This window comes from Vigna unguiculata, chromosome 11, assembly GCF_004118075.2.
Source record: "Vigna unguiculata cultivar IT97K-499-35 chromosome 11, ASM411807v1, whole genome shotgun sequence".
NCBI lineage: Eukaryota > Viridiplantae > Streptophyta > Magnoliopsida > Fabales > Fabaceae > Vigna > Vigna unguiculata.
Genome location: NC_040289.1, coordinates 1343650 through 1472357, shown reverse-complemented (window position 1 = coordinate 1472357; position 128708 = coordinate 1343650). Strand labels below are relative to the sequence as shown.

The window sequence follows — 128708 nt, the reverse complement described above, 5'->3', positions numbered from 1 at the left end:
AACACTAAAATAAAAAAGATTTACTAACAATTGAAATTCATCACTAATTATTAAAATCTAGTAAATCAAAATTACTGACTCCATACTAATAATTAAAAATTCATCGGTAAAATGTTCGTCAATAAATTTTACCAACAAATAGAAAATTTTATTAATAATTACTAACAACCAAAATTTGTCAATAAAAATTCATTGGTAGATATTACGATTTTGCCTTCTTCTTTCTCTTTGTCTTCTTTCTTTTTCTTCTTCTCCTCCTTCTCCTCATCGTGAGTTGTTACTGCTTCATTCGCCACCTTTAGCTCATCTTCATCCTCTTCCTCCCCCACTTTCTTCTTCTCCTCCTCCTTTTTATCCTCTCTCTTCTTCAACTCCATCATCTTCCTCCTCCTCATTCCCCTTCCCCACCAAATCCTCCTTCATTGTTGTCACCACCATCGCCTTTACCTCTGCAACTATTGTCATCGCCTTTGTCGCGTCGCCTTTGTCGTTATCACTGTCGCATCCTCTTCCTCTTCCTTTTTCTTCTCCTCTTCCTCCTCTTTCTCCTCCTTTTTCCACTCTTCTTCCTCTTGCCTATCTTTATCTATTTTACAACAAATATTTATCATATTTTGATTGAAAATTGACATTCATTTTACCGACGGAGTTGTCAACAAATTTTATTAAAATACATTTACTAATGGATTTATTGAAGTTTTAAAAAAAAACAAATTAATTAAAAAAAATATTGATAAATTTTTAAAAAATTCAATTTTTGATTAGATTTAAAAAAAAAAAGTATTTATTATTTATTACTTTACTAATAAATTTTGAAAAAATTTACTGGCAAATTTTACATGGTTGAAGTTTAAAGTGGAAATTTTGACTATAGATATAGTAGGCTTTTCTCCGTTTGTAACCTCTAGATTTTGAGGACGCTAATAATGATTAGCATAGGCTTTTCTACGTTTGCATGAATTTTTTGAGATGTGTTTATACTTTTTCTTGTAGTGTATGGTAAGCAAGTTATTTCTTGTAGTGTAAATGGCAGAAGGAAGTTAGATATAAAAAATCTACCTTAAAAATTTACAAAAAATGAAATAAAATTAATCCTATACCAATTACTATTATGTATTTATACACATGATGTGTGGTCGTTTGTTTGCAAATACCCATTCCTACGTGTTACTAAGATTCCTTTCAAAATTTAGTTTAATCGAGTTAATACATTATATGTATCACTCAACAGTTACACGTGAAAGAGACTGTAATCTGGGTTCCTTTCTTTCCCGACGACGCTGCCATAATCACCCAACAAAATTTATTTAAAACAATACTTTACGGGAAATTGCTTCAAGGAAAGTTAAATAATTGTACCAAACTTTTATTTTTGGGGAAAATTCTTGCTAAAATAAAAAGAGATTTTTTTATATAAAATATAAAATAAAATCTTATAAAATGCTTGGAATAAAATCTAAATTTGATGGCTTACAGAAAATTCATATGGTAAAAGGAAGCGTATTCAATTGGAAGAATGTTATGAAATGAGAAAAAAATATTAAACAAAAAACATTTATTTAGAAATTTATCAAATTATTACCACCATCTATTCTCTCTCTTATATATTTTCTCTCTTAAAACTAATATATGTCAACATACAGTAAAGTAATTCATTATAAAATGTAAGCTCAAGTTGAATATATTAAAAAAATTAAACATAATATATGTGAGGTGTGGGAAGATTAAATTTAATAATGATCTAGTACTTGCTAGGTGTTAGAATCCTACTAAGAAGTTTTCAAGAACTGATATACGTGTCTCTGTTGTTGCATGCATGCATTCATATTCCCTATGATCCGCGACAAGTTAAACAGAGAAAAATTAAGTAATAACTTAACGAGATGCAGCTCGAGTATCGTACAATCAATATTTTTATCATCATAAATCTTGTTCAAGAGAACACACTAATGCCTATAAATTGCTTCATGCATGAAGAGACTATAACACATCACAAAACTCATAAGAACAAAATCTGCAGAATCAAAGAATGGCTTATGTGAGACTTGCTCCTTTGGCTCTCTACTTGCTTGCCACTTCAAGTACGTAGCATTAATTCCATTCTTCTTCCTCTTCTTCATATTTTGTTCATGATTTCTGTTTATATGTTTCAGAACTACACAAAATGATTATAGATATATCGTGTTCATTTGTTCTGACTTTGAAATATCATATTCATAGTAATGTTTCCGATGAAGAAGATAGAAGCAGTAGATTGTTCAGGTGCTTGTTCACCGTTCGAGGTGCCGCCATGCGGGTCACGTGATTGTCGCTGTATCCCTGTTGGACTAGTTGTTGGTTTCTGCATTTACCCAACTGGACTTTCATCTGTGGCGAAGATGATAGAAGAACATCCCAACTTGTGTCAATCTGATGATGAATGCATGAAGAAAGGAAGTGGAAATTTCTGTGCTCGTTATCCCAATAACTACATCGATTATGGTTGGTGTTTTGATTCTGATTCTCAAGCACTTAAAGGCTTCTTAGCCATGCCTGCAGCAATCACCAAGTAATATATATGTGTATGCCTGTGATGCATCCACCACTACTTCTATGAATAAAGCTCATGATGCATCTACTTCTATGAATAAAAAGAGTGTAACATCCAACCATAGTTGGTGTGTGTGGAAAGTAAGTTAATAAACGAAAAGGTTATCATATTTTCTTTTGTTGGATATATAATAGATAAGAAACAAACAAACAAATATTTGTTAACCTAATAATATTAATTGGTTACTTTATAGCACTGATATATATATATATATATATATATATATATATATATATATATATATATATATATATATATATATATATATATATATATATATCATTAGAAATCCAGCAGAATCACGAATCCCAGCTTATTTTCAGTTGCAACACAAGAGTCGATCATTAATTGGGTATTCGGATTTTTTTGTATTTGAGGATTAATTTTGACTCCAATTGATAAAAAAAAGTGTCTACTTTTTTTACAAAATAGGGTCAAATTATTAGAATAACGGAAGACACTAAATGTGAAGGCGTCCTTCATCTAACCAATTTCATATTTTTTTTTTAAAAAAACAAAATCATTAGGGACAAAATTGATTTCTATTTATGTGAATAGGAAAGTCGTCTTCACATAAGACGTCACTTTTATTATCTAATATATTTTATTAAATTAATTTAGTGTACCAATCAAAAATAATTACAAAAAAATAAATATAATCTATACTCTTAACAAAATTTTGTAAAAGAAAATATATAAAAACTACAAGGTTACAAAAGTTAAAAAATAAAAGAAAACTGCAACAACATTTTTTTTTCTAAAAAAAAAACTAAAAATGAAATCGTTACATTAAACCACGACTTCACTTTTAAATGTGTAGAAATCATAATCTGCCTTAATGATATTGCTTTATAAAAAAAAAAAAAAAAGAAACCGGTTGGGGGAGGATGACTTTATCTTTAATGTCTTCCTCCCTAGACTTAACCCAATTTGGAAAAAAAAAATCAATGGACCTTATTTTACAACTTCATGGTTAAAACGATCCAGAAATATAAAAAAGCCGGTTTTAATAACTATATAACAAATTTTAAGTTCATTAGTCAAAAATACTTTAAATTTGTATTAATTTTTCTTATTTTTTATATTTTTGTAATAAAATTTTGATTTTGAAGGAAGTAGTTGTACTTGTGGTAAAAATACATAGAAGAGTTGTCTGGTTGTTATTAATCTGTGAAGATGAAGACCGTCTAAACTTCGGCTTCAACCTCACAGAGTCAAAATTATAAGCAGTTTCAACATGTTAACCCAAAAAATGTTGTTAATTGACAAACATGACTATGCCTGCCTCTAGAGGTTTTGTCTTGTTGAAAACACCAGCATGACGATATTCTAAATTATCCCAGTGATTTTAAATTGAATGGAACTGGGTACCTATTGAATAATAATTAAGCATTTTGTTTAGAAAAAACTATGAACTTGTATTTAAGAAATCATTACTTGTAAAATGGAAAGAAGAAACTCAGTAATCTCATTTAAGAAGAAACCCATTTTGACTACTAAATTTTGACAACTTTCTCTTAGAGCTTTAACTGTCATTTTCTAAATAGTTTTTCATTTTTTCTTTTTCTCATTTTCAATATTCAAAAACCACTTAAAAAATGACACCTGTAAGAGAAAGTTATCAAAATTTAGTAATTAAAATATCATTGTCCTTTAAAGATATTGTGTTGATATGTGTTATTTTCATTCTCTTTTTGAAAAGTGGATACTATGGCGTACAAACATATTGTTTAAATTGAATAGCTCAAAGTTTAAACTCAAACTATGTTTATCTGAAATGAGATTGAACAACAAGGTAGTAAGAATTTCGGATAAAATGAAAGAGCTCATTAGTAATAAGATTTTCTTTTCTATATATTAATAATTTTAAAATATTGAAAACTAAAGTTGTTAAACTTGATAGTTTAAGTAAACTCTCCGTTTTAAATGAAAAAATACTGAAATATTTATAAATAATATAATAATTTATTATAATATAATATTATATATAGCTTTTTATATTTATATTAAAATGTTATATTATTATTATTATCAAATTATATATTTTTGAATACTTTTTAATATTTTCTTAACTATCATTTATCTATAATAATTTGCTAATTATATATAACATTTAATATAACACAAAAATTTTAAACTTTGTCACCGGCCCAAAGACTTTGAGGCCCATATGACTGGTTGAAACCTTACAATCAACATCTTCAATTACATCTTCAATTACTTTTAATGGTGGAACAATTTTAAAATGAGATTACCGAAAAGAAAGTTGAGGTGGGAAATAAAGAGGTAAATAAGAAAATTGTACCTGCTGAATACATGTGAATAGAATATGCAACAGTTAAAAAATAGTTATGTACAGATAACGGATACGGATATTTTAAATATCAGTATGTTAATAGATATTATAGTACCATATCAATTATACTCTAATTTAAATTAAAAATATAAATATATAATTAAAATATTAATATATTAATTTTGAATGAATTATTTTTTATCAATTAATTTTTTAAAAAATTTATTTATTTGTAAGTTATAGATTATTTAGACTTTACTTAAAATTTATAAATAAACAAATATTAATTTAGACTTATAAAGTATAAAGTATGGTATAGTAATTCGGAGACCATTCCTCCGCTTTCGAATTTTCTTTGCGCTTCTTTATATTATATAGTGGAAATATTCAATAGTTTAAGTCTCACTATAACTGAAAATGTATTATTGCTGTGTTTAATAAATTCCCTCAAAAAGACTCATCATTAATATTAGATAATGGTTATTTTGATGATCCAGCTCAGGCAAAGAATAAATATAATTTCTGTATAAAAAATAAATTACGAAAATACAATATAAAATTTATTAAAAAAATTAATCACTCATTTTAGAAATGTTTACAAAATGTTAAGGTGATATAATCGATGATACTTTTCCTATTTATATGTCATTTAACTTAAAAATAAAATCTAAATCCGATGGCCTATTTGAAATTTATATTAAATATGGGAGCAAATTCAATTCGAAAAATATCATAAAATGTGGAAACATATTAAATAAAAAAAATACTTAGATAAGAATTCATAAAAAACCTTGCAAGCACAATTAAATATACAAAAGATATCAAACAAAAATAATATAATTTCTTAATATTTATATAAAAAAAAATCATAAGAGAATTGTCAATACAATTTCTTTAAGTTTGTGTTTTATCATTAAAAAATGTCGCTACTACCATTTTGATAATGACCGTAACACCCCCAAAAATTCGTTTATACTAAATTCTATAATCAAAAAATAATTAAACAAAACCTATATTATTGAAAATCTCAATAAATAAAAATAAATATTGGTTTACAAACATACTATATTGAAAAGAAAAACCATAAGATTAAAAGATGATCCCAAATATCTCATGATACATTATTCTAAAAAAAAAACTATCCAAAATAAAACTCTCCATGCACATCTCCTACCTAATCGTTGTGTTTCTCCATCTTCTTTATCATCTACTCTCGTATGAAAATATGATCATCGTAGTTATACACAAACAAAACAAGGGTGAGCTAACATACAAATGTCAACATATTATAACCAGAATGCATATCAATCATAATATAACCACTTCACCCAAATCTTACAAAGTCCATGTGTCTCACAACATCATACAATAACACTGATTATTTCACACAACCACACAAAACATGTCATCACCGCAAGTAGTACAAACATTAGTGACCTCAGCGTCAGGAGCCAATTTGTAACTTCGCACGCAGCTTACCAATAATCGTTCTACCTCTCATTACTCTCCTAGCGAGCCCCAACAAACTATACATGTATCACTTCCCATTACTCTTCTAAAGAGTCCTAGTAAAGTATACAACTTCTCATTAATTTTCTTAAGAGCCTCAACGAAGTATACATATGTCACTTGCCATTAGTCTCCTCGAGAGCCTCGACGAAGTATACATGTGTCGCTAACCATTACTCTCCTAGAGAGACTTACGAGTGAAGCTCACTGACTCTACCACCATGCAGAGTTTACCAACAACTCAAGACTTCACCTCTGGCTAAGACATATGCCATGTGTCCATGAAACTCATAAAAGCATGAAAAATATTCTTTCATCAAAATAACATCTTCCTAAAAATACTCATTGGAAACCTATACCCAAATCAATTATTAATTTCTCCAAATCTCAACATATTTTAAATAAAAACTCTTTTATACCTCAAAAGATAATAATCAAATCAAACATAACCACATGTTAACTAGTTAATGCGGAACTTCTAAGAGCAATGACAAACATATTGCTATTACTTGTTACTTATCACTACAAGAAAATATTTCATTAGTAACCAATTTTAGTGACCAAAAGTTTTTAGTCACTACAATAACCAATTTTGATATCAATTCACAAAGTAAAAAATTATTGGTTACTGAAATAGGCACTATTATGAATAAAAAAATATAATTGGTTACTAAATTGGTCTTTAAAATAATTTTTGGCTACCAAAGGAAATTGATCACTAAAAATTAGATACCTAGGTTTTGGCTACCAAAATGACTTAATTTCTAAATTGGTCTTTAATTAATTAACGACTAATTTAGTGATCAATTATAATTTTTTATTTATAATAGTGACTATTTAGTAACCAATAATTTTTTATTTTTTAAATTGGTATCTAAATTGGTCACTATAGTGACTAATCATTTTTGATCACTAAAATTGATTACTAATGAAGTATTTTTATTTGTAGTGTATGTCACAATTGTGGTAAAAGTGGCAATACCTTATGAGTAATAATGCAAATTGGCATTTTGAATATTTCATGAGCAAAATGCATAAGTCTGGTGGGGAAAATAGATAGGGTTTTGCCTTTCAAATTTAAACAGAGTCATGTTGCAAAGGATCGTAGCTTCCATGATTGAATGTTTTGCTTCATATCATTTATGCACTACTAGAAATATGAAATTTAGCCATCGAAATTAGCTACCAAAATCGCATCTGAATCAATGTATAGTAATATTTCTTGCAATAGCTACTGAAATAAAGACCGGAAAGTTTTAGTCTCTAAATATAATGTTTTAGCAACTAATTTAGTGACCAAAATACATATTATTTTATAAAATCTATTTAATATGACCACCGAATATTTTTGGTTGCTAAAACATTATTTAATATGTAATGTTTTAACCATCGATTTAGTGATTGAAAGAAATATTATTTTAAAAAATATATTTAATATGGTAATTAGCCATCAAATATTTTCGGTCACTAAAACATTATTTAATATGTAATATTTTAGGCACCAATTTAGCGACCGAAAGAAGAATTATTTTATAAAATATATTTAATATAGTAATTAATCACCGAATATTTTTCGGTCACTAATTATTTAATAAGTTTTCATTTAAATCTCAAATTTAATACACTACACTCTAAGTTTTCATACCCCTCCAAATTACAAAACTCAAATTTTCAGTTCCATCTAAATATTTTTACTTTCCTCTAAATTACCAAACAACCTTAAGTTTCTTCCTCTGTCTTTATTTCTTCATTATTGTCGTTATCGCCTCTTTCTCCTAAGCATAATCCCATCTAATTATTTAATTTAGAGAACAATTACAATTTTTTATTTATAATAGTGACTATTTTAGTAACCAATAAATTTTTATTTTGTAGATTGATATCTAAATGGTCACTATAGTGACTAACAAATTTTGGTCATTAAAGGTAATTGTTAATGAGACATTTTCTTGTAGTGTGTCAGAACCTTTTCCACCCACATTGCACCTCCCACAAACCTCTGAGCAAAGTCGTTGCCTCAATAGCTACACCACGTAAGATAAAACGGTCCCCTTCCATGTCAGATAAAAAGATCACATCAGATGAATTGTGTCACATTGTTCACTATATTGTTAACTATTTAAATAGTTTTACTAAAAAGAACTAAATTGACAAATGAAAATTAAGACTTGATTGAAAATAAAAATTGACAAATGAAAATTAAGACTTGATTGAAAATAAAAATTATGACTAAATTAAAGAAATTCAACAAAAACACAAGAACTAAATTAATATTTAAACTTGTATGTTTTACGTAACTAAGCTTACATATTTTAAAATTGTCTAATATATATTGTTATGGATAATATCTGTTTTTCATATTTTAATTTCGTGCCAAAATCAATTCAAATTAAAAAAAAAAACTCAAATTTTACATCTATTAATACACTAACATACGTAAATTTGTGTTCAAAATAATATATGTAAAAGACTTTTTTTGTTAGTGATTAAAAGACAAATTAATTAGTATTGTTTTTAATTATAGCTAGTAATTACTAATTGATTTTATATTTTCTTAGTGAACTTTAGTTTTTCATGGGAAAACAAATTTAAATAAGTTTTTCATTTCTAGAATATATATTTAAAAGTTTATATAATAATTTTTTCTTTATACTAAAACTTAACATCGACGTATTGGGTTTGAAATTACATTAGTTGTATTTCCAATTATAACTTCAAGTGCTGTATGAATTGCAAATACACGCTTATAAATTTTGAATTTTAATCATATATTTTAAAAACAATTATTACAAAGATCAAGTACTGTAATTAAATTATCAAGTTGCACAATATATTTTCATTAGTATATTAAATGTTTAGTTTGTGATGATGGGATTAGATATACCGAAAGCTTTGTTAAACAATACAAAAATGCTATAAATAAAACCCACTCTCGTGTTATGTGACAGTTTAAAATAGACCCTTCAACTTGTTCAAAATTTATAGTCCAATTATTAGAGTTTAACAAAAAAAAAAAAATGAAAAAAGAAAGTTTCAGAGTAAAACTAATTTTAAACAAAATTTTTAATTTTCTGAATTTACTAAATAATGATCTTAATTATTTGATCATGGATCAAATAGAAGATAATTTATTAAAGAGATATAACACTAAAAAAATTTAAATCAATATACATAAAATACTAACACAATTTTTAATTTAAAATCTTAAAAGGCTGATACAATTATCAATATAAAATCCGTAATAAATTTATAATTTTTCATTATTATGAATTGTTTATAATTCTTTTAACTTCAATTCTTAACCTTTCATCTCTATAATAATCCCATCAACTAGTAAGAAAGTTGTGTTTATTATTGTTGTGATTAAAGTCAATGAAATGTATTAATCATATTTTAGTACATTTGTGTGGGGCACTGCTCCTAATCTGACAGTTACATATGATGTAATGGAAAAATAATTTTGCAAAGAGTCAACCTACCATGCAAAATATTTAGTAGCAGTACAATTTGCATATCCAACATCACATGATGTACAATATTTGCTTATTCTACATTAGTTTATTCGTCATGGATAATGATATTGTGCTTTCTATTTTTTAACTTTCATTTTTTATTTTTTGAAATGATTGAGTATAGGTTATTAGTTAATATATTATAATTTCTTTAAAAGAATTAATAATCCATAGTAAGTTGCTTAAAAAATATAGAATGGAATGAAAATAAAATATGGAAGTAAAAATATATTTTTTCATTCGTGATTATGGTTGAGTTCCACTACACGTTATCTATGGTTTGATATTGGCATAGTTGTAAGTGATGACTATGATGATAGAGAAATTCTTGGGACATGGTCATTGGTCAATGGCTATCGCTGCTATGCTATCATAAATATCTTACAATTTTATTATTTAATTTTGATTTTAACTATTATGCTGATGCCATTCATTGAAGATTCCATCTTTTCCTTGTGATACGTTCGCATGACAGCTCCGGTTACATTATTTTATGAGAACTAGACGTGTAATTAAATCTTACCGTTATTTTAGAAGTTACAAATAAGGTTTCTTAATCGGTGGCTTAAGAACATGGGTTTAAGACGTAATCAATAAACATTAAAATTTTGTTCGAATGGAAGAATTTGACAAGGTGAATGTGAGATTATTTATTAAGGGAAATATGATTTGATTTAAATAGATTTTTAAAAAAATTGTATATGATAACATGGATTAGATAAATAAAAGAAAATGTTATAATAAATATTATAATTAAAAAATGTTAGTTTGCAAATGGTAGGAAAGTTCTAAGATGTGGAAGCTGAAAGATGGATACAAATTTCTCTACCCCTTCAAACTCCTCCAACAAGTATGATAAATGCCGAACCTTGTTCTGGGATTGATGATCATTGGGCTCCATCTTGTGAAAAAATTGTCCCCCAACGTATTGTGCTAGGTCGTTCATAAGGTCATACATATAAAACAATGAATTTTCGACCTGCAGAATAGACCTCGATGAGAATTCATTGAAATATTTCTCTCCTACCTCTTCCGTTGTTTCTTCATTTTTTGACTCTGGTAGAAGACCCTCAGCCATCCATAAATGGATGCAGTTCCTCTTACTTTCCTTGTGACCTTTAGGGAACAAGGAACAGTAAGCAAAACATTGCTTCATATGTCCAGGGAGATATCTGTAGCTCAACATTAAGGAATGTAGAATGTTGCTTTGATTAGCTGGAATATTCAACACCTTACTTTGCAACACACCGTTCCAATCCTTAACTTCAGCGTTGAAAGTCAAGAGACTGGCAAGTGCTTTCACAGATAAAGGATGACCTTTGCATTTCTTTACTATCTCCTCACCGATATCCTTTAAGGCAGGAGTTTTCTCAGGATCTTTGCTTCTGAATGCATGGTGAGTAAATAACTTCCTGCAAGCCTCGTCTTCTAGACGTGGAAGCATGTAGGTTTCAGCTGCATGTATAGTCAACGCAACACTTCTATTCCGTGTGGTAACTATTATACAGCTTCCATGCTTCCCACTTTCTAAGGGTCTCTTTAGGAGGTCCCAGTCAAGAAACCCCCCGGTCCAATAGTCATCCAAAACTAGCAGAAATTTTTTATTATGCAACACAAGTTGTAGTTTCATCTGAAGCGTGTTCAAGTCTCTTATCTCACAATTGCAATAAGTCAGTGACTCGTAAATTTTTTTGGTTACTTCAAACACATTTGAACCATCTGATATATAAACCCATGATCTAACATTAAAATTACTCTTCACAGCGGAATGATGGTACACCATCTGAGACAGTGTTGTCTTCCCCATCCCAGCCATCCCAACTACAGCAATGACATTTGGTAAACAAGTTGGTTCAGATAACAAAGTATCTACAACGTGATCTCTATCACCATCCCTACCGTATACTTCAGCTTCATTTATCAAACAAGTTCCACCACCTTCTTTGAGACCAAGCAGAGATCTATTATGAGCTAACGATTTCAACCTATAATTTATTCTGTTCAGTTTAGATTTCATGCCTTCATCGAAGGGTTCTATTATGCAGTTAAGATAGTCAGTTACCTTAGACAGTACTATCGTTGATCCAATCAAATGTTTGGCAGCAAGCTGATCCATAACGTCATCTGCATCATAGACAGCTTCTCTGAGTTCATCAACCCAGATTTTCACGCCTGGGTTAGAAACCTGTTTTTCTTCAGCATCTCCAAGAAACGAGTTCAAGCACAGAACCTGTGTCTTTAACTCTTCTAGGATAGCAGCGTCAACATCGTTTCTGGTAAAAAATGTGAAGATAGCCATACAGACTGGAGCAATCAGTGGCTTTACCACTTCAGAAATAACCATTGTTAATACTAAGTTGAAGAGCCTTTCTGAGCTTTTATTTTTCTTACAGTGCACCACCAGATGTTAGCAATAATGTTGCCCTCGTAACCAGTTGGTCTCACGATTTTTTACACCACAAACAAAACAAGTATATAGGAGATACTTGGTTTGAAACAAAATAACTAGGTTGTAACTTTCATGTTGTTGGTAATCAGTAATGGTAGACGAAGCTTTGAAGTTTAGAGGGGTAGAATAAGCTCATCTCTAACTTATCCACCACATCTCTCCGTATTTAAATGGGAACAAACACCTCTTTTCTCCCATCCAACAACTTAAAAATCTTTGTTAAATATGGTTCTACTTTACATCTACTATTTTATTTTATCAACATTGGTTTCTATGTAACTTCGCTGCGAATAAAAAGTGAAGTATTAAAACTTAATTAATAAGAAAATTTAATGGATTAGTTATATTTTTTAACGAGGTCATCAATTATAAAAAATTAAAATTTTCCATGAAATTACTAAAACTATATAATTTATAAAATAAAAAAAGTAGTTGAGAATTTTAGTCGGTCTGAGTAAACAAAATTGGTTTTAGAAAAAAAAAAAAAAAGCTAAAAACATTGATTTGGAAAGTTCATTATATATAAGCCGGAAAAGTTGACCAACTAGCACGCCATAACGGGTGAAGGTTTTTATATTATTAATAAATTGGTAATGGAAGAGCGGAAGAAAAGTCAATATCAAAACTAGATGAAACATATTGACAATATCAAAACTAATAATAAGATAATTACACCATAACAAAAGCCAAAATAATTAGAAATTAATTTTGGAAACAATTTACTTACGTGTATTAGCCCTTTCAAACTGAAAAATGTATGTTAATCATTCCCATTTTGGAAAATATGGATCTAAATACTGCTGGTATAAGAGTTTTTGTATAAAATCAGCTAATTATTGTACCGAAGGAAGGGGTAAGATGAATAAGGCCTTGGTTGAGCTTCTCCTGAATGATGTGTCCTTCCAATTGGATATGTTTTGTACGCTCATGAAAGATGGGATTATGAGCAATGTGAATAGCAAAGCGGTTGACATAGAAGTGAGGGACATGAGAAGGTTGAACAACGTGCAATTCGTGTAGTAGATAAGAGAGCCATTGTATTTCACATACTGTTGCTACAAATGCTCGATATTCGGCTTCACATGAGGACTTTGTTGTAGTAGTTTGCTTCACAGATCACCATGCAATTAAGGAGGAACCAATGCATAGGCAATATCCAGTAATTGATTTTCTATAGCCAATGCAACTGGCCCAATCAGAGTCAGTGTATATGTTGTGAGTTTCATCGTATTTGATGATAAATAGAAAAGGCCACATCTAGGTGAACCTTTGATATAGCAAAGGATTCTGTGAGCAGCTATTTGATGTTGGTCTTTGGGAGCAGATAAGAACTGACTAAGTGATTTACCACAAAAGTTATGTATGGCCTTGTAGTGGTAAGATAAATGAGTCTTCCTATCAACCTTATATATTAGCTGATATCAAAGAATGGTTTGCCAATAGTAGCTCCTAGCTTTGCTTGAGTCATCCATAGGTGTTGCGAGTGTCTTACAACAAAGGAGACTAACATCTGATAATAGTTTCAGGGCAAATTTTCGTGGGTTAACAACTATGCCTTTGGAGGACCTTGTGATTTTTAAACCCAAGAAGAACTTGGCTTCTCCAACATCCTTAATGCGAAACTGGGCTTGGCTTCTCAAAGATGTCATCTGCTGCTAGCAATACATCATCAACATATATTAGTAAAGTTGTGAAGGACTTTGTTGTCTTCTTGGTATATAAGGTGGGATCAACTTGATTTTGAGAATAACCAAGCACCTGCGAAGCATGTGAAATAGTAGTGAACCATTTTCGACTAGCTTGCTTCAACCACAAAGAGATTTCTTTAATAAACAGACCTGATTAGGTTTTGAAGTTGACAAACCTTGAGGTAGAGCCATTTAAATTTCTTCTTCTTGATTTGCATGTAGGAAAGCATTATCCACATCTAATTGGTGTAAAAACCAATTTTTGGAAGAGGCCAAAGCCAACAGAAATCTTAGAGTGGTCACTTTGGGTACTGAGGAAAAGGTTTCATGAAGTCAATACCTCTTATTTGTGTGTAGCCCTTGACAACCAACCTTGCTTTGTGTCATTCTAGTGTCCTATCTCTTTTGTGCTTTACTTTGTAGACCTATTTGCAACTAATGATATTTTTGTCAGGTGGTTTATCAACTAAGACCCACGTGTTGTTTCTTGCCAGTGCCTCTAGCTCTTGATTCGTGGCTATTCTCCAACAGTCATGTTTCATGGCCTCAAAATAACTTGTGGACTCGAGTGTGGTGGTGATGTTCATAACAAAAGAACGATATGGAGGTGTTAAAGAATCATATGAGAGGACTTGAGAAAGAGGATAGAGGTTACTTTGCCTAGAGAGTGATGTGGCACAACAGTGGCAGCATCAAGGTTGCAATGATAGTCCTACAAATAAGAGGGAGGTTTACTAATATTTTTGGTTGAACACTATGGTACAGGTACCAGATTATGCAGAGGAGTTATATAAATGATTTTGATGTCAGAAAAAGGATTTGTTTGGAACAATAAAGTTACGCCTTAGAACAACATTAGAATTTTATTTTAAAAACTTTGTAGAACAATTTCTTGATGAAACTTTTAGTTTTGTGGTAATTGGAAAAGTTTAGACAACTTTACAATTATGAGTTAAAATTACCACGTTGTTAGAATATAATATGAACTGTCCTGGAACTTCTCTGTCTTTCAGGTGTGGGGATTTGTAAATACAGCGAAACTTAAAAAAAAAAACTGCTGAAATTGACGTTTGTCCTTGCATTGACAGACATCAATTTCAGCAGTTTTTCCCTTCTAGATGATGTGAGTTGAACGTCGGATGAGGTTCGAATTGACGTTAAGGGACGTCGGTCTCTTATTTTTTGACGTTAAGTAATGTCAGTTTTTCTTTCAGATGTTAATTTTAACGTCACCGTATATGACGTCGATATTTTCACATACGTCAAAAGCCGAAAATAACAGACGTTATAGACACTTTTTGTCTCGGTGAGGTTTGCCCCACCCCATTTACACACTATAATAAAGAGTGAAAACAAATTTGTTTAAGACCAATTGTGAAAAAATTCTGTCTAAGTTTGCCACTTATATACAGTCTGTTTGGTAAATAAATATTGGAAATATTTTAGTATTTTTTACACATGATATAAAAATAAAGTCATGGTAGAAGCCACACCCCACAACCTTTGTTGCCTTCCGCATGGAGGTATGACCCACCCTATTTACACACTGTAATAGAGAGTGGATATGAATATGTTTGACCAGTTGAACAATAGGTCTAACTGTGTTTGCAACTAATTTACACTCTATTTGGTAAATAAATATTGGAAATATTTTAGAGTGTTTTTTGCACATGATGTTAAAATAAAGACATGGCGAAAGCCATATCCCACAACCATTGTTGCCTTCCACATGGAGGTGTGACCCACCCCATTTACACACTGTAATAAAGAGTGAAGATGAATTTGTTTGACCAATTGTGCAAAAAGTTTGTCTACGTTTGCCACTTATTTACAGTCTGTTTGGTAAATAAATATTCGAAATATTTTAGAGTGTTTTTTGCACATGATGTCAAAATAAAGTCTTGGGGAAAGCCACATCCCATAACCTTTGTTGTCTTCCACATGAAGGTTTTACCCATCCGTTTTACACACTGTAATAAAAAGTGAAGACGAATCTGTTTGACCAATTGTGCAAAAAGTCTGTCTACATTTGCCACTTATTTACACTCTGTTTTGTGCATATATATTGGAAATATTTTAGAATTTTTTTTGCATATGATGATAAAATAAAGTCATGGGGAAAGCCACACCTTACAATCTATGTCGCCTTTCATATGCAGGCCTAACCCACCCCAACTAAATTGTGAACTATATTGTCAATAAGAATGACCCACCCCCACTTAAGTACACAATATTTGGTATATATCTGTTGCGAATATAAATTCCTGGATGAAATCCTGCCCCAAAACGTTCTATCTGAACATATAACTTACACAATATCAATAATTAAAGTGTGAATTTCTACATATTACTTATGCAATACAATCATGGTCCAACCTACATTAAATAATTCTAAAAATATATATGGCATGTTATTGACAAACACAACCATCATCGAAAAATGGTGTTTGACGGATGCGAGGAGGTATAAAACACCATTATATTGCACATTTTGAACCTGTAAATGCCACCATGATGAGTTAATTCTTCATCATAAAAATTTATCTCGTCATTTCATTTGGGTACATCAAAATTAGTTATGAATTAAAAAGATACCATATTCATTGAAGATTGGGTCTTAATATCATTAATGAAGTTCCTTTGTATGACGTTCATATCACTCGTTTCTTCCTATTTGAATTGTTGACCAACACATGATTCAATTAACATATCAAATGCAAATCATGAAATAAATTGTAAATGTTGACCACCCAGGCTCGTAAAACCCTGCCAACAGTATCCCCATCCACAAACCACACCACAACAACCAATTCGAAAAACAAGAAGAGGGAATTCCACAAAAAATTCACTCCAAAACAAAGATGGTGAAAGACTAAAACTTTACCTCCAATATAGAAAGTATCCACCGTTGTCCCACGAAAGTCATCCAATAAACCAAAGTCCACCCTCAACGACGTTTGCACTGTCCACGAAATCACCAAATGAACACTAATTTGTGGAGGACGCCCAAATGGAACAATCAAAAGTGGGAACTTTGCCCTTTCGCAAGAAAATGAAAATAGAAGGGAAAGAGAAGATGCATAACTTTTTGTTTTGTAAACTGAGAGCTTGCAAGACGGAATCGAAAACCCATGGGCACAACGAAATAAATAGAAGGGGTTGCGACAGAAGCTATGGAAGAGAGCGACAAAATCGAAGAAGAACAGTGGAAGAGAGAACTGGCGCCGAATAGTGGAACGAATGAAATAAGAGTGAACAAACATGAGAGCTAAACATTATAATTTATAGACGTTTTTCTTGTTTTTCTTTTGTTAGACTATGTTTTTTTTATAATTATTTATCTTGATTTCTATTAGATCATGAAGTTTAATTGGTAGACTATTTTTTTATATAAATGTTAATCTTCAATTTTTTAGACTATGAATTAGTACATACCTCATATTGCATCTTTACAATTTGATGGTGATGAAATTAATTTTGTCTTATGGATGCATGACAATAAACATATTGTTTTAACATTTAAGTTTCATATTTTCCATTGAGTTACTGTAATTGATAATAAAAAATTTACATTAACTCCACAATAAATCCAGCACGACTCCCCACATAACATTTACATTACTTATGAGACATTGTAATGTTCACCATCCAAATAAGCTGTTATTCAATTTAGTCGTCATGAAAATAGTTTACTTTTGTTATTCATTACTCAAGATCAAAATGTCTATCGTAACTCCTCACTTAATCCATCATTAGTCCCTATGTACCTCATTCATTAGTTGAGGGACCTTTTTCCATCATCCTCCCAATTAACATTTAATAGTCTTGAAAATATTATTGTTCTTACAATAAATATTTTCTTCTTAACTCTCAAGTTTTATATTTTCCATTGAATTATTGTAACTTATGTTCAAAATAGTAAGAATAACTCGTAAGTTAATCCAATAGGACTCTCCACATACCCCATACATATTTTAAGGGACCTCTTTCATTACCACCATCCAAAAAAGCTACTTTTCAATTTGGTGGTGATGAAAATAGTTTTGTTCTGTGATATGATGACAACAAATATTTTGTCTTAACATTTAAGTTTCATATTTTATATTAAAATATTGTTAGTGATGTTCATAATATTAAGAAAAGCTTCCCATTTATTCTAGCACTACTTTTCACATATAGAATCCACAACGAAATAAACGTCGACGAAAGAAGGATTCCAATAATAACACCAAAAAACTATTCATTCGGTCTTACAATCACTCTACTCGTCCCTTGCTTGCAGTGTCTCTATATCGCCCAAAGATTTTAATCTTTCTATATAGTAATCAAAATTTGCTATATATATTCTTTGTTTATTTGCCTATTTCACGATTATGTCACATTACGCTATTGATATATGCCATACGTCAGGTTCCTATATGATTATTATTTATTTATTTAGCCACCCAAATTGACTGAACCAACACGAGTAACTTAAATATTTCATAAAACCAACACGATGACGAATTCAGAAACAGAATAAGGAAATTTTATATATATATATATATATATATATATATATATATATATATATATATATATATATATATATTAGTTGAGAATTTTAGTCATTTTTACTAAAAGTTTTAGAAAAAAAAAAAAACTAAAAACATTGATTTGGAAAGTTCATTATAAGCTGGAAAAGCTGACTAACTCGCAGGCTATGACGGGTGAAGTTTTTTGTATTATCGATCAAAATTATAGTATTAATCACCACAACCTATACACTTCCTTAAAAATAAAAATTACGTTTGACTAACGTAATAGTATTATATATCCTAGTGTCCAAACTAACTACTAAATAAAATAGGGTAAAACGAAACCATGCTACGTGACAAATTCTAGAACAAACTAAATATTATATTAACTAATGAAAAATAATTCTTAACAAATTGATATTTGTTTCATCAAATCTAGTCTAGAACTAATCACCTTATATAATGCAAAAATAAAAAATATACTAGATATCCAAAAAAAAAATTCTTCATAAAAAATTGCACACTGGCTCCAAAATTCTCACTTCAAAAGTTAAGTCCATAAAAAACCATCTAAATTTTGTAATTCTTTTATCATTCAAAACATTTCTTATGACTCAACCTTAATCTCAATTGTTGAGTACAACACTAAAACAAAAAAATTATTATTTCTAACATTTTGTAAAAGACTTTGTTTTAATTTTTTTCTAACGAGTATATGTAGTCCCTTGTTAGGTTATAGAAGTCATTTTGGAAATTTCAGGTCACTAAATAAAGAATAATTTAAAATAGGGTTAATTATGTTTTTAGTCCCTCTACTATTATCGTTTTTTGGAATTGGTCCCTCTCCCAAAAGTTAAACCATTTTGGTCCTCATGATTTTGGAACTACTGACTTTAGTCCCTAATTTGTGAACGGCGTTAAGTCTGTGACTGCGTGGCAAACGGCGTTCCACCTAGGCTGGTCATCTGATGACACGTGTCTACTCAGATGCTGACACGTGTTAAATTAATATTTATAATTCATAAATTAAATTTTTTTTCTTCATTTTGAGCACGTGCAGTTGGCCTTTTAAAGTGTGGAACCGTTAGGTTTGTGGAGGTCTGTGAATCCATCAAAGCCATTACCACGCCAGCGAAGAGAAAGAGTTTGGAAGAAAGATGTGGATGTTGAAATCTGAAGGAACGGAAATAGAAAGCCACCACGCCATCATAGAATATTGAAGTGCTCAAGATTTGTGGGTCAACATAAAGGTAGGTTGATTTGATTAAGTGGGAATTTTTTGTGTTTTAGGGTTTGTAAATGAAGAGGAGTGTTGGGTCGAAGGGTTGTCCATTGTCTTCGTCTTCTTCTGCGAAAGTGGGATCTTCTCATTTTGGAAGAAAAGTTTGTGGTTGTGGCGACCAATTACTGCTTCTGAAAGCAACTACTACAAAGAATAATGGCAGATTTTTCTTCAGGTGTCGAAATTGGGCTGCACGTATATGTTGTTATGGTGTGTGTTTTGGTGAATTTGTTTGTGGGCATGTCTCAGTTTTCTAAAATTTCTTACTTTGTTTTGTAGACTGAATCACATTGTAACTATTTCCGATGGGCTGATGCGGTGGAAGGTGAAGTCGAACGAAAGCCTGAATGTGACGAACGAAAGCCTGAATGTGAAGAAGGAGAGAATGAAAATTTAAGTGGCAGTGATACAGTGATACTTCAGTTGTTGCAGAAGAATGCCAAACTAAAGAAGAAATTATCGGTGGAGAGAAAAATGGGAGAAATAAAGTTATTTTTGTTCATTTTATCTTGGGGTTTTACTGTCATACTTTGTGTTCTCTTTCTGTTAAAGACGAATTGTAAGGAATAAGGTTGAATTTAAGTGCAGATTCTGGAATGGGTTGTTGAATTGAAGTGCAGATTCTGTTTTTGTTTCTGCCAATGTTATGAAGTGCAGATTCTGGAATGGAATGTTGAATTTAAGTTTGTTAAAGCTGGTTATTTAGATTAGATTCTGGAATGGAATGTTGAATTTAAGGTTGTTAAAAAAATTTATTGATTTGGATTAATATTGGGAGCAGTAATGACATGAATGGTTGGGAGCAGTAAGTGCAAGAATTTTTCGCATTGCTTCCCTGATTTGTAATTGGCACCATTAACCCAGATTTGTACACATGCTTTTGTTCACTTTAATAACCCAATTGGCACCATTAACGGCCATTTATATTTGGCACCATTAACCCAAATTTGTACACTTTAATAATCCAATTTAGAAAATGGAGCATCAATTTAGAACCTGCCCATGATTGATAAAGGACGAAGCAAAAAATAAATGTTAACAGTGCATGACATATACTATTGAAAACAGTGATCCAAGTGGTCCTAGATGTCTGCTAAAGCTAAAACAACAACAGTTGGAACTCTGCATCACAGCTAACAAAAAATACATTTACTTCAAAATATCCATGTGACCATCACTACAAAACACAACTCCCAATATTGTTCACATGGGTTGTCCGCTAGGTGGGTTGCTTGAACTTGCTTGTGAACCTAAAGTTGGTGCGCCGCTTGGGAGCTTCCATGACCTTCCTCCCTTCCTATTAAATTTCCTGCTTGTGGTGGTAGCAGATCTTAAAGTGGTGTTCCTCCCGGATGCCTTGCCAGTAGCAGCTGCAGTTTTTGCAGACTTCTTCCTTTCCTGTTTTCCCTGCAAAGACCGCACAGTCATTAGTTTCAACTTCATAATTACATCGTACTTCATTTGATTATGATAGACAGATTTACCTTGTTAGTTTTTCCCTGCTTGCAGCTTCTGATGTTGTGATCAAACTGGCCACAGTTACTGCACTTCATTCTAAGATGCTTCTTCCCCAACCTAGAGTGGCTGACATCTTCATCAGGTTCTCTTCTTCTTAATTTTCGTGGCCTCCCAGGAGGAGTCTTAAATATTGGGGGTAGGATTTGTGGTCCATTACTTTTAGGCCACAGTTGTTGGCCATTAATGGGTGAAATTGGTGACCCATAACAAGCTTCATAAGCCTCCCTTTTGTAATAAGCATGCACATAATCAGAGGGCTGTTCTACCCTGTAATTGATTGCAGCCACGGCATGTCTACATGGTATGCCAACTAAGTCCCAAAAATAACATGTGCAGCTGTGGTTTGTGAGGTCAACTATGAATTTATCCATGGTGAATCCTTGTGTAACTTCAAACTTACCATCTCCAGTCCAAACAGCAAACCAGTTTCCACTTTTCTCTATTTCCCTATCTAGCCTTTTGTTAGGTTTAGGCATTACAACACCAGTAAATGCAGTTAATTTTTCCCGCAAATGTGCAAACCTACTCATCAAGTATGTCCTAATCCACTCCATCATTGTTATAATTGGTTTATCCCTAGCTAACAATATAGTGCTATTAAATGACTCTGATAAGTTGTTCATGAGGACATCACACCTAGAATATGCACTAAATGCATGTTTACACCAAGACTTACGTGGAATTGCATGTAACTATTCAGCAGCTTCTTGATTGACCTTCTTGAGCTCTTCCATACTTGCTTCCCAGCCTTGGTAGTATGTGGCTTTAGCAGCAGCCATCATGAGATTCCTAATCACTATACCACCACCAAATCTCTTCTTGTAGTTGCTGTACAGATGCCTTAGACAAAATCGATGCTCCACTCCATGCAATAGTTCATCAAATACTTGCATCAGTCCCTGTAAAATGTACATATACAATAAGTCAATCATACATATAATTTAATTGGTGACACTTAAGTACATGAATTTGAATTTACCTTCTGCTGGTCCGAAATAAATACCCATCGATTACTTTGAATGTCTCCAATGTCCTCTAACAATAATGTTAGGAACCACCTCCAAGTCTCCTTGCACTCATTCTCTACAACAGCAAATGCCAGTGGAAAGTACTGGTCATTTGGATCCCTTGCCACAGCAACTAAAAGTTGGCCTCCATAGGTAGTCTTCAAATGACATCCATCAACACCTATGAATGGTCTACAGCCATTCACGAACCCTTTCTTGCACCCATCTAGACACAAATAGAAAGAACCAAACCGTGGCTGCAATGTGGGCTGAGGTTGATTAATTTTTATCTTAATTGTTGTTTCAGTAGACACTCTCCTTAGCTCTGCAGCATAATCATATAGCATATTGTATTGCTTTTGCCCATCTCCTTCAAGAATGTCCATTGCAATCTCTTTTGCTCTACAAGCCCTCCAGGGGGTTATTGCAACACTGTACGACCTTCGGACATCATCAATTATTTCATTAGCTGTCATTCTCCCAACATTTCTAAACTTATCAACTACAATTTTGGAAACCCATTCCTTGTTTGCATTCTTGTTAACAAAAACTCTGCCACAATTATGACTATCAATCAAGGTCTTCACCCTAAAAGTTTGACTTCCTCCAACTTTGCTGCATAAAATCAAAAATCCACACTTCCTTTTGCAAATAGCCCTCACTCGGACATCATCATTCTTCACAAATTTAACTTCTCTGCCATTCAACACAGAATGCTCCATCAAAGCTTGCTTGAATTGTTTCAAGGAAGAAAACTCCATCCCAAGTTTGAATTTGAATTCCTTGCACATGTCTTCACCCCTGAATATTGGGTATTTCCTCCCACCATCCCCATAAGCAATGTCAACATCACTATCTAGCTCATCAGTGTTGTAGTGCGCATCTATTTCATGATCAGCAGTACTCTGTTGTGTGGTAGAAGTACCCACACCTTCACTTTGGTTTCCTTCAGCTGTAGGTATAGCAGTTGTTCTTGACCTCTTCCTATTTTTCCACTCTTGTTTGAATTTTTTCCACCTGTCTAAAACTTGAGAAAAATGCCTGCGTGGAATATCTTCCAACCCAAAACAGTCATCATCATCTCTATGTCTTTCTTCCTCACTCTCATCCAATTCATCACCTTGATCATCACCTGAAACAACACCAGATTCATCACCAGATTCAGCACCAGCGTTTGATTCTTCTTCATTTGGCCCAGCAGTAGCAGCGTTTGACTCTTCTTCATTCACCTCACCACCATTATGAACAGCGTTTGATTCTTCTTCATTTGGCCCGGCAGCAACAACGTTTGCCCCTTCTTCATTCACCTCACCACCATTATGAACAGCAGTTGATTCTTCTTCATTTGGCCCAACAGCAGCAGCGTTTGCCTCTTCTTCATTCACCTCACCACCATTATGAACAACAGTTTCTTCTTCTTCATTTGGCCCAGCAGCAGCACCTTGTTCTTCAAGTATCACACCAACATTAACAGCAGCAACAACCTCCTCATTTGTCCCAACAGCAGCCCCTTCAATAAGTTCAACAACTTGAGCAGAACTAACCACATGCTCCACATAAATCTCAACCTCCTCGTTTTTATTTTCTGCATATTTGGCCAACTCCAAAGCATGTCTATCGTCACATAATGGCCTTAGATCTCTATCCATTCTCCCCTTCTTCGGCTTCCACCACATATAAAGTTCTCCATCATACTTGAAATCCTTCTTCAGAATACCCAATGCTTCGAAGTACGACCACATATCTGGATCCAGTCCACAAACTACATGCTCCTCTCCACCTTCGTAACGCAGCATCCTTCCCCTAAATCTTTCAAACTTCCCCATGTGCCGGAAAACCACTGAAAAAACCATCTGTATAACAACCAAAACACAACCCTAAACCCATCAAACCCAACCACAAATCGAACCCACACTAACACAGCCGCTGCAAATTGGACCTCCAAATGCGTAATAAATTTCCCCCCAAATGAAAACCACTGAAACCCTAAATCAGAGTGACAAAGGAAAGAACTTACCTCTGCTTCCAACCAATGCTCTGCTCTTGCAACCTCGTCGAGAAAGCCAGTCACCAGCTACGCCAACAACTTCAAACAACCTCGCCCAGAACGGAATCTCGACGTTTGGTTTTCCACTCTCACCGGCACAGCAAATGAGCTTTCGCGGAGAAAATCTTTCTCCCTAACTTAGGAACCACACAATGACGCTGCTAATTCATAATGCCAAGCACGTGCTCAAATTAACGATTTTAAAATTTGTATTATAAAATAATTATTAAACGAATTAATGAAGAAAAAAAAATTAATTTATGAATTATAAATATTAATTTAACACGTGTCAGCATCTGAGTAGACACGTGTCATCAGATGACCAGCCTAGGTGGAACGCCGTTTGCCACGCAGTCACAGACTTAACGCCGTTCACAAATTAGGGACTAAAGTCAGTAATTCCAAAATCATGAGGACCAAAATGATTTAACTTTTGGGAGAGGGACCAATTCCAAAAAACGATAATAGTAGAGGGACTAAAAACATAATTAACCCTTTAAAATATATAAATATATCCTGAATTTGGCTTGAACTCATTAATAGTCATCATAAAATAAATGGTATCGGTAATAAAACTATGATGTCAAGTTTGATTTATAAAATTGTTATATATATATATATATATATATATATATATATATATATATATATATATATATATATATATATATATATTTGTATCACTATAACAAAAGCTTCTAAACATATAATTCTGGTGTTTTACTATCATACGATGACACAACAAGCATCATTTGATGTCTTTGAAAATTTCAGAGGTCACCAGAAACCATTTTTTCCATCTTCTTTATCGTTTCCATCATGTTGATAGGACACAACAATCATCATATGATGTCTTTCTTAGTTTCAGAGGTGAAGATACCAGAAGCCATTTTGCCAGTCATCTTTATCGTACTTTGTGTCAAAGGGGAGTGGTGATCTTCAACGATGATGTTGATATGAGAAACGGGCTAAAGGTTACTGCTTCCCTTGTCAGAGTCATACAGAAATCTAGGATGGCTATCATTATTTTCTCCAGAAACTATGCATCCTCGGCATTTTGTTTGAACGAACTTGTCCAAATCCTCAAGTGTCATGCAGAAGGGAGGATGCGGATTTTGCTAGTTTTTTATGATGTACATCCATCAGAAGTAAGAAACCAAAGTGGGAGTTACGGGGAAGCGTTTGCAAAGCACGAGGAAAGATTCAATTATGATAAAGACAAGTTACAAGATTGGCGTTCGGCTTTGCGCAGTGCTGCTAATTTCTCTGGTTATCTTCACAAACGAAGGTTAGTGGTTTACAGAAACAACCTTCTTTCACACTTTTTTAATGGTCAAAACTTATTACATATAAGTATGTTTTCGGTGAACTTTGATGTGAAACTTGAATTAGTTTTTATCTAAAATTTTAATATATTTTATTTTTAAAATTTTAAAAATTAATAAATATAATTATTTTATAATTTTTCTATTTTATAATATGTTTTATATTATTTAAAGCTAAAAAAATTAACACAATTAAATTAAAATAATTATATTTATTTACTTTTAAAATTTAAGAATCTGCAGTAAAATTTAAGACAGACATAAACATAAATTTTAATTTTGAGTTAAAATTTAGGAATTAAAAAATATTTAACCTTTTAAAAATAAAAGAGAAATTCATTAAATATGATGTCTCTAAGTAATTTTGTGTTACTTCACTTAGTTTCATGTGATTTACTATATATATATATATATATATATATATATATATATATATATATATATATGGGTTTAGGTGAAATACAAAAATATCACGGCTTGAATTAATTAAAAATAGTTTAAGTCATGTACTCTAATGATAAAGGGTAAAATGATTTCTGAAAATATAACATATATTTAGCTTTTTCTTGAAAGAAATACTAAGTTGAACAAAATTTTAGTATGCCACATTAATAGACATTAATAGTCACTTTTTTTCTGTGCTAGAAATTATGTATTTGAAAATAAGGTAGTTATAAGAGAAGAAACCTTGCCATAAATATTTGATCCATATTAATCTCACACTTTTGTTATTGGCAGGGAAGAACCTGAGGACGTGTTCATAGAAAAGATTACTGAAAGGTTAGTTGGTAAGCTTAATAGACATCTCTAGCATATTATTGATAGGTTTAATTATCATTTTGGTCTCCTAATTTGTTGGTTTGGTTCATTTTGATCCCCTTATTATTTTTTTATTTAATTTGGTCCTCTAATTCTCTAAAAAGGTTTAATTTGGTGCATGTTGTTAAGTTCACGTTAAGACCGTTTTCGTACATGTCACGTGTCATTTTGTGGAATTTTTGTAATTTCCATTTTATTTTCTTTATTTTTTTTGAATTTTTTTTTGAATTTTTTTTAAAAAATATTAAAGTGTCACGTGTCACTTATGGTTGTGACACGTGTCAATTTGAGATTTTTTTATTTAAAAAAATACTACCACGTGGCAGGTCACAATTGTGCCACGTGTCAAGCTAACATTAGTTGTTTTCAATTTAATCCCTCTATTTGAAATTTTGATTCAATTTAGTCTCCTAATTTTTTAAAATGATTCAATTTTGTCCTCTCCAATTTGAGACCAAATTAATAATTAAGCTTAATTACAATTTATATATTCATGTTAAAATAATTTTTTATCATTTATACATCAAATCACTCCCTAAATACTCATGTTATTTCATTTCTTACATTTTTCACTTGTAATTTTTTACTCTTGAAATATTGTACACATGTAAAAAAATTAATAATTTTAATAGTTAGATGGAGTAATTTGATCTATAAATATAATAAAAATTATTTTAACATGTATATATAAGTTGTAATTAAGCTTAATTATTAATTTGGTCTCAAATTAGATAGGACAAAATTGAATCATTTTAAAAAATTGGGGGACTAAATTGAATCAAATTTTCAAATAGAGGCACTAAATTGAAAACAATCAATGTTAGCTTGATATGTGACACAATCGTAACCACCACATGACACTTTTTTTTAAATTAAAAAATTAAAATAAAAAAAAATTATCAAGTTGAAACGTGGCACAACTATAATGTGACACGTGACAATTTAATATTTTTTAAAAAAAGTTAAAAAAGTTAAAAATTTCGTAAAATGACACGTGGCATGTACAGGGTGTTAACGTCAACTTAACGGGCAGTGACCAAATTGAACCTTTTAAAAAGATTAAAGGACCAAATTGAACCAAAAAATAACAAAAGGGACCAAAATAAACCAAACCAACAAATTAGAGATCAAAATGGTAATTAAGCCTTATTGATACTAATAGTCCTCGAAATAAATTTATTTAATACAAAATAGTAATAAATCTAATAATATAAATAAATAGATATTCTTTACAAATAAAATATATTTTGTGAATAATATATATATATATATATATATATATATATATATATATATTTTGTAAACGAAAGTGTGACTAAAATTACAACAATTAAGGATAAATTGGTTGAATAAAAGGTTTTTTATATTTTAAAATAAATTTTCTTAAAAATTAAATGACGAGGATAAATAGAATTCGGGATGGAGATATCATTGTCATCCCATCAAAATCATGACAAAAAAAGCTTGATATTACCAAGTGTTGAATATTAAAAGAATATTTTTTTATTATTAAATATTTAAAAATAATTATATATATTTCAAATTAGAGTACTTACTAAAATTTGATGAGAACCAAAATTTTTATTAATTTTGTAAAAGTTACTTAAATAAAGTTGATAAAATTAAAAAAAAAATTTAAAAATTATAAACAAAAACAAGTATCCAAGTTTAAAAATATTTTAAATCTGTTTTTACTTTCTTTCTCTAAATTCTAATGAAATATCTGTTTTCTATAGACTAATAGAAATTACAATACTACTAGAACGAAATCGCACAAAGAATAAAATTAAACTAGTAATAATTGAAATTTAACATAGATATTTCATTTTTTTTGAACTTCAATTTATATTGAATGGTCATAAATAAGATTCATGATAATAACATTAAATTGTTATATTATAGTAAATGAAGTTTCTTTATACAATTGTGGTGATAAAATTACAATTACGATAATGGGTTAGAAAATAAGGATAACTATAGAAAAAAATCATAAAAACATTATTTTACCTATAAAAATAAACAACAAATTAAAATATTAAAAAGCAGTAAAAATGATCAAATATGTGTGTCTTAAAAACTATCTAATACACCACTCAAAGAAATTGCATACAGGAAAAAAAATAATTAAGACCATGATAAAAACTTTTCACATATCAAATTATTCGAATTATTAAGAGATAATGAAAATTATTTTAGTAAAATAAAATTTCTTCAATTGAAATAAAAGTTAAGGATCTAAGAGAATAAAGAAGGTTTTTTGATGTTACATACTAAAAGATCTAAGAGAATAAAACTCCTTTTGTATTTTTATCAAACATATGATGTGCAATAATATATGATAATGGCTTCACTGAGACTGGGTTTCATGATTCAATTCAAAGAAAAACACCAAACAATGTACTTCTAATTCATTCACTAGCATTCACACCTTAGTTAACAAGCAGTAATAACTCACCGACAAGTCTAAACTTGAATAATAAAAATCCTATGTCTAGCCATTTTTATTATAAGTTTGCATTAATGATCAAAATTATGATGTTATAAATGACTAAATTTCCACATATATGTCTAGCATGTGAAATCTATTAGTTGTTCTATCTTAATCAAGTTTCTCAAACTATCTTTCAATCAGCATGTAGTCCCACATATACAATCAATCTAGAATATGCAGTTAAAACAAAAACGCAATACAAGAGTATGGAAAATAATTATATTCAATAGTGGAATTCACAAAGAGTTAAGAATACATTATACTCAATCCCCATGGATAAGGGAGTTAGCTACTCCTTAGCATTTTGAATACTATAATAAGAATAAAGATGAATGTCCATAGACTTCAAAATGTCCATCTACCTTCTCTCATTTTAGGTCAAGTGTCTTTCTCCCCAAAAGAATTATTTTTTCCTCTCTCCCTTAAAAGAGGTTTCCCCAAAAGGGTGTTTATTTCCTAGAAGGATTTTTTTTTACCTCTGTCAAGCCCCTAATTTATAGATTTTTCGATTTGGACTAGGTTTGCACTAGAGTAACCAATTTTATCAACATCTCATCTTGCTGATAACTTTGATAATCAAATTATGTTGATATTCTTCTTAATTTCTTTGATATTTCCTCTTATTTGTAAAATATTAAATATGTAAACCAAACACTTCTCTTTTCCAATTTTATTAAATAAAACCTAAAATATCTAAAAAGGTAAAAATAAAAGATAAAAATAAACAAGAAATAAAACATGATAATGTCAATTATCAATATCACGCTAGTCGAGTTATGGAGAAGAATTTGAGGATGTTAACCGATGACATTGAGAACATGGTGTGCGGGATTGAGGAGTCCAAGGACCTCTCAACGCTCTTGGTTGAAGAGTTTGCCGGATCTCTTGAGACGCAAAAGCAACATATGAAGAAGAATAAGGTGGAGTCCCTTGATCATGCAAACAAAAGCAAAAATTAAGGAGGAGTAGGTGTTGTATACTTCAAACACTCGAGGCAAAGGAAAAGGTCAACGAGGTAGAGGAAATGATCGTGTTGGTAAAAGTCGTGCAAGACATGAAGAAAAGAAAGAACAAACTGAACAACAAAATTGGCACAAACGAGGACGAGGTCAAAGACCTTACTAAGAAGAAAATGGGCATTTTGGAAATGATTCAAAGGTTGTAATTAAAAGTCGAGGAACAGTTTGGTACTTGTAGAAGGATGTCGAGTTGGGAAAATATGATATGTGTACTATGTACCCGATCTCAAAAGTAATATTTTGAGCATGTGATAGTTGACGGAGAAAGGTTACTCAGGTTTAACGAAAGACTGGGCACTGTACTTAAAGGAAAAACTTGGACATTTGATTGCCCAAGTAGAAATGAAGAAAAATCGGATATATAAGCTAGACTTAAAGACCGTCCAAGTGAAGTGTTTGAAACTTGATGCGTGGATGAGGTAATGATGTGGCACTTTTGGTTTGGCCAATTATATTTAGATTGACTAGCCAAGCTGGTGAAGAAAGGAATGGTGCATGGATTGTCAAGCATGGAGTTTGGAAGTAAATTTTGTGAAGACTAGTGTGTACTCGACGAACAGTTGAGGACTTGGTTTCCAAGAAACTCGAAATGCCAAGCAAAGGAACAACTTAGTCTAATTCATATTGACCTATGTGGACCAATTAACCTTGATCTTTTAGTGGTAAAAGGTTTTTATTTATCTCATAGATGATTTTTCAAGAAAGATATGGGTATACTTCTTGAAGGAAAAGCCTGAGGTGTTTCAAGTGTTCAAGAAGTTCAGGGAAATGGCTCATAAGGAGACAAAAAAAATTCATTAAGGTTGTTAAGCTTGATAAGAAAGTTGACTGCACATCAGTTGAGTTCATGAAGTATAGTGAGGAGCACGATATAAGAAGATTTTTGACAAGCCCATACTCACCACAATAGAATGGTGTAGTTGAGAGGAAAAACTGAACTATTCTTAATATGGTTCAGTCCATGCCGAAGAGTAAGAATATGCCAAAGGACTTTTGGGTAGAAGTCATGTAGTGTTCCATTTATGTGCAAAATCTATGTCCACGTGCAAAGTTGAATGAAAAACACCACAAGAAGTATAGAGTGGACAAAATTCGAGTATTTCTAATCTCAAGGTGTTCGATAGTGTAGCGTAGGGCCATTTACCAGCTCAATAAAGAACGAAACTTGGAGATATGATCAATATGTATGTGTTTAATAAGTATGATGAGAAAAAAAAAAACCTACAAACTGTTATACCAGAAGGTGATATTAAGTTGTGATGTCCGAGTAGATGAAGCCAATGAGTAGAGTTGGAATACTCGATTAAAGAAATCGGTGGAGATATGAGCTTGTCAATTGTTATACCATTGGCTACAACAAATCTTGAAACCACTGATGATAAAGATGAACCATGACGACCAAGAATGCGAACCTTACAATCTTGTATGAGTCTATTGAACAAGTACATGTTGTTTGTCTTTTGAAATATTTCAAGAACATCACCTTTGAGGAGGTTATGCAAGACGAGAAGTATAGACTAACAATGGATGAAGAGATCGGTGTGATTGAGTGCAACAACATATGGGAGTTGTTCAATCTCCCAAATAAAGCTTGACCCATTGGCGTGAAATGGATATACAAGAAAATGAATGCTCAAGGTGAGATAGGGCGGTACAAAACTCAACTTGTTACTAAGGGCTATAAACAAAAGGTGTGAATTGATTATATTGATCTTTTGCACTAGTCACAAGAATGAAGACAATTTGACTATTAACTTCATTAGTAGCTCAACACAGATGGTTGATCTTTTAAATGAACGTGAAGTCAACATTTTTTACTGGAGTCTTAGAGGAAGAAATTTATGTTGAACAACCACTTCGATACATGAGAAGAGGAGAAGAGAAGAAAGTACAAAGGTTAAAGAAAGTGCTCTACGAGTTAAAGCAAGCTCTTCGGGCATTGACACATATTCCAAGGAGAATGGATATGAACAATATTTGTATGAACATGTTTTCTATATAAAGAAAAATAAAGGTACTATGATGTTTGTTGCTCTTGATGTAGATGACCACATATTCATGGGGAACAATGTTGAGATGATTTAAAGTTTAAGGGCATAATGACCAAAGGAGTTTAAGATGATGAACTTAGAATTGATTAAGTACTTCCTCGGTTTGGAAGTCAAACAAGATGAGACAAGAATTTTTGTGTCCCAATAAAGGTATAATGAGGAGATTTTAAAAAAAAGTTCAAAATGACAAACTGCAACCTGATTTTGAACCTAACGAAACCAAGTACAAAGCTCTCAAAGTTTGACGGAGGAGACCAAGTTGATGCCAACAAGTATCAAAGCTTGGTTGGAAGGCTTTGATATCTGAAGAGTACAAGTCCAAACTTACTATAAAGTGTTGGAATAGTAAGTCGATGTATGGAGGAGCTGAACTACACACATTGGAAGGCATTGAAGCATATATTGAGGTATATTTGGGGAACGATATCACTCAGCCTATACTATACTAAGTTGGATAACTACTGACTAGTAGGGTACTCAAACAGTGATTGGGCGAAGATGTTGATGACTAAAAAAGCATATTCGGGTATGTATTTTTCATGGGTCACATGGCGCTCACTTGGTTTTCAAAGAAGCAACCCATAGTAACATTGTCAATGTGTGGAGTCAAGTATGTTGCAACATCATGGGGTGTGTGTCATGCAATATGACTTAGAAATCTTCTAAGCAAACTAGAGAAGAAATAGGAAGGAGGGACTATGATACGAGTGGATAACAAGTTGGTCATTGAGTTGGCAAAGAACCCGATCAACCATAAAAGGAGCAAGCACATTGATGTGCATTTTCATTTCAATTGAGAATGTGTGAAAAAAGGCTATGTGGAGCTGGTGCACATGGGAAACCAAGATCAAGTTGTAGATATGTTTACAAAGTCGTTGCCTACTTTGTTGCTCAATATCTGCAAGAATCTGGTCAAGATGAAAGATAGAAGAAACATTTAAGTTTACAAGGGAGTTTTGTTGGATTTAAAATAAACTTAAATGTAGCAGACGATGTGAGTAGTTAATGTATTAGTCGTTGGATTCGTATGGATAGTTAATGTATTAGCGGTCAGAGTCTTATGGATAATTAATGTGTTAGTCGTTTTTAATCGTTTATAATCGTTTTTGTTTATTTTGATTATAGAGTCTAAAATATGTTAGCTTATAAATTGTATTGTTGCTTGCATCAATAACACGACAAAGAATGATTTTACTCATAGAATAACTTTGTTCTCTAAATATAGAAGTAGAATATCAAAATCTAGCAACCTTTTAACAAGATTTTACCAAATCAATCTTCACACATTTAAATAAATAACTTTTTTTGAAAATGTGAAGGCTAATCTAAGATAAAGAAATAGAGTAATACATTGTAATTTAGTGTTTTAAGAATTAATTTTGCTCTATATTTGCATACGGACGTTGAATTTTAAACGTTCGCGTAGCTATGCTGCACTTGCAAATTTGTGGCATTCCGTTATTCGTTTGTCTTCACCATTTCCTATCATGGCAGGAGAATTGGCTGGAGATGTTCTTCCTTCACCTTTAATTCTGGCCGTATGTGAGAAGCTGGGTTCTCGTCAACTCCTGAACTCTTTTGGAGACAGGATGCTGTTGGACCGTTTGAAGAGCAATCTGTTGTCCATTGATGTTCTAGCTGTTAACGCAAAACAAAAGTCGCTCAGAGATCCGCTTCTGGAAGAATAGCTTCTTGCTATCACATATAATGTGTACGCAGCAGAAGCCCTATTGGACGAACTAGACAATGCACTCTTTGAAATGAATGTGGAAGCTAAAGGGTGGATCACGTCACACAATTTTACTCGAAATTTAAATCAAGGATTGAACAAGTCCTTCATAACCTTAGATATCTTCAAAGAAAACTCCGTAAGATTGGGTTGAACGAGGCTGGTGGCACTGAGATTAGTTCAAAATCGGAGAGTAAAGAATATCAGCCTATGCCTTCAACCATAACCATCGAATCAGCACTTTCATATAACCCCTTAATGGGACCACGACCACCTGTTATGGGGGCCTTTAGTGCAGCTTATACTGGGGAAATGGCTCTCCAAAAGTTACCACCTTACAATTTGGAAGTGACTGATCGTGTTTTGGGGAGAGAAAAGGAAAAGGGTCAAATTGTGGACTTTTTACAAGACTTGACTCATAACAAAAACACAATCATGTCTATACTTGGCCTAGTGGGTCCAGGTGGGATTGGAAAGACAACACTTGCTCGTGTGGTGTATGAGGATGACAGAGTGAGGAAATCGTTTCAACTCACACTTTGGGTAACATTTCCTAGTTACGAACTTGAAGCTGAAACTTTAGCAAAGATCATACTTATTAGGCTCAAAGTTAGTTTTAACCAAGATGACGCGTTGATAGACCGCTGACTCTCTTGAGAAAGAATTTGAGTGGAAAGAAATTGCTTTTTGTGTTGGATGGATGTTGGTCCGTTCTTCGGTGGGAGGAAGTTCGAACTTGTTTTAAGTCTGCTGCAAGAGGGAGTGCCATCATCCTAACCACAAGGACAACCAAGGCTGCATTACAAATGACTGTGGATCATATTCTGCATCTAAGTTTCTTGTCCGATGAGCATTGTTGGTCCTTGTTTTCTGATCATTGTTTTGGAAACAAGAGTAGTTGTAATCCTCAGCTGGGAGTTCTGGGAAGAAGGATCTTGAGCAAATGTGGGGGTGTGCCTTTGGCTGCTAAAATGCTTGGGGGTCTCTTGCATAAGAAAGACGACAAGGATTGGATGGAGATATTGAATAGCCCACAATGGGAACAAACTAACATTAATTTTGCCACACCATTTGTAAGATTATGCTATCTTTCTCTACCTATACAATTGAAAAGATGCATAACCTACCTTGGTATGTTTCATAAAGGTTATCAATTTCAGAAGAGACAGGTAGTTCTCTTATGGATAGGAAAGGCTTTAATTCAGCGGGAGAAAAATGAAAGCATGGAAAATCTAGGTAACAAGTATTTCGATTTTCTTGTAGCACGTTCATTTCTCATAAGATCAAACAGTGGTGATGAGGCAGATTTTACCATGCACGACACCGTTCGGGATTTAGCCTTGGCTGTATCCAGAAAATCTCATTATCTATCATATCAGTCTCTATTCGGATCAGATTATGAGAGCATTGATACTTCTTTCTTGATCTCAAATATACAAAATACTGAAGAAAGTTCATCCGAGCTCTATGAACCTCAAACAGAAGAATATGCCCCCTCGAAGGATAATGTTGGCACTGCCAATATAACTCATGGCCTTGACCAACAATCTCCAGAAATTGATGCCAATTTACCTACTATTACAAATGATGTTGTGCAACCTTCTTTTGAGTCCGGGACTCAATTTGATACAGTGTGAATTTGGGATTCATCACAGCTGGCGGAATTACCAGCAAAGCTGCACAGCCTCAGAATAGAAAGGTGTTCCACTTTCATGTCCCTGCAAGATGTTTTGAAGGACAAAAGCACCAACCTCTTTGAATTGTTTATAATTGATTGTCCCTTTCTTGAGGACTTTACTGACGAACCATGCCCCACTTCCTTAAAAACACTTTATGTCCATGAGTGCAGAAAATTAGAACTCCTCCAGTCTCTCGAGAAAATGCAAAATTTTAAATTCTTGGAAAATTTGTTCATTGGTAGTAGCTGTAATACTCTAAAGTCTTTTCCAATGAACCTTTTTCCAAAACTTAAAATTCTTTGCATATGGGATTGTCCTAATTTAGAGTCCTTTTCTATGGAGGAAGGTGAATATAATGATGGTCTATCACTTGAGTCTTTGGAAATTCGGGATTGCTCCAATCTAGTGTCCTTCCCAAAAATGGGATTGCGTTCTCCCAATCTCAGAACACTTTCAGTCTCCAATTGCAAAAAAATTAGGTCACTTCCTGATTGTATGATCGATCTTACATCTCTTCAATCGGTATTTGTAATCAAATGTCCAGAACTTGAGTCATTACCAGAAAGGGGGCTACCTTCATGTCTGAAGCTGCTGTCAATTGCCTTCTGTGACAAACTTATAGATAAAAATAACTGGAATCTCAGGGGCTTGACCGTCTTCAACGTTTTGAGATTGAAAGTGGATGTATGGGATTGAAATCATTTCCACAGAAATTCCTTTTGCCTGTAAACCTTAACTCTCTATACATCAGCAAACTCACAAGTTTAGAAGTCTTGGATCACGATGGCCTTCAGAAGCTAACAGCCCTTCAGTCATTAGAGATCAACTGTTGTAAGAAACTGCAATCCTTTCCAGAATTTCTGCCTTCTTCCTTGACTTCCCTATGCATAAAAGAATCCCCATTGTTGTCTCAGAAGCTCTTGGATAAATCCAGCTCACATTGGCATAAAATAGCTCACATTTCGAACATTCAAATTGACAACAATGTCATCTCAAAAGATGAATGGTACTTCGGTGGGACAAGAGCTTGAGGTCATGGAACAAGAGCAAATAGCAGAGTTTTCTTTGGTTGTTTAAAATGGTAAATGTTGCCTGCTTTGCTATTGAGGTGTGACTATGTTTATGCTATTGTTTAGATTCATACTTAATTATTTAGTATTTTCCAATGCAAGGTAAAAACAAAATATTGCATTCTGGTTACGGATGATTCAAGGCTTTGTCCATGAAGCAGAAAAGCTTGAAAACTGAAGAAGAAGTTCTATATTTTTCATTTACAAGGAGATTTCTTGTTGCCAGCTCCATCAGCAAACTTACTTAATATTGTTGTTGCATCCTCTGTAGTATGCTCAGATAGAAATGTATTTGGAAAGCTCTTGTTTTCTACTGCCACGCTATGCTCTTGTTTCATATGTATTATAATACCACAGGGAACAAATGCTGCGTACTCTTGTTATTATTTGTTGGTGAGTGTTACTGTAAATATTTTCTATTTTTTAGGATTTAGGTGGTTGTTTCTAGTTTATCTCTTGTAAGGCTATATATAGTCATATCAGTTTATCAAATAAATGGAGAAGCACTTTCACTAATCAAATATACTTTGAGAGTTTAACCATTGGTATCAAAACTCCGTTAGGGGGTAGTAGAGTAATAGAGGAAATACAAGGACCGAGTGTGTTTGTGCAATCAGCAATTCCAAAGTTTAATAGTCAACATTATAATCATTGGAATTTTTACAGGACAATAATAGAGAACTAAATTTTAACAACTTTATCTTGTAACATGAGGTGTCATCTTGTAAGTGGTTTTGAAATATTAAAAATAAAAAATAAAAACTACTTAGAAGATGTCAACATAAGATTGTAAGAAAAAGTTGTCAAAATTTAGTAGTGAAAAAATTATTTTCCATTTTTATAATAGCTTTTTCAACGAATTCAAATTACACAACTCAAATTTGTTTATAATAAACTAATAATTTTTTGTTTTTCAATCTGATCCAAAATGTTTGAGTGTTCGTGCATCTACAATAAGATAAATTATTTAATAAATATTATCAAATCAATGAATTCTCTTTTAATATAAATTTTAATTAATAATTCGTAAATTTCTTTTTAGTGGTAGTATTTTTTATGTTTTGTTATTTTTTCAACAAAATGGGAAGGATAAGAAATAGTAAAATGTCAATTTAAAATTTTGGAGGATGCTAAATGTAACTGTAAAGAATATACTGGTACATCATTATTGTGTGTAATGTTAGCAGAAGGTCCAAGTTAATGAGACTTGAATGAAGAAACTTGGATAACTTATTTTGAAGGGAGTCCTTAAGGTTGTGGGAGCTAGTGTAACATAAATTGTGTTCATGCTACAAACTTACGTGGACTTATATCAATGATAGTCACAATAAAAAAAATTATATGTATTAGTAGAATTGAGTTTACTCGTGTAAAAATGTATAATAAAAAAGAGTTTAATTATTCGGATGGTCTTCACGATAAGGGTGTATTAATTTGGTATTCACTTTTTAAAAAGTGTCACGTGTCACGTGTCAATTTCTGATTCTTTAATTTTTTTTATAATATTTTTTTTTTTGTAAAAAAAATTGTTGTCACGTGTAGTTTCTGATGTGATACGTGGTATTATAAATAACACATGACATTCTCGCTGCTGACACATGGCAAAATAATGTCACACTGCCAAATACCATTTGTCTTGATTTCAATTTAGATTCCATACATGTCTTCTTAATTCAATTTAGTTCTCACATATTGGTTTGAAATTTATAACAAATAATAAATTTGGTTTGAAATTGGAGAGATGCTATATTGCTCTATTAGTATAACATTTTTTTGTCACTAAATTTTGTTATAAATATCAATATTTAATTTTGTAAACATATTTATACTTAATTAATTTTAATCTTATAAAAAATGAATTAAAAAATATATTTCAATTATTTAAAAAAATGGGACAAATTTGAATCAATGAGACAAAGGTAGAGATTGAATTGAATCAAAAAGATATATGTAAAGATTAAATTGAAATCAAAACAATCACATTTGATAATGACACATGGCATTGTCTGCTACGTGGAACTAACAGTGTCGCATGTCACATTAGGAACCTGACACGAGACAAACAATTTTTTGCAAAAAAAATATAAAAAAAAAACAAATATTAACACATGACATGCCAGCGATTATATATATATATATATATATATATATATATATATATATATATATATATATATATATATATATATATATATATATTTTAAAAAATATCTAATTGAACCACTTTTCAAAAGTTTGAAAATGACACTCTTTTAAAAGCAGAAACCAACTTCACACATCTCTATTAAAATAAAGACCATATGTGTAATTAAACCTATAAAAATAACTCGTCTTAATAATACATGTTTTAAATTAACTTTAATTTTTACAAATCACATCCATCCCACAAAAGACCTGTTAAACAAATAAGTTCGCACTCATAAAATACATTCATTGAGATTCTTTAGTATTCATTTTGTATAATTACACTATTTACTGACTTCATTCATTAAATAGTGCATACTACCAACAGATATAAGAAAAAATAAATTTTGGATTGAAATAGGATTTTGGTAATCCGAATTGGGTAATCCTAAAATACCACGAATAAAATCCATTTAATTCGCATGGTGAGCAAGTTAGGTATAAAAAATCTGCTTTAAAAATTTGTAAAGAAAATTAAACCTGCACCAATTACTATTATAGGTTACTAGTGTAAACACAGGCGCTATCGCGCCTGTGTGATATTATATTAGTAGATGATAATAGTATAATGTTATTAAGTTAATATATAAAATAAATGTATATTTATTAAAAATAAAATGAAATAAATAGAGAGAATAATTGTTGATGAATAAAAAAAAAGATAAACAATTTTATAAAAAATAGATAAAGATAATTATTAATTTTAAAAAATTAATAAATAATAATATTGTAAAGGGTATATTTGGTATTATAAAATGTGGACACAAAAGAGAGAATTTTCTTTATATATTGTTATAGATACACATGATGTGTGGTCTTTTGTTTGGAAAAATATCCATTCCTACGTGTTACTAAGATTCCTTTCAAAATTTAGTTTAATCGAGTTAATACATTATATGTATCACTCAACAGTTATATGGGTTCCTTTCTTTTCCGACGCTGCCATAATCGCCCAACAAAATTTATTTAAAACAATACTTTACGGGAAATTGCTTCAAGGAAAGTTAAATAATTGCTACCAAACTCATTTTTTAGTGTACAAGATTTTTCTTCTTATCTTTGGGGAAAATTCTTGATAAAATAAATAAAAACAACTTTTTTCTATAAAATAAAAAATAAAATCTTATAAAACGCTTGGAATAAAATCATCTTATAAAATTCTTTCTCTCTTTACTTTATTTCTGTCTAATTATTAAAAAAATCTTGGAATAAAGTCTAAATTTGATGGCTTATAGAAAATTCATATGGTAAAAGGAGGCGTATTCAATTGGAAGAATGTTATGAAATGCGAAAAACATATTAAACAAAAAACATTTATTTAGAAATTTATCAAATTATTACCACCATCTATTCTCTCTCTTATATATTTTCTCTCTTAAAACTGATATATGTCAATATACAGTAAAATAATTCATTATAAAATGTAAGATGAAGTTGAATATATATTAAAAAAATTAAACATAATATATGTGAGATGTGGGAAGATTAAATTTAATGATCTAGTACTTGCTAGGTGTTAGAATCCTGCCAAGAAGTTTTCAAGAACTGATACGTGTCTTTGTTGTTGCATGCATGCCTAATCATCTTTTTCTCACTAAGTTAAGATAAATTAAATATAACATCACATTTCATATCCTCCATATATGGCAAGCTATAACTTCTTGCTTGAAATTCATGATTATGGTAAGAGTGGTTAAACATCAATATATACTCTTATACTCTTTTCCAGACAAACCAAATTCAGCTATACATTTTGATTGCTCTTTATAGGTTTGATTACCCAAAATCTCTAACAAGTTCATAAAGAATGGTGTGGCATGAAAAGGGGAAGGATTCAAGAAAACTACCATATCTAAACAACTCATTTATATTGTATTTAATATTTAAAACTCTCATTTATGATAATCATTATTTCTCTTACACCAACCAGTTTTTTTTTTTTTTTTATTTCTAAATAAACACTCTGTACTCTACCTCCCATATTCTAAGCATTGTGAGACGGAAAGTAATCAAAATGACAGAATGTTCTACTCTTTTCACAATGTTCTACTCTAACAACTTGGAAAACAAAAATATGAGGTGCTAGAATGCAATGAAATGGAGCAGTAGAGCCAAAGGAAAAAAGTAGAGTAACAAAACTAAAAAAACCAACACATGATTGATTGAAACAATGATTTAGCCAGTAACATCAATCTCAAAATGTTAAACCCTAAACCCATCACTTATGATTTTTTCCCAATTAATGGAGGGTTTCCGATTCCTTCCCTTGCACAAATTTTTGGATGGTGAAAGGGATTTTGTGATCATGAATGTTAACCTCAACCTGAACCCCGTCTTGGTGTGGCAGGAGGAGCTGGACCGCGAACGCACAAATGTGTTATTACTACATTTGATTTGTTATCTACGAACATTTACGTTATTTACGATCATATTTCGTTGATAAAAAAATTTATCTACAAAAAATATTTCGTAAATAATTTTTCCTAAATAATACCCGATTTTTTTGTAATGACTTAACATGATGCAGCTCGAGTATCGTACGATCAATATTTTTATCATCATAAATCTTGTTCAAGAGAACACACTAATGCCTATAAATTGCTTCATGCATACTATAACACATCACAAAACTCATAAGAACATATCTGCAAAATCAAAGAATGGCTTATGTGAGGCTTGCTCCTTTGGCTCTCTACTTGCTTGCCACTTCAAGTACGTAGCATTAATTCCATTCTTCTTCTTCATATTTTTTTCATCATTTCTGTTTATATGTTTATGTGTTCTGACTTTGAAAACATCATTTCACAGTAATGTTTCCGATGAAGAAGATAGAAGCAGCAGATTGTTCAGGTGCTTGTTCACCGTTTGAGGTGCCACCATGCGGGTCACGTGATTGTCGCTGTATCCCTGTTGCACCATGTGTTGGTTTCTGCACTAATCCAAGTGGACTTTCATCTGTGGCGAAGATGATAGATGAACATCCCAACTTGTGTCAATCTGATGATGAATGCATGAAGAAAGGAAGTGGAAATTTCTGTGCTCGTTATCCCAATAACTACATCGATTATGGTTGGTGCTTTCACTCTGATTCTGAAGCACTTAAGGGATTCTTAGCCATGCCTGCAGCAATCACCAAGTAATATGTGAAGGCCTGTGAAAAAGTGGTCATGCATGATGCATCTTCTAATACTTTATTCAATAAAAGCTTATGATGCATCTAATGCTATAAATAAAAAGAGTGTTTCATTCAAATCTTAGTTTCTGGCTAATTTCTTTTGTTGGAAATACGTAGGAAAAAAAGAGACAAGGTTACATCAAGAAAATAAAAATGGATACATTGGTGGAGAAGTTTGTTAACCTAATATAACTGTTGGTTGCTTAAAATAGCCTTAGCAGATGTTTAAAAAAATTCCAACGGAAGAATCCCAGCTTATTCTTGCAGTGGCAACACACGATTTCAAGCAGTGGAGATCAAGAGTCTCAAAACTTTGGCTTCCATATACCAAACTAGGGATGGTAATATGGGCTGTCCCGACCCGTTTATACCCGGTCCGCATAAGGTCCGCACATCGTAGGCTGGTCCGTCTCGTCCCACACAATTTATGCAAGCCTGCGATCACTAACCTGTCCCGCATATTATTTGGTTCGCAGGCTCGTGGGCTGACCCGTTTTTTTTATTTTTTTAAATTTTTTTTAATTCTTATGGTAAAACTTTCAATGTTTAAAATTGAGAAACTTTAAGAAGTTCACAAAATTAAGTAAAGACTTTGGGTAGTTGGATGATAAATTGATAATTCAACATTTTCATCATATTTATATTCATACTATGATATACACAATGTATTCTTTAAATTTTAGTACATTAACAAATATATAATGCTTGTCTTTTTCAGTTATACAAGATTTTGGAACGTTAATGCAAGAGTCCATAAAAAAAGTAACTAATATACACAAGTGCAATTTTTTTATGCGGGTTTGTGGGTCGGCCCGCGCGGGCTGCCAACTGTGAGCTTATGTGGGTCGGGCTACTGCGGGCCTGTGGGTTCACTATTCTGGTCCGCCCCGCGTTTTTTTGCACGGATCTACGTGCTGACCCGACAGGTGAGACCCATATTGTCATCTCTATACCAAACAGAGTTAAAATTATAAGCATAAGTAGTGTCAACATGTTAACTCAACAAATATTGTTAACTAACACTCTTAATTAAGGGTTTTTTTTATCATTATGATTTAATTTCCTTTTGAAATTATCAGCCCTACAAGTTTAAAAAAAAATTGCATATGGACAAGTCAAGCCAAATTAGTACGACTTCATAACAAAGAAGTCGTGTCAAGTTGAAGCAACTCCACTTTATATAAACTGAAGTCGTGTTAAGTAATAACGACTTTATAAAAAAAATAAAACTAGTTAGAGTGAAGTTGTCACGACTTGAAACGACTTTAGTTTTGGAATGAAATAAATTAAAATCGTATCATCTTGTGACGACTTCACTTTAACTATTTTTTTGTAAAAATCGTCAATACTTGACACAACTTTAGTTTACATATAGTAAAATCGCTTCAACTTGGATATCAAATTGTTATTATTTGATATGCTTATTTTTAATGGATATCAAGTTGTTATTTTTTGATACGCTTATTTTCAAAATAATAAGATACGATACGTGATATATGCATATTAAAAAATATTAAATAATTTTCAAAATATGATAAATATATTATTGTTATTGTGTTAATCTAAATTAAAATCATATACATTAAAATTGTTAAAATAAAAAAAATTATAAATTGTTATTATCATAGAAGTACTACTACTTTATATATTAAATACTTCATTAACAAATATCAATATAGTATATAAAATATTAAACACAAATACATAATCCAAATTGAAATATCAGTTCATCATAGCTTTTGAGGCATGTCACAATTGTGGTAAAAATTAACTATAATAATACTAAAAAATACACATAATTGAGTATTGTAGAACATGATAACTCTTTTATTACTACTTAGTTTAAGTATTAAAATTACTGAAATGTGCACGGTGAATGTAAAATTTAGATACTTAATTCAAGTTTCAAATTTAGATACTTGACTTTTTCAAAAGATAAAAATAGGTAAGTTGTTGCAGGTGGCTTTTATTTTTAATATCCTAGTGATGTGTATATATAATATTAATTTGTTAACTATTTTTTTAAATTTTTAAATGAGACTTATTACAACCTTCTATGTAACTACGCATTTACACTTTAAAATTGTGTAATATATAAGATACATTTTATAAGAAAAAAGTGATGGGTAGAAGTGTTCATCCATCAACAACCATTTTATATATAAGCAATGTGCTGGGCAAATATAATATAAAATCCTTAGTCGAAGAACCTTCTTCGAAAAGACAATAGGTTTCCAATAGGATTAACAACCGTTGGATCCACATTTATGAGTAACAGAATGCAAAATGTAGCAATTTGAATATGAATATTTGGTGAGTAAAATGCACAATTCTATGTAATAAACTATTGAGTCCAAATAGATAGGGTTTTGCATTTCAAATTTAAACAGAGTCATGTTGCAAAAGATCGTAGCTTCCATGATTGAATACTTTGCTTCAGATCATTTATTCCAGAAAGGTCCAAAATATTGAAACGGGTATATCTACAGACCAAACATCAAAAGATTAGGGAAAAGTGTGAAAAGAAAAAAAGGATGAAACAGGAAGAGAAAGCCTGTGTGGTGAGTCATCACATCATACAAAAACTTACCCTCCAGAATATCTTGCCGTAAATAAGACCATAAGGAATAGGACCAAATTTTCTAGAATCACGGCTGTCATACTTGTTATCTCCCTCTACCCAAACGCTACCCTTTGGAACCTGTACAGGGAAGGTATACTTTAACCATGGAATCTCAAAAACACATACAGTAATGGAAAAGTGGATTAATGACCAAATTCTCTACACCAAAAAGCTATCAAATATCTAAATAGAATAGAAGTTATCAGAGACCAAGCCCATTCTTAATGTGAAAAAGGTATACTTTAACCATGGAATCTCCAAAACACATACAACAATGGAAAAGTGGATTAATGACAAAATTCTCTACACCAAAAAGCTATCAAATATCTAAATAGAATAGAAGTTATCAGAGATCAAGCCCACTCTTAATGTGAAAAAGCTATCATAGTATTATTGAGAGAGTAGAGAAATATCCATTCTTATTTAAAAAAACTGATATGGGTTTGTGTAACCTGTACAAGAGAGAATAACATATTGCAATCCACGTTCTATAAGTCTATACTGTCGAGGAGATAAACTAGGAAGCAAGCAACTATCTAACACCTAAAAATCAGGGATTTTTGTCAAATCATCATAAACAAATAAATAAAACTAATTCTAATGTTAACAATTCAACAGAAGCTAGGATCCCAGTTAGCAGTCATCCCATAATCAAAATGATAAAATAAAAATGGGACTTTAATTTATAAGAAGAAATTGACCATACCACAACCGTCTTAGGCATATCATTGTTCTCAGGATATGAAATGTGTGTAAAATTATCATCCACCAAGTCCTTGGTCTCTGGATTGGTACTGTATGTAATCCTATCACCCTCCAATCCAATCACACGTTTGGTCAGAAAGTGTGCAGGTTTTTGAGGGTCGCACAAGACTACAATATCTCCACGATCAACTTTACCAAATCGGGTTGAGATCTTTTCAGACAAGAACACACTTGGTGTCGAATCGATTGTAGGAACCATGCTAGGACCAAAGGTCTGCAGCATTGGAAATGGTTACTTACAAAAGTATAATTTAAGACGATAGACACAGAAATCAGGCTTACCGCTAAAGGGTTGATCAGATAGGTCTTGACAACATGTATATAACACAAGCCCTTAAATATAGACCCCAATGTCATCACTGCACTTTTAATCTTCTGGTACAGAACCCAAATATTGTCACCCTTTGTGCAAAGCAAGAGCTCTGTTCACCATTAGTAAACCAAATAGTTGTCAGATGTGAGTGAAGGGGAAAAGCTGAGAGCATGGTGTTGAAACGGCCAGAAGCAATAAGCTCTGCAAAGACGGGTCCAAACAGAAAAATATACCATTTTCTTAGCCCTTTCAATATCTTGGATCAGTAATGCCATGTGGTTGCTGGTTTCTACTTTCTAGTTTCTAACCCTAACTTTTAGATCACGATAAATAACCACTTTTACCACTAAAAAAATATGTTGCATTTCTTTCACTATCCAAACAAATTCAAAATTTGATAATTCAAAAGGATTTAAAGAGTTCGTTGGAATGATCTTCCGGAATGCTACAGTTAAGGATTCAAAAATTAACCCGAGTGATTCACAATCAACATTCTAACACGGTATCCTTAGTTGAAAAAAACACTTGAGGAGAAACAACAGCAACAATAGCACTATCGTCTTTCAATCCCATCAAGCATAAAATATGAATTAAATTAATCACACAACAAAAGGGGAAAGGAGTGACCTGGTGTGGGAGTGGCAAGGGTTGCGTTTCAATTTCTCGGAAGCACCAGGTTAGGGTTTCAATTTGGGGAGAATCAGGACTGAAAAGAAGTTGATGGAACCACCCTGCTCCTTGCTGCAATTGGAGATGTAAAAGGGGAAGAATAATAAAAGGGAGACCCAATCCCTTCAAAATAAATTGTACTGGAATGGTAAAGTGAAGTACATATCTTTAAACGAGCATAATATACTTTAAAAAAAAAATAGTGTGTATTCAAAAATTTAATTTATATTTAAGAAATTGATTTAATTTTAGATGTAAATGTTTATGTAAAAGTTATAATATATGTTTTTTAAAAAATAATATTATTTTAATTTTATTATTGTTTGTGTCCAATAAAAACTTATTTTAGATTAGATCAAATAGCTATTTTATTTGGAAGATAAAAATTCCCTTTACAAATTAAACGATATTTATTTTAAGAAAATACTTGAGCTTTTACAAGTTTTTCATTTCAATTTAAACTGTCATCTTTTTCTCTAAAACTAATTTATCTATTTCATCATATTCCAATAATCATGTCTTCCATATATGCAAATAGTATAATCTTGAAGATTCATTAAGATCATAAAAGAGATTCTTCATAAAAAAAAATACCACGTTTCAAATCCAGAAAAAAATATCCATGTATATCTCTTCTAATAAAGTCTTATAAAAAAAACATTTGCAACAAAAGAAAATATTTCTTCATGATCAATTTTATAAGTTTGAGCAAATCTCTGCTACCAATGTGAGTTTATATTTATCTAGTTTTTCTTATCTTACATTTCACTGTAGCACTCTTGAGTGCCTCTTGACTGAAACTAGAATGTTTTCAATGACAGTTTCTAGATTGTACTAAAATTGCTGAGGATGAAGTTTTACAAATGAAACTTCACCACTCATTCTAACTCCTAATTGGTAGTGAGCCAAAGTTCAGGGGGTCGTTAGTGTTAGTAGCGAATCCTTTGCAGTAACATTGTAAAGTGCTTAAACTTTGAGTCTATCAACAACAAGAATGCTTTGTTTTGATATGTATATATATACTGCCATTTCTCTCCCTCCTTTCTTACTTTAAACCCCATGAATTGAATAGATGTTATATGATATTCATTTTCTAACCACATTCAACTAATATGTAAAGATATTAGTAATTATATTTGATTTTAGACTTAATTAATAATTTAGTAATTTAATTTATTGATATGATTAATTTTGATTACTTTATTATTTTTTGATTCAATTTAGTATTTCAATTTTTTTTTTAAATTCAATTTAATTCCTTCTTTTAACCATATACACATTATACGAATTGAAAACCATATACACATTTCCTGATAACATGTACGGATTCAAGCATTATACGGTGAGAGAATACATAACATTCCTTATAAAGAAATGAGTTTCAGACAGAACCCCTGTCATTGAACAGTTGGATAATCCTTGAATAGAATTTGCTCCATATGCAGTGTCTTCAATTACTCACACTTAACTTTCAGTTCAACAAAAGTGAAGTGTTTGAACAATTTCTATTTCATTTCACGTGATTTCACCAATAACAAATTTATCAAGTAACGGAGTAATAATTGTAGAAATGCAACTGATATATTTAAATTATTGTTTCCTCCTGCAGCAATGAGCGAGTCTAATACATCACAAACGCGATGCTCATTACTTATCCTGACACCAATTTTAGTAAAATATCCTTTTTTAAACACAAATTCCTTTCTAAATGTCTTCCAAGAAAGATGTTAATAACACTCGTCCAGATATCTAAAAATTGACTGTTTCTAATAAATTAATCAGAGTTTCAGAATATATATTGAGAAGTATTGCTAGCAGATTTTAGATGCATTGCTAAATAGAGAATGAAACTAAGATGTTACATGAATTTCCTGAAAATAGTGCTGAAGAAAAGTGCATAAACCTAAAGATTATATTCGTTGTTAACCATAATGTAAGGTAAGGATGTAGGGGCTAACAATATGAACAAAGGTAAAAGAATCAAAACAAGGTGAAAGAGCATCTCAAGTATCAACTAAAATCCAATTTTAAGAATCTCTGAAATAAAAGAATCAGAGATCAATCCACATACCCGAAATTATAACTATGCGATTCTGATTTAGAGTTATCTGTCCTAAAGTAATACCCCCAAGAGAAAATGTTATTATCACAAAGATGCAATCCCTTAAATGCGGTATAAGCCAATTCATCTCATCCTTTCATTTCATTCAACTTATCCTCGTGCCATTTACAGAAGCATTCCAGGGCGTCCCTCATCCATGCATGCCGGAGGCTTTCAAGTGCCTCCGACACATCTAGCCAACTCCGATTTCTGGTGCTTTGCTCGGGCCATAACTCAAGTTCCTCCTTCACAAACAATGCAAACATTGCTGCTCTACATAAACCTTCGGGACTAAACTCGTCTTGATGGGTCTTACTCCTAAACTCATAATATCCAAGAAAATCCTGACATCCAATAAACATCGGCATCAACAATCGCTTAGCAACATACATCGAAATGACAAGATCATAAGCCAATGTATAAATATTGATCAGCATTGTTTGCCGTTAAAATATTACAAACCAAGTACAAATATCAGGGGTCAATAATAAGATAATTACGGGATCAGCAGCACACCGAAACAAAAATATATGAACCAAAACCATGTAATATCTATCACTTCTGCTAAATTCTAAGAAATGAAGGCATACATAAATTAAATGCTAATAGGATATGAACACTGAGAAAACATCACAAAAGCTAACTATTGTAGTGGAGAGCCCAAGGCCCCCCACCAGGATGAGTGACTCAAGTCCCCAACCTCGTAACTAGATCCTAACACCAACCACCTTGTCCCTCCTTTCACTAGTCCTGGGTTAACACAAAAACGCCAATATCACTACCCACACCCCTTTGATACACGGAGGACAACTCTGTAAGCAATTGATAAGATCCTTGGGAGAACCACACCACAAAACTTGGCTATATAAATTGGAGAGCACAAGGCCTTATAAACCTCACATCATCCCATACTTCAAAGTGGACTCAAGTCCATACATTTGATCTAAACATAGTTTAGAGTCATTCAACCAAATTTAAATGATATTTTGGCCTCATGCGTTCTCACTCAGATGCAAAAGTTGCAAACATACTTAGAGCAAACCTTCACTGCAATTATCAGCAGTGACCAAGACTCCAACTCATAGCAACATAATTAACACAAAAATGATATGATTTACACACAAGCTTCCTAGATTCCCACTATAAACAACTAAGAAGGCCATATCCAACTATGTGATCCTAGATTCCTACTATGAAACCATTAAAGCATACAGATGAAACAGTCTTTTTAAGATATTGCATACGCTCAGTAACTATACAGAACCTCAAAAATATAAATGCTACAGTAGATAAGATTTTCACCATTAGGTCTCCTCTAACTCCTGCTTCTTCTACAGCTTCCCTTGCAGCTGCCTCCTCAACAGTTTCGTCATTCTCCCAACCTCCCTTTTAATGGAAAAAGGATATCACAATAATCAGAAACTAGATGTCCATGAAAAGTTCTTTCAGAAAGCAATGCACTAATGATCTCAACCAGATTATATTACACAACAATACAAAATTAAGTAGCAGAAATCATTTTAAACAGAGGGCTAAGTTGCAGTCAATTTACTGTGAGGCAGGCAGCAATATATTTATCATATAATATCAACATGTTCAGAATATATAACAAAATTTTACAATAAGGTCTAATTTACAGAGGGGACTGAAAAATAGTCATCGTATCTTCAACAAATGGTACCTAACTTTTTGTATAACTTAAATCCAGAGAAATATAGAGAAATAATTTCCCATACACAAAATGCAAGTCTTGAGAACGGAATCTTAGTGATTTTACCATCTCGTCCAAACAGATAAAAAACTATTTTATTCATCAATGAACAATGTGCATAAAAGTTGGAACAGAACCTGAACCACTGAGATAAAAAAAAAAGTCCCCATTATTTGTATGTATTAGAATATAGCGTCTATGGATGTTGAACTGTAAGTAGACTATATATAATCTGCATAACAATCATGCATATAATAACATTCAATTCAATTCTCTCATTCAAATTATGGCTTTTCAATATACATGTCAATATTTTCTATAAACAAATCCTTTCAGAGGAAAGATCCTAGAGTAAATGTAGGCCAAAAGATAATGCTTTTTGTCAAAACCTTGTAACCTTAACCAGGAGCCCCAAAATCCTTAATCTCCTACGATCAGTCAATTCAAAAAAAGAGATTAGTAGCAGACACCACCCAATCGACCTGCTCCGAACAATATACCTTTGGAAACAAAAGACCAGGTCCACTTGGTGAATTAATCATAAGCACTTGAACAATCTTCTCGGAACTGGAGTCACCATTAGAACTTTTATATCTAAATGGAACACACCTGAAACCCAATGAGCATCTTCAAGTCAGATCGTTCGGTAATACATACATACTTACATAATATATACAAGTTCATTGAATATAAAAATAGCAATTCCTAGCCCAAAATCGTCCATTGCTGTAATCAAAGCTGCTCAATTAAAAGGCTAATTATTAGTCAGCAGATATCTTCAACATTTTCCCACATTAAGCTTCGAAGACAAAATTCATATTGTTACTACTACATTATCAGATTGCATTAAAATTTTAAATTAATTTACAGTGAGATATTTGGATTAGTCAAGCTGATATAGCCTGCATGATGCCAAACAAGAAACAATCTTAAAACCTACAACATTCATGTGAAAGAGACAAGATTAAAAATTTCAATCAAACAAAAAAAAACAAATGATTTTATGGCACAGCCGAAACTAAAAAATACTAAAATGTTAAGGAAAATATAAACATTCAATGTCAACAAAAAATTAACATCATTAAATCCTATCAAATTTCGGGGATTCCATGCATCGCTAATGTGCAAAGTTCCGTATGCATGAGATTCATGATTTAGCATTATCTCCATAATCATTTAACTTTCCAAGCAATCACCAAAAAATGCACAAGCTAAATTATTATATGCACAAAATAAACCATTATGAAGACCAAAGTTTAATTGTTTCAAACTTAAAAAACTTGAAAAGTATCTCAAAAGTCAACCTACAGTTACCAAATAATTTTGGCGTACTACAACAGGCACATTAAGTCAAAGCACCAAAATAAAACTTGTTCATTTTTTTAAATTAGTTCAGTATCCCCTGTAGCAAAACTATACTTCTGTCTTTAAATCCACGTGCTTCATAACCAATTCCTTCAAAATCAATGTATTTTGCTACAAAAACACGCTAATCCATACCAAAACGGAATAAAAAGACCCATGTCTCAATCTATTAAAAGATCTTCCAAAATCCCATTAGTTTAACACTATTACAGAAAACACCGTCATTACAATACATTATTTAATTCTATATTAAAACCCACTTTTTTTCTACTCTATCGCACATGAATGATCAATAAAAAACAGGTTTTAAAAACGGTCAAAAGGTTTTCGAAAAAAATTGTGGCCAAACTGTGCAATTTCCTGCCATTTGAAAAAACTTCACATAACTGCGATCGTAATGTAAGTGATCAAGATCAACTCACCATACAATGTTCCTTGACATGCATGAATATCAACATCAATAAAGACAAATAATTATAAAAATCTATCCAAAACAAATAGTAAATATAAACAAAAACAGTGTTAACAAAAAAAATTAACATCAGAGCATCACGACCATCCAGTCACCATCGCAATTTCTCAACTAAACCAAACAAAAAAAAAAAAAAACATAACAATATTCCCTCGCGTCCGTTCGAAAACGACATTTATTATTTATTTTTTCACCAACAATTTGTTCAAAGAAACGAAACGAGAAGACGATGCAAAAGGGAAGAACGTGAAAATGCGTCGTTTTACCCAGCAACAAGACGATAACCGTTCTCGTAGCGCTGCTGATGCCGCCCCGTACGCGCCACCAATTCAGACATAATAGCGATTCCCCCCAATCAATTCTGGAACAAATCCTTCGCCATTGCAATGAGAATGCACCGTTCCTTCTCTGATCGCGCCCGCACCCGCACCCGCACCAGATCACGATCTATTCGCCAAGCATCGTTCGTGCCTCTTCCTGTTCTTCTAATCTTAGGGTTTGGTTTTCGGAGGGAGAGAGAGAGAAAGAGAGAGTGAAAAACGCATACGAAAAAGAAAGTGAAAACGGAAATGAAATCTAAACGCAAACGAATTGATCCAAATGAAGCGAAGCGAAACGAAACGAAAAGCGCTTCGAACGGATCGATACAGAGGGTCAAAGTCACGTGGAGCGTGGTCAACATGTGGGGCCTATTTTTGTAGCCAGTGTCAGCGTATCCCCTGCTGCGGGGACCATGGGTTCTTCCAATGGAATCACGACACGTTGACATTTGTGGTTTGAGCAGCAGAAAGGAGGAACATGATAGGGTGGGTGTTGCGGTGGGGTGTGGTCCGCGAGGTATCAGATTGGAATGCGGTTGAAGAAGTCAGCGGATGGAGAAGGATGTTTGTTTTGGCATTAGTGAGAGGATTTTGTAGGGTCCTCTTTTTTGTCCTTTTATTTTTTAAAAGTTAAAAAAGAAAAAAAAAAATGAAAATCTTGGTGGTTGAACCATGGAATAATATTTATATGACTTGAGTACATTTGGGATTTTTGAACAAAATGATAATTCTTATTTTAATTAAAATAATTGACAATTGAGTTTGTATAGTATAAAGAAAAGTTGCGACGGTCAAATAAGTGAATATATTTTTTTTAATCATATAGTTAGAAGTATTTATTAATGATATCACCATCATTCGAATCATGCTACACTTACGAATAAATACATCATATTATTAAGAGTTAAATATTTTTTTTATTCTTTAAATATTAGTGAAAATTAGAATTAGTTTATATTTAAAATTTAAGTCCAATTTAGTTCTCTAATTATAGATATGTGTGAATTTAGTCTTTTAATCAAATCATCAAATTGTGTTAAGCTTATCTAAAGTTGTAAACACGTTTTGTATCTCATAATAACATTTGAATTGTTACACATCTTCAGTTCAATGTTGGCTAAAAAAAATTAAATTCACAGTTATCCGTTAGAGACTAAAAACATATTTAACCCTAATATTAATTATAGTGTAAAGAATAACTAAAAGATTTTTTATTTTCAAAACGAATATCGTAATATCAAAAACATACCAAACGACAATAAACCATTTTTATATGTAAAATGTTTATTTTTATATTAAATCTCCTTGATTTTTTTCTTGTTTAAAATTGCAGGTGGTTAAACAGCACCTCGAACTGTTTTGACCCGACAAAAATTAGTTTAGTCGAATGGTCCGTCACAAAAAAAAAAAACATATACCAAAAATTGCAAGTCATCCCATCGTAGGTTGGACGAGTAAACAATTTGCAGGTGCAAATCATAGTGGGTTAGCACTTTTTTTAGGCAGTGCTTTGCATATTATTCTGTACATTTGCAAAGCACTACTTAAAAAATGTTAATCCATTGCATGTGATTTGCACCTCATTATCCAAATATTTTTTAAAATTTATTTGCTAACAGTTGTCCCTCCTACCCATTATTGTGTACATGGAAGCTTCATTTTATTAATTAAAAATGTAATTTGTAATTTTAAAATCATATAAATTAAGTGAGGAAAGCATAGGCAAATCACTGGGAAAATAAGTGCAAAGCCACACTATGTGATTTGTACATGGAAGCTTGATTGGTCAAGTAAAAAGTGATTTTTAATTCAGTCTGCAATGATTTTTAGTTCAGGCACACAAGGTATGAAGTAAGAGTCAAGTGGAACACGTTGAGAACCAAGACATCAACTTCAGTGATGAAGACCCAAATCATTACACCACCAAGCTTGAGCTCTTTGTACACTTTTTCTTACGTGCAAATCATTGGACATAGGTTAGCAGTTATTTGCTGAGGACTTAACAGATGTTGTGGGAACGAATGTAATCGTTCCCACGTAGTAATTTTTGGTGAATGTGCTTTTTGAGTGCTTAACACTAGATAGTAGGTACGCTACCTAGGAAAAGTATGTGGGCTTTGTTCACAACCTTCGCAAAAGTGCAATTTCAATAACAGGGGTTGGCAATTATTATCACCTGGGTTAACATATATTGTGGTCAACGGATAACTTAAGTAAGTAATGTCACATTTTAGTTAGGGCGCAACAAGTGAGAAATAGGACTCATGTGGAACACTTTTTGAATGGCTCAAAAAATAGCAACGACAAAAAACCCAATTCAAAGCAGACCCAAAAAATTTAATTTAGGTTTAGGGATTTCAAAACTTACAAGGAAATCAAGCTTCCACAAGATTTAACAACTTTTCCATGAGAGTGGTTCCAAAAAAAATGGCTCATTTCCACGTCAATGGTTACGGATGACGAACCAACGACACTTTCGTCCAATAGGTATACACACACCATTAAGACCAACAACAACACAGAAAAACCAAGAAGGGAAACGAAGAATGAAATGAGTTTTCAAAGAAAAAAGAGTTCAATTCTTTCTCCACAAGTTGAAGAAGAAGAAGAAGATGTCGGTTGAAACTACAAAGCTTTTCGTAAAACCGCTTTTGTTCGAACACTTATTTGTTTCGAACCATTCCCTTACCCAATGTGTACTTTAATTCAAAATTAAATAAAATAAATACAGTATTGTAGAGTTTAGTGTGTCACTATCATTTTTCTTTCTGAAAAGAAATCTAAAAGTGAGGGGTGCACAAAGGGCAATAGCTTGGGCTAACTCAAATTCTTGTTTATGATACTTTTCCTTTATTTTTCTTCCTTTACAAATCTTCCTTTTTTTTTCACTAATCATTATTACTTCTACTATTTACTTCACACCTTTTCATTGATATTCCAAAATAAATGAGAGGTGCAGATAGAAGTCGAGGGGTACAAAAACAAATGTATAACAAATAAATAAAACGGGCCAAGCCGTAACAAACCAGATTTGTTTTTATCTACTGTCTTTCACGTTTTATTATTTTTGTACGAAGAAAGATTTTAAGTTGAAAGAAGCAAAATAATTGAAATAACTATAAAGCTCAAAATAATAATATATGTACACCAACATCTTCTACACCATGTTCTCAAAGAAGAAATCGTTGTGGATCATTATATATCTGAAGTATTTTTCTTTTCAAAAGATGTGTTTCAGTACAGTTTTATCTTTAAAAATCGTCTCTAAAAATGAAAGAAAAAAAATAATATGTAAATCACTTTAAATTTCGACTTTTAAACGATGTGAAACTATCGGATAAGAGAATCATAAATAACATTATTATTCGTTGTGTTTATGTGCAGTTACAAGAAAAAGATGATTTATTTGAGATGTTAACTCCTTCCAATCCTGAGAGATGAATCAAGAGGTTTGTTGTTGACAGTAGCAAAGATCCTAGCAATCTCTAACTGTGTGTTGGCAATTATTTGAGTTCTCTTGAGATCCATTTCCCCTCTCTTGGCCTCAGCTTCAACTCTCATTCTCTCTATCTCCTTCATTGTCTCCATTCTTGCTTCTTCTGACCTTATCATAGCTTCTGCTAACCATCTTAAGCTTTCTGCTATCTCCATATACTCTTTTCTTCTTCTCCCTGCTGTTGTCTTCTCAATCACCTTCTTCTTCCTCTTGTTACATCTCATCTCTTCCTTCTTATTGCTGTAAAGTGCAGGAGTGCTGCTGTCTGTGTCCAAAGGATTCTTGCTAGATACATGTTCACAAGACTTTGCTGCTAACACATCTTCCTGTTAATCATATGGATATAATATATCAACAATAATTTAAGTGAGTCTATGTCTTGTATTGGATTAGATGACAAAATTAAACATCATGTATGAAAAAAATATTATAAACTCAATGTTTTAAAGATTTTAGTTAAAAATTATGTTAATGTCTTACATGAATCAAACTTATATATATAAATATATAATTTCTATATAATGAATCTCTTTGAACAAAGAAAAAACTCATCATGTATGCAAAATCAAAAGTTTACATTTTGTTCTTAATATATATATTAAATACTTTGTTAAGTATATTATAATCTTTCCCTAATTAGTCTTTTCTTAAAAGAAAGAAAAATTTCATGATATACAAAATTAACAATTTAAATTTTGTTCTTAATATGTATTAAATACATTATTAACATATATCCTCGACAACTGCATCAAATTTGATAAGTTGTATCAAATTAAATCTATTTAACTATAACAATTTCATAATTATTTAAGTTAGTAGTGGTCAACAAATAAATAAGATAAAATCAAAACTAAATCGTATTCCAATAAATACAAAATTAGTTTTTAACAATTTAATTTTTATAAAAAAATTACGAAATGATTAAAAAAAAACAATACAAACAATAAAAGATAAAAATAAATTCTAAACTGTGTAATGCATATATCAACAACACTAAAAAAAATAATTATTATAATATATATGCATATGCATAATACATAATAGTTAATAATAAAACACTTTTAGTGTTAGTCAGGAGTTTACTTCAGATTAATTAACAAAAGTGTATATAAGCCTTTATGTTTACTAAGGCATCATTTATAATAATAATAATAATAATAATGGTTTTATTTTATTATTTTTAAATTATACATATATAATATGTCTTATACATATAGTACTTATGTTTACTATTTAACTAATTATATCATTATTTTAGTATTATAATCCAAGATATTTGGGTGATTATACTAATTAATAGAATAAAACAATGATTATTATTTAAGTGTGATTATTATTTAAGTGTATATAGTATACGATTAAAAATGAAATATATATAATATATACATAAATATGATAAATAAAAATGACATAAGTTTAAAATTAATTGAAAAACTAAAAATATAAAGTAATTTTATCAATAAAATAAAAATGTGTATAAAATATAATATCTACATATATATTTCTATCGTTTTATATTTATCTACCACTTTATAATGTATAATTAATTAAATGTTTATAATTTAATATGTTAATTTATTAATACTCAAATATCAACTATGTGCCTAATTTTTGTATCTTTCAATTAATTTTTATCATTTTTACTCATATCTCATAAAAATATTTAAGTCTTCATCAGTAAATATAATTATGACAATAATAAAATAATAGTTAAAAGATAGATAAGTCTACTTATTTTTTAATAAAACCTCTATTCCATAAATATTTCTGCAAAATTAAAAAATAATTTCTTATTATATAATAAACCAAAAAACATACGAATTTAAAAAAAAATTAAGAAAAACATCTTTTATATATTCTTTTCCTATTGGTTCATGAGAAATTATCCAAAAAAATTAAGCAAAACATAAACTAATTTTTAACCGACAATTTTTTTTTTACTCTATTATGATCACTATCTTATTCATCCATGTTCAACTCCGTCAAATGAAACAAAAGAAAACAGTGCGTTGAAAATTCACCTTGACAAGCTTATCATCAACCCCATTGGATCCATGCGAGTTCTGCACAACTGCAAGTGGCTCTGACGGCGGCGAGGGTGGCGCCGGGAGTACCGCAGGGAGCGGCGGCGGTGGCGGCGGCGGCGGCGGCGAGGGGAGGAGCGGGCCGGTTCCCCTGAGAAGAAGATCGAGGCGCGAATAGAGAGGCCATGAGGAGGGATGTTCTGCAGTTGCAGACTCTGATCTGTACCTCTTCTTCATCGACTCCACCTTGTTCTTGCACTGTGTGGAGGTTTTCGGCGACTTGGTGCAGTTGGCACGTGCCGACACGTGCCGAGCCACGTCCTCCCAGTCATGGCCTTTGAGTTTGGCTCTGTTTCTGAGCACCCATTTGGCTTCGTAGGCCTCAAGAAGGGTTGAAACTGCTCCTTCACTCCATTCATCTCTCTTCACTCTGTCACCACCACCACCTCCGAAACCCTTTGATCTGAAACCACTCTCTTCTTTGATCGGGAGAGAGTTGTTGTGTCCTAGGTTAAGGTTTTGGTTTTGGTTTTGGTTTTGGTTTTTGTTTTTGTCTAGGTTGTGGTTGGTTGTTTCTTCTTTCTCCTCTTCCTCCATCATCATCATCATCTCTTGCTGTTTCACTCCAGTCTAATAAAAGTCTAAAACTTTTTTATTTTTATTTTTATTTTTATCCCACAACATGATCATAGGGTGAGGGAAACCACTAGCATTGGAATCTAAGGATGATGATGATGATGTGGTGTTACGATGTGGCAAAGCAAAAAAATGACGGTTAGTGGGAGAATAGGCAAAGGGGGAAAAAGGGAACACTTTTGTCAAAAGAGTTAATGATGTTAACTTCTTAACCTTTGGTTTGGGTTGGGGTGTTTTTGGTTTTCTTAGTTTGTGGGTGAAGTTAGTGGGAAATGTAGGGTTTTTATTGCTTGGGTTGAGTTGTTTGGCTGTTAGCGTTGACATGAAGCCAACCAAGACATGAGAGATGGTAAGAAGAGTGGTGGTGGTGGGTCATTCACGTGCCTCTGTCACCCTTTCTCTCACTACCATCCTCTTCCCCCAATTCATAATATATAACTTATTTACTTGTAAGATTAAAATATTTAACGAATAAAATTTGATAATTTTCTTTTATAACACGAGGCATTTTCTTTTATAATACGAGGCAATGATTTTAAAATATAAAAAAATGAAAAGTTATTTTGTTTGAAAGTTTTACATCGACTAATTATTGTGGGTGATAGCAATTGTCCTATGGTGGAGATCGGTGGGCCGAGTCATAATTAAATCATGACGCTTGGGCTCATACGCTCTTAAATAAAAAGAGTTGCGTCTTGACTAACAACAATAACTTTTTTACCAAGTGGTAAGCTCTCGATTGTTATAACTTTTGGCCAAATTGTAAACCTTCGATCCAACAAAGGATAATGATATTCCAACAAAAATATTTGACAAGAATTTGACACAGCTGACGTGTCACGGTTTTTTTTAATTTTTTAAAAAATAAAAACGTTAGTCGCACGTGCAGCAGCGGAGAGAAGGAAAAGTTAAATGACCTTTTAGAGAGAGAAAGTTAAGAGAAAAAGAGGGGGAAGTAGGGTCCGTTCTGCAGTTTCATTGTGAAGAGAGAGAATTCGAAAGTGAGGCGAAGGGAGAATTAACGAAGGCGGTTTAGGGTTGTGGGTGCAGTGGACGAAGATTTTCCGGCGGTGAGAAACTTAACTTTAGAGAGAGAAGGGGAAGTTAACGAAGGCGACGAAGTCAGAAAGTGAAGAGGGTAATGGGGGAGACTGAGGCCGGGGTGGTTTGGAAGTGAGAAAGTGAAGACAGACAAGGGGGTAAGTGTGATTCCGCCAACCATTTGGGTTTGTGGGGGTGGTGGGTCATTGTCAGGCAGTGCGACAGTGGTGGGCTACCGGAGAGAAGTCGTCGACGACAAAGGTAACGTTTTTCTGTCGTATTCACTAGAGGATGTGTATAGTTGGCTGTGGATGTGGTTGTTGGTGATATTTTTTCTTGTCAGCGATATGGGTTAATGCGCATTTTTTGTCTGTGTAATGTGTATGGCGTTGCAGGATTACAAGATGGACGATAATCGTGATGGACATGTTTATTTGTCGGAGGAGAACAAGGTTTGTTAATCTTGATTCATGTTGTTATAGTTGTGCAATTATAATCAATGACATTCAGTTGGTTGTTATGTTATCCAGATTTTATTTTGTCATTTCTGCAAGACGAAGTTTGTAGGTGCTATAAACAATAGACTAAGTGAGCAACAGAAGAACTATATTGAAGGCACTCCATTTTGGTGGTTTCCCATGGTAACCGATAAGGTGAAGATTAGTAGGAAACTTTTGAGTCTGTTATGTTACAACTGGGTTGAGAGAAGGGGAGGTTTTCGTATTGGTGGGCAAGTCGTAGAATTTAATCTATTAGATGTTTGTTTGGGGTTAGGTTTGAGGGTTTTGGGCGAAAGAATTGATTTAAATGAGACCATTTCTGATAGTGACACTTTGAATATTTTTGGTGGTCAAACAGTTACTGTGGAGTTGATATACCACTATCTTTTGAAATACGATTATGATGTTGGTGGTGTGGAAGTCTTTTGCAGGATTTACATTTTGTTAGGGATATCAGAGTTCTTGTTGCCCAATAAAAAGGGTATTGTTTTCCCCATAATTTTTAAGCTAGTTGATGATATTGACAACATCGGCAAATATAATTGGGGAACATTAGTGTATGAGTATTTGGTTAGTAGCTTGTGCATTGCTTCATTGGGATTGAAGAACGAGTCAGCCGCAAAGCATTTAGATGTTGTGGGCTGTGTTTATTTGCTTCAGGTAATTACAATATTCTTTTTTATTGTGCTTAAATACTGTTGTTGATTGTGGTGAAGATGGCGTTGTTATTTATTTAATTTGTTGCAGTTATGGTCATTTGATCATTTACTTGTGTGTAACACAAAGTTGACATGTCGGATGAACAAGTTTCCTCGACTTTTGCATTGGATGAATGTCAAAGTTGGTGACAAAGTGATAATGAGATCATTTGACAATAAAATGGTGAGGTCAGACTTTAAAATAGGTTGTTTGTTTTAGTTTGATTTTACGTAGATGGAATTTGTTTATAATAATTTGTATTTTTGTACAGTGTGTTGTTGATGTGTCGGTGTCAGATGAAGAACTTCGTCACGATGTTGTTAAAGAAGCATTTAAACAATTTGGCAATGCGTACAGAAATGAAGAAAAAAAGGAGAAGGAAGAGGTTCTTCGTCTCCTGGAGTATGAAGAAGGTGAGATAGCTAGTATGGAACATTCAATTTCTGAATTAGAAGAAATGGTTGCAAAATGTGAGGGTGAGGTTGGAAATGAAGACTCCCCAAATGATGGTTGTGCTGATGATGTGTTTGATGATGACGGTGATGAAGACGACGAAATGTGTGATCACCCTCCTGTTAAGCCGCATGTGGATGAAGAAGTTGTTGTAAACGATGACGGTGGTCAACATAGCAACATGTATGACCGTATGAAGGCCCAACCACGAAGGCGGTTCAAGAGTGTTGCGACAAGAACACCTTTTTCTGTTTACGGGAATAAGAAAAATGCGAAACGAAAATGACAAACATTGGGATGATGTAGTTATGAATTGACCTCTAGTGTGGATGTGTGATGTGTATTTTGTTTATTTATTAGGTTTGAACAAGCCGCAAGGCATGTTATGTTATTTATGACACATATTATTTTACTTTGTTATGTTTACTTTGTTGCCTTATTGTTGAATTTAATCATTAATGCATGATATGGATTGAGCATGAGTTGCGTCAATGGTTATAACTTGGGAATGGCTTTTCTGACTAACATTTTAATGAAAATGACTAGACACGTCAACTTCACCTCAATCAGGGATGCGTACAAAAAAAAAAACACGTAACTCCCCACATAGGCTGTCCTTACTCCCCACTTAGGTGTGAGACGTGATATTTCGTTTCAGTTTGCGAAACATCCCATTGCTTGAATGGGAGAAAACTTGGGGTGGCCTTAGATGACTGAAATATTAATGAAGATGAGTTTATAACTGAACTTAGGTTGAATGCGGGATGAACAGATAAAAATATACACGTAACTCCCCACATATATTGTCCTTACTCCCCACTTGGTTTTTATATGCGAGATTTGGTTTGTGTTTGCGAAACACTCCATTTGCGTCAGTGGTTATAACTTGGGATTGGCTTTGCTGACTAACATTTTAATGAAAATGACTAGACACGTCAACTTCACATGAAACAGGGATGCACACAAAAAAAAACGCGTAACTCCCCACATAGGCTGTCCTTACTCCCCACTTAGGTGTGAGACGTGATATTTCGTTTCAGTTTGCGAAACATCCCATTGCTTGAATGGGAGAAAACTTGGGGTGGCCTTTGATGACTGAAATATTAATCAAGATGAGTTTATAACTGAACTTAGGTTGATTGCGGGATGAACAGATAAAAATATACACGTAACTCCCCACATATATTGTCCTTACTCCCCACTTGGTTTTTATATGCGACAATTGGTTTGTGTTTGCGAAACACTCCATTTGCGTCAGTGGTTATAACTTGGGATTGGCTTTGCTGACTAACATTTTACAGAAAATGACTAGACACGTCAACTTCACCTGAAACAGGGATGCACACAAAAAAAACGCGTAACTCCCCACATAGGCTGTCCTTACTCCCCACTTAGGTGTGAGACGTGATATTTCGTTTCAGTTTGCGAAACATCCCATTGCTTGAATGGGAGAAAACTTGGGGTGGCCTTTGATGACTGAAATATTAATCAAGATGAGTTTATAACTGAACTTAGGTTGATTGCGGGATGAACAGATAAAAATATACACGTAAGTCCCCACATATATTGTCCTTACTCCCCACTTGGTTTTTATATGCGACAATTGGTTTGTGTTTGCGAAACATCCCATTGCTTGAATGGGAGAAAACTTGGGGTGGCCTTTGATGACTGAAATCTTAATGAAGATGAGTTTATAACTGATCTTAGGTTGAATGCGGGATGAAGAGATAAAAATATATACGTAACTCCCCACATATGTTGTCCTTACTCCCCACTTGGTTTTTATATGCGATAATTGGTTTGTGTTTGCGAAACACTCCATTTGCGTGAGTGGTTATAACTTGGGAATGGCTTTCCTGACTAACATTTTAATGAAAATGACTAGACACTTCAACTTCACCTCAATCAGGGATGCATACAAAAAAAAAACACGTAACTCCCCACATAGGCTGTCCTTACTCCCCACTTAGGTGTGACACGTGATATTTCGTTTCAGTTTGCGAAACATCCCATTGCTTGAATGGGAGAATTCTTGGGGTGGCCTTAGATGACTGAAATATTAATGAAGATGAGTTTATAACTGAACTTAGGTTGAATGCGGGATCAACAGATAAAAATATATACGTAACTCCCCACATATATTGTCCTTACTCCCCATTTGAATCAGGGATGAACACATAATTATATTCCGAATTAGAAAATGAGTGTTGATAGAAGATAACATTGGACTGGAACTTCTTATACATAAACTGTATTGCATATTCCCACATACGTTTGCGCTACTATGTAGAATGATGATTAACATAGTTGTGAATAAATCACCTGAAGTCTTGAAACGACCAACATACGAACAGTACTAAGCAGCAAAACTATACACACACAAAACTACGCACCACAACTTGAAACGACCAACATATGAAGAGTACTAAGCAGCAAAACTTGAAATAAAGGAAATTACATACTACGCACCACAACCATGTAATTTGTAACATATATTCATGGATCATTTGTGTGCGCATCGTTAGTGCTTGAGGAGGTACCATCATTGGCAGAAGACCCTTGGCCATGGTCAGTGTTGTTGGTGACCATTGGGGGTTTTACAAGTTTTCGCAATAACTGATCAATGTTTGGATCCATGCATGGGGGGAGTACAATGTCAGGCCTTTTAGTCGCATGGATAAGCTCATCCGTTGGTTGACATATATCTGCCTTGAAGATCTAGTACCACAGAGTAACAAAATGCATACCAAGTCAACGTTTGGGGAAAAAATAACAGTATCTCGTTGGCAATGTTTAAGAGTGTGATTCAGACCTTCACAATGTTGCGTGCTGTAATGTTGACATAGCAAAGTCGGGGACGGGGACTGAATGCTGCAACCTATTACAAGAAGTGTTAAACTTAGCCACATGATGTTATAGAATGTTGAAACATGAATACGATTAACTGTTTAAGGTTGGCAACATATGTTCGTACTGTGTGCAACAGCAAAACAGCCCCCACTGTCAGGTTTTGTCCGAATTCTGGATTGAGCAGGACCTTCCTATGGACACTTGCCCACACCGTCGCACTGGTATCCTATTGTTGGTTTAAGTAAAAATATTAATTGAAGTATGTCCTGAACCAAGAATACCAAATGTGTGTTTTGTACGGTTACCTTAATAGATATTTGCATATCTCCTAGCCCATTAGGCTTACATTGTTTGACAATGCATGCCACAAACGGAAGAATGGTTGTGCATTTGCAACTTCCTAACTGGGTTGCATTTTCAATTTTGCCTTCCTTCAGTAGCCCTGCAGAAAACAAGTTTTTCACCCAAATGTCATTCGTTAACTAGCACGTTGGACATATCTAAAATTATCAGTCACGGAATACCATGGAATTTTATGAACTGTTTTGCCCATAACCATGGATTGGATTTGAAATCTCGTTCGTAAGTTGCGGAGGCAATGTCACGAGCAAATTGCTGAGTGCTTGCAGCTTCTTCATCGTCCCGATTGATCATTGCTGCTTGCACATTTCCCGCAGGTCCTGGAATCAGTGTTCTTGATGAGTTGCCTCTTTTCACGAATGACTCCAAATCCTGTTCTTCAACATCAAGTCCTTGCCAGGGTTCCATTACCTAACAACGTACGACAACATCAGAAAAAAAATAAAAATTTTAACCCACTAATAGAAGGTCGACAAAAAAGCACTTTTGTAACACTGCTTCCATATTCACGAAAGACTATTCTTAAGTTATCTCTATCGAACTTTAACAGTGTTCCTGCGCACCCACAACGTCTAATACACCAACAAAATTCAATGACCGCAAGTGGGTGGATTTCATATGAGCACACAATACCAATACCACACCAGGACTATGTGGGGACCAAGGAAGCTGTAACTGGGGAGTTCAGGCATACTTTTCTGAACACAAGTGCAGGACGTGGACAACAACGGGAAAAAAAAGTTGTTCAACCCTTATACCAATTTCATTTGATAACAACTAAATTCCTCTGCGTGACTTGAGCGTTACCCATTCTGAAATTAATTTGATTCAATTTATAGACCAACACAATTTATGCCTGTGCCAAAAGCGGGGAGTTGGGCGAGCCTAAGTGGGGAGTACAGCACAACTTTTGTAACACTGCTTCAATATTCACTACACACTATTCTTAAGTTATCTCTTTCGAACTTTAACAGTCTTGCTGCGCCTCCATGGACCCCAAGTACAAAGTTCTAACAAGAAATGGGGAGTAACTTGCCCCTATGTGGGGAGTATAGTGGAAATCTTTGTATATTACTTCAACGTTGAATCAAAACTATTAATCAATCGCGTTACTCGACCAATCACAACGTTAATCACGAAGTCCAGTACAGTACTATTCATTGCATTGGATTAATTTTGTGCATTGTCAACAGCATAAACGGGTAAAAGACTGTTGAACCATATATGGGCACCTATACATACATATGTGGGGAGTAACAGCAAAAAAGTTTTTAATGTCAATAATATTCAATGTCCTCACACATATATTCCAATAACTCATAACTCATAACCATTTCAAGCTGCTGTTGTAAGCTGAGATACAATTCTCATGAACACATTCCACAACATAAAATTATTGGTAGGTGCAGCATAAACAGTATTAATTGAACTATGTCGGTCCTTGTGGTCATCCCACAATATAAACAACATATTACAAAATTAAAATACTCATTCACACTATTCATTCAACTACACAACATTCATTAATTGAAAAAGACTGTTAACAGTAGACCTTAATGTTTTAAAACACCTATACAACTATCAATCAACAGGGTAGGATTGTGTTCTCATTCACTCTACAAGTTCATATGTACAACAACTTAATTACCTTCCCAAAAAATGTTACAAAAGTTCATGGCGTACATTATACCACCCATCCTTTTCAATGCAGACCTATGTTCTATAAAAGCGCGTTGTAGTACTGCAGGACTTCTTGCCTGTAGATATTGTCAACATCTAGGATCCAACGCCAAATGTATTGCTGTCTAATCAGTTGAAGTTGTTCCTGCACAAGAACTCACAATTATGTCAATGAAAATACATCAATCTTGAACAACATTTATAATACAAATTCCTGTACTAACCACAACTTACATTAGTGTAATTAGGCATGGTATTGCCATCAAATTTCTTCTCACCGTCCCACAACTCCATCATTTGAAGAACAATAATGCCACAATCGTATCTAAACAACAAAACAAATATATGTAAATAAGGACACTTCATCACCAAACTGCAGTGCAATTAAACAACAAAGGATAAACTCACAAGTTCGGTTGAATGGGAGTTATGTGGCAGTGAACTTCAAATTTTGGGTAGTCATCTTCCGAACACTTCATCAACATCCCAAAAAGTAATCCCATATTACGAGCCTACAGTGTCAGAATAATACCGACCCATTAAGTTACAAAACTACTTATATGTGACAACCTAAACAGAACAAATTTCACAATATTGTAATCTTACAACTGCGTTGTCTATTCTTCTGCGACTTTTGTTGGAATGGCCTATCGAATCAAGCACGTACAACTTCTTCTCTTTACAATTGACGACATAACACCACCAATGATCGTCATTCACAATTGGAGCAAACAACTACAAAAAAATATCACTACTATCAATTAAGTTACAAACACTAACAAAAAAATTCAAAACATCCTAAATATTAAATCTCACAAAATCAGCAGACAAAATGTCCTCCAACACAATAAGGCCTGCACGAAAGTAGGCACCGTAGTCTCTCAATGTCCATTGACGTCTCTTAACAATCATCATCCGTGAGTCAGTCAGTACATGGGTCTACATTATTAACATACATGAATACATTATAAATAATCTGAAACAACATACCAAATTAAACAAACATTCTATTTACCGTATACAAAGGATTGAAATGTATTCTCTTGACATGACCATATCGACGTCGTTCAAAGAACATCATTGTGCTCGCAGCAAATAGAACAGCCTACAAAATAGTATGTATTAACAATCGTGACGTGTAATTGTCGGATTGAAATGTAATGAACAAGCTTATTACCATATTGTCCACCTTCTTTCCAGGACCAAAACCCCAACACTCATTCGTGCCCAGAATTTGCCCATTGATGTTGCAAACCACCCTGCAATAACAGTTTCGTTATTAAATGTCTAAATTTAAAAAATCACCAAATAACTACTGTAATACACACAAATATAACTAATACCTGTTTGGTACACCGAAAACTGTAATACTGCTATACAACTTAATGTAATCAACTTTAAATTGAGTCATTTGAGGCTGTTGCGGAACATAGGGAACTATGGCTTGAAGCGGTTCAACTTCATCAGAAATGCCTCCATGGGATGGACGGTTCATATCAAGGCCACTCCCCACATCACCACCACTACTTCCTTCAACGACATTTCCATCATCAGCAGGAACTTGTTCATCAGTGTCACGCTTTCCAACCTCCACCTCCACCTCCACCTCCACCTCATCACCGTCGTTGTCCTGCCCTTGTTGCGCACCCTTGTCAATTCCACCATCACATCGCAATGCTATCTCTTCGCGCATCAGAGTCATTTCATCCTTCATCATGCGTAGCCGTGTTCTATGGGTTCTCAGCCTCTGCAGCAGAACTTTTGTGGAAGCCAACTTGATATCCACATGGGATTTTTCAGACTTTGGTTCGTCACCAAGTTGCAACGCTTCACGAATCATAATATTTTCCTTGTCTTCTTCTCTTAGCCTCCAGTCCACACATATCTAACCAATATGCACAGAATACAATTATTGTTTCAGAAAAATAAAAAATATGGTATGAAGAACAAATTGTTCAAAACAAATAGTACTTTGCTCTCCTGGAACAACTTCTCAATCCGTCTTGACTTGAAGTGAACTTCCGGCCACGCCAATATTCTCGGAAAAATTAACTGCAATTCTGGGCCACCCAATGAAAGTCTTTCTACAGCCCAAATCTACAAAAAACAACATGATGCATTATTACATATTAATCATTCAACAGATCAACATAATTGAGTAAATGAAGTTTAGTGTACCTGCAACACTTGTGCGGCACCACTTAAGCAAAGCTCTGTCTGCCCAAGTGCCAGAAAACCCCGACTTAAACTTTTAACTAAAAAACTATGAACTGTCTTACCCCAATTGTAATTGGACAGCCCATCTATATCATCTAAAACACTACACGGTATGTTACTGATTGTTTTTGAATTTCTAGGGAAGTAAAACACAGCAAAACAAACAAATATGTACAAACGACAAACGTTATCAACTTCATTAGAATCACTACCTACCAAACTCTTAATCATTTCAATAATGGTTTTAACGGTTACTATTTTGTCTTGCAAAAGTCCACCCACTACCCCACAAACAGTTTTATCAAAATCAACATCTAACCCAACAACCGACAACCCTAAAGACATGCAAATGTCAGCACAAGTAAAAGGAATTGACCGTTGCATGACACGAAATGATTCCTGAGCAGGTAGCCAACGCTTCAATAACTCAAGCAAAAGAGGGTTACATATCTTTAATGGTTCTTGCATGTCCAAACACCATTTGAATGGTGTACCCTGAATCCTTTCGCGATGCCGATCTAAGATTATCCCATTCATTTCCCCAATCCACTTTGTCTGACAAAAAGTACGCAAGCGAGCCTAACTTTCAAAATAATTTCATAAATTAATACTTCATTCACATTTAAACAAAAAATTCCTGTCAACGCAGTGTACAAAATACAACATGAAAATACCTTCTCATTCAATCCACATTCACCATCCATAACTTTGTGATGACGTACTACACCGGCCAATACGTTTTCATGGACAAAGGATCTTTCAGTAACCCTCAAACAACCTGAAAAGAAGATGATATTCAAAGGTTGCACATAATATTTTTGTCTTCTTCTTTTGGTAATGGCCAACAATCATGCTTATCTACTGCAAAAGTTTAATGACAATAATGAAACTGCCACACGAAGGACAACTCTAAAGTAGCCAAACCAACATTATGGGGATGTAATCACAAAGCAGAATGTATTTCTTACACAACACGGAATACCTGACATGGTTCATGACACTCACATTTTTAACCTCCGACTGTGGATACCATAGAAATCAAATACAAATGACGAAACGGCAAAAATATTTCACAATACAGACAACAACAAACGACGACACACATACGGACTTAGAAAACATGGGGTTTCCTCTAAATTTACAACTACCTAAACCTCTATCACAGACAACACGCAAAGACAAAAAACGGTTCTCAAAAATACACAACATTCACCCTAACACCACCAATTCACTTTTCCCCAACAACATCAATAACGAACATGGAGAATACCAACTTATTCCCAAAAAAAAAACATAACTTTACGATTTAGAGAAAAACTTCATCATCAACCAACACATTAAGCAAATGTGAAATGGGAGCAAAAAAAACTTACAATGCAACACACACCACCAGCACACGGTTGCCGCCGACCGAGCAGCGTCCACTTACAATTCCAAATACCCTACCCACTTCAAAACCGCCGTCTTCTGGATGCTGCGGATGGGGTCTTCGGTTTCCTCGACAACGACCTTCCACCTTCTCACCGGCGAAATGGTTGCCGGAATCGCTGACCCACTGCACCCACAACTCCGACCGCCTCACTTTCGAATTCTCTCTCTTCACAATGAAACTGCAGAACGGACCCTACTTCCCCCTCTTTTTCTCTTAACTTTCTCTCTCTAAAAGGTCATTTAACTTTTCCTTCTCTCCGCTGCTGCACGTGCGACTAACGTTTTTATTTTTTAAAAAATTAAAAAAAACCGTGACACGTCAGCTGTGTCAAATTCTTGTCAAATATTTTTGTTGGAATATCATTATCCTCCAACAAAAACCCACTTCTAACACTAGTGATAAAGCCAATTCATAGTATATAGGAAAATGACTTTTTGACTACTAAGTTTTGACAATTTTCTCTTACAATCTTGGATGACATTTTTTTCAGTCACTAGTTTTTCATTTTTTTATTCTCAATATTCCAAAACAACTTAGAATATGACACCTCATGTTGTAAGAGAAAATTGTTAAAATTTAGTAGATAAAATATCATTATTCTAATATATAAGTGAGTGTAATCCTCACTTTACAAACCAGTTTTATGGGATTGAGTTAGGCTTAAAACATACTTTCTAACATAATATCATAATCATGTTAAAACCTTTTTGGACATTTTGTTCTAATCGATATCGGACTAGTCATAAGATAAATTTATCACAATTTAGTTATTAAAAAATCATTTTTTTATTTATATACATAAAATCTTTTCTTAGGACAAAAATAATTGATGAGTTATTCATTTATATATTAACTCGTTTAAATGGTAATAAACATGGTAAAAAAAACGTTTGAAAAAAACGTTAATAATATAAAGAGTATATTGGAAAGTGTTGATCCCATGATGAGCACCGGCCAATGTGCAAGGTTCACTAAAAAAATGAGTAGCTTTGGTTCTTCTCACTTTTCCTTCTCTTTGTCTCTCTCACGTATGCATATGCTTTTATGCTCCTTTAATGTGTCTTTTGAAAGGGCTTTTGGTGATGCACACACACCCACTACCCCTAAAGTTACGCCCTAATGCCTTCTTAATAACGACTCTCGTTGCCCATAGTCGTAAGGAATCATAGTAGGCCACACCAAGACAAAACCTAAGCCATTGGATTCATTCTTTTATCCGTTTGATCTTCTTAACTTTTACTTAAAAATTAAAATTAATTTCTCTTCGAAATTTTAATCTAATTTTGTTCATTCATTTTAGAAATATATAAATTTAATTTTTTTAATCTTTTAATTATGAATTTAGTTCTTTTATCCAAATTTTGTTAAATTTATTTGACGTTTCAAATATGTTTTTCAGCTAAAATTGAAGCGAAAATATATCGAACGGTATAAACAACTCAAATGCTATCATGAAACGCATGTGAAACATTAAATAAATTTAACAAAATTTGATTAAAATGACTAAATACACGTATTTATAAAGTTATGGACTAAATTAGATAAGAGTTTAGAAGAATGACTCATTTTAATTTTTACTAAAAATTAAATGATCAAAAACATATTTAACTCATAATAACTCTCCAAATATTTTTCTAGATTTTTTTTAAATACAATAATAATTTGATATCTATAATTTTTTTACACTCATTTAATATTATTTACTATTTTTTTTTTCTTTATAAAGACAAAAGTTTTCATTTTCTTTTAACTTTTTCACCAAATGATTATCGAATGGTGTGCGAAACGACTTTTTTTTTGACGAGGGTTAAACATAGGTTTTTCTAGGGTTAAAGATGGGTATACGTCAGTCGAATACATTGACTCTGGGTGTTTGGTATCCGATCATATTCTATGCTTTTTAGCCATTGAAAAGGAAAAAAAAGGCTTTCAAAATTCTCATTTTTAACAAAAGTTTAGAGAAAAAATAGGGGTGAAAACTCTCTCTTCGAAAGAGGATCTTACACTTTCAGACTCGTCGGTCATTTCAACCTTGCAAGTAATTTTGAAATTCTTTTGAAATATATTTTTGAAAAAAAAAAGGGCAAATTTTAGATTTTCTATATGTATTTTTCTAATCAGATTATTTAAAAAATAAAATATTTTATTTATTTCAATGCATAAATTCTACCTTGTTTTAAAAAATATAAGTTACTATTTAAAAAGTATTTGGGAACACTTGTTTTAAAAAAATTTAATCCCAATTACCAACTAAGTGGCACTAACACAAGAAAGTCTTTTATGTCCAGCATTTTTTAGTTTTCTTGTCTGGTTCAGGTCAGACATAGTAACAATAGTCGTAAATTTACGTTCAACTAAAAATCAGACGTGAATTTATGTTTGACCCAAGAGAACAAATGTGAAGTTACATGTGGTGGACTCTAACCAGACATAACATTTGTCAAGAAATCATGCGTCAAAATTTACGTTTGATATTGTGTATCAGACATAAATTTTAATACACAGTCAGACATAAGTTTACATTTGTTAATGCATAGTCAAATGTAAATTTGTAGTTTTTTTTTTAGTATTCATTTTGTTTTTGCATAAAACCAACTCCCGAAATCCATAAAAAGTCCAGAACAAATTATGTCTTTTAACTTACGAAATTAATAGTACAATTATCAAAGTCAAACTACATATAACTAATTATTAAAAACACATATAAAGTGAAGGAAAAAACTCTTAAAAACCTAAACTTCTTGCAATTGTTTGAGCAAATAAGATGAACACTCTTTCCTTATCTCTGACATGTACATGGTGAAACATTATTGAAGGTCTAAAACAATAATTCAATGTTAGTAATATGAAGTTCTAGGTACAAGTTATATATTTGTAATTTCTAAGATGAAAATTTACCCAACAATAACTTAGCTTTTTTTTTCTTCTAAAATATTATTTACAAATCATAGGTTTTGAATTTATCATCATGATATTGCTAAATTATTTTAAAAGAGTAATAGTAACACATTTGTTTTATTATGCTTCCTTTCTATCACCATTTTTTTATACCAGTCACTATTATTAAAATCTATTTTTGCATCAGTTAATGTGATCAGTCTGTGTCAGTCTTTGAATTGATATAGATCCAGCTAGGGTTAATTATGTTTTTCGTCCCTCAACTATTGCTAATTTTTGGTTTTAGTCCCTCACCTAACGTTTGCACTATTTTAGTACCTGACATTTTGAATTGGATGAAATTAGTCCTCAATTTTAAACTCCGTTAATTTCATGTGACATCTGTCAAACGGAATGACACGTGAGGATTCCATTTTCAGCTGACTTAAAATTTTTTTGGATGTGGTTATTTTTTTGGAAACATGTGAGGGTTTTTTACGCGCGCACTGCTCCACCACTGGCACTGCCATGGTTCCTTCTTCCTCAAAGTCTATGGCCACCACAGACAACCACTGCAACACCCACTACAGGCGCGCCTCACCGCGTTGGCAGCGAGCCTCCTCCTTCGATTTCTCTCTTTTGGTTTGCCTCCTCCGTGATGTGGAGGGGTTCTCATGATAACCGGAAGGGTGTTGAAAGATGATAAGAATTCTATGGCATATGGAGTTTTGCCTAAAGAAAATCCAAGATTCTCGGCTTTCTTCGAGAAGATTACTATTCTCTTTTTTATCAAATCGAGTAATTTTAAAAAGAGAAGTTCCGATGTTATCCGTGGGTCACTCACTGATTGCAGGATGTTACAAGCAGGAAACAAACAAAAGTACACAAATCCCAATAACAACCATTCATGATAACCCAAGGTAAAGAACTTCAAGCCACACATTCATTCTTAATCTGAAGCATATCCATGGCGGAGCAGCGTGAGGAGCTTCACATTGTGGTGTTTCCATGGTTAGCATTTGGACACTTAGGCCCCTTTTTTCAGCTTGCAAAACTCATAGCTCAAAAGGGTCACAAAATTTCTTTCGTTTCCACACCTAGAAATATCCATCGCCTACCCAAAGTGCTTGAAAACTTGCAACACTTGGTGGATCTGATAGAACTGCCACTGCCCCGTGTTGACAAACTCCCAGAAAATGCAGAGGCCACAGTGGACGTTCCTTACCACCTCATTCCATACCTCAAACAGGCTTTTGATGGTCTTCAACAACTTTGACCAAGTTTCTGGAGAGATGCAAACCCCATTGGGTAATATACGACTTTGCACCCTTTTTCTGGGTTCTGAAAAAGCAAAACACCTCTAACGTTGAGTTGCAGGATCTGCTTGTGAATAACTCAGGAAAGGGATTGGTGTGGAGAACATGGGCACCACAGATGAGGATTTTGGCACACAAGTTTGTTGGCCTCCAGCTTCTCCGCCTTCCTCTCCGCCCTCTACTACACCGAGTTCGTCGTCGACGTTCCAGTCGCCATCGACTCCTTCTCCAATTCATCGGTGGTCGTTTCTCTTTCTCCATTGCCACACGACTCAAAGGACCCATCAACACTGGTTTGAAGAAGACGCGACACACTCTCCAACTTGTCCACATCAACCTCGTACTTGTCTCCCTCTGCATCGTACGCGTCTCCTTCTGCGTAAGTGTCTCCTTCTTCTGCACGATGTCTGTCACTGCCATTTTCTGAAGAATCCGATGAGAGCTCATCATCGAGGGTGAGTATGGAATCAGCGGAGAAAAATTGAGGGTTGTTGAGAATTTGGGGAAACTTGTTTTGGGAATTTTGGAAAAGCTAGGTTTAGAGATGCGTTGGTGAATTGATGAGCAGTTACGAGCACCAGCTACGGCGTGTTACTCGTGCAAGTATCCGCGTCCACATTCTTCTTCTTCTGGAGAATGAGCGTAAAAGAGAGAAATCGAAGAAGGAGGCCCGCTGCCAACGCCGGCGAGGCGCCCCTGTAGTGGGTGTTGCGGTGGTTGTATGTGGTAGCCATAGACTTTGAGGAAGAAGGAACCATGGCAGTGCCAGTGGTGGAGCAGTGCGCGCGTAAAAAACCCTCACATGTTTCCAAAAAAATAACCACATCCAAAAAAAATTTTAAGTCAACTGAAAATGGGATCCTCACGTGTCATTCCGTTTGACAGATGTCACATGAAATTAACGGAGTTTAAAATTGAGGACTAATTTCATCCAATTCAAAATGTCAGGTACTAAAATAGTGCAAACATTAGGTGAGGGACTAAAACAAAAAATTAGCAATAGTTGAGGGACGAAAAACATAATTAACCCATCCAGCTAATAATAGAAAGTTAGATTTTATTTATTTATTTATTTTATGTAAATTGAGTTAAAATTAATTTATGTGAGTCTTATAGTTTGAAAAATGATAACTGAATATTTATTTAGTGAACATAGTCTAATAAAAAATATTTTTGAAATGAAGTGTTAATATAAATATGAAAGCACATAACTATAAATATCCATTTTTATTTATCTTTTAATATTTCTTACTCTCTAATATCATGTTTCTATTTTGGGAGGTTCTGTATACAATATTTTTGTGCAAAGAAATATTCTTCTGGTATTACAGCTGTTATATATACACTTCCAGCTGTTAATAAATAATATTTCGATCAAATATCTTTCCAATGATTCAAATATGATCTTATATACTATATAAATATAAACTATATTATTTTCCCTCATGCTTTATATTTTATTGTTATTTATTGGAATATATTATGTATTAAATACGTAACAACATTTTGAATTTAAGAATATAAATTTTTAACTTTCATTTATCTATAAATTATTATGTAATTAAAAACTTTCTATTTCTTTAAATACATATTCAAAATAGTTTTTTAGTTTATGATATTTTTAAAAAATATAGTAAATTAAATAATTTGGAATATGCGTTGAAAATTGAAAAATTTGTTTTGAATTATGTTAAAGTGTTAAATAAGGTATTTATGTTTATATAGTTCTTCAAATAATTCTTTTACCGCCCAAACAATATAAAATTTTAACAACATAAAATGGTTATATCATAGAATATAATATAAGATGATTATATCATAAAATTTTCAAAAATAAATATGGAAAAAAAATATGAAAAAAAAAATATGAAAAAAAAATATGAAAAAAATAAAAACGCTAGAAGGAGGGTTTGAACCTCCGACCTTGTGGTTAACAGCCACACGCTCTAACCAACTGAGCTATTCCAGCCTTTTAATTATTTAACACATTGTTACGTTCTATTGTTTTACTATACAGAATTTGTATTTTACAAATGCTTTAAATTAATTTCTTTTGTACAGTTTTAATTATTTGTATAGAAAGTGTTACTGAAAATATAAACACGCGTATCCTTTTAATTTGAATACAAAAAAAAACATAAAAAGATTAAAAATAAATGTCATGTGTAGAATAAAAAATAAAATGAAAAATAAATATTATTTGAATACATAGGAATAAGAGAAAAAAAAAAGACAAGCTTAATTTTATTTGCTTGTTTAAATGAGTAAACATTTGTAGAAAATAAAGAAAAAAAAAACTATCATAAAAAATATATAGTATGTTTATTATTATTATTATATTATATTACCTCATTTTTGGGTATAAATGTTTTGTATATGAAAAAGTTCATTGAAATTGTTTATAAGTATCTATTCAACTCAAATTCAATCTTTTACAAATTTAACTCACAAATATCTCTTTGCGATTTCCGATACGGTATTTGTCTAAGTTTTATGTGAGTTGCATTGCTAAACTATATATATATATATATATATATATATATATATGTATATATATATATATATACATATATATATATATACATATATATATATATATATATATATATATACATATATATACATATATATATGTATATATATATATATATATATATATACATATATATATATATATATACATATATATATATATATATATATATATATGTATATATACATATATATGTATATATACATATATATATATATATATACATATATATATGTATATATACATATATATATATATATATATATACATATATATATATATATATAGTTTATTTTGTTTCAAACATATTATAGAAATGTAGTAAAGGTTTTCTTTGGTTGCTTCTTTTTTTTTTCATTACAAAAGTGATGCTTGAAAACACATTAAAAAGAAAAGAGAAAAGTGTTGACAATGTTAGGAAATTATAGAAATAATAATAGTAATTAGTGAAAAGGGTTCATGTGACAGATAGAATCATTGGTCATTAATCGACCACAGTTTCTAATTGATCATTATGCAACATATGATTTAGCTTTTAATTTTAAAGTTATTATCAAAATTTATTATATGTCATAACTTTAATCAAACAATATTTTAAGATTATATTTTACTTTCTCTTTATTCTGAGTGATAGAGAAAAGAGTGAAAAATATTAAATAGTACATATAAACCAAGAAATGCAACGAGGATGACCATTTTTTTCAACTAATTTTTAAGACTTTTACGTTTTAATGAATACAATATATTTTAAAATGAGAATAATTATGAGAATTTTATTTTATTATTTTTCAATTTTACTTCAAATAAATATAGTTTATTTTTTTTAATTTTACTTGTATGATAAGCATGTATTGTTTTAAATTAACTTCAAAGACAGATAAATGAAAACAATTTTAAAGGAATATGATCCTTGATAAAGAAAAAAAAAAAGGAAAATTGAACTTATACGCGATGTTAGGTTAAGTAATATATCTACACTCAAGTTTTTTTAAATAAACATATACCATCACCATGTCCCCAAAACATATATAACATATATTTATTCTATATATGTAGTTAAATATTATATAATTTATATAAAAATATTACATTTAAATTTATATATAAACCTATTAATAAAGATGATTAATTTCTATAACCGTCTCATAACAATTTTTGATGTATATATTTCATCAATTTTATTTTTATTAATTTAAATTATTTTATTATTTTATTTTTTAAATTTTATAATTATTTTTTAAAATTTAATTAAATAACTACAATAATAAAAATTCCTTCAATAAAAATTTACCTATGATAAAATTATGAAAAATATTTATTTTATATCTTTATTTTTTATTAAAGGAAATGAACTCATTTATTTGGTCCACGCATGTAAAGGCTTATAAATAGGTAAGATTTACAAAACTTTTCAACTAACTCTTAATGTGAACTTATCATGCGGTAATAACCTTGATAATTTGAGCTTATCGAGAATAAAAAAGAAGAATTATAGCACATGATGAAGAAGAACCGAATAACACAGCAAACAAGAAATGGTTTCGTGTGGTCTTATGAACCTTGCAAGAATAATCATTTTTCTGCATTTAGAAAAACAGAAAATAATAAGAAAAACACACTTAGGCGTTGTTTTTCATTTTCATTTATATAATGGTAAAAGGGGCTTAAAAAGTAGGGTATTTGTAAAGGACAATGGATACATGTGCATTTAAATGGACTTTAAAATTATATTAAAAAGAGAAAGAGAAAAATAAAATTCTAAATTAATCATCCAATAAACAAGATAATTCATTTTCTAATTTCTTAATGAATAAGTTTGATTATGTTTTTTATTTTCTAAATTTTAAAATAAATAGTCACATATAAGATGATAATGCAGAATAGGTCATGCAAATGAGTACGTTATCCCATTGTGAAAAGCACATAGCGGGTTGACATGCAGGAGTTGCATGGACCCGAGGGGCGAGAAAGGCTAATCTGCTTGTCCGCATAAATTTTTGTACATGTTCTTTTTTTTATATTATTTGAAGTTATATATACAATTTAGAGTTAAATATGTTTTTGGACCCTTAATTTATAATAAAAATTAAAATTAATCCTTCTTCAAAACTTTGGATCAATTTATTTCCTCATATTTAGAAATGCATGGATTTAATCATTTTAGCCAACTTTTATTAAATTTATTTGACGTCTGAAGTATATTTTATTATAATATTTAAGTTGTTTTCATCGTTTAATATATTTTAATTTTAATGTTAACTCAAAAACTATCATGAAATATCTTTGAAATGTTAAATAAATTTAACAAAATTCGCTTAAAATGACTAAATTCATGTGTTTCTAAAGTTAGAGAACTAAATTAATCCAAAGTTTCGAAAAATTAATTCCAATTTTTACTAAAAGTTAAAAGATCAAAAACATATTTAACCATATAATTTATTCATTCCAATTGACACTTTATATATGATAATATACATATGTGAGATTGACGATTAAATTTTGACCACAAATTCATACTAAATAAAAACATTTAATTACTCAAGAAAAACGAACCAACATGCAGACCCATGAACCAATACCAATGCGGGACATTCCCATATTTTCAACCGCAAGACAAACGGATGAGAATGCCCACATTATCATCCTTATCATCCCTAGTCATATGACACAAATGTTGTTTTCCTTCAGTTAAGTTTATGATCCTTTCTTTCTTTCTTTCAACATTATACAAACAAATAAAAGATACAAGCCTTAACTGAAAAAAAGATTACATCACTGTAAAAATAATCAATAAGCAACAAAAACACTAGAACAGAAACATATTGAAGACCAGAAAAAAAAAAGTTCCGTGAGCCAAATGAAAAACACACAAAAATTAATAAAGACAATATATATAAAACATAGAGTTCTTAATTGATGATATCTCGCAATAAATAAATCATCTCATCACTTTCCAAATTTCTGTAAATCCTAAAGATCAAAATAAAAATAAGCTTTTATCAATAATCATTATATAATCAGAAATTTCATTCATAAGCAAATCATAAATTAAAACAAAATTTATTGATGATCAAAACAAAAATAAAAATTTTATACATGATTGAAACAGAAATAAAATTTGTATCAATGATCAAATCAGGAACAAAATTACATATGAAAAATCTTCACATTTACAACGGACCAAAAAGTCATTTATGCGTGAAGTAAACCAATATTAATAATGTTTTCTTAAAACAAAACAATATGTGAAAATTAATCTGGGCGTTTACTAAAGGTTAAAAAAATGCAACTATTACACAACCACTCCTATAGTCAGAGTTGAACCAAAAGAAATCGGAAAGATGAAAAAGGTAACAGCAATTCGTAAGTTTGAATACAGATGGTTATTTCTTCTACACATCTGCCATTCAAAGCAAAACTTATACATCTTGCAATGTAATACTTGTACAGAAAGAAAAGGTTCACACAGATATCTAATCCTCAATTCCCATTCAAATGACACAATAGGTAGGTGCAACAAAAATATTTAAACTGAGGAAGATTCATAGAATCAAGGTTGGCATGTTATGGAAGCCACCAGTAATAATTTTATATTCAGTAATAGCTAATCTTTCTCCATCAGTAAGTCTAAATACTTTTAAACAATATAGAATTCTGCTGACAGGTTTAGCAACATCATTGTTCAGGTGCAGCAAAGCAAAGCAACAGCAACAACAACAACTCTTTAAAAATGCCAAATCAGATGTGAACTAAAAACATGTGCTTTGTGTCTATTATAAATCAGGTTGCAAATTAGATTAAGTTTCCTCGAGACTCTTAGAAATTTGGAAAATTAGAAAAGAAAAAATAAACACGCCACTGCAATAGAAGTAAAGAATTTAAAGTCCAGAATGAAAGGCAGATTGAGTGAACCACGCTGCATGTTACAATAGACTGGTGCTTATGTTAGTGCACAGTCACAGTGAACAGAACTGAACTTGCTGAATAAACTTTTAATCTAACCAACATAAATATTGACTATATATTCTTACTTAAATCACAGAAGATCACAACTAAGAAGATCTTCCCATATTCAAACGGGTATACGCTTTAATTTTCAATGAGACTAATCCATTAACAAAAAAAAGACTCCACCTACTTCATGTTCTCTACGCCCCACCTCCATTTTCTTTTTCTATCACAGAATGCACTTAGCATACAACATCAAAGCCAGGAAAAAAAAAACCTTCCAGTGAAGAGGAACATAATAAACATAAAGTGTGAAAATAAAAACACAGAAAATGTGATGCAAATGGGGAATGAATCTATAAATAGGACTATTACAACTATTGCTGCAGTACAGACCAACCTTCGTTTTTGGCTTCTATTACCACTAGATCAAAGCTACACTCTTTCATCAACAACCAATTGATCACACCCACCCAGCTGCAAAATAAATCACCTTACAGCATGCACATGACTGCTAACAGTTGCATCTAAATTATCAGAGATAGAACCAAAGTCACTGTATTTACCACCAAGTGCACTTAGCTGATGTACTTTGAGATGCCCTCAGTCCTTACACATCATATGCAACCTTCACTAATCATTAGTTTAACAGATTAATGGCTAAAACTCAAATCCAAATCAAAACCAATGAAAAGAACAAAAGGCAGAACTAAATAACCTGAAAGCTGTTACCCATAACTCAACACTGTAAAAATGTACAACACATCATGATATTGTTCATATCATAACATAATAATGAATAGAATATGATATAAAAAAACAAACTTATCACCTAATTTGTACACCAAATGTGCTAGACTAAACCCACCCTAAATCGACCGGGATTCTCCCAGGTCAGGAAAATCCCACATCCTTGCATTCACGCATTCAGCTAATCAGAACCACTCAGAGTTTCATCCTAAACATGTAACCAAAAGTGAACCATCTTCATCTATTGGTTCCAATTCACGAATGCGTGAAGAATGTGTAAATACAGAGAATCCATTTCCGGTCTACAAAGAACAAAAAGAATCATGAAACCGTATCAGCACAAGAATCACCAAACTCAATCCGAATCATGATTCCTCGAGGAACCAAACGAAGAACAGTTATCACTACTCAACACTACATCGACGACAGTGCCATTGCTCTCACCGAGCAAGACCTTCAACAATTCGGCCGCCTTCGTCCTCCCCTTGCCACTGCCACCGTCCCTAACGTCCCTAATTCCGTCCAGCGCTCCGAACGCAACCGCGTCGCGCACATCCGCGGCAACCTTCTCCCCGCCGCAGCGCACAAGATTAAGGAGCGCCGATACGGCATTCTCCTTGGTGCGCATGCTGGCAGCGGTGGCAAGGTCAAGGAGGTCGGCGAGCACGCCAAGGCCGCCGGAGGCCTTACGGAAAGCCTCGGCGGCGTCCTCACATCCCGCGACCTGCGCAACTACCGCCGTCGCGTCCTCCACGATGCCGACCCTACCGTCCTTCACGACGAGCGAAAAAAGCGCGGGAACCACGCCGAGGTTGATCATCGTGGTGCGGTTGAGCGGATGGAGCGCGATGGCGAAGAGCGCCTTGAGCGCGTCCTTGATCGTGCGCGGAGGCGAGGACACGTGGCAACGGAGGATATCGACGAGAGAGTACACGATCTCGCGCTTGGCGCCGACGACGGGACGGTAGGAGTCGACGGAGGAGAGGAGGCTGTGTATGGTGGCGGCAGCGGACTGTACGGCGGCGGGCGAAGAGGTGGTGGCGTGATGCGAGATCACGTGCGCGATCGCGTCGAGGACGCCACGAGTCGACATGAGAGGCTCCTTCTCCGTGATGGACAGGTTGAGCAGCGTGGCCGCTGCGTTCTCTTGGGAAGTGTGAGAGGAAGAGTAGAGGGTTTCTGCTATGTAAGGGATTGCGCCAGCTTCGGCGATTACGGGTCGGGTTTGCGGGTCCTGCTTGGACATGAGGCGGAGCTGGCAGAGGGCGTCGACGCGAGCGGCTTCGGAGACGGAGCTGAGCTTGGAGACTAGGGTGCGGACGGTGCGGCGCTGAGAGTCCATGGTGGTTCGGAGGGAGGTTCGGGGGATAAGGAGAAAAGAAGGAAAGGGAGAGGGGAAAGCGCGTGGGAGAAATATAAGGGCGTGTTTGGATGGTTGGATTGGAGGCGTGAGGGAGTAGGACTCGGAGGAGATTATTGGGTCGTGGCGGTTTCGCACGGTGTTGACTCGTTGTGAGGGTGACGTGGACAGGTGGATAATTTTTATTTTGGGTTTACACAAATTTTGATTTGATTCCTTTCACACTGTTTTTTTATTCAATGGTTTGATCGGGTTTGGAGAACGGTTTTCCTATCTGTAAATTCCTTTCATACACATATTAATATATATATATATATATATATATATGTAATATTTACCATGAAAGAGTATACATATGTTATCTAAAAGATTAAAAGAATTTTTTTAAATAATAAATATTGTTAAGTCTTTATAAGAAGAAAGTTAACCCGAGCTCATACTTGAGCTCGAATTCTCGATCCAAATATTAAAGAATAGTATGTTTTAGGTTTAGTTAATAGAATAATATCTATTTTTTTTGAAAATTTTAATTTGGTATCTATTTTTAAAAAGTTTTAATTTTATCTTAATTTTTAAAAAAGTATTTCAATTAGTTTTATATTTTGTTATTCATTATTTTTATGACTAAACTTTAATATAAATATTAATACTTAATTTTGTAAATCATATTTATAATATTTATATAAATAATAATTTTAGTCTTAAAAGAGATATAATATTTTTCTATTTTGAAAAAAAGTATTCAGACTAAATTGAAACAAATAAACATATGTGAAAAACTAAATTAAAATCAAGACAACGACACTGACAATATCACATGTCACATCATGGATCTTATACGTGACAATTTTTTTTAATTAAAAAAAATTAAAAATTAAAAAAAATTAAAAATTAAAAAAAATTAAAAAACCAGAGGCTAACACATGACATGCAGTTAACAACATTAATAAATTTTTTTTTTCTAGAAGGGATCTAATTGAAACAATTTTTCAAAAGTTGAGACAAAATTGAAACTTTTTTTAAAAATGGATATCAAACTGAAATTTTCAAACGAAAGTAATTACTAATCGACTAATTAAACTTTTGTTTTATAACATATTTTACTTTTTTATTTTTATTTAATATGATATTTAGATTTATATTTGAATTCCTAACAAATATATTAAAAAAGTTTACATCTTTTATAAATGCCAAAATTTGTTTTACTTTAGAAGTATTTTATTTTTAAAATAAAATGTAAATATGTTGAAGGTCGACAACGAGAAGATCTAGGCTAATGTAATATGTCAATATAGATGGAAATGACGTTTATGAAAAATATAGCTCGTACAGGTATTATAAATATATACTACTTATAAGGTATGATATCTAATTTTATCTTATTTTAGTATTTATTGTCTGTGACGTATTGTTTAACTTGAATCTCAGAGTAATTTTGAAGATCTCCTGAAGATTCATGAGATTAAAATTTAATTGAAGTGCATAAATTAAAATACAAAAATATTTCGACCCTAAAAAAAATGAGATAAAAAACACTAGACACGTGAAGAACATTGTAAGAACATTCAAATTTTTTTTTTATCTCAGTTAAAATTAATATTTAATATTGTAAAAACTATAAAACTTATGAAAACCTAACGAGGATCACAGGCTTATATTTTTTAATCTGATTTTAAGAGTTTTTTTTTCTCTTTTTTCGGTGTAAATTCCTTTCATACCGACTTTTATTTAGTTCACTGTTTGAACAATAAGATTTTAACCTTTTAAGAGCGTCTTTTTTTTTTTCTTCTGTGCAAATTCCTTTCATACATAATAGCTTTTAGGATGCGTTAATGAAGACCTTTTATCATAGAAACAATAAAAGAAATATTTATTTGACCATTAATATGTCTTAGCATGTTGGAAATCTGATTTCTCAACAAGAATTACTTAAACCTAAAACATTTAAATTAATCATAAACCAATCTCCTATTCCATTTTAACAAATATTAATCAAATTTAGTAAATTAAAGTGTTCTTCGTATTTATTAAATGAGATTGTGTTATTTATTTTTATTCTTACTAACTTATCTTTTTCTATATGTATTTGTTATATAAATTAATTATATTTGTTATTTAAATAGAACTATCGTATTTTGGGACAAGAGTATGTGGCAATGATGTGTCAAAACATAATAATATATTCACATAACAAATACAAATAAATAAGATAAGTTAGTAAGTATTACATTTACATCAATTACTTACTAAAGAACCATTAATAATATAATCAATATATAACTAACATGTATATTGTGTGCATATTGGTAGTTAATCAATGATAAAAAAACAAAAAATTTCCTCTCTTAGAATTTATTTATTTATTTTGTGAGCTATATCATAGGCGATGATTCTCGATATTTCTGTTAGTTTGTATCATAGGTGACGATTCTCAATATTAAGCAACAAAAAGAAAAAGAAAAACATTTAAAAAACCATTTATGTCTCAAAGCTTTCTAAAATCAAGCTAAAAAATCACGTTTACACCTAACTATCCTAAACATTCATGTACAACTGCAGCTATGTGAGATCTAAAACTAACCTACACATACACATTTAAGTAAAGTATGATGTAAACATAATTTAAATTTAATCATCACTTTTCAAATAATTTCACACACTTATATCAGCACATAAAAAAATATCTTCACGATAAATAAATATTTCTAGCTGCAGGCTTTTAGAATATATTCAAAGTTATTAAATGACGTAATAAATAATAAAAATTATAGTGTTGGGATTTAATCTAGCTCACACGCATCTGTATATGTATATAAATTAAATGATAAAATGTAAAGTTTGATACATCTTTTTACTATTCATTATTCATTTAACATAATAAAATATACAATATTTGTGAGGTTATGCATTAATTTTTTAAAACGTTTAAAATTAAAAAATATTTACTGAATGAGACTTGTTCCGTTAAAAAAAATTATTTTCTTTTCCGAAGATAAAAGTTCGAAGAAATCTCTTGACCTAAAGTCAAATAAAAAGATCAAAATAGTTTTATCTTTAAGAGTAGGAGTTAACATTCAATTTATAGAAGAAGTGGTAAAAAAACTTATTATCTTTACCGAAAACAAAAATTTAAAAGAATCTGATGAACTAAAGTGAAATAGAGAAAATTAATGTTAAAAGAATCCAGTATTGGGACCGGAACTGTACATGACAATATTTACTTCAAGTGGAATTTATTGTTGCTTTCTCTTTTCTTCACTCAAGTTTCTTTACTATTGTTGGATCAGCTTTGAAAATGAGTCGTGTTAATAAAACAAGACACAAAACATAAACTTATACGCTAATACACGTAATTTTTTTGGCGCACCGTACAATTGATAACGACTAAATAGTTGTTAAAAGGATAATTAGTGTTTTTTTTTCAACTACCACAAAATGATGAATTAATATTGCTTAATAATTAACAATATTCCAATATATATATATATATATATATATATATATATATATATATATATATATATATATATATTGGAAAATAAGTTAGTTTTTATATAAAATTCATTCAAAAATAGACATGTCAAATTGAATCAGGCTTGTCAGACCATAAAAAAAAAAAGACAGACCAGGTTTGAATTTTTAACTCGTCAACCTCTTGTGGTCCGACCTGCCTAACTAGCCAAATTGATGGCTCAATCTGTCTTGGGCCGCCAATTCGTTTAAAAATAATAATAAAAAAACTTATTTATATAAACATTTATATATAACAAAAATTCATAAACACAAATTTTAAAAAGTTAAAAGAAAATTAAAAAAAATTAAAATTAAAAAAAAAGTGGCAGGCCAACCTGCCAGACTATTGGCCTGCTCTGAGGCGAGATGGATTGCAGTGTTCAACCCGTTTCGTAATGGTGGGTCAGTCCGACCCGACCCGTTTTTAACTGACCAAAGACGGGACGAGTCAAAATGGACCGTGCTGACTCGTTTTGCCACACTGTTCAAAAGTCATAATATTGATTAACTTGTTAACCATATTTGTGATACAAAATATTTATTCCCTTGATAACTAATTTCTATTGAATAATTTGATTCCAATCACATTTTTCTACTTCTAAAACTTGATTTTGATATCTTAATCGAAGAAAGAGAGCTTGCTAACACTTACATCAACAATTTATTAGTAGTCACTCTTTAATATAAAATAAGCGTGAAATATTTTTGTTTAGATAATCTTTGTTAAATTTAATGGGTATCTTATATTAATTATTAATATAATCAAATCCCAATAGATAATATTGAAATGTAAATATTACTTTATATATTGATTTTGTAAAGATAAATTAAATATTAGTAACAAATTTTAATCGTGATTTATATACTTTAAATTTTGATTAAATATCTTAAATTGTAAATTTTAAGGATTAAAATTGTGTTATATTATTTGTAAAAATGAAGTATACGTTTTTTAAATTAGACAAAATTGAGATTCGCCCTAAGATTAAAAACATTATTAACCTGTATAATTTTTTAGAAGAATTAAGTTTATTTATTTACTTTTAAACTTTAAACCCTAAACAAATTTCTTCTCTTATGTTTTGAAGCAATTTTTTTAGTTGTTTAGGATTACAAATCTTCCTGGTATATTTATCACTAATATATGTAATACTTGCCAAAGTCTTTGGAGGCTTGTGTACTCTTCATTATTTTATTGTATTAAAAACTTGGTTTGATATAAACCCAAGTTTTGGCTTTGTATGATTTTCATCATGATGAAAATTATGCATTCTTGTTAGGTAGAAAACACTAATTTTAAAGGTTTCTAACTCATGAACAATGTGAAAAATGTACGATGTGTATATTCAAGTCCAGAAATAATACCTGAACCATACTTTTAATTTTAATATCCAGCAGACATGTGATTTAAATTCGCGTGTTCAGATGTTTGAAAAGTAAAAATAAATATTTAAAGTTTAATTTAATATAATTTATCCCTTTCAAAATATATAATTAAACATTAAACATTTTATTCTTCATTCTTTAAAAATCATCCTTTATTTATTTTCTTAAATAAATCTCTTAAGTCTCCTTACAATTTTCTATATTTTCTTTATGATTTCCAGATGGTTTTTGGTGGCTGAATTTAAATAGATTAAAACTTTGATTAGAGGAATTTTATTTTATTTTCTTTTAGCCGTGACGATTTTTCAGACGTGTTTTTTTAATCAAGTTTTTGTCGTTAAGTTTTGTATGTTGTCTTTTGAGGTTTTATTAAAAGGTAAATTTTAAATTTAATTCGTAAGGTGAGATTTTCATCTACATATGTATGTATATATTGAGTATGAGACTAGAGATTAATGTGTGATCCGATAATGTCTAAAACTATATGTCTAACAAACTGACAACAAATCTCATTGGGATGAACTCTAATAATAACCCTCGTACCATGTTAAAAAATACAAAAATGTTATTTAACAAAGATTTTGTTGAAAAAATTGACGTCGAAGTACTAAAATTAAATTTTCTTTTTGCGCACATAAGGTTGAAATGATTAAAATGTCAGACTCACACGAATTTTGTCAAAGTTTGTCAAAAAACTTTGTCAAAGTATCATTTTCCTAAAAAATAGACTTTAATTCTAACACAACCCTATAAGACTATCATGTAAAATGAAATTTGTATTCACTTATATATTCTAACTTGACTTTATCACTAGTCGAGTCGATGTGAGACTTCTAACAAATTTTAAAATATATTGACGGAGCTTAATATTTTAAAATATATTAAAAAATATTTTATTTTACAAATATATAAGTTACTTTTTACCTCAACCATAGCTAAAAATTGATTACTCTAAATGGTGTAGAAACATAAATCTCTACTTTTAAAATTACCTATTATAAAATGCGTTCAAGCGGGTGTAGTTGAACTTTTTTGTCACATCAAAAGACTCTTAAATAACACCCAAACATTTAAAGTGGATAAATGCATTGTTTAATGAAGGTGGAAGATTTGGTTAGTTGTATACACAATAGTCAACAATACATGTAAATGCATATTTTAATGAAAATGGTAGACTCTATTGGACCGACATGTCCAAATTTGTTTATAGTTTTATACAAGTGAAGAAACACGATGAGTGTTCCATTTTATCTTTCCATATTTTCATTGTGTGTGCAAGGAACCTTCATAATAATCTTCATTTTCCTTTTTTTTATAATTGGTCAATGTTGCACGTAGTTTTGGTATTCATATATTTACCTAATTCCATGGGCATGGTTCAAGACATGGACATGGATTTCAATTTGAAGTATTGTATATTATAAATTTTTTCTTTTGACAAAGGAATTGAATTTGTTCTTTCCTAAGTTAAAATTTCATTTTAAAATATAAAATTTTAACATCAAACTTTACCAAAAGAACATTAATCAATTTTAAATATTTAAATACTACTTGATAATTCACTTTTTAATGGCAAATGTTATTTAATCGTTTAAAATACAGATATATTAATAATTTTTATATTAAGGGAGTACACTTTTACTTACTTATAGAGGTGTATGATCAAATAGGAGACATGGAATACGAGTTGACACGGGGCCGAATACAATTTGGGCCGGTAAATTGTTGGTCCATATTTAATTATGGTGGTACTTCCTGCACCCCATTTATTTCTTCCTTCATACCCTCAACTCATTTTTCACAATCTTTTCCTGCTTATGACTATTTTTTAGGATTAAATATGTTTTTGTCCCTTAAGTTTTAGTGAAATTTAGAATTAATTCATCTTCAAAATGTTTGACCAATTTAGTCATTCATCTTTAAAAATGCGTAAATTTAATCATTTTAACTAAATTTTGTTAAATTTATCTAACATTTCAAATACATTTCATGATAGTATTTGAATTATTTACACCGTTTGACACACTTTCACTTTAATGTTAATTTAAATATTGCCATAAAATGCGTTTAAAATGTCAAATAAATTTAACAAAATTTGATAAGAAGGACTATATGCACATATTTTTAAAGATGAAAGACTAAATTGGTATAAAGTTTCATAAAGAGCCTAATTCTAAAATTTACTGAAACTTGAGGGACAAAAACATATTTAACCTTTTTGTTAACAACATTTAAGTTGTGTAGTCTTAATGTTTTGAACCGGTAAATAAAAGTTCAAAATAATGTTCATATTTGTGAAGACATGAAAAAAGAAAAGACATGAAAAAAAGAGTGAGACCATATTGGTAAAATGATAATGCCAGAGCCCGTGAACTCGTACTTTATATGAAGTCATTATCACTTCAATCTTCAACAAAAACGACACAAGAAATTAATTGCTACATATATATATGAACCCGTGACACATACCATTACAAAGCTTCAAACATAACCATTTTTCATGCTACAAACAAATGAACTTTGCAATGCCTATAAATATAGTTAGCAATAAAGTGAAATGCCAAAACCCTACCCATATGATATATAGACCAAACACCAACATAGGAGTAACTTGCAACTTCAATTCGACACTATTATCGTTATTATTGTTCCCACAGGTGATGAAATTTTTTGACCTAGAACCGCTTATTGTCATGCATGCATCTTAGGTGCAAAGTTCACGAGCAACACCGAGCCTTGAGTTGGGCACGTCGTAGAGCACACGGTGGTTTTGTTGCTGCATGTTGGCGATCACGTTCAGCACCGAGTTCACGTTGTCGGGCGCCGCCGCCATCGCCAAACACGTGATGCCGCCGGCGGTGCTGTGTATGAGGGTGTTGTCCGGCGTGAGTGTCACGTTCATGCCGGAGAACATAAACGTTATGGTTGGTGCAACTATCGGGACCGTGTAGCATGTGTCAAACCCTCCCAGCCTTGTCACGGTGAGTTTCTTCCCGACGCTGACTCGCCGCCGGAACTCGTTCCGGACGGCGGTGTAGGCCGGTTCAACCAGCCGGGTGAACACCGTACCTTGTAGTATTTAACGAGAAAATCAAACGAAAATGCATTAGTGAAACTTTTAATTGTTTTTGTAGCATTTTATAATAGGATAACGAAAGAAAAATGATATTTTTGACAATTTTTATTTTATGAAATATTAAAAAGATAAAATAAAAGAATAAAAATTATTTAAAAGATAACCTCTAAAATTATAAAAAAATTGTTAAAATTTAGTAATAAAAAATGAAATAAAGTTTTACAGTAATTTCTACTCTAGATAAAAAGAGAGAGTGAAATTAGATTAGAAATGTAAAACAAAGACATGTGGAGCATGTATGAAAGTGACCATGTCAAATCACTTTTATGGCATTTTGACTCCAATTTTGTCTTAAAATTGACCATCTTGTCTTCATGTAGTAGAACAAGAACATCATATAATTATGTTCATTCTTAAAAAATGGGAAAGAAAAAGGTTCAATTATTCAGGATACTCCGAGAGAAAATATCCAAAATAAACAAAAGGAATCATATGAACCTTTAATGACACTCTATCATATCACTACTACTTTGGTCAATTTTGGTCAATATAATAGTGTTAGATTAAGACAACAAAACCCCACTATAATGAATGACAGCTCACAGTACATTTTTCCTATTTAAAAATTGTGGACCAATTAAAAATTATTATATATGATAAATTTATTGATTCTATTATAATTATATAAAAAGTTAAAACTTTAATACTTATTATGCATACCGGAATCGAAAATGGTGCCGGCACCGGTGGTGGGGTTGAACGCCAAAGCCTCCGGCGGGATATCGACGATTCTCCGGCCAACTCTAACAGCCACCAAGTTCACATAATACAGTGATGACCTTCTAGGGTTTTTGAGAAGAGGGGTGAACTTGATCCTCTTGGGCTGGGCCACAGGCCCAAGTCTCAGTGACCCACTGAAGTTGAGTGTTTTGAAGCTGGGCAAGCAGTAGGAGAAGGTAGACTGGTAGAGATGATGGGTTTGGGCCAAGAGTGACAATGGGCCTCGGCCCAGGCCCAACAGGCCCTGTGTTGGAATTGAGCTCCCTGTTGCCTTTTGAACGCACCCAAAGGTGTAGCCTGGAACTGGGTCGGTGGCTAGGGTAACTGTGTCCTGTACAAGACCAGCTGCCACAGAGGAAGTGCCATAAGTGAAGTTGAAAGCACACGCGCTTCCACCGCAAGTGGGGTTCGGTACCTGAAAATTTCACAGACTTAGAGTTATGTGAAGTGGACCATAGAAAATTGAAAACTCCCTACAATTTATTTTTGTAAGTCTCGTGAACTATTTTTTTTTTTGCCTCCCAAGGTAACTTAATTCACCTACTAGTAGGATAAAGCTTTTAATGCATTTGGAATATTCGTGACTTCGCCATTTCCACGCGCCGTAGATGGCGCGTGAAAAATCCATGAATAGTAAGTTTGATAAAGCTAAGAAAAGAACATCAATTACACGTAATTTTTTAATTAAAATCATAGTCAAATTAATGCTGAATGGTTGATTCTCCATAAAAAGTTTGATTAAAATATAAAAAAAACACAAAAAGATATTTATTATTTTTCGTTAATGCAGTGTTTAGTGGTAGCTCACGTGACCTTTTGTCGTTATCCGACCAAGAAAAGATACATTCTTTTCTATCATTCCAAACATTTGATTAATGTCCGTTACAAATAAAAACCTTTTTGAACAGTACAAACACTCAAATGTCGTATAGCTGCATCCAAAAATATCGTTTCTTTTTTTAACTCGAAAACTAATACACAGTTGAATATGATGGTAAAAATAAACTCATAACAGTCATAATTAAACTCGTATAATTTCCTTTAAAAAGTACGAGATCTAAACAATTCATGCATCACACAAAAAAGAAGAATTGAACGTATAATCTCTTTATATAATTCTTTTTTTTTTTAATTTTCAAACTAATTGTATATCTCTTAAACATATTAGCGGTAGAGTTAAATTCACAACCTCTTTTATTTTATTTTTTTTCGAAATGTTAAGTTTTGACACGGGAGATAAACATACTAATAAAACCTGAGTTTAATTACATAATAACTTTGATACTACTCTCAATCCAAAATCTTAATATAATAAATTTATAAATCTTTATTTTTATATAATGTTCTATTTTTTTATTTCTGAAACTTAGACTCACGGTTTGGATTCTTAACACGAATTTACCACTAAACCGGATTATAACTCTTGAGCTTGTTACTTGTAATGACGACAGTTATAAGAAAATGTTTGTGATTTTACAGAATGCAGAGATGAAAGGTGTGTGTGTTGATCTCATCACCTGTTTGCACTGAGGAGCAGAACATGGAAGGTTGTGGAAGGTGGTGGATTTGGCAGGGGCAAAGGGTTTGAGAGTGGAGCAACCAACGCAGGAAGTGCAAGGGACCCAAGCAGCGTCGTTGCTGGTGTCCATGGCCAAGAGAAGGGTCTGAGGAGGGGTACCAATCTTGGCCTTAACAATGTACGTAGGGCTCTGCGTGATTTGTCTCCCCGAGGCAATTGGGACAATCGACCTTCTAGCTACCAAGCTCCAAAGGTACTGCATCCTGGCATGGTCCTTGGCTTCTAGCTGTAGGACACTCTCCTCCCATGAGAGACCCTCTGAGGGTCGGAATGGGGAACAAGGGCTGAACACATGGAACACTTTAAGGGTAGAGCCATGGTCATGGACATCACAGTTAGGGTTCAGTGCTTTGGCTAGGGAGAAGAGGAGGAAGAGCAGCAGAGGAGTGAGCATAGGTGAGGTTTTCATGGTCATGGCTAAGGTTCAGACTATTGTGTGGTTGGTGCCTATGCACTCGGTGTTGTATATATATACATATATAGTAAAAAACCTTGTGGGAACTTTTATTATTTCTAGGAAAATTTTATGTGATTTTGGAGGTGTGTGATGGAATAAGAGAAAGATAGAAATAAAAACTTTAAAAGGAGACAAAGTTAGGTAAAATGTGATAAATAATGCGATGAAAAAAATGAAAAAGAAGAAGAAGGTATCACTAGTGTATACCAAGAGCCTCTTGTTTAAAGAGATTCATTATGACAAAAACAAATTTAAGTGGAAAATTAAAAGGAAAATATACTATAAAAATTAAATTTTGACAACTTTTTTATAATTTGAATTATAGTATTTTCTAAATAGTTTTTTATTTTTCTATTTTCCTTTATTATAAAACCACTTAGGTATATCAGGTTGTAAAAAAATTGTCAAAATTAATTGTTATAATATTATTTTCCAAATTAAAACTCTACATTTTATACCGATAAGATAATATTATCTATATAAAATCTAAGTTAATATTTTCACATTTAAGTCTATAAAATCATCTAATTATTAAGACAAAAAATTTCCATTGTATAAAAAAAAATTAGTTTGAGAATTAAGATGTGTTTGAATCTAATAACTTCAATTTAATATAGTTTTTTTTTTATGGATGTGAAAGTACAAATGTAGTGGGGGTGACAAATAGAAGTCGGTGGGGGATAACAGAGTGTATTCCATTTGTTTTGGAGGGTTGTGCTAAGAAAATTTTAGTGTGTAACAAAAGGTTCAACTTGGAGCAACCCTAATATAATATAAATTGAGTGAATGCATTTAGGGTAAAATATGATTATATATTGCATGAGGTTGTGGTAAAGAATAAAAAAAAAAGTATTTGGGGTATAAAGATGATTGTATAATGCATGAGTTTTGCACTAAAAAAAGAGAAAAGAAAAGGTGAAGTTGTGGGCAACTATGTGACTAAAGCATGAATAGTTGAATGCATGCTTCAAACTGATGAATAATATGCTTTCTAATAGCAGAATCATTTGAGGGCACGCATTGGGTATCTCTCTGTCTAGAAATCAAGCAAGTAATGGCAAATAATATTGTTGGAATTTGCAGTTTCAAGAACTCAAAAGAAAAAGACATTGTGTATTGTCATGTTATGGGTTAAAGTGGTGTTGTCTTGTGGAATGGTTATGATGAAGTGCTCACAAACAATGGAGCAAATGTGGGATTGTTGTGGATGAAGTACCATAATGTTCTATGTTTTTTTACTACTTATATTTAGCTCCATTTTTTTTTATAGTATAGTGAACTTTCTTTCACATTAATGTTAACTTTTTAATGAATTTGAATTTTCTGCTGGAATTTTTTTGTGTTGTTTCTTTACTGTGTCTTCGTAATACACTGATTACCACTAATTTTGACGTTTTAAAATATATTTAAAAGATATTTAAAATACCAATACAGTGTATTTTTAATGCTCAGCAGATGACAACACAAAAAAAACCAATAGAGAATCTGAACTCCTTGTTAATGCATTTTAGTACTCAACTTGTTAACTTGTTTGCAATTATTTTACAAATTTCATTACTCAACATTTTAGTGTTTACTCTTCCTTTAAATAAGCAGAACAAGAATATGGTGAACGATGATCTTAGCTTCGTAGTTTGTTTAATACATAAGGTTTGATATAAAATAACACGAATTTTTGATATAAAATCAGTAAAGAATCTGGACTCAAATAACTCTTTTTTTCAGTGGTTTCAAGTCTTCTATGTAGATTCGTGAGTGAAAGTGGAAAGAAGGATGTTATGTCACCTTTTGAAGAAATATGCTCAAAACTATAATATATTACTAAGGTTTTACGCAAATACTAATAATCATGTTCTTAAAATTTTAACCTCAAAAGTTGATTATGTGAAAGCTTCACGATTCTCAAAATTTGGTTGGGTGTAAATATTTATATTTTCTTTGAGTTTTGTTTTATTGTTTGACTATGCCTTTTTATATAATGGTATCTTTATCTTTCTTTTTTTTTATAAGAGTTGAGGCAATCATATTATTTTTTTCGATTCATATTTATTAGTGTAAAAATGTGAGTTACATTTGCTGTGGAAGGTGTGAGAATATATTCTATTCTCTGTATTAGTGAGACTATAGACCATGGAATATTTTAATAAAGTTGCATAACAAAAGGGATAAAGTGATGCCTAGGGTTGTGCACCATTGGTGGCAAAATGAAACCAAATCTCAAACCCTAAGAGCCAAAAATATTATGCCAAAGAACGAGGTTGGTTTCAGAAAGTGAACAAGAATCTCAGTTATATCATAGCTTTAGGTTAATTCAAAGTGGTAATACGATTCAAAAGAGCATTATTATTTGCAGTGTAGGACCCTCCAAAAATTAAAACTTAATCATTCGATCCAAAATCTGAATTTGTTCTATAGATCAAAGAGCATACTCATGAAAAATGAAACTTTAAACAATTTCTCCAAATTATATAGCTTAATTTTGGGGTTCTGTTTTTAAAATTTTCTGCTAATTATTTAATTTCTAAAAAAATTATCTTAAGCCTTTTCTATTTACTTTTACTGTCATTTTGTATCAAGATGATCAAAGCAAAAAAAGAAGAAAAAAATTTATATTGTGGTGATTAATTATTTTGTCTCTCATGATCTTGTGGAATTTATTACCTTACACATGTTCCCACTATGAGACACCAACTTAGAGGACAAGATTGAAACATTGGGTGATCTGTTTCTTAATCTGTTCTGTTTGTTTTATAAACTCCATTAATATAATATTTGAAGTGAGATCTTGATCTGAACATTGAATTGTGTTTGCAAGAAAAATGAAAATGGAAAACAGCAAAAGGTATTTGTAAGAGTATTTTTATAAAGAATTAAATATGTTTTTATCTCTTAACTTATCGTAAAAATTAGAATTAGTTCCTCTTCGAAACTTTGAACCAATTTAATCTTTTATCTTTACAAACTAGGTAAATTTAGTCATTTTAACAAAATTTTGTTAAGTTAATTTGACGTTTTAGACACATCTCTTAGCTAACATTGAAGCAAAAATGAGTCAAATGATGTAAACAACTCAAATACTATCATGAAAAGTATTTAAAACGTTAAATAAAATTAAAACAATATGATTACAAGGACTAAATACAAACGTCTCTAGAATTTAGGGACTAAATTAGTTTAAAATTTTGAAGAATGACTAATTTAAATTTTTACTAAAAGTTAAGAGACAAAAACTTATTTAACCCTTTTATAAATATTTCATTCGAAACTTTTTATGAACGAAATAGTAAGGGACTAAGTTTTTGCTTTTCAAAATTGGATAATTAATGAAAAAAAAAGGGTAACTATTTCTATTTTAAAATTGGACAACAATATCTAAGTGCTTATTTATTCTTTATTTGAACATTTATTTTGTTAATTTTTATTATAAAAATAATTATATCCTTTTACGTTTTGGATATATTTGTTTTATTTATCTTTCACAGTATATATTATAAAGGTAATTTTATTCTTCTGTTCTCTAGAAAAGTATCTTAATATTGAATAATGGTTTTCATCATTTATCATTGTTATTTTAAATGTTAAAAATAACATTGCTTACACATTTTATTAACAATATTTTAATTATAAACTATTTAAGAATCAAATATATTCATCTTTATATATGTGATGATAAGTTAAATTATGAACACTCATTATTTCTCCTTTCAATAGGAAAAATTCAACTCTGGTGGATTTGAAATATGTATTTGGGTGATTGATGAATTATATTTAGTAGTATTATTTTTCGACATCTATCATTTTCAGTACTGTTATTATATATATACGTACATACATACTAACAGAGAGTACATCCGATTTCATTTCTCTGCCATGATTTGTCAGTGGCAACTTTAGAAGTGAAAATGTCATGTGCATACTTGCTAATCCAATCACAAAATCCTACTTAATAATAATAAAAAAAGCCAAAACGACACACTTTTTTTCTATTCCACTCTAATTGTATTTTGTTTTCACATGTTAATTTAATCTCAGAATTTTATTCAAGTAGTGGTTTCCTAGTTGAATGATAGATATATTCGTATTTTCGTAGAAGTAAATTTTAAATCTAATTCAATATTACAAAATTAGTTTGTAGAGTAAAATTTGAATTTTACTTATATACTATAAAATTATCATTATCTTTAGTCGATATGAGACTTTCTAACATGTTTTCAGTAAATTTACTTAATCAAAATATCTCCAATTACTATTTAAATGATATATTAGTGATATATATGTTATATATATATATATATATAAATATAAATATAAAGTATATATTAGTGTTTCCCTCCAGATGTCAAACGGCTAGAAAAAAAGTGTTGTGTGGTTGAGGTGGAAGGTACAATGCTCGTGACAAATGCAAGTGAAAAACAACAACATCACACTTGTCACTTTGTGCTGTCGGCACAATTACACACCTCTTCACCACCGTTTATTATTAATTTTCAGACACTTTCGTTTTCTAGGTATCAAAATTTTGTTGTACTAACAACAAATAGTTGTTTCAACGGTTGTTCAATTTAGGTTTTAAATTTAAGGATAGTGTATAAAAAAGTAGTTAGTTTGAAGTGCTTTTGAATTCAGGTAAGTAGGAAAACAAATTGTATTTTTTGAATTTTACATATTGAAAACGATTGTTTCTGATTTAGAGAGTTTTAATTATGTTAAATGTGGTTATGTAAACATTTGTCATTATCTAATTTTACTTTTTAAACTTTTAAAGGAAAAGTTAAGATTTCGCCTATTTTACGCTGAAAAATATATAATTAAACAACTAGTTGTGTACGAGTGAAAAATGTTACATAATACTTTAGAAAAAAATTGGGAAATAATAATTTTAAATTTGGAAAATAAAAATAAATTTTTAAATTTACTATATAACATGTAATATTTTTCTTGTTTTAATTTGTTATTTATTTAAATAGTATTTTTCTTCTGCCGACAGTCACAAGTGAGAGCACGCGCTGGCTACCTCACAACCGTACGATAACGATATATTGACATCATTGCTTTATCTGGTTTCACAATGATTTTGTAAACATCGAAACGGTAAGTTTTGAGTTGAAGCTGATCCATTTTCGACCATTGGATTAATCTGATGTGATTTATTGGTTTAGTCAAGGATAGGGTCATGGCATGGGTATCATTAAAATATATATATTAATGAAATGTAAATTTTGAAATTTAAAATTTGTAGTATGAGAATAAAAAAAAAGAAATACTCTTTTAGTTTTCAAAATAAAAAATTGTTAAAAGTGTAAATTTTGTGAACTTATTTTACCAGAAAAAATATAAAAATATTTTTAAAAGGATTTAACATATTTAAAGATGACCTTTTATACTGGGTATGACCAAATTAAAACATCTTATCAAAAAATGTTATTCACGTGGTTGGATAAAATAGAAATTGCTTCATGCAACCTTTTATTATAGAAATATTTGACTTCACATGAAAGCTGTTTAAAATAAATTTGACTACGAAAAAAAATACAAGTTTACTAATTAAAAAAAATATTTTCTTTTGGACTAAGAAATAGGAGAAGAATCATACAAGCATAAAACGAAGAGAAAGTAATATATATAATATGATAAGTTGCATTGAAGTTTTTTAAAATTTGTTCTATTAGAACAAAAATATGTATTAATTGCTTAAGAATAAATTAAATTAGATTAAAAAATGTATTATAATTTTCGTTAAGCTAAACAAACAAAATCTATAAAATATGTAAGGACAAAATGGAAAGATTGTGATTTAAATTGAATTAAAAAAATTTTGTTCAATCAATTTACCTGATAACCTAATTAGACTCGTACCAACACAATCTATTTTATAAAATAATTATGATATTTAAAAAATAATAACTATTTTTTTTTCAACTCTACATATGCATCACCACAAAAGATTTTAAATAGGCTACTTATTTAGTCAGCCATTTTTAAATAACTTAAAACCTAACTATTCCAGCTAAAATACAATTTTAAAAATAACAAGAATTGTTCTAACTTTATCTATAATTAATTGTTATTGATTTCCTTTTTTTTTTTCATTTCTTTACATGTTTTTTAACCTATTACATTAAAGACTAACATTTATTTATTGTACTTTTCTTTTAAAAAAAAAAATAATTGAAGAGAACTGTATAGAACATGCAATAGAAAAGTGTGGAAAAGAAAATTGGTATCCAAAGGTAGTCATAATTTTGATTCAAATCACCCAAATACCATTTTTAACTTGAGAATAATTTTGTTCTCATTGGTAAGAGGAGAAATTAATGCATAAAACTTACAAGTGGAGCCTCCCATTTATGATGAGGTCCCTCACAATTATAATTGTTATTTACCTCTTCATAGGGTCATCCATATTCCAATAATTATTTTATACATTTTTCATATTCTAAATTTTTTACACATTATATTTAATTTGAGGTGTGAAAACAAGTTCATTTGATTCATATTACTTACCACAAGCAGAGAAAAAAAAATAAACCCAAAATTTTTATATTAAATAGTCGACTAAATATCTCTATCACTGGGTTAAACAAACTGAAAATCGTTATATTAAGTATTAATTATTTAAAATGGTTTACGACTTTTAAGTTATCATATCAACACAAATAAAAGTTACCATAATCATTAAATAAATTATAAAATTTTATTATGTTTATATTAAATCACATTCACTTTAAAATATTAACTCTTTAGATTAATAAAGAATTTAAATTTTATATCAATTTTTATACATTGTGTTATAGCCATAATAATGATTAAATAAATTATAATATCTCGTTATATTATATTAAATCATGCTCACTTAAAAAATATCAATTGTTTCTTTTTCCTACATATTTTAATATTTGCGAGTCTATCTAATTGTACTTTAAAATACCTTTGTTTTTTGTTTAAATCATATAAATTTTAAGTGATCTTTTTCAAAGACTTTTATGGTGTAATTTGAATTTTAAAATATTTATGAAATATTAAATCTTGTATTTGCAATCCTTAAAAGGTTTCAGATATTGATTAAAGATTGTAACTCAGATTATTTACCATTTCTAGAATAAAGTTTGAATTAAATAAAAATGAAAAAGTCTTTTTTCTTTTTAAAAAACTGAAAATAGATTATAAATATTTAGTTCTTTATTTATTTTAAAAACTTCATCTTTCTAAAGTTATAAATTCTTTATTTTTTTTCTTTCAAAGTTTTTAAATTGGTTGCTTGCTTATCTTTTTCATGATTAGATCACATGTTTGAGGAGGTATTTGATGAGATTTAAACAGGTCAATAAAAGTTTTGATTTAAACAAGTTTTGTTTTCCTACAATTGATTTAATTTTTTTCCCCTTTCCTACAATTTCTTTCCTAAACAACCAAGGAACAATAATTTGTCGGTTATATAATAATGAAAATAATTTCTTACGTAACTTTTCTTAATTTTAATTTAAAAAAATAAAAAAAAATCAATGAAAAATTGATCACAGATACGTGAAAAGTTAGTAAATCCGTCCCCTTAGAGTAAAAAAGTAATTTGGCATGAAAAAGTTTTGTCCAATGAAATGTCGATTTCAAATATTTTTATTCATTATGTCAACATGCAAGTCTAAGAAACAATAGATAGAAATTTTAAACTTCAATTTCGCATAAGCATCACGAATGAATAGAAACAAGTTATGCATACAAGAGAATGTTAACAAATACACGATCAATTTGGAAGCCAATACTTATTGAACAAATACCATTCAAGAATATATCACCACAAGAACACAATATGAAAGATTCATCCTGCATTTAAATTGGCATAAAAATGGGTATAGTTTACATTAATCTATGATTCTAAGACTAAATTCGGGACCAAAAAAGATTCAGTGTCTACACTCGTGTTCTATTTTTCGAAATATGCACTTTGGATAAGATGATAGAGGATGGAAAATATTTACTATGTCTCCCAGTTTGGAATGTTTGCACTAGCTTCGTTCACCATCTTTACAAGGGTCACCTGCACACATTATCATAAGCAAACAACACATTAATAATGCTTTCTATCATGTTTCTGTCTCAGATAGACAGCACTAGAAGAAAGATTGGACAGAACCACTGCTAGTGGTATATATAAAACTGTAATCAAGTCTCAATGTATGAGGTGTTTCTCAATTCTAAAACACATGAGATCAAGGAATTAATCATTGCTTCTGATGCACTGATACTTAGATCTGTGTCACCTATCCATATTTATATCTCATACTTTAGACACTTTAATAACAATTGTTCATAAAGTATCAATCTATGAAGTACTAATACTTTTATAATCACAATACTCCATAACTTTCTATTTTGACAATGTGTTGTTTGCATCAAAGACCATTAGAAATGAAAAATAAAACAACAATCTTATGACTATATCAGTGTAATTATGTATTGATACGACACGTGTATCGAATACATGTGATGAAACGTGTATCGGATATGAACCGTATATTGAGTATGAAATGTATATTGGATACGACACACGTATCGGATAAGCCAATACACTTATTTTGAAAATAATAGGATACGGTACGTAATATATCGGATAAGCCAATACACTTATTTTGAAAATAATAGGATACGGTACGTAATATATGTATATTGAAAAATGTATACAAATTCTTAAAAACATGATAAATATATAACTGCTATTGTGTGAATCCAAATTAAAATCACATGTATTAAATGTCAAAATAAAAAATTATAAATTATAGTCAGCATAAAAGTAATACTGTTTTATAAATTAGATACTTCATTGATAAGTATTGACAAAATATTTTAAAGTATTAGATATGGAAACATGTTAGACACGGATACGTGACACAAATTGCATTGTATGGATGCTTTCATTACTGATTCACATTCAGACAGTAATACATGCATGCTGATGGGGAAAAAATACCTTCTCACTTTTGTGCAAGTAAAATGAAAACATGTATGAAATTACAGACAGAGTTTCTCAAAGGATCTTATGTAAAAGTTTTATGGTAAGTTCCATGCATCAGGAAAAGGTGTTCTAGGTACATATTATTCCAATAAGATAGGATAAAGTGCTTAAATCAATAGGCAAGTCCTACATACACATACCACACTTTCAGGAACTCCTGGTGGGGGCAAAGGCAAGTTTTTTGGTGGAGGTCCTCGTAGATGTGACCTTTTGTCAAATCTCCACTCACCAATTTTGCCATAAGTCAATTCACCCTGAGCATCATGAAACACACTAGTGAGACAAAAGTATATCTGCTAAAGCAAAGTTCAAAATAGCATAGCAGGAAACAAAAACAGATTTGACAAGTTCAGATATCTGTTCACTGAAGGCAAATTTATGACAAATGTTTGAAGATCACAACTATGCAATTCAGGGCAAAGAAATGATTTTACCTTCATATTGTAGTCACACCCGTAAGTATAATGAAGTATGTATTTCTTTCCAGTTTCAAGATCCCAGGGTGGCTGAAAAGTCACAGACAAGAAAAGCAGAACTAGAATTGGGTAAGCTTGTCATTTATAACACAAAGATTAAACACCACATCTAGAAACATGGTGTTATGCCAAACCTGTAGCATGAAGTCTTTCCGCAGAATGTGCCTCACACCATGCAGAGCAGATGCTACAGCATAAGCATACCTTGGTTCCATAAGAAGAAAAAAAAACCATTAGCATAAGCATCAAACTATCAGTTTCAGCATCTCATCTAGAAGAAAAATATCTGCAACATTAATCGGTTATGCTGTAAGACATACATTTCTAGCACCCATCCAAAAGCCTTATCAGTCTCTGGGTCCTCTTTCATCTTCAAAGAAATATTCATCCAAGTAGGAGCAATCTTTGCTATCAAATCCTGAAAAAAAAAAAAAAACCCAGAGAAGTGCATACATAGAAAGGAGTTTAGTTAGGTACATTGCATTGCATGCATATAAACAAAGAGGGGTGGTTGAGAGAAAAATCATCTTATCATTTGATAAATTATTAGACCCTCAAATATCCAAGTTCATTTTTTATCATCTAATCCTAGTCTAAGGCTGCTAGCACATTGGCAGATAGGATCCACCAACAAAAATTCATTCTTTTCATAGATTCTGAATTGGGTCTATCATCAATATGAAATGGATCGGTGATAAGATGCGGTAATTGACCCTAGCGATACTATCTTATCGGGTTTGGGATCGGAACAATCAGCATCAAGATCTTTAGATACTGAGGAAGAAATCTACAGTCTAGAGAAGCAGAAAACAGTAACATTGTTAACAACAATAAGACATGGAAAGTAATTCGACTCGACCATGAAAAGAACGGGTATGGAAGAGATTCTACCTTCCTGATAATCACAGGAGAATTGCCAATTGGGTCAACATTTGTAACTGGTCCATATTCCTCAGGATAAAACTTCCTAATGATTTTTTCATTCTGATCAGGTTTGATGTAAAAAAATGGAAAAGCAGCTGGATTTCCTCCATAGGCCAGATTGGGCAGAGGGCGTAAAAATATATGATCAGGCTCTGCCATTAACACATATCTGCATCAAAGGGGAAACAACTGGGTCATAATTCATTACTATAAAAAAAAAGAAAAACAATAGATCACAATTCTTATAGTGTAAGAGATCTAACTCTTCCTCTATTTTAGCCTTTTCCAGCCACTGAACAAAGGCCCATGGCCTATTCAGAACAATGTATCCCTGCAAACATATTATACAGTGCATCAGAAAACATTTAATTTGTATTGACAATAACTAACATCAGAGTGAGACATTCAGTCATTGACTATTTACAAAAATGTTAAAAACATCAATAACAAGAACTTAACAGAGGAACACAAATGTGGAGAGACAAGCCAAAAAAAACTCAAATATGTGTCAAGCAGTTGACATTATTTGCACATTAATTTCTGAATCATATCTATGTTTTAAACAATTGGACCTCAAAATATATGACCCAGCAAACATTTGAAGAATGAACTTTCCAGTATCAAGCTTGTAATAGATTCATCTTGAAAAGACAAAAGGAAAAGACCACCTAAATTTGCATTTCTTTGGTGTTATGTGTGGCCATTAGAAATTTAGTCATGTCAATCATTTCAAAACGTATATTGCATGATGGATTTTAGAAACAATCTACAACTCTCCTCCCTTCAATATCGCTCTTTGAACTATTTCGTTGGCACCAAATCATTTTCTAAGATTTTACTTCTTTCAACAGAGTACCATTGTCCAAAACCCCCAAGCTTTTCATCAAATTTGAAGATTTGAACACAAAGCATGTACATTGATTTAGTGATCATGGTATATCACAATCAATTCTAACAGCAACTAGAACATTATAATGGAAAATGACAGTAAACTCACCCGGTCCAAACCTGCAGCAAGAGGATCAACCACAACTGTGGGAATTTCATCCATCAAGTTATCAGACTTTCCAGAATGTAGAATCCTAGTGAATCCTCCCATCTCTGACCCAGGTAACTTCTTTTGTTGCTTATACCAGTAATACATGACACGGCACTGCCATTTGTTATATGGAGCATCTGTTGCCGTTAATGCCACATGAAAAGGTGCTTTAGATGTCTTCCGATTCTTTACATGATCAGGCATCTCAAGAATGGGGTCAAAATACAATCCACCATCAGCAACAGATTCACCTTCCGAAGATCCATAGTGCCTTAGCATTGTTACCAGATTATACGTGGCAAAGGAAGAACCAAGAACTATAAAAATTATAAGGAATGTTGAAGCTCGTCCCATGGTCTTCCTATTCCAGAGAGATTTCAAAATATCATGGACCTCAACCTCCTAAAAGTTCTTCATAGAACAAACTATGCTCTGAACAAACAAATAGCTCTTCATCAGATTACTTGTTTCTCACTTCTTTGACTAACTAAGTTTCATTCAACACATTCAATCACCAGAGTTAGACAAGTTGAAGAACAAATCAGATTGCAATTGTACAGAAGTAGGATCTAAGTTTAAACGGTCAGATCAGATTATAATTCAACCAGGTTTTCTGGAATGAACCCATCAATTAACTTAACAGCCAATTGCCACATAATTACATTATGTGGTCCCAATCAACCACTTCAATAACTACCTCTCAAAAATAAACTTTTCTTAGAAGCCAATATAAAGAAGAAAAATCATTTTCAAACAATAAAACGGAAAACAAGAAACATGCATACACACACACACACACACTCAATGGATAAGAAAAAAATATACAAATCTAATACTAGGAATAGAATCTTGGCACTGCATGTATAAATCTTGAAAATGAAGAAAACAACCTATTCAGGATAGAAATTCAAAACTTGGGAAGCACTGCAGAAAAGGGTAAAGAGCCGCATTTGATCAAATATCACATACATAAAGTGAAAACCAGAAACAGAAGCAAACCAAGATTCCATCTTGATTTTCATTCCTCGTTGAGGATTCCCGGAATCAATATTGGTTGGAAAAAAAATTATTTTTTTGGTAAAATAACAACAATAGCAATAAAGGTTTCATGGTGATTTCCAAGGAATTGGATCAAATTGCACTGGAAACCACCAATCCCTGCCCAGTGGTGAATCAAAAACAAGATTATAGAAAATGGGTCAAAGCTAAAATTTGAAGTGGCAGCCATACTCCCAGAAAACTCAAATGGGTGTGCAGAAAAATTGCAAAAGTTAAGGAAACACAATAATGGAGACACAAACAGAGAGAAAAAAACGCACCTTTGAATTGTTAGAGTTTTTACAGTGAGATGATGATTTATAGATCAGAGAATGAGAGAGAGAAAGTGAGTTGTAGTTTGGTTGTTCTTCTCCCCCCGATGGAGGCAACACGGCGGCGATATCCTTTTATTAACTAATAACTATCACTTTATGTCATTTTTTTCCCCTTCATTAATTTCTTTAATTTCAATTTAAACCAATTGAAATTCATACAAAAAAGTCAACTTTCAAATGTAACTGATGAAATAAATACTATATATTCCACGAAAGACACTGTCACTATTTTGAGCCTTTTATTTTTTAAGATTGTCGCACAAAACTAGAAAACATGATAAAATAAATATGTAAATACAAATTAATTGATGAACAAGAATATAATTACCAAAGGAGTAATTAATATTATTTTAAGACGTTAAAATGACGTATAAATAAAAAAGTCTTCCAAAAATAGCAATAATTAAAAAGGAACGAAACAAGAATCTGCTAATGTACAGTACAGTTTTAATACAAAACTGTAAATTTGTGGCGGTTTCACTTGTTAAAATATTTAAAGAAATAAATACTAATTAGTGATAGACTTTATGTAAAAATAAATAAATTATAGGATTAAATATATTTTTGTTTCTTAACTTTCGGTGAAAATTGGAATTAGTCCCTCTCCCTAACCTTGACCTAATTTAGTCTTTTAACATTAGAAATGTTTGAATTTAGTCTTTTTAACAATTTTTCTTAAAATTTATTTAATGTTTTAAACGCGTTTCATGAGAGTATTTGAGTTGTTTATCCCGCTAGTCACATTTCCACTTCAATGTTAACTAAAAAACTGTCTTGCAACACATCTGAAACGTCAAATAAACTTAGTAAAATCTTGTTAAAATGATTAAATCTAAACATTCATAAAGTTTGAGTACTAAATTAGGCCATTGTTTCAAAGAGGTCGAATTTTCACTAAAAATTAAGGAACAAAAACATATTTAATCCTAAATTATATAATATTTCTACAAGATTATTGTTATCTTTTTTAAAAATATTATCATGTTTCACGACTAATACTAAATTTTAGAGGAATGTTGTTTACAAAATTTCTAACGCACTTGAAAAAGAAAGCTACCAAGACGCTTTCTTTCATTACATGTCTTTTTTTTTTTCAAATTTTAATAAATTTTAGGTTTCATTAATTTTTTTCTCTTAATTCAATAAGTTTTGTAATTTTTAATTAATATTACAGTGTGCTACTACCTCTGTTTCTGCATAGATACGCAAATTGTAAATGTCAAACCTTGCTTAGTTAAAATCAAACATATTTTTAGTATATTTAGAGATCTTAATGTTTATGAACTACAAATGTACTATTTTTTTCACATTGTGAATAAATTAAATGTCAACATAAACATGATATTCAGATCTAACCTTTTTTTAAAGTAATTATTAAATAGTCAATAGTCAATGGTCATGCAATAATATATACTTACGAGTTTCGTTTTAGAAGATTAAATAAAATTAAATTGATTAAACTGGTTCCTTTGTTTCTGTTTTTTTTTTCAGATATCAACTCATCAAACTATCAAATTGTAATTTATAACTTAAATTAAGAAATTAGCATAAAAACTAGCTTACAAAAATAAAGTAGGGGATTAAAATATAGTTAAATTAATTAAATTTGTATACTTTGCCCTATAAAAATAAAGTTCTGCTAGTTTCTATTTACTTTACTTCTTTGAAGTTTATTGGCAATTTTTAATTTGTATATATTTTTTCAATCTAATGTCTAAATTTCTATTTGTTTTTCAACTGAAAGTGCTTCAGACCTCATTCTATATTATATGCATGTAGTTAATTTTTCATAACAGCTTATTTAAGGAATACTCAGTTTAAAAAATATATAAATTCAGATGCTTAATTAAGAAAATTAAAACCTAATAAGAATTATAATTAATTCAGAAAATTAGGAAATAATTTAACATGTGTACATAAAAAATACGTATTTTTTATTTTCAATTGCAAATGCATGAAAATGAACTTTTCAATGTCATGGAATATTTGCAACATAAATAAAGAATATTTTTTATTCAATCCGAGAATCAAATAACATGCCACACACAGTTAAGTATTAAGTAATAGTTTTAGATCAATGTAAGTTAAAATCGAACGTGTTCATGATAAAAAAGTTTGAACGTGTTTATTTATTTATTTATTTGATTAATTCATCACGCTTCGTTGTTCTTGTTTTGTCATTTTCTACATTTAGTGACTTTATACCAAAATTCCAAAGGTCAAACAAAGTTAGGTGTACTCGAGGTCAAACATGAATTATAAGATTCCAGTGATATTTTTTCTTCTAGTGATGTTTTAATATTATATAAAAATATATGAATTTTATTTCTTAAAGAAAATTAATAATTTTTAGATTCAATAAATAAGAAAATTATTAACATTTGATGGAAGAAAAAAAAAAGAAGAAGAAGAAGAAGAGAATGCTTCGTTTTATTTATGTGTTTACAAAAAAGAAGAGTTTTTGTAAGTATAAAAGAGAGTTTATGAAAATTGAATAATGAATACTTTATTATTTTAACTTATAAGGTTAGTTGTAAATTTTTATTTTTATTTTTATTTTTATTTATTATGAAATATCATATCTCAAAATTTTATTATTTTTAACTTTTTTTTTTTAATTTTGGAATGATTATTTATCATTTTCTATTTTAAAGACCGATATTAGAATATATATTTACAATTCTACTTAATTAAGCTTTTTAATTTGATTATTTTTTTTTTCTAGATCTAAAATTCTCTATTTTTTTTTTTGGTTGCATGAGTAAGGTTATCAATACGGTTATGCCCTATGTTAGATACTTGTGAAATTTTGAGAACCCTATGTTAGATACTAAAGATTGTCTATATTATGAATTTCTGGAGAATTTCTTTTGATATTTAAAGTAAATATAAGTCTTTGATTGTTTATATTGTAATTGAAATATTTATATTGTTTAGATACTTGTTCACAAGAAGAAATGAAGGACATTTATGACAAATACATTTATCCAGAGGAGAAAATAATCCAATTACAGCCCCTTCATCTGCTATTTTACATAACAGGTTTAGAGGACTTAGTCTAAGCTTTATAGATTACACAAATATACCACGACTTGACCTAGAACAAGAGAGGTTAACCGAGAACAGGCATAACACTTCAGCCATTCCGGATAACGAACATATTTCCATGATGAATATCATACAATACGAAAAAATTGAAGACGATGAAATGACTGATGAAAAATGGAATCATCATCAGGCAATTATAGCCATGTACAGACAAGGATCTTTAGATTCCTCTACAAACACAAATATTGAAAATATTCATGAAGAAACAGATAATATCATAGACTATTTTCTTAATAGTCTATGTTTAGATAAAGAAGATAACTCTTCAGTAATATCAGAACCTTTATCTACAATAGGTTTCGTCAATACAAGTGTAGGATCAGTAAATCCCAATAGTTACCAGTTAGAATATGTTGGCACACAAAGTTATTCTACTAGATTCATACCCAGGGAATCCCCAACAAATGTCACTTTTACAGATAATCAATATACAACACATGGAAAAAGGCTCCCAATAGAACCAAATTTCCCATTGCCTAATCTTTTGTTAAACATAGGAGGAATTGGCCCTCAATTGTTACCAACATACATTGAACAATGGACTGCAACTGTAATTCGTGATTATGGTATCCATTATGAAAAAGAAGTTCAGTCTTCACAAGACATGATTGCCAAAGGAGAAACCTACTTAAGTGATATAGATAGAGCATGTTGGGAATCTTTTAAAAAGAATTACCCAACAGAATTAAATACATTAGTGATCGAACCAGGTTCTAACATTTACAATTTTTGTTCTCTAATACAAAGATTACTCACTTCTCAATCTGCAAATAATGGGAATACACTCAGACAACAAATTTATTTAGGACATCTAGAAAGATTGTCTATAACATATTTTGGAAAAATTAAAGAATTTTTACAAGATTATCTCATGTATGCTTCCATAGCCGGATGTTTTCATGATATAAGTGTTGGAGAAAAGATGTTTCTCAAACTTCCGGGAAAATTAGGTCAAAAAATTAGAGAATCCTGGAAAAACGATGAGGTAACTCCTGTAACATCCCTATTTTTAATAAACTATATTATTTATTTTAAATAAAACACTTAGAAAATCTTCTATGTTTACTAATGTTTTGTATTTTATTATGATGTAGTTTAAGCATTAAAAATATTATTAAATAGGTATGTGTAAAAAAAAATATATGAAGAATTTTCTAAAAGAGAAAAAAAATATATAGAAAAGAAAAAAAATATAAAAAAAGAGATAAGAAGATAAGAAGAAAAGATAAGAAGAAAAAAAAGAAGATAAGATGAGAAAAGATAAAAAAAAAAAAAAGAAGAAGGACCTAAGAGACAAACATTAATTAATGTAGGTAATGATGACTTGAGAAAGATAAGCATGTATAGGCTTATATATACGTATGAGATGAGAAGTTACGGGAGAGAGAAATAAAAGGAGAAAAAGTGAGAAGGAGGGAAAGAAAGAAAGAAAGAAAGAAAGAAAATGGGAGAGAGAAAGAAAGAAGAGAGAGAAAGAGAAAAAGAAAGAGAAGAAGAGAGAGAGAAAGTTTAGAGCAAAGATTCAAAGAGATCTTAGTCGTCTTCAAATATTATTAGTGTGCTCTTCAATCAATAAGGTAAGGGGGAGTGAGGTTAAGCTTTTATATATTAATCTTGATAAGCTGATGTGTTTTATATTAATCTTTTATTTATTTTGACTCATATATTATTCTATTTACTTTCATTTAACTTATTTTCATTTATTATCCTCTTATATTTATTTTATTTCATCTCTAATTATACACTGATCCTGTTTATTTATTTATTTTATTTAATCTCTAAATATGTATTGATCCTGTTTATTTATTTTATTTAATCTTTAGTTACGCACTGATCCTATTTATTTATTTTATTTTTTATTTATCTCCCGTTACGTATTTTTTATTTATCGCATTTAATCTCTAATTATACACTGATCCTGTTTATTTATTTATTTTATTTAATCTCTAAATATGTATTGATCCTGTTTATTTATTTTATTTAATCTTTAGTTACGCACTGATCCTATTTATTTATTTTATTTTTTATTTATCTCCAGTTACGCACTGGTCCTATTTATTTATTTTATTTTATTTTTATCTCCAGTTACGCATTGGTCCTATTTATTTATTTTATTTTTTATTTATCTCCAGTTACGCACTGATCCTATTTATTTATTTTATTTTATTTTTATCTCCAGTTACGCACTGGTCCTATTTATTTATTTTATTTTTTATTTATCTCCAGTTACGCACTGGTCCTATTTATTTATTTTATTTTATTTTATTTATCTCCAGTTACGCACTGATTCTGTTTATTTATTTTATTTTATTTACCTCCAGTTACGCACTGGTCCTATTTATTTATTTAATTTTATTTATCTCCAGTTACGCACTGGTCCTGTTTATTTATTTTATTTTATTTACCTCCAGTTACGCACTGGTCCTATTTATTTATTTTATTTTATTTATCTCCAGTTACGCACTGGTCCTGTTTATTTATTTTATTTTAGTTATCTCCAGTTACGCACTGGTCCTGTTTATTTATTTTATTTTATTTAATCTCCAATTACGTACTGGTCTTGTTTAATTTATATTTTTGTTTATTTATAACGTTCTTACCCTTATCTAATTATTTATTTAAAGTTCTTGCTTTGATTCTTATTTTATCATTATTTTTACAATTAAAAATAAATAAATGTGAAGTGAAAGTATATATTATTTTATTTAGTGAGCTTGGATATAAGAAAATTGTATGTACATTTTATCGTTGTTTTATATTCTTTGTATAGTTTATACAATTACATGAATTGATAGTCATCACATTTAATGACCTTTGAAAATATCCAAGAGTATGTCGGTTAAGTAAGAGTTAAGTCTGGTTTCAATAAGTTGAGATTAAACCAGTGTCAAAGTGTTTGTATTTGGGAAGTCACAGTTTGGTACACTGCGGGATGAAAGGCAGGGACCATGGTGGGGTCTAAGGAAGTTTTACCAAGTAGGTGAATATCTGGATAGTTCAGAATAGCGCCCTGGACTAGGATATTCATAGGCCAAACTTGGAACTATCCGATACCTGCTCGGCATCGCCAAGGTTAGGTAGTGAGTATATATCTCTTTTGTGAGCCGATGAATGGCTAATATTCTCGAGAAAGAAATAATTATGATTGTACCAATATTTTATGAGAAATACTCAACTACCTAATCACTTCCCAAAGCAACTTTTGATATTCAGATTGGATCATCAAAAGTGAAATATGGATCCATATGTCTGGTAAAACAAGATCAAGTTTGGTGGTTATAGGTCCAAATGTAGGCCCCCTGTGTCTGCATTGTTTGTTGAGTTTGTTAAGATTGATATTTAGGGCTTATAAAGACCTCACTCCTTTCATATTTTTCTTTCATATGTACCTATTGCATGAGCAGAAGAGGAACCTGCTCAGTGAGAGTTGTTCGGGATATTATTGGTGGATCTTCTGAAGATTGACTCATGGATAATTTTTATTAATATCTTTAGGAGATGTTAAAAATATAGAAAATCTTCTATTCTGATGTAGGACTCTTAATATTTAACAAATATATATTTTTGTAATATTTTATGAACAATTACATAGATGCAAACTACATATATGAATATGAAGTTATGTTATTATTAATGTTCTCTCAAGGATAATCGTATGGAAAAAAAAATTTGATTCCATATCTTTTTATCAAATAATAATTATTTAGTATAGTAGTCGGGGCGTCACAACTCCCATGTTGAATAACCTCTCAATAAGAATACAACATATTATGAAAGTAATGGAAGACACTTGCACACATATTGCAATACAAAAACAACTAAAAAATTCTGATTCTAGAATTTGTAAACAAATATACACTCCACAACAATACAATCAAAATAAAACTACCAAAAAATATATGTCTAGAAGAAAACCTAGACATAGCCAACTTTACAGTCAAAGGTCTCAATCGACTGTACAAAGACCCACTAATTCTAGAAAGACTTATACTATAAGATCCTCAAATTCTAGGAAACCCACTCTAAACCCTGACAGACACGTTAGAAAATTTAGAGAAAATAAAAATTACAAACAAACACTAAAATGGTATGCTTGTAGCCAAACTGGACATTTCTCAAGAGATTGTCCAAACATAGCAAATCTTTATACAAAAGAAGCTGAGCTCATCAAATCTTGCCACATGAATCTTCTTCCAATTGACGAAGATGTATCTACTGATTCTGAAATATTATCAGTAGTTAGTATAATAGAATACAATGATGAAATTAATCTAGACAAACAACCCAAAAATTATGACTTAATAAATGATTTCACAAATAATGAATTTATCCAAATTTACCCCAAAGAATATGATTTCGAATTAAATGACAAATATAATGAATTGGGCGAAATATTAGATGATTCTGGATATTATCTAATGAATATAACAGAAACAAATATTTGTCCTCATACATTACAATACTTTTCAGGACCGGCATCTATTCCTTGCCAGTATTGTGATAGATATTTTCATAAATCTCAAAGGGCTCATTGTCCTCTATGCTACAAAATTTTTTGTATCAAATGTATTACAACACATATGAAAATACAAGAGATACCAATTTTTTAGATCAAAAAGAAAATATAAAAGATAAAAATATAATTGACACTAGGACTTCAATTTTAGAAACCAGAATAAACAACCTTGAAGAAAAAATTCTTCGTTTAGAACAAATAATTCAAGATTCTGGAACAAGTATCATCTCAAAAAACATACAAAACAACATGATGGGAACCACAAAGTGTATCCCATTAGTTTGCAATGAAAAGCAACTAATATCTGTTAAAGTGTTAATAAAACTAAATTTTCCCAAACAAAACAAAAATCCTGCTAAAGAAGAAATCATACAGGCTCTCTTAGATACAGGATGTTCTGAGACAATCGTCTGCAAAACAAATGTACCTTCATATATGATTACTAAAAGTAAACATATACAAAGAATAAGAACTATGTCTGGAATAATAATGATAAATGACGAAGAGATAAACAATATTTCTCTTCAATTTAGTACAAATTGTGACCTATTTGGCCAAAAAATATACCTTAAAACCATGCGTGTAGAAAATTTAGTCCCTTCAAAACAAAGCATGATTATTGGTTTAGATTTTATTTTAGGCCATAATAGAACTATCACTATAAACAAAGATTATTGTCATTATTATTGATAAAACACAAATGTCACCCATAATTAGTGGAGACAGCTATACAGGACAATCCTCTAATGAATGTTCATGTACAAACCCCAAATCCTCAGAAAAATGTGATTGCATGGAAGAGAATTTGGAATTTATAGATTACTATCTAGATTACACTATGGATTCTTTTTCATCCATAAAAATATCCAAAACAATCACTTTTGATAATATCCAACAGATTTTGGATAGGTTAAATAAAACTAGTATAATAGGAGAAGATCCTACAAAATTTTGGGATCGTGATCCTGTTACTTGTAAATTAAACATAATCAACCCTAATTTAATTATAAAAATTCAAGATATACAGTTCAATAATTGGGAACAAGAAGAGTGTCGATTGCACATTGACCATCTTCTAAAACTGAAAGTAATAGCTCCAAGTGAAAGTCCTCACATGAGTCCTGCTTTCATAGTAAATAAATCTTCTGAACAAAAGAGAGGTAAATCTAGAATGATTTACAATTATAAACGTTTAAACGATAACACAGTCGAAGATGGATATACAATTCCATCTAAAGAGATACTTATAAATCGTATTCAAAATGCAAAATGGTTTTCAAAATTTGACCTCAAAAGTGGATTTCATCAAGTAAAAATGGAACCTGAATCTATAAAATGGACAGCCTTCTCTTGTTCTGAAGGATTATATGAATGGCATGTAATGCATTTTGGTCTTAAAAATGCTCCAGCAATTTTTCAAAGAAAAATGGATAACATTTTTAATGACTCCAAATCTTTTACTTGTGTCTATATAGACGATATACTAGTTTTTTCCAAAACAAAAGAAGATCATTACCTTCATTTAAAACAAGTATTATACAAACTTGAAAGATATGGTTTAATCGTATCAAAAGGAAAAATGGAGATTTGTAAAAATTTCATAGAATTCCTTGGAACAGAAATAGGTAATGGAACCATAAAACTTCAACCTCACATTTCTAAGAAAATCCAAGATTTTCCTGATAAAATGGAAGATATAAAAACCCTAAGATCCTTTTTAGGACTCCTAAATTATGCTAGAAATTTTATCCCAGATTTGGGAAAATACACTGCCTCTTTATACAACAAAACTTCTCTGAAAGGAGAAAGAAGGTTTAATTTTGAAGATATAAAATTGGTTCAGAATATAAAACAAAAGGTAAAAAAATTACCTACTTTACAATTACCATTAGATTCAGATTACATAGTAGTTGAATGTGATGGATGTGAATTAGGATGGGGAGCTATCCTAAAAAAGAAGAAAAATAAATATTTACCAAAAACCAATGAACAAATATGCAGGTACGCCTCTGGAAAATATAATGTTAAACCACAGGTCTACCAAACTAGCACTGACTATGAAGTTAATGCAATTATACACGCTTTGGAAGCATTTAAATTATTTTTGATAAATAAACCAGAAATAACCATTAGAACTGATTGTGAAGCAATTGTTTCTTATGGAAAAAACCAAATTAATAATGACAAAAAACCTCACAGACGGTGGTTACTTTTTAGAGACTATGTAAACTCTGGAAAAATTATAAACTTTGAACATATTAAAGGATCTGACAATATGTTTGCTGATATCCTTTCTAGGTACATCATTCAAAAGTAAAGACCCAAAAGTCTTCCAAACACTGTTAAAACATGAATATCTTGCGTATTTAAGATCCTGAAATCCCTCCTGGATTTCGGGTCATAATGCAACCAATATAGCCTTTAGGAGTCAGTTCTACCTTGAGCCCTAATCCTACTATTGAAATCACAAAACAAATAAAAAGGTTCAAAAGAAAGCTAGCCAAACTCAGGCTACGAAGAACTGAATTATTTCAATATAATCCTTTCCAATTTGCCTATACACTTGCCTCATACAAAGCCAACATCAGAGTTCTAGAACAAAACTTACAAAAGCTTAGCCATTTTGTTTCCTAATCTATTTGTTTCCATATTGCAGGTACAAAAATCCAGAAATGGAATTTACACAAAATACAAAGAAAGGATCTTTAGGTCCTAAATCAGTTAAATCTCCCTTTGTGGTAGAACAATACACAAAGTATGGCAAACAAGAATTGCCTATACTCACAAATCACTACCATTTTCCTGGCAGAGAAAACACAAATGTCAAATTAAATGTATTAATTGACAATATTTGGAATATTCCAAAACACACAGCTCAGAATGAGCACCAAGTTGCAAAAGTAAAACAAAGCATTATTAGTGCATTATACAATTTTTGCAGCACGGACAATAAAGGAGTTTTGTTAACTTCACCAGCCTCTCCATCAGGAAAAGGGTTTACACATTTTGCCTTAATCACGGGGCCAAACAAAGGAGTATACACTTAATACAAAGACCTCGCTGAGGCAAAACAAGACCAATTTTGGTCCACTTACAAAGGATTTAATTCTGCAGAAGAAGCCCAGATGGCTTTAAAATTACAAACTATTGATGAAGAAAAAATTAAGATGGGCCTCGCATTAGAACCAAAAGCCAAATACACACATATGCTGCCTCCTGTAGCATCCCAACACAGATCAATCCAAACATTCTTCTAGCAAAGTTTGGAATCATACAAGAATTCCTTTTTGAAGTTCATTCAGAAGCCCAAAACTATAATGGACTTTTCGTCAAAACACAAACCTACTTTAATCCTAGAAATCCTTGTTTGGAATCTTCAGATTATTGCAAAACGGTAAACAAAGATTGTACCTGCCAGATAAAATTCATTATCCGACGGGCTCAAATAGACCTAAAAACCTTCAATAACCAGTTATACATGGACCTTGTAATAAGTCCTCAATTACTGTTAGAAGCTGGTTGTTTACAAACTATTTCAATTCCACCTACAGATAGGTTTCATTCTTTAACACCAGAAATAAACTCCGTAGTAAATGAAATACAAGCTGAACACATGAACAATGTACTCTTGCACATTACTTCTTCTCCAAGAAGTGCCATTTCCTCCACAAGTACAACTACTCATGTAATCAAGTTGTACACAAACACAAATCCAGAAACACAAGCTTTATTAGAACAATACACAAAGTATGGCAAACAAGAAAATATTAGAGTTTTTCGTTTTTTGATTTGAATTGCATGTGTTACTTTGATATGAAAAATATACGGTTGAAAGCATATTAAAAGTGTACGGGTCAATAGAATTCTATGACGGTGCACAACATGATTGTACAATATTAAATTATTGTTATTGATTTCTGTAAGTATATTGTGAATTTGGATTTATGTATTGAAGTTATACTGTGACATGTTGAATTTTATTAGTAAATAGGGTTTAGTGTCAGAAAAATAACATTGGCTTTATTAAATTAAGTGGGACAGAAGATGAATTGGTTTAAAACCATTTTGTATAGATTGTTAATTAGGATTTGTCTGAGGGCAAACAAAGAGGTAAGTTTCGACAGTTGATAAGTGTTTAATTTATTTGATTTTATATATGTTTTTTTATACTTGAAATGGATGAAATTGACATAAATTAAGGGGTTAAATATGATTTTGGTACTTCAATTTTTAGTGAAATTTGAAATTAGTCTATCTTCAAAAATTTTATTCAATTTAGTCTCTCAACTTTGAAACTTTGTCAATTTAGTCCTTTTAAGCAAATTTGTTAAGTTTAGTTAACGTTTCAAACGCATTTCACAATAGTTTATTAGTTAACATTGAGGTGAAAATATGTTAAATCGTGTAAACAACTCAAATGATATCATGAAACGCGTTTGAAATGTCAAAAAAACTTAACAAAATTTGATTAAAAGGATTAAACCCACACATTTTTTAAGTTGAGAGACTAAATTAAGCCAAAGTTTAGAAGATGGGCTAATTCCAATTTTCACTTAAAGTTAAGGGACCGAAAACATATTTAATCCTTTATTTAAAAGTATTATATTAGATTAAATAAAATTAAGAGAAAAATAAAAAATTAAAGTTTTAAAATATAAAAATAAAGAACTTTTCGTATTATTTTATTTTTTTCAAATGTAAAAAATTACAAAGGTAAAAATGTAAAAAATAAAGTAATTTGAGTATTTTTATGCTAACTAGTGAAACTATATTTTGGAGTAGCTAAAAGGAGATTTGACTGATACTTCCAATATTCAGTATGGAGACTAAGTTTGTTTCTTATTTTGAGGCTACCTCACATGATGTATAGTTGAATAGTTTTATATATGAGTTTAGAGTTGTGGTTTCAATTACTAGGTCATTGAAGATATAATGTGATAACTCTACTATGTTATTTATGGCTAAGAATAATAAAAGTGAGAGTAGATTTAAGCACATTGACATTAAATATCTAGCTACAAGAAAATGTATTAAGTGATCATTGAGCACGGTAGAATTGAGTTGATGATTGTGGATCCTTTTATTAATGGCATGTCATTAAAGAATTTTAAGAATCATTTAGTGCGAAAGGTATTTGGTTACATGTCATGACAATCATTATTTTTACTTTGATAAAACTTATTTAGTTTTTTATCATTTTGTTATGCCCATATTTATTTATTTTGAGAAATTTCGTTTGACCCCGAATAAACATATGATTTATTCATTATAGTTAAGAATATTTGATAAGAGACTTGATATATTGTGATACATGGAAGATAACACTCACTTTTGGAGGACTTGTCACCATGATCCTTGTATTTTTAGTTTCTTATATTGATTGACAATGAGATAAATGGACCAAATGAGAGAATATTGAAAATTTCCCAAATATGTGTTATGTGGAATAATATGAGATATTCACATGGTCACATATGTCTATACATGTGTTTCATTTGTCAGTTAATTTATAATTATGTGATATGTGGGATACAGTAGGCATTCGTTTAAGTCCCGTATTCATTTAAATTTGCATCCCGCATAAATCCGCATTTGTAAAGGAAAAATTCTTGGATTAATAATTTTGTGAATTTATTTTCAGAAAAAATCCATAAAGTCATTTGACGATTATTTTCGATTCATTCACATGTGATTGTCGATTGACCATTTTGTAAGATGCAACTAAGGGTAAAGAACGCACCCTTACCTTGATTTATTTATCTAATGATAAACAAGGGGAATCTTTCAACTCACTTACATCTATGTCAAGGTTGATAACATTCTTTAATAAGTTGAAGATAACATTGTGTTGGTCAACTTCAACTTCGTCCAAACCAATTACTTATATTTTATATTCTTTTACATGTTATTATATATAGAGAGAGTATATAAATAAAATAAAATAAAATAACACTCATAATATATATATATATATATATATATATATATATATATATATATATATATATATATATATATATCATATCTCTCATATTTTCACAATCCCTACAAATTCTCAACACATTATGATATTTCATAATGTAATATTATTCCTAATATTTCATAAGTCTGGATCCCAATTAAGTCTACATCAAACTTTCAAGATCAAAATGCAGACTTAAACGAATATTTACTGTAATATAAGATATTCACATGGTCAAATATTTCCATAGATGTGTTTCATTTGTTAATTAAATTATAATTGTTGCAAAAATTTTGATATTGTAATGACGACTTTTTTCTATTTAAGGGTCCATTTGAAGTTAAATTTGTAAAAATGGGTCTCTTAATTTTTTTTTTTGCTAAATAGGGTTAAGTCGTCAGGGTGGAGGACGACATTACAGGTGAAGTCGTCCTCCACCTAGCTGGTTTCTCTCTTTTTTTTTTCCAAAAAAGCAAAGTCGTTCTTATAAAGGACAATTTCTGTGTTTGTGCATGAAAAATGAAGTCGTCCTTATACATGACGACTTCACTTTTTCAGTTTTTTTTTTTTACGTAATTAATTAATTTTGATCTATTAAATACTATAATAAATCAAACATATCATAGAAGAATTTCGGTGCACTCATCTGCTGGTTCACCACCGGTTAAGAAGGAAATGATGGCAATTGCTAGTCGGTAGGAATTTTTGTACAGGTATTGTCTTTGGCAAGATTAAGAATGTTAAAAAAATACTATCAAACAATAGTGAAAAAGTGAAGAGATAAACAATACTATCAAACAAAAAAATAAACCAACAAAATTAATAACGTCAAAAAAAAAAACTGAAAAAGTGAAGTTGTCATGAATCAGAACGACTTCACTTTTCACGCACACAGAAACCGTCCTCTGTAAAGACGACTTTGCTTTTTTGAAAAAAAGAAAAGAAGAGAAACTGGCTAGGTGGAAGACGACATTACAGGTAAAGTCGTCCTCCACCCTGATGACTTAACCCAATTTTGAAAAAAAAATTCAACGGACCCTATTTTACAAATTTATGGTCAAATGGACCCTGAAATACAAAAAATCTTGTAATCACATATAACTGATAGCAATTTATTATGACAACTACTCCACGATGGGCACAAAACTCTATAAATTTCACACGTGTTTTTATCAAAGTTTAGAAAGTGAGAGTTTGAAACAAAAAAACACATTAAAGGAGTCTCGTGAGAGTGACAATGGGTGAAGGTAAGCTTTTATTCCTTTTTCCGCATTAGTTATACACAACATTTTGTATTTTTTAATATAATATTGTTAATCACATATTCTTTTTGGCAAAAACTTTATAAATAGATATGTCAAATTTTCATATGAACAAATCTTTTATATATTTATGAAATCTTTTGGATATCTATATTACATGAGTATTAATTATTTTAAATATTCTTGGCACTATTCATAGCAGTAATAACCATAGTGAAAGAAATCAAGCTATTTTTCAATACAAGAAATAGATGTATGAATTGAAAGACCATTAGATGCTTTGAAATATCAAATGTGTATGACATCTTATTTGTTTATAATTCACATATGTCAAAATTTAAAAAGTATCATATATATATATATATATATTCAAACCTTCCTTCCTCTCAATATTTTTACTGTTCCATGCTATAACCATGGTATCATTTATTATCATTTTCGAGTGTATAAAGTAAACATAATTTCTTATAGGTTAAAATATCCTTTGGTCTCAATTTTTGTCAAATTTTGTCAAATCAATTCTAATTTTGTTTTTGTGCTCAAATATATCCTAATTTTCGTCAATTTTGTTTAATATGGTCATTTTTTGCTAACACCGTTTAGATCATTAATGACTATGAACCGTGACTGCCACGAGTCACTTCGTATTTCTTTATCTTTTTATTTTTTTTAAATGTACACGTGTCAACCCAACAACGCGTGTTGAATATAAAACATTGATTTTAACACATGGCACACTGTTGGGTTAACATGTGTACCTTAAAAAAAAAATATTACGAAGTGACACATGACAATCACTGTTCATAGCCATTAATGATTTAAATGGTGTTAGAAAAAATGACCAAATTGAACAATATTGAAGAAAATTAAAACCTATTTGAACACAAAAATAAAATTAGGAGTGATTTAACAAAATTTGACAAAAATCGGAGAAAAAGATATTTTAAACTTTCTTATAAAGCATTGTAAATTTTAAACATATTTTGATGATATTGTTTAAAAAAAATTGTATTGTCTCAACTTTTACTTCACTTTTCTAATGACTTTAAATTGTATATAGTTATATTCGATAATCACGCTTGAACATAAATATTACTGCTAATAAAAAACTATTTATGGTTTGGGAAATTTTTATCATATATGTCGGAAAAATCAAATTGAAAAAGTTTGTCAAGAACACAACCTACAACTTTTTGTAAACTGATATTGTTATTCTGATATGAATTCTGGGATACTTCTCCTTAGTCGAAATACATAGGGACATTTGTTTAATTCTCTTAAGAATAAAATATTTTGTGATAAAATAATTATTTAATATCTTTTTACATATTTAGATAACTTCAATTTCAATGATATAATTATTTTTGTAATAATTATTATTTCAAATAAAAATGTATACATTTTTCAATCATAACATATAATACACTGATACTTCAATTTAAGTCACGTCGTATTCGTGTTCAATATGTATTTATGTATGATACTTTATAATATTTGTTTGATATTTATCAATGAAATATCTAATCTATAAAGCAATAGTACTTTTATGATGATAATAATTTATATTTTTTATGTTGACAACTTTAATATATATGATTTTAATTTAGATTCATCAAATAACAATTATATATTTATTATGTTTTTAAGAATTATTATACACTTTTCAATATTCATCTTTTACTGGTCAGGATCAAATAAGATCATTATTCAATAAATTAAGAAAATTAAATTTTTTTGTTTAAAATAGTTTTAATCAGAACCTTCCTTTCATTTCTTTTTGTCAAACTCTAATCATTGGACTTAAAATTATGGACAGTTTTAAGGGTTTTCATTTTAAAATGTCACATATATAACACATGGGTAGTTTTTATTTATCATAACAAAGTTGTCCGTATTTATTCTCATCACCACAAACTAAACCTTTTTAATATAGTAATGCAAATGTATTGTGCAACTTGATCATTTAATTACAATACTAGCGTTGACTTTTGTAATAATTGTTTTTAAAATATATGATAACAATTCAAAATTTATAAGTGTGTTCTTGGAATTCATACAGCACTTGAAGTTATAGTTGGAAATAGAACGAATATATTATATTTACATTTTTCGTTCAAGCTCTCTCACCTTCCATCTGCTAGTCGGTGTATTTAAATATTTCTTAACATGATTCATTCAGTATACAACTCACTCTTTCAGATAATAATAATAATAATATTCATTAACGAATACAGCTGTTGAAGATTGCGATCTGGGAAAGACTAAAAAATTATTGTTTGACTAAGCAACGAAGAAGAAAATGTTATCGAATATGTTATTGTCAGTTTCATTACTCCATTAACCTCTCTTGCACCGAGTCATTGGCAAATCCTAATACAGCACTTGAATCCATTCATCATTGTCTTAGCATGGCATTAGAACTTGTTGGTGGTGCTCTTCTTTCTGTTTTCCTTGATGTTGCATTCAAGAAGTTAGCTTCTTCCCAAATTCTCGATTTCTTTCGTGCAAGAAAGCTTGATGAGAAGTTGTTGAACAATTTGAAAACCAAGCTGAACTCCATCCATTCTCTGGCTGATGATGCAGAGAGAAAGCAGTTCACGAATTCATATGTCAGAAACTGGTTGGTTGAGGTCAAAGATGTTGTCCTTGATGCAGAGGATCTCTCGGATGATATACAAATGCTCTCCAAAAGACAAGTGGATGCTGATTCTGAATCTCAAACCTCTGCATGTTGTACGTTCAAGGTACTCAATTTCTTCAAATCTTCTCCTATTACTTCCTATAATAAGGAAATTGAGTCTAGGATGCAAGAAGTCCTTGACAAACTAGATACTCTCTTAAGTCAACGGGGTAATCTAGGATTGAAAACAGGTAGGGCTATTGGATCTGGGTTGGGCAATGAACTGCCACAGAAATCACAAACAACATCGTTGGTTGTTGGAACTGATATCTATGGCAGAGATGATGATAAAAAACAGATCGTTGACTGGTTGATATCTGACAACAACAATCCTAACCTGCCATCAATACTTTGTATTGTGGGAATGGGCGGGCTGGGTAAGACCACGCTTGCCCAACATGTATTCAATGACCCAAAGATAAACGAGGCTAAATTTGATGTCAAAGCCTGGGTTTGTGTTTCAGATGAATTTGATGTTTTCAAAGTATCAAGAGCAATTCTTGAGGCTGTTACTGAATCAACTGATGATAGTAGAGATCTAGAGATGGTCCACAAAAGATTGAAAGAAGAATTGACTCAGAAGAAATTTCTTCTTGTTTTGGACGACCTTTGGAACGAGAACCAACATAATTGGGAAGAAGTGCAGAAGCCCCTCATGTTCGGAGTCCAAGGGAGTAGGATTCTGGTCACTACACGTAGTAAGGAAGTTGCCTCTACCATGCAGTCAGAAGTTTACTCCTTAAAGCAGTTACAAGAAGATGATTGCTGGAACTTGTTTTCTAAATGTGCATTCCGAGATGATGATACTCAACCAAATCCAGAGTGTAGGGAGATTGGCATGAAGATTGTTAAAAGATGTAAAGGACTACCTCTTGCCTTGAAAACAATGGGAAGTCTATTATACAACAAATCATCTGTTTCAGAGTGGGACACTGTGTTCCAAAGCGAAATATGGGAATTTTCACAAGAGCGTTATGATATTGTTCCCGCTTTAGCGTTGAGCTATATCCACCTTCCTTCCCATCTGAAGGTCTGCTTTGCTTACTGTGCCATGTTCCCCAAGGATTATGAGTTTAAAAAGGAGCATTTGATGCACTTGTGGATGACTGAAAATCTCTTACATTGTCCTTCAGAAAACGTTTGCCAACAATACTTCAATGATCTACTATCAAGATCTTTCTTCCAACAATCAGGTGAAAAGGAAGATGTATATGTGATACATGACCTTCTAAATGATTTGGCAAAGTATGTTGGTGGAGGCATATACTTTAGGTGGGAAGTTGGTCAAAACGAGAAGATACAAAAAGTAACTCGTCATTATTCAGTTGAACTTGGACACAATCGATATTTTGATGGGTTTGGGTTTGGAACCTCATGCAACACAGAAAGGTTACGCACATTTATGTTGACAGGTAGGAGAATTCATTCTTACACCCGTTGCGGTGTCAATATGTCGATACATGAATTTTTCTCCAAGTTTAGGCTTTTACGAATTTTATCTCTGTCTCATTGTTCTAACATTACAGAGCTGCCTGACTCTGTTAGCAATCTTGAGCATCTTCGATTGTTAGACCTCTCACATACCATACTAAGTCAACTTTCAGAAAAGATATGTTCACTCTCCCACTTGCAAATACTAAAGTTGAACTATTGTATATATTTGGAGGAGTTGCCTTCAAATTTGTATTTACTCACCAATTTGTGTCGCCTTGAATTGATAGAGAATAATTTGGAAAAGTTGCCGCCGGGTTTGGGAAAACTGAAGAATCTTACAGTAGTAATGGAATCCTTTAATGTTGGCGATGGTTGGAGGGAGTTCGGTATTCAACAACTAGGAGAGCTCAACCTTGATGGACATCTATCAATTAAGGAGCTTCAGAATATTGAAAATTCAGTGGATGCATCAAAAGCATGTTTGAGGAATAAAAGACTCCTTATGAAGTTAGAGTTGAGATGGAGAGGGAATAGGAGGTTTATTGATTCGAAAAATGAAGAGGAGGTAATTAAGAATCTGCAACCTTCCGAAAACTTAAAAGAGTTGGCAATCTTAGAATATGGTGGGAAACAACTTCCAAACTGGTTACATTCATTACCGTACCTGGTGTCCTTAGAGTTGAATGGATGTGGGTATTGTGAACGTTTACCTCCCCTTGGACTTTTGCCATTTCTTGAGGACTTGAGTATTGATGGACTTGATGGGATAGTGAGTATTGATGCTGATTTTTATGGGAGCAACTCTTGTTCATTTAAGTCTCTACAAAGTTTGGTATTCTCCCATATGCGACAATGGAAAAAATGGGAATGCAAAGCAGGTGCTTTTCCACGTCTACAATATCTTACTATAACTTCATGTCCTAAGCTGAAAGGAGAGCTGCCAAAGCAACTTATTCCTTTGAAAACACTAACTATTAGAGACTGCCAACAACTTGAGGCTTCCGCTCCTAGGGCTCTAGATTTAAAGCTATATGACTGTGGAAAGTTGCATTTTGACTGGGCTACCATGAAAGGTCTCATATTGGAAGCATCATTGCTGGAAATTGTTTGGTCTGACACTGTTGAATATTTGTGTATTATCTTTAAGTCAATGAGTGATGATTGTGTCGCTATAAGGATCTTTCCATTGGATTCCCTCCCAAGACTCAGGAAGTTGTATCTCGGTGGGTTTCCTAATCTGCAGATGATTTCACAGGATCACGTTCAAAATCATCTTGTGGGTATGACAATCGAAAAGTGTCCTAAATTTGAATCATTGCCTGCAAACATTCATATGATGCTTCCATCTCTCAATGACCTAAACATAGAAGACTGTCCAAAACTTGAGTCCTTCCCTGAGGGAGGTTTGCCATCAAATCTAGAGCATCTGACAATAAAGAGGTGCCTTAAATTGGAATCATTGTCTGGAAACATGCATATGTTGTCTCTCAAGAATCTATGGATAGAAGACTGTCCAAAACTTGAGTCGTTCATTAAGGGAGGTTTGCCGTCAAATCTAAGATTTATGAAACTCAATAATTGCTCTACACTACTTGTTGACTCACTGAAAGGAGCATTCAGAGACAATCCTTCTCTCGAAAGCTTGACCATTGAAAAAGTGGATGCAAAATATTTTCCTGCTGAAGGTTTGCTTCCACTCTCTCTTACTGAACTAATAATGCGTGATTGTCCAAATCTAGAAAAACTGGACTATAAGGGTCTTTATCAACTCTCATCCCTCCAATCATTGCGTCTTGATAACTGTCCCAAGCTTCAATGCTTACCAGAGGAGGGTCTTCCCACATCAATTTCATTTCTTTACATAGCTCGTTGTCCAGTGCTCATTCAGCGTTGCCAAAAAGAAAGAGGCGAAGACCGGGAAAAACTTTCTCACATTAAACACTTGTATATAATGTGGTGAAGGGTTTGTTTTAAATAGTTATGCATTTGTTTGTTGGGCAACAATTTATTTTGTTTTTGAATATGTATCAACTATTTTTCTCTTTTCTTGCTACTCCTGCAAAAAGCTTCTAACAATTCACCCATTCCATCAATTTTTCTCTTTATAGACTATTAGCTTTACAATAAATTTAAAAATAGTTAGTATGAAAAGAATATATACAGAGAGAGAAGGACAGGATGGAGAATGTGGTCGCTCTACAGCAGAAGAATGTATGCTTAAAATAAGGTTTCATGGAATCAGAACAAACAAATATATTTTATAGAACTGATTGAATGAGCACATGCAATTTCAAAACTCAAACCTTCATAATTTGTAAATAAGAAGGGTATTAGCATATGGAATAAGATAAAAATGAAGTTAAACTTAAAATATGTTATAAACAAAAATACCATGCATGTATGAAAATCAGCTTAACGTAAAAATGTAAATATATTATGAGATGTAATCTCGGTTAACAAAAAGAAGTTAGAGTAACATCTTATTGAGGTTAAAAATTTTAAACAGAAATATATACACCTATTGTTATCAACATAGACATTAAGTTTATAACAACTAATTATTAATATGTACACACAAGTTTATTTATTTATTTTTTAAACTAGTATATTTATCCGTACGTATGCATGGGTCGTATTTTTTTATTTTGTATATTAAAATAATAAAATAATGAAAATATTATGTAATGAAATATTATAAAAATTAGGTTATATTGTTGTAAATAATGTTATTAAAGTAATGAAATAGTAAATCTAAGTGATGTAATAATAGTTTCAGTTTTAAATTTAATGAATAGAATTGATATCACAATATAGTACAATTAATTGATTTTACAAAATGATTATAATAGCTGTGCGAATATTGTTTTTGTTTATTTTATTTTAAATCTCTTTAGAATAATAATATAATTATTGTTATATTTATTTAACCATTAAAAATACTAATACTAATATTAATATAAATTATAAATTATACAAATTTAAAATATTAAAACTCTATTTAGCAAAAATATTTAGTATAACAACATTTTTTATAATTAAAAAAACACTTATAATAATAACACCACTATGAATAGTAATAATAATAATAATAATCAAAATAATAATGATACCAATAATAACAAACTAATGATAATAATGATAATCATGTTTATGCTATAAATATTAATATCAATGTTAATACTAAGGTTAATGTCAATCATAATAATCTATAATTATATATAAAGATATACATTAACAACAAAACAAATAAAAAAGATAAGTAATTGAAATATGATCTCGTAATAAATTAAATTAAGATGTGTGTCTAACTATAATAATAATAATAATACAATTATAATAATATCTTGTAGCGATAAAAATAATAATAATACAATGACTACATATATAAAGAGATACACATTTGTTGTGTCCTCTATAATAATATCTCGTAGTGATAAAAATAACAATAATACAATGACTACATATATAAAGAGATACACATTTGTTGTGTCCTCTTTTGTTTATACAATTTTATCAACTTAATTATTATTTGTTAAATTTATATAATTATTCATAATAAAAATTATTTATCTGTTTTATCATTTTACTAATTTTAGTAACTATTTTTTTAATTCAAATAATTACACAGATATAAAGGTAAAATGAACAACAAAACAAATAAAAAG

At 31.4% G+C, this 128708-nt stretch overlaps 14 protein-coding genes, 1 long non-coding RNA gene and 1 other non-coding gene across 19 annotated transcripts; 6 read left to right on the top strand and 10 right to left on the bottom strand.

Annotated features, from left to right (window-relative positions):
* Positions 1 to 1964: 1964 nt before the first annotated feature.
* Positions 1965 to 2699, top strand: LOC114168929 (albumin-1). Its single transcript, XM_028053908.1, has 2 exons — positions 1965 to 2081; positions 2221 to 2699. The coding sequence occupies exons 1-2, from the start codon at positions 2030 to 2032 to the stop codon at positions 2550 to 2552; spliced, it is 384 nt and encodes a 127-aa protein (XP_027909709.1). The 5' UTR covers positions 1965 to 2029; the 3' UTR covers positions 2553 to 2699.
* Positions 2700 to 10670: 7971 nt separating this feature from the next.
* Positions 10671 to 12251, bottom strand: LOC114169389 (putative disease resistance RPP13-like protein 1). Its single transcript, XM_028054530.1, has one exon. It carries the CDS (start codon positions 12249 to 12251, stop codon positions 10671 to 10673), a length of 1581 nt encoding a protein of 526 aa, XP_027910331.1.
* Positions 12252 to 15899: 3648 nt separating this feature from the next.
* Positions 15900 to 17288, bottom strand: LOC114169056. 2 transcript variants are annotated; one of them, XR_003600816.1, is made up of 3 exons: positions 16929 to 17288; positions 16640 to 16714; positions 15900 to 16541 (listed from the first exon to the last, which is right to left on the bottom strand). It is a non-coding gene; the product is annotated as an uncharacterized LOC114169056 (long non-coding RNA). The 2 variants fall into 2 exon arrangements; XR_003600815.1 differs by lacking the exon at positions 16640 to 16714.
* A 7879-nt stretch (positions 17289 to 25167) lies between these two features.
* LOC114168451 (TMV resistance protein N-like) lies at positions 25168 to 33699 on the top strand. Its single transcript, XM_028053266.1, has 3 exons — positions 25168 to 25703; positions 26479 to 26520; positions 33615 to 33699. The coding sequence occupies exons 1-3, from the start codon at positions 25171 to 25173 to the stop codon at positions 33664 to 33666; spliced, it is 627 nt and encodes a 208-aa protein (XP_027909067.1). The 5' UTR covers positions 25168 to 25170; the 3' UTR covers positions 33667 to 33699.
* Positions 33700 to 33851: 152 nt separating this feature from the next.
* LOC114170684 (putative disease resistance RPP13-like protein 1) lies at positions 33852 to 36990 on the top strand. Its single transcript, XM_028056211.1, has 2 exons — positions 33852 to 36609; positions 36701 to 36990. The coding sequence occupies exon 1, from the start codon at positions 34656 to 34658 to the stop codon at positions 35484 to 35486; it is 831 nt and encodes a 276-aa protein (XP_027912012.1). The 5' UTR covers positions 33852 to 34655; the 3' UTR covers positions 35487 to 36609; positions 36701 to 36990.
* A 4423-nt stretch (positions 36991 to 41413) lies between these two features.
* Positions 41414 to 42093, top strand: LOC114170613 (albumin-1-like). Its single transcript, XM_028056128.1, has 2 exons — positions 41414 to 41494; positions 41591 to 42093. The coding sequence occupies exons 1-2, from the start codon at positions 41443 to 41445 to the stop codon at positions 41920 to 41922; spliced, it is 384 nt and encodes a 127-aa protein (XP_027911929.1). The 5' UTR covers positions 41414 to 41442; the 3' UTR covers positions 41923 to 42093.
* Positions 42094 to 44066: 1973 nt separating this feature from the next.
* Positions 44067 to 46470, bottom strand: LOC114168776 (mitochondrial inner membrane protease subunit 1-like). 2 transcript variants are annotated; one of them, XM_028053718.1, is made up of 5 exons: positions 46286 to 46470; positions 45628 to 45767; positions 45287 to 45559; positions 44548 to 44658; positions 44067 to 44440 (listed from the first exon to the last, which is right to left on the bottom strand). In XM_028053718.1, exons 2-5 carry the CDS (start codon positions 45700 to 45702, stop codon positions 44399 to 44401), a joined length of 501 nt encoding a protein of 166 aa, XP_027909519.1. In that variant the 5' UTR covers positions 45703 to 45767; positions 46286 to 46470; the 3' UTR covers positions 44067 to 44398. The 2 variants fall into 2 exon arrangements, with proteins under 2 accessions (XP_027909519.1, XP_027909520.1); XM_028053719.1 differs by having other exon boundaries at positions 45628 to 45859; positions 46286 to 46460.
* Positions 46471 to 48330: 1860 nt separating this feature from the next.
* Positions 48331 to 52665, bottom strand: LOC114168980 (nudix hydrolase 16, mitochondrial). Its single transcript, XM_028053985.1, has 4 exons — positions 52243 to 52665; positions 50640 to 50748; positions 49731 to 49814; positions 48331 to 48772 (listed from the first exon to the last, which is right to left on the bottom strand). The coding sequence occupies exons 1-4, from the start codon at positions 52311 to 52313 to the stop codon at positions 48518 to 48520; spliced, it is 519 nt and encodes a 172-aa protein (XP_027909786.1). The 5' UTR covers positions 52314 to 52665; the 3' UTR covers positions 48331 to 48517.
* A 2972-nt stretch (positions 52666 to 55637) lies between these two features.
* LOC114168624 (trihelix transcription factor ASIL1-like) lies at positions 55638 to 58818 on the bottom strand. The gene is made up of 2 exons (XM_028053510.1): positions 57814 to 58818; positions 55638 to 56118 (listed from the first exon to the last, which is right to left on the bottom strand). The coding sequence occupies exons 1-2, from the start codon at positions 58423 to 58425 to the stop codon at positions 55711 to 55713; spliced, it is 1020 nt and encodes a 339-aa protein (XP_027909311.1). The 5' UTR covers positions 58426 to 58818; the 3' UTR covers positions 55638 to 55710.
* Positions 58819 to 59876: 1058 nt separating this feature from the next.
* On the top strand, positions 59877 to 61431 carry LOC114169387 (protein MAINTENANCE OF MERISTEMS-like). Its single transcript, XM_028054527.1, has 4 exons — positions 59877 to 59945; positions 60024 to 60653; positions 60741 to 60875; positions 60964 to 61431. The coding sequence occupies exons 1-4, from the start codon at positions 59877 to 59879 to the stop codon at positions 61429 to 61431; spliced, it is 1302 nt and encodes a 433-aa protein (XP_027910328.1).
* A 4644-nt stretch (positions 61432 to 66075) lies between these two features.
* LOC114169385 lies at positions 66076 to 69241 on the bottom strand. The gene is made up of 12 exons (XM_028054526.1): positions 69235 to 69241; positions 68927 to 69030; positions 68214 to 68807; positions 68007 to 68132; positions 67379 to 67920; positions 67213 to 67294; positions 67051 to 67140; positions 66852 to 66974; positions 66642 to 66770; positions 66444 to 66547; positions 66270 to 66360; positions 66076 to 66180 (listed from the first exon to the last, which is right to left on the bottom strand). The coding sequence occupies exons 1-12, from the start codon at positions 69239 to 69241 to the stop codon at positions 66076 to 66078; spliced, it is 2097 nt and encodes a 698-aa protein (XP_027910327.1).
* A 6531-nt stretch (positions 69242 to 75772) lies between these two features.
* Positions 75773 to 75846, bottom strand: TRNAN-GUU. Its single transcript has one exon. It is a non-coding gene; the product is annotated as a tRNA-Asn (tRNA).
* Positions 75847 to 81072: 5226 nt separating this feature from the next.
* LOC114168144 (U-box domain-containing protein 17) lies at positions 81073 to 82560 on the bottom strand. The gene has a single exon (XM_028052878.1). It carries the CDS (start codon positions 82448 to 82450, stop codon positions 81464 to 81466), a length of 987 nt encoding a protein of 328 aa, XP_027908679.1. The 5' UTR covers positions 82451 to 82560; the 3' UTR covers positions 81073 to 81463.
* Positions 82561 to 89709: 7149 nt separating this feature from the next.
* Positions 89710 to 93261, bottom strand: LOC114170743 (aspartyl protease AED3-like). Its single transcript, XM_028056294.1, has 3 exons — positions 92741 to 93261; positions 91164 to 91638; positions 89710 to 90436 (listed from the first exon to the last, which is right to left on the bottom strand). Exons 1-3 carry the CDS (start codon positions 93215 to 93217, stop codon positions 90072 to 90074), a joined length of 1317 nt encoding a protein of 438 aa, XP_027912095.1. The 5' UTR covers positions 93218 to 93261; the 3' UTR covers positions 89710 to 90071.
* Positions 93262 to 100983: 7722 nt separating this feature from the next.
* On the bottom strand, positions 100984 to 106199 carry LOC114168205 (hydroxyproline O-arabinosyltransferase 3-like). Of its 2 annotated transcripts, none has more exons than XM_028052942.1 (9): positions 106028 to 106199; positions 104667 to 105140; positions 103933 to 104000; positions 103637 to 103838; positions 103066 to 103163; positions 102880 to 102949; positions 102704 to 102775; positions 102410 to 102523; positions 100984 to 101294 (listed from the first exon to the last, which is right to left on the bottom strand). In XM_028052942.1, exons 2-9 carry the CDS (start codon positions 105060 to 105062, stop codon positions 101235 to 101237), a joined length of 1080 nt encoding a protein of 359 aa, XP_027908743.1. In that variant the 5' UTR covers positions 105063 to 105140; positions 106028 to 106199; the 3' UTR covers positions 100984 to 101234. The 2 variants fall into 2 exon arrangements, with proteins under 2 accessions (XP_027908743.1, XP_027908744.1); XM_028052943.1 differs by having other exon boundaries at positions 104667 to 105195; positions 106028 to 106178.
* A 17057-nt stretch (positions 106200 to 123256) lies between these two features.
* LOC114170078 (putative disease resistance protein At3g14460) lies at positions 123257 to 127040 on the top strand. Its single transcript, XM_028055559.1, has 2 exons — positions 123257 to 125021; positions 125136 to 127040. Exons 1-2 carry the CDS (start codon positions 123338 to 123340, stop codon positions 127001 to 127003), a joined length of 3552 nt encoding a protein of 1183 aa, XP_027911360.1. The 5' UTR covers positions 123257 to 123337; the 3' UTR covers positions 127004 to 127040.
* The last annotated feature ends 1668 nt before the right edge of the window (positions 127041 to 128708 follow it).

Coding starts and splice junctions, on each gene's coding strand:
- LOC114168451 (XM_028053266.1), top strand. CDS start 25,171: ATGTCTTTGAAAATTTCAGAGGTCACCAGAAACCATTTTTTCCATCTT. Junction 25,704..26,478: donor GGTTATCTTCACAAACGAAG/GTTAGTGGTTTA, acceptor TGTTATTGGCAG/GGAAGAACCTGAGGACGTGT. Junction 26,521..33,614: donor ATAGAAAAGATTACTGAAAG/GTTAGTTGGTAA, acceptor CTATCATGGCAG/GAGAATTGGCTGGAGATGTT.
- LOC114169385 (XM_028054526.1), bottom strand. Junction 68,808..68,926: donor AATGTGGATTGAATGAGAAG/GTATTTTCATGT, acceptor ACTTTTTGTCAG/ACAAAGTGGATTGGGGAAAT. Junction 66,975..67,050: donor ATTTCAATCCTTTGTATACG/GTAAATAGAATG, acceptor TTAATAATGTAG/ACCCATGTACTGACTGACTC.
- LOC114168929 (XM_028053908.1), top strand. CDS start 2,030: ATGGCTTATGTGAGACTTGCTCCTTTGGCTCTCTACTTGCTTGCCACT. Junction 2,082..2,220: donor CTACTTGCTTGCCACTTCAA/GTACGTAGCATT, acceptor TCATATTCATAG/TAATGTTTCCGATGAAGAAG.
- LOC114168980 (XM_028053985.1), bottom strand. CDS start 52,313: ATGTCTGAATTGGTGGCGCGTACGGGGCGGCATCAGCAGCGCTACGAG. Junction 50,749..52,242: donor GGTTATCGTCTTGTTGCTGG/GTAAAACGACGC, acceptor ATTGGGTTTCAG/GTGTGTTCCATTTAGATATA. Junction 48,773..49,730: donor GAGTTAGAGGAGACCTAATG/GTGAAAATCTTA, acceptor ATTGGATGTCAG/GATTTTCTTGGATATTATGA.
- LOC114170078 (XM_028055559.1), top strand. CDS start 123,338: ATGGCATTAGAACTTGTTGGTGGTGCTCTTCTTTCTGTTTTCCTTGAT. Junction 125,022..125,135: donor ACGCACATTTATGTTGACAG/GTAGGAGAATTC, acceptor CTAACATTACAG/AGCTGCCTGACTCTGTTAGC.
- LOC114170743 (XM_028056294.1), bottom strand. CDS start 93,217: ATGACCATGAAAACCTCACCTATGCTCACTCCTCTGCTGCTCTTCCTC. Junction 91,639..92,740: donor CTGCTCCTCAGTGCAAACAG/GTGATGAGATCA, acceptor TGAAATTTTCAG/GTACCGAACCCCACTTGCGG. Junction 90,437..91,163: donor CGGCACCATTTTCGATTCCG/GTATGCATAATA, acceptor AAATACTACAAG/GTACGGTGTTCACCCGGCTG.
- LOC114168624 (XM_028053510.1), bottom strand. CDS start 58,425: ATGATGATGATGATGGAGGAAGAGGAGAAAGAAGAAACAACCAACCAC. Junction 56,119..57,813: donor TTGATGATAAGCTTGTCAAG/GTGAATTTTCAA, acceptor TATGATTAACAG/GAAGATGTGTTAGCAGCAAA.
- LOC114169389 (XM_028054530.1), bottom strand. CDS start 12,251: ATGGTTATTTCTGAAGTGGTAAAGCCACTGATTGCTCCAGTCTGTATG.
- LOC114168776 (XM_028053718.1), bottom strand. CDS start 45,702: ATGACATTGGGGTCTATATTTAAGGGCTTGTGTTATATACATGTTGTC. Junction 45,560..45,627: donor ATCTGATCAACCCTTTAGCG/GTAAGCCTGATT, acceptor CCAATGCTGCAG/ACCTTTGGTCCTAGCATGGT. Junction 44,441..44,547: donor ACGGCAAGATATTCTGGAGG/GTAAGTTTTTGT, acceptor TTTGGTCTGTAG/ATATACCCGTTTCAATATTT.
- LOC114168205 (XM_028052942.1), bottom strand. CDS start 105,062: ATGGGACGAGCTTCAACATTCCTTATAATTTTTATAGTTCTTGGTTCT. Junction 103,164..103,636: donor CTCCTGTGATTATCAGGAAG/GTAGAATCTCTT, acceptor TTTTTTTTTCAG/GATTTGATAGCAAAGATTGC. Junction 102,776..102,879: donor GGAAAGACTTCATGCTACAG/GTTTGGCATAAC, acceptor GTGACTTTTCAG/CCACCCTGGGATCTTGAAAC.
- LOC114168144 (XM_028052878.1), bottom strand. CDS start 82,450: ATGGACTCTCAGCGCCGCACCGTCCGCACCCTAGTCTCCAAGCTCAGC.
- LOC114170684 (XM_028056211.1), top strand. CDS start 34,656: ATGACTGTGGATCATATTCTGCATCTAAGTTTCTTGTCCGATGAGCAT.
- LOC114169387 (XM_028054527.1), top strand. CDS start 59,877: ATGGCGTTGCAGGATTACAAGATGGACGATAATCGTGATGGACATGTT. Junction 60,654..60,740: donor GCTGTGTTTATTTGCTTCAG/GTAATTACAATA, acceptor AATTTGTTGCAG/TTATGGTCATTTGATCATTT. Junction 60,876..60,963: donor GATCATTTGACAATAAAATG/GTGAGGTCAGAC, acceptor ATTTTTGTACAG/TGTGTTGTTGATGTGTCGGT.
- LOC114170613 (XM_028056128.1), top strand. CDS start 41,443: ATGGCTTATGTGAGGCTTGCTCCTTTGGCTCTCTACTTGCTTGCCACT. Junction 41,495..41,590: donor CTACTTGCTTGCCACTTCAA/GTACGTAGCATT, acceptor ATCATTTCACAG/TAATGTTTCCGATGAAGAAG.